General features: G+C 38.1%; 8 protein-coding genes and 1 long non-coding RNA gene across 9 annotated transcripts in view; 4 read left to right on the top strand and 5 right to left on the bottom strand.

Moving 5' to 3' along the window:
• Positions 1 to 32852: 32852 nt before the first annotated feature.
• LOC117305785 (cyclin-dependent kinase 5 activator 1-like) lies at positions 32853 to 40514 on the bottom strand. The gene has a single exon (XM_033790661.1). The coding sequence runs from the start codon at positions 40233 to 40235 to the stop codon at positions 39189 to 39191; it is 1047 nt and encodes a 348-aa protein (XP_033646552.1). The 5' UTR covers positions 40236 to 40514; the 3' UTR covers positions 32853 to 39188.
• An 18334-nt stretch (positions 40515 to 58848) lies between these two features.
• LOC117305784 (trace amine-associated receptor 9-like) lies at positions 58849 to 59904 on the top strand. The gene has a single exon (XM_033790660.1). It carries the CDS (start codon positions 58849 to 58851, stop codon positions 59902 to 59904), a length of 1056 nt encoding a protein of 351 aa, XP_033646551.1.
• Positions 59905 to 69274: 9370 nt separating this feature from the next.
• Positions 69275 to 73728, top strand: LOC117305793. Its single transcript, XR_004520731.1, has 4 exons — positions 69275 to 69314; positions 71096 to 71220; positions 71638 to 71748; positions 73537 to 73728. It is a non-coding gene; the product is annotated as an uncharacterized LOC117305793 (long non-coding RNA).
• Positions 73729 to 88038: 14310 nt separating this feature from the next.
• On the bottom strand, positions 88039 to 91696 carry LOC117305794 (protein Hikeshi-like). Its single transcript, XM_033790670.1, has 3 exons — positions 91353 to 91696; positions 89142 to 89272; positions 88039 to 88318 (listed from the first exon to the last, which is right to left on the bottom strand). Exons 1-3 carry the CDS (start codon positions 91510 to 91512, stop codon positions 88118 to 88120), a joined length of 492 nt encoding a protein of 163 aa, XP_033646561.1. The 5' UTR covers positions 91513 to 91696; the 3' UTR covers positions 88039 to 88117.
• A 6125-nt stretch (positions 91697 to 97821) lies between these two features.
• Positions 97822 to 111742, bottom strand: LOC117305783 (26S proteasome non-ATPase regulatory subunit 11A-like). Its single transcript, XM_033790659.1, has 11 exons — positions 111550 to 111742; positions 110309 to 110410; positions 109145 to 109269; positions 107302 to 107431; positions 106560 to 106671; positions 104702 to 104784; positions 103679 to 103823; positions 102670 to 102793; positions 101224 to 101385; positions 99828 to 99879; positions 97822 to 98720 (listed from the first exon to the last, which is right to left on the bottom strand). The coding sequence occupies exons 1-11, from the start codon at positions 111740 to 111742 to the stop codon at positions 98578 to 98580; spliced, it is 1371 nt and encodes a 456-aa protein (XP_033646550.1). The 3' UTR covers positions 97822 to 98577.
• A 152-nt stretch (positions 111743 to 111894) lies between these two features.
• On the top strand, positions 111895 to 117830 carry LOC117305788 (multiple myeloma tumor-associated protein 2 homolog). The gene is made up of 6 exons (XM_033790663.1): positions 111895 to 112095; positions 113780 to 113927; positions 114973 to 115021; positions 115507 to 115574; positions 115700 to 115900; positions 117218 to 117830. Exons 1-6 carry the CDS (start codon positions 112002 to 112004, stop codon positions 117594 to 117596), a joined length of 939 nt encoding a protein of 312 aa, XP_033646554.1. The 5' UTR covers positions 111895 to 112001; the 3' UTR covers positions 117597 to 117830.
• A 5898-nt stretch (positions 117831 to 123728) lies between these two features.
• On the bottom strand, positions 123729 to 124784 carry LOC117305782 (octopamine receptor beta-1R-like). Its single transcript, XM_033790658.1, has one exon. It carries the CDS (start codon positions 124782 to 124784, stop codon positions 123729 to 123731), a length of 1056 nt encoding a protein of 351 aa, XP_033646549.1.
• A 5357-nt stretch (positions 124785 to 130141) lies between these two features.
• LOC117305781 (olfactory receptor 1B1-like) lies at positions 130142 to 133119 on the bottom strand. Its single transcript, XM_033790657.1, has 3 exons — positions 132689 to 133119; positions 131673 to 131701; positions 130142 to 130206 (listed from the first exon to the last, which is right to left on the bottom strand). Exons 1-3 carry the CDS (start codon positions 133117 to 133119, stop codon positions 130142 to 130144), a joined length of 525 nt encoding a protein of 174 aa, XP_033646548.1.
• Positions 133120 to 138037: 4918 nt separating this feature from the next.
• LOC117305780 (von Willebrand factor-like) overlaps positions 138038 to 144179 on the top strand; it is a 14740-nt gene continuing 8598 nt past the window's right edge. The window contains exons 1-3 of the mRNA XM_033790656.1: positions 138038 to 138108; positions 138561 to 138752; positions 141554 to 141651. Coding sequence (XP_033646547.1) covers positions 138038 to 138108; positions 138561 to 138752; positions 141554 to 141651 — 361 coding nt within the window. The remainder of the gene's footprint in view (positions 138109 to 138560; positions 138753 to 141553; positions 141652 to 144179) is intronic.

Raw genomic sequence — 144179 nt, 5'->3', positions numbered from 1 at the left:
ACCTGTCATAGAGATGAAACGTACATTGTCTATAAAAATATATTTAAAAAGGTACTAAAATCCTACCTTACATTGATTATAAAAGATTAAACCGTACCCTTCTTGATTCACAAAAACTAAAATAGTACATTATTTTGATTAAATTGTATCTTATCTAGATTCAAAAAGGTTAAAACGACAACTCATCTTGATTCATAGATATTAAACCATACCTTATATTGATTCATATAGATTAAAACAATACCTTGTATTGATTCGTAAAGATTAAACCGTACATTTTCTTGATTCACAGAGACTAAAATAGTACCTTATCTTGATTAATTTGATTCATAGAGATTAAATTGTATCTTATCTAGATTCCAAAAGGTTAAAACAATAATTTATCTTGATTCATAGATATTAAACCATACCTTATATTGATTCATATAGATTAAAACAATACCTTGTAATGATTATTATAAATTAAATCGTACCTTATCTTGATTCATAGACACTGAAATCACACTTTATACTGCTTCCCAAAGATTAAACCGTACATTATCTTGATTCATATAGATTAAAATAGTACCTGATATTGATTCGTAAAGATTAAACCGTACATTTTCTTGGTTCGTAGAGATTAAATCGTACCTTATCTTGATTCATAGAGATTAAACCGTACCTAATTCATACAGACTTACACCGTACCTTATGATTCACACAGGTTATGCAAGCCAAGAGCAACAGCTTTCCCAATTAAACTCTTTCTTCTGTGTGTGGATTAATTCTATCATTAGTCACTATTTACAGAGACACTTAGCTAACCTGTTCCTGCCAGTAATTATCTGTAAATATACCTTAACTTGATTCTTATATATATATAAATCGTACATTATCTTGGTTCGTAGAGATTAAACCGTACTTTATTTGTGAGACTAAACCGTACTTTACCATGATTCTCATAAGTTATGCAAGCCAAGAGCAACAGCTTTCCCAATTAAACTCTTTCTTCTGTGTGTGGATTAATTCTATTTTTAGTCACTATTTACAGAGATACCATAATTGTAGCTAACCTTCAAGACGAGACAGTAATTATCTGTAAATAAAACTTATCTTATTCAAAGATATTAATAACCGTATTTTATCTTTGTTTATATAGATTAAAACAATACACTATCTTAATTCATATGTTAAATTGCGTATAGAGACTACGTCGTACATTATCTTGATTCATATAGGTTATGCACACCAATAGCAACAGCTTTCCCAATTATTCTCTGTTTTCTGTCTATATATTAATTCTGTCTTTGGTCACTATTTACAGATACACCATACCTAACCAAAACGAGCAGAAACCTGTTCCGGGCTGTAATTATCTTTTTATATATATACATATCGAAATTCTTTGTCCGAGACAGTTTTGAAAAGGCAATCTTTAAATCGAAACCCAAACCACTATTGGCAAGATGCACTCATGGTTATGCTGTAGTATGACGCACGACCGTCGCTGAGCGAACGTTTAGTATTGCACATCACTCTCCCCCCCCCCCCCCATCGCCGCAAAATGTTCTTCATGTCAGCGCATTATGAACACATAGCGAAATAATTTTTCTCATATCGTATGGTTAACTGAAATACTTTGCAATCAAAATTATAGACATAACGAAACTTTCCTAAATATGCTTCCTCCGATAAAAAAAAACCCACAAGAAATCACAGATTCCATTAGAGGATGAATATCTCCTTTTATTTTGAATGAATATTATATTATATTCAACCGTTCGTCTGTGTAACAATAAAGAAATGTACGAGCAGTGCTTTTACTTTTTGAGGATAGCATTCTGCGGGAAAACCGGTGAAGATCCGGATCCACATCCCTCTTGACACTAATTCCTTTTTCGTTTGGCATATTAGTATTATAGCCTAAAACTGTTAAGTAGGATTTAAAACTTTGCATGGCGGAAATACGTTATAAAAAGGTTTGCGGTAACACCATGTAATGACTATCTCTAATGAGTTGGGGTGGTTCTGAAAACAACCGTTGATTTCAACTCAACGTTATAGATGTTTAATTTGCCTTTGGGATGAAGACCATTAATTTGTTTTTACCCATACACCGATGTGTGTTAGCACTGTGTGCTTATTACTTTCCCGAGAAAGAATATAACAGGCACATTATTCGGGTGGGATTCGAACCCACGAACCTTGCTTGAACCATTTTAAAATGTGCATGTAGGCCCTAATGTTAACATTTGCATCATGGGTTTTGTCAAATACAGATACCAAAGATAGAATAAGCATTTTTATTCTTTGTATAGGGGACGGCAATGTGATGATATTGTTAGAAGAAAGTGAAATTTTTGCACCATATGGTGTAAAATCGTATTTGGTTACGTGATTTTTGTATGTTGATTCACAGAAATAAAAACCGTAACTTAAAGGATTTGGGTACTTTTTCAAAATGTCTATAGATTTACATTAAACTTACAGGGTTTGAAGATGATGATAGTGGAAAGCTTCCCTTCAAATATTACATATGGAGGTGCTGTAGTTTTTGAGAAATGAGTAAAACAATGTCATGAAAACACGTTTGTAAATGCTTAAAATAATTTTGGTCTCATGAGACCAAAATTATTTTCATGACATTGTTTTACTAATTTCCCAAAAAGTACAGCACCTCAGCACGTAATATTTTCAGGGAAGCTTTCTACTATCATTATCTTCAAACTGTGTGAGTTTAGTGTAAATCTGTGGACATTGTGTTTTTGTCCTACAAAAAGTACAAACACCCTTTAACTCGATTCAAAAATATTAAAATTGTACCTTATCTTGATTCATAGAGACTATTAACATCGTACATGTACCCTGAGCGGACATGACGTCGCAGTAGCTTGGTTGACATTTTATTGCACTAGGTTAGCTTGTACTATGGAAAATAAATAGAGCACTTGGTTGTTATGTTGTTCCCAATGGACAGTTGATGATCAAAATTGGCCTACAAACAAAATGATTTTACCCGGTGTGTTGAAAAACAGGCTAAATTTAGGCTGCATTAAGAGAACTGTGCGCTGAATTTGCAAGTCTGATTATCGGTAAAAGATCAGCAAGCCCTCACTTTCTGAAACCTTCCCGAGTGTGACGAGGTAGTGAGGACAGCACCGTAGACGAGCAAACAATCAATCCAATTACCCCCCTGGAAATGGATTTGCGAAGGCTGTGGTGACGTCATAGCGAAGTCGTGTGCAAAAAAAAAAGGGACAATTGGCCGAGGAAGTACTTTAAACGCTAATGTTTTAAACAACCCTCTTGAGGTTTTGGTTTTGGACAATGTTTACCTGAGGGAATGTATTTTTATGTATGAGGCTATCTGATAAACACGTATGCGTTATGTACCTCGCTTTTTAAGGCACCACGATAACCTCCCATAGCCTCAACATAATAATTATTCTCATTTGTATTACTGAGGCACGAGTCAAACCAGGCGAGAATATTTTCTCAATCTATATACCAAGTTTTACGTTGAAGGTTGGGTCATCGATTGGGAATAAAACCACGATGAATAACTTACTTTAGAACTGTAGAATTATAATGTTTTATTGTCCGCATCATATATATACGCACAGAAATTTAGTTTCATTTGGCACAAGGAAACTTCACTTGGTGGAAGCACGTAGCTGTTGATGGTATAAAACTTGTTAAGAAAGGCTTTCCTTCGAGGAAAAATGGCTTAGATAATGTTTCGCTCAAAATAAATAGAATCTGAGGAACGATTCATGCAAGAATCGTACCTCAGATTTCTCCTTATTATTTCCATGGTGTCCGTTCGCGAATGCTTAGGGGGAAAATGCGACTGGTACTCGCTGCCACATCGCTAAGTGTGGACAGGTTCGACGTTCTTGTTTAAACATATCGAGAATGTTTTTTGCTTGTTGTTGTTCACAGGTGGCATTTATTGATAATTTGTCTACATCAGCATTAAAGGGAAGGTACACGTTTGGTAACAATCAAAGACCAGTCTTCTCACTTGATGTATCCCATCATAACCATAACATAACAAGCCTGTGAAAATTTGGGCTCAATTGGTCATCGAAGTTGCGAGAAAATGATGAAAGAAAAAACACCCTTGTTGGACGAAGTTGTGTGCTTTCAGGATAAGAACAAAAGACTTCTAGCTAGAAGTCATTTATTATTTGAGTGAGAACTTACCTCTTTCTCAAAAACTACGTTACTTCAGAGGGAGTCGTTTCCGACAATGTTTTATACTATCAACAGCTCTCTAATGCTAGTTACCAAGTCAGTTTTAAGTTAATATTTGTTTTGAGTAGTTACCAAACGTGTACCTTCCCTTTAAAACATATCGAGAATGTTTTTTGCTTGTTTTGGGTTATTTTTTTCAATAAGTAGTCACTGTTTTCAGCTGAAACATTCACAGGTGGCATTTATTGTATATTTATTGATAATTTGTCTACATCAGCATTAAGTTGACAAAACCCATTCTTTCTCGGGATCCGGTTAAACGTTGTGTCATCTAAAAACTCTTCCGGGTTTTTTTCCCCTAGAATTTTGAAAATGTCACTGAAATTCATTTTAAGTTCCGAGGAAAGGAATAAATAAACTGCTCTTCCTTCTTCCGGCAATATTTCCGGTCGTTCATTAAAAAAAAGGACAACAAGATGTCATCGCTCAAGCCTTTTTTTTGTCTAAAAAACTGAAAAGACCCCTTTGATTTGAATTCTCCGAACAATTCTGCACCCACCAAAGGCTGCCGTGAAATACTCCCCTAAAAAGAGATCAATCCGTACCCTTTCATTTATCTTAATCTTCACCCTCTGAAAGAAAGTGCAAGATGAAAATTATTATCATCCGGAAGATGCAGAGAATGGGTCTCCATGTGAAGACTGAAACTTAATCCCTGCTCCGGCAACCTGCACGTTCACTGTCTTTCATGGACCAGGCACTCCGAGAAGTTTCATGCACTTGTCCTCGTGAACAGTGCCACTACGGCTGTCTTATGTGCCTTAAAACAAGTGCAAGTACAGTATTACCAGTATTACCGAAGGTCTGTAGCCAGCCTTTGCCTGTTTTACAGATATTTCCATGGTAAAATGTTCCACCAGTCTATCCAACCTTGTTCCTCCTGTCAGGGTGTTTGAGCGCGAGACCAGGCTTTCTGCTTGTTCTCATCCTTCTACTGTGGCTGTGCCGAGATGTAGAACAAAGAGCTACTCCAGTAGCTTTTTTCCCTCGTACTGCATCTCTTTGGAACTCTTTGCCTGGTGCATGTTTCCCTTCCTCCTATGATCTTCCATCTTTTAAGGGGAATGTCAATTCCTACCTTCAGCTCCACTAAGTTTCTGCATGTCTATGTTTTCTTCATTGTAGCCCTTAACCTAGAGTGGCTTTGAGCCTTGTTTTGGGCGACTTACATACAAAACATTTATTTAAAAAAAAACCCAGTCTTTCTGCTTTCTGCTTTCTGTCTCTATATTCATGTAGTTCTATTTCACTGCTTATGTTACACTAAGCTCCTGTTCATGTTTGCTGTGCTGTCATTAGCCTTCGAGAAAGACTCTGCTAGGGTCGAAACCTCAGACCATTAACTAGTTTTGGATTTATAAGCCTACCATGGGTTATTTCGGTTTGTAAGTAACTTGGAAAAGCTTGTTCTATTTTCTCGGCCAAGTTACCAAGAAGCATATACAATTTGTGACAGGTATTTTATGCTTAACAGACGATTGGTAAGCAATATTAAGCAGCTCTATAAAATTGAGACCAGAGGATGAACACATCGTTGTCTATTTTAGCATGATGTACGGACATCTGACGTCAGTTCTGAATAGTAAGATTCATATTTTGTACTGTTCAAAAACATTCGTTGAACAGATTAGTTTTACAATTGTAGTGTACGAAACAGTCGTTTGGTTCATGGAATTGATCGCCCTCCTCCGCCGGATGGTCAGATCAGGTGAAGATGAAGTCTCGTGGCAATACACTGAGCCTACGCGAGGGTTGAATACAAACCACTCTCCAGTTACGCGGCCGCCATTTTGAATTTTGTAGCTCGCAGGTTGCAACCCAACCTTTACGGTCGCGTCTCTGATATAAAATGTCACCAGGTGAGCGCAACAACAAAAGATGATTGAAAGTTACTAGGTTGTGTTGCCATGCCAACGCATCAAGGACAATGGGTCTTCAGATATCCCCCTGTGTTTAATTTTGAATGGTGTACATAGGCTCGTTGAGAAACAATGTAGGGCAAGTAGGTAATTAGAGCTGACTCTCAAGGATTTTTTTTTTTTACAATTAAGAGAAACTCGTGACTTGGAGAGTTCAAGCCAGAAGTCTTAGGTCTTTAAAGCTATTAATGCTTGTATTGTGTGACTGCCCACGACTTACGTTGTCAAAAGAATAATCTTAGACGTGTGGGTTTATTCTAACGGTTTACATGTAAGTTAGGTACACATAAACCCACGTTGAAGGAACATCTGGCGAATCAAAGGGTTAAATAAAAGTTAAGTTTCAAAATCACAATCATTTTTTTCCCTTCTTTTTCGAGTACCTATGTTGGGAACCTCAAAATGAAATGTCACCTTTACGTAATAACCTTCGACTATTTATTTTTGGTGAACCAAAAATGTTCTAATTTTAAGATTGCACTTTCTCATTGCTGCACTGTCATCTTTTACAATGAACCAATGATTGAACTATGAAGAAACAATGGTGTTTAATGAGGATCGTGAGGAGAAAGGTTAAGGGACTTTTCATTGCATTGTAAAACTTAAAGAATGCCATTGGACTAAAGCAGCGATTGTGTATTCAAAGTTTAATCAAAAGTCGAATTGCCATACACGTGCCTATTTCCATTTGTTGAAAAGGAAAATCAAATCGTCATCTATTGTTCCTGTGTTCATATCTTGTTCACATTTTGTTTTCAATTTATTTTAAAGGTGTTATGGCCTTTAAAGGATTGGTAGAGCTGCCAAAAATAGTCACGTGCGTTGTTCATGTTTTCTTATTACCATGTGAACATGTGGCTAGTTCCGTTGCGTGAGTCGGGAGAAAATATTGAAACTAAGCAAAATTTGCAGCATTAAACACATTGTCATGTGGACACTGTTGGTAATTACTCAAAATAACTGTTAGCATAAAAACTTACTTGTTACTAAGCAATGGAGAGCTGCTGATAGTATATAACAATGTGAGAGACGGCTCCCTCTGAAGTAACGTAGTTATCGAGAAAGAGGTAATTTTTTAACGAATTTGATTTCGAGACCTCAGAATTAGATTTTGAGGTCCCGAAATCAAGCATCTTCGTGTAACAATGTTTTTCTTTCCATTATTATCTCGCGACTTTGATTACCAATTGAGTTGAAATTTTTACAAGGTTTGTTTTTTGTATGCATATGCTCAGATACACCAAGTGAGAAGACTGGTCGTTTGACAATTACCAAAAGTGTCAAGTGTCTTTAAATTCGGTTGTACAACCGAATTCAGCTGTTGCGTTTTTTTTTAATTTAGGCTACAGAACACTAACAACCGTTTTAAAGTCAGTTGCCCCGTAACCATATGCCTTGTGGTTTGTATTGTGAAAGCACACTTTGCTAAAGAATTAACAGTTAATATCTTACAAAATCCAACTAGGTACATTTGTCGCAAATATGGCTTCATTTCAGAGGAAATGTGTTCATTCATACAAAAGCGATTCCAGTATATGAACTGCATAATCACTCAGCTTTCATACTAAAAAAAAAAAAAAAAAAAAATTGTATTCTTACTGTAGTTCCGTTTGTAATACCTTTAAAGTGCTATTCACACGACGTCAATTCAACTGATGCCCCTGGCATAATTTTAGCATGGTTGTAAAATGAAGCAATGTTTGACAAGATTTTGCAAGAGAACTTAAACAGTAGAAAAACATGGTTGTCCTTTTACACTAGGTACATTTTATTTTATTTTAAATCTTTAGACATACACAATAGTTACAAGTTGTACAGGGGCTGTCAAGGTTAAAACAAAAGTATAAAACTGTCATCAAAAGATGTGTAAAACCAGACCCAGACCCCACATTTTGAAAATGTTTACAACCATGCTACAATTTAGCATGGGACCCTTGCTAAATTGCTCTCAGATGAAAGGGTCTTATGGCACAACGACATTAATTTGTCGATGACATTTTTGAAATGGAAACTTTGAAGTCATGATAAAACAACAGTTGATGTTATCTTGTCTCCTCCGCGCATAAAATGGAAGAAAAAAAAGGGGGGAAGAAGAAAGACATGCAGACAGAAGACCGGTAATTATGTGCCTCCACTCCAGCACGGCCTACCGTCGTCAGTGTTGTTTCCTCGGCTAGTCATGCATAATGAGTCGCTCTAACCATTCGATGTATACACGGAACACTTGTGTTTGTTCAGTTTAAAGACGCATCTCTCGGGATGCTGGTTGGATTGACAATTTCCGGTTTAGGTTTGTCTTTTCTTGTCTAATCTGAATAATGTTGTACTATGGCAGGAAAAGGATAGTCCGAATTGTAAAAAAAAAATCACCATATGGCGTATGGTTCATCTCCTTAGGGACGTATGTCACGTCTGTAGCTACTCGGCAAAACCACGAATTGGAGCAAAACTTTAACAAACAAATATATATTTATCTCGTTCTTCTCTACTTCACTGCATTTTATATAAGGTCAAGGGATCAACTTATACTCTTAAATTAGTTTGGCGATCATTTTATTTTGATTGGTTCGTTGCTTTTCGTTTAACTTTTGCTGTACTTTTTGATGTACTTGTATTTGTTGAGGTCAAATAAATAATAATAATAATAATAATAATAATAATAATAATAATAATAATAATAATAATAATAATAATAATAATAATAATGTAATTGGGAAAACGAGTGATAATAGCCAAACGAATAAAAATAGAATGACAAAACTAATTAGCTATATTATTAGGTTTGCGTTATGATTTTATCTTTTGAGGGGCAGACTACTATTTGCACTAATGAGCTTAGCACATAAATATCCCATGTCAAAACTGATTTGAATAAAGTCAATAAAAAGTACATGGCGGATTGTATTTAACATAATATGCCCCTATATATACTAAGCTGCGGTTTATGCACGCTGCTCATTGAGCAATCTTCTTTTTAAAGAATCCTTCACGCGGCTCGAAATTAAACATCACACGGAGTCGATAAATCCCACTCTTTGGTTTAACAGCCATGAAGTGATTTATATAATATATTGTCCATCACCTTTTAGGTAGAGCAACCTTCACCTTACACTCACTATTACAGAATAAGAAGAAGAAGAATTGCGTACACGTTAACGTGATAGGAATAATATAAATATAGGCCCTAATACTGTACTGAGTATACAGTGCTGACACATCGGTGTATGGGTAAAAACCTAAACTAACATTCTACGATCCCCTATATGCAAGTTTAACATCCACTATACTTTCTTATACACAGAATAAAACATGTCAAAACTAAACCTACGTAAACATAAGCTACGATCTGTTTTACGATTTTGAAAGCTTTTAAACAAATTGTTATGAGGGGCGCGAAGGACAAATTAAGTTTCGCTAGGCAATCATTTTGTCAATAGATAGAGCCGTCATGAAAGTGGGAGCAAATTTATAAATCCTATATACGAACTCTTAGAGCGCAATTTGAAACATGACGTCACCAGAAAGCACCAACAAACGGGTCTGTACGTTCCAAAGAATATCAACAGATTTCATGAATAAATTTAAAACTCTTTGTACAAAAACATACATAAAAGTCATCGAGCGGTTTTTGGATTTTGATAAAGTTTGCACTTGAAAGGGGTATCAAACACGGTAGCATTTTACCCCGTTTTAGCGTGAGGTTAGAGACTTGTTCACTTGTCTTTTTTTCAAACGACCCTATCTTCTGGAAGATAAATATATTACGAATCTGAATTTGACCTTGGGGTCTTTAAGCAGAACAATGTAAAATACCAACATTCCACTGGTTGCCTTATTATGGTTTTGGGAAGTATAAAATAAAACCTCGTTTTAAGCCTTTCATGCGAAAACTCCCCCTTTTATTATAAATTTGATTTTAATATATATATCTGAATTTAAATTACTGTCGGTATTTTATTCCTTGATTTAACGCCCTGCAACCATGTTTAATACAATTACACGTTCGTGTATACTTCACAGCTATAGGAAAACTCATTATCCAGGATGTCCGGAGGGCTAAATGACAAACAGCGTGAAAGCTCAATTTGCCAAGGAGAAAATTTGCATCAGTAGCCGGCAGGCCAGACGAGGTAATCCCGACCTGATCTTACTTCAAATCTCCGGTTCTTTAAGAACTCAAGGCGAAAACCAAACCGTCAAATAACAAAGAGTGTGAACGATGAGATTGGACGTTTAAAGGAAAAACATCTCTTGGTTTTTTTTAACCGTTCGATTGTATTAAAGGCAGTGGAGACTATTGGTAATTATCTGTTTAGATGCTTGATTTCGAGACCCCAAGTTCTAAACTTGAGGTCTCTAAATCAAATTCGTGGAAAATTACTCCTTTCTCAAAAACTATGGCACTTTAGAGGGAGCCGTTTCTCACAATGTTTTACACCATCAACCTCCCCCCTATTACTAGTTACCAATTAATGTTTTATGCTAATAATTATTTTGAGTGATTACCAATAGTGTCCACTGCCTTTACCATAGGAGGGAAAAACAACGAGTTCCAATGTGTTCTAAAATGGGGATCCAACGTTATAAATGTGTACGTGTGAGAATTACACTTGTGAGATATGCGTGTCATTATAAATTCCAATACACATACAACGTAATACGTGTAGAGAGATATCACAACATTTTGATATCTCTAAACATAATGCATGTATTAATTTAATTAAATATTGGTTGGATGTCTTACAGGCACTTTTGTGATTCAGTAATCGCATCAGAGGAGTTTAATTGTATTACACGCTATAATGGGTGTCAACGGTTGTGACAGTATTGGCATACAGGACCATCCCTTCCGTATCAATCGAAACTCATTATTCCTTAATTGGATTTATATTAAATTGGACAAAACGCGCAAACAAACCATCCAAATATTTTTTTTTGCTGAATTACTTTGAATATTTTCAAATAATTTCCGCAAAGGCTTCAACTTGTTTGGTTAACGACAACAGTGAGAACACTCTAGCAATCGTTATTGATTTTGTTTGGGCTAGGGCGCAGAGTTTAAAATCAAGACATTTTTCATGCAAAATAGCATGAAAGGGCATTTTATTGTTTAAAACCACAGGACACTTTTTGTAATTGTCAAAGACCAGTCTTCTCACTTGGTGAATCTCAACATATTTATAGAATGACAAACCTGTGAAAATTTGAGCTCGATTGGTCGTCGGAGTTGCGAGATAACTATGTAAGAAAAAAACACCCTTGTCACACGAAGTTGTGTGCTTTCAGAAGCTTGATTTCGAAACCTCAAATTCTAAACTTGAGGTCTCGAAATAAAATTCGTGGAAAATTACTTCTTTCTCAAAAACTCTGTCACTCCAGAGGGAGCCGTTTCTCACAGTGTTTTATACTATCAAACTCTCCCCATTACTCGTTACCAAGTGAGGTTTCATGCTGATAATTATTTTGAGTTACCAATAGTGTCCACTGCCTTTAACTATTGGACACAAATCCAAATAATTTTGTCTCAACTCCTCGGAATATTTTCAAATAATGTCAGTGCAAGGCTTCAACTTGTTTTGTTAACGACAAATATATAAATACCCTGGGTATTATATTGATTTTTCGAGCTAGGCGAAGAGTTGAAGATCCATAGTTTGTTCATGTATTATAAAATATGGAAGCGCAATTCGTTTTTTAAACTAGCAACATTTTGTCGTCGTATCCCCACAGTAGATGGTTTCGCCTAGACTAATGTAATAGAGGCAAATAAGAGATACACTTACAGGGTTTGGTCACCGTTTGATTTTGTTTCTAGACGAAGAGTTGAACGTCCAAATATGTTTTCTATATAATAGCATGGAAGCGCAATTAATTTGTTAACGAAGTAATTTAATCTTCGTCGTTTTACCACACTATATGGATATACTTGGACTAATATTTAAGGAAAATAAGATTTACAGGGTTTGGTAAAATCAAGATTTTCAGGATGTCGGGTTGGTGTATAGTGGTACCTTTTCCCGCCTTCCAATTCTATACCCGGCCCCAGTTCGAATCTCGCCGTGGCAATATATGGATTGAGTTTTCAGTCCCTACTCGCGGCTGACTGCGTGTGTTTTTCCTAGAATTATTCTATGGGGTTTCCCCCTACATCTAAGAATGAAATTTTCCTGTCTTCACTCCATTGGTTTATTGTCTGGTACAGTGACTAAGTTCGCTTCGCTTGTCTGAAATTAGACAATAATTTTTAGTACAGTTTGAGTGATTCTTAGTTGGCCGAAAAAAGTATTTCAATTGATTTTTTTTACAATCTCAGTTTGTAGCATTAATTTCGATAAACAGGAAGCTAATTTGTGTACAAGGACGCGTTATTTCTCAGATCGTGGCTAGAAAATTAGTTTGTTTACAAAACAAAAAAACAAAGGTAGTAGATTTATTTTTAATCGTTGGTAACAAAACCGTCTCTGTGTTCCGGTCTTTGTAAATGGATTTTGTAAATGGAATTTGAAAAGCTCTCTAACTGCAACCATTCAACGTGAGATGCATATGCCCTAATATATACAACGGACAATAAAAGGAAATCTCATATATCCGCAGATTAGGACTGCTATTGAAATCACTACATCGTCTTCTTTGAATTTATACTTCTTGGTTACCATAGCAATGATACATGAGAATAAACTAATCCAAGAAAGGAGTATAGTATTTGCTCAAAGAAAATCTACTTCAAATTCCTTCGGGCTCTTCTTCTTACTCTGAACAAGATGTCACTGCTGTTACCATAACAACCGCATGTCAGTGGCTTGCCTTACTGCCGTTCTATTCGACACAATTTGATAATCAACGGCTGTTCTATTCACGAAAAAAAAATCACGAAAACAAAATTCAACTTAAAGGCACCTTTGGTAAACTAACTTATTTTTCAATTTTAAGGCTGAAGTCTTTAGTTAATTGAGTGAGAAATCACTTCTTTCTCCAAAATTACGTTACCTTTGAGGAAGCAGTTTCTCACGATGTTTATACTACAAACAGCTCACAGTTGCTCATACCGAAATGTCAAGCTAACAACTTCCGAGTTCTTGGAAAGTTTATAATTTCATAGAACAGCCGTTGGGTTATTGATCACGTCATCCTTTCTCAGCACTTCACAGGTACCTGGCACAAAAAGAGTTCTTGACAATCTCTCATGTAAAAGTAAAATGAAGACAAATTATTTTACATGTTGAAATTATCCCCATGGCAAAATTGTGGACCTCTAATAACTAATTAGCAACAATTTTACCGCACAAGTTTGTTGACGAGCTCCTTAAAGGCTAACAAAGCCAACCTGACCAGGAGGTAACCTTGACCAAAACAACTTTCTAACTACCTTGTCCATTCAAATACCTTTCTGCTGTTTTTATTCTCAAATTGATAGTGCCTTTTGCATTATAATCAACTAGAATCTTTCTTTTAACGAATTTGTATTTTTAATACCATTTAAGTGCCTTTACTGCTTGTATAGTTCTATATTTTTAATACTGTATGCAATGTTTTAATAATGTCCATCTGTAATGACCTTCATTGTCTCTTATTTCTCTTCTTAAGTTGTGGCATCAGGAGATTAACTCGATAGTAATTTAGTTTACCCTTTTTTAATCCATCAGGGGTGCTCCTTTTTTTCTTTTCTTTTTTCTTTATTGTACGTACATGTTTTTGTTTTCTTACTGTTCTTATTTGTCTGTACTTGAATTTTTACCTGTGAAATTAATAAATGAAATGAAATGAACTGAAACAATTTACGTTCAGTTGCCGTGGACCATCTTGATTTACTTACGTCTGCATAATATGTCAAGGCAAAATGGATAATTACGTTTTACGCAACAACGACGTAAGGTTTCACTGAACAATTCATAATTTGTGCACTAACGGGAAAAAACATTAGTGTTCAGCAGGTGTTATAAGGTTTCCTTAGACAACAGGGCCCAATTTCATAGAGCTGCTTAGCACTAAAATTTGCTGAGCATGAATTGTTTTCCTTGATAAAAACAGATAACCAACCAAATTTCTACGTGATTTTCAGGATAAACAAACAACAGCTGAATACCTGTAACAAGCAATATGCAACACATAGAAATTTAGTTAGTAATCATGTTTTTAACAAGGAAGAAATTTCATGCTAAGCAAATTTTGGTGCTTAGCAGTTCTATGAAATTGGGTCCTGGAAACAGCTACTGTATATGACAAGTCAACAGGGAACTTGACATTAGAGCGTGAAGGAAAATCATAGGCAAACAGGATGAACATTAGAGTTCGTGGCGGGGTGTTGCAAAGAGTGAAAGAAAGATTCTATTGGTTTTCGTGCCTTTCATGTTGAAAAGATCCCCTTGAAAGATTGTTGGTCTTTGTTTATAAGAAACAATAATTTTGCGGCACAAAGTTTTTAACGAGCTGCTTGGGGGGCTAACAAACCCCCAATAATGGAGTATGGTTTTAATAAACAACTCATAATTTGTGAGCTTATGCGGCAATTGGTAGGGCTTAAACAGGTATTGGGTTTATTTATAGAAAAGACACAGCTACTGTACATGACAAAACTCGACAGGGAACTTGATAATAGAGCGTAGAAGAAAAGCATAGTTAGGCTGAACAAAATGGTTTAAAACGGTACATAATGTTTTCGTCTCTTTCATGTTGAAATAGCTTGAACAATTGTTGACCTCTTTTTTTTTAAAGAAAAATTCATCTTGCCCCACAAGTTTGTTAAGGAGCTGCTTGAGGGCTGACATAGCCCCATATTACTTACAACTGACGTGGGTGATCTAGATTTTCAGTTGAAAATAACACCCTTTTGATAATGTCAAGGTTAATAAGATGATATTTGTTTTACGCAACAACGGAGCATGGTTTCACTAAACACTTTAGAAATTGTGGGCTGTAATGAGATAAATGGTTTAACCCCTTCCCCCAAAGGTCATGCATGGTGGAATTAACAAATTTGATTTTCGAATCGGTTTCTTGACGATAATGACATTTTAGAAATTTTTATTTTGAAGCAAATAAAGTGCATTTGTGTTTGATAATGTCGTTCTGATGAAGATATGAAAACGTGTTTTAATTTAAATACACTGGACAGAATTGGTAATTGTCAAAGATTAGTCTTCACAGTTGCTGTATCTCAACACATGCATAAAATAACAAACCTGTGAAAATTTGAGCTCAATCGGTCGTCGATGTTGCGAGATAATAATGAAAGAAAAAACATCCTTGTCACACGACGGTGTGTTCTTTCAGATGCTTGACTTCTAGACCTCAAATTTTAAATCTGAGGTATCGAAATCAAATTCGTGGAAAATGACTTCTTTCTCGAAAACTACATTACTCCAGAGGGAGCCGTTTCCCACAATATTGTATACTATCAACCTCTCCCCATGAATCGTTACCAAGAAAGGTGTTATGCTAATAATTATTTTGAGTAAATACCAATAGTTTCCACTGCCTTTAAATGATGAATTCAGACGTGGGGGTTGAATTGATTTTATTTGAGAAGTTATGATAAAATATATACAGCAAGAAATCACGGCTCAATGTATGAATAAAACAAAACAGAAGGTTTAGCGAAAAGTTGCAGAATATATATCTGAGGATAGCCTTACCAGCGAAAGCCAATAACCTGGGCTTATTTAATTGAAAACAGCCAATTTGACGGTTTACAAAATTATGAAGCAAATTTTGTGAGAAGAAACCTCATAATATACCATGGTACTGTTTTGAAAGTGCTCCTTTTCTTGCTTTCAAAGTGATGATCAAAGAATTGTTGACAGTTCTAAATTATGGAAGTGCAAGATCGTTGAAATATACATTGGTTGTATATTGTTATAACTACTATTCAAACTTTCTCATTCACATACGAAAATACTTTATGTTGAATGTTTCCCTGTGCAAGATTTGTTATTATCATAATATATTTCTGGTAACGAAACCAAGTATGCCTCATAAGTGCGTGAACTTCAATCACTGTAGCTCTTTAACCAGCAAAAGCTTGTTACTGTTTAAGCAACAATCAGCAGGACACCAGCCACAGGTGTGTGTGTAAAGGTACTTTGGCTGGTAACTTTATGCTCGTAAGCATAATGACGGACTAAAATATACTTTTGGTACTTCAGTAACTTTATGCAACTGCGCAGTTTGCTTGAGTCACATGCTCTAGACCAATCGACACACCAAGATCATGTATTTGTAGGGCCTAGTGGACGCATTTTAAAGCATGTTCATAGGACATGGTAATGAACGTTGTGGAAATAGAAGTGCTGATGTATGTTAAGAAAAAGTTACCAATAAAAAAAAAAAAGGTTATTTCCTTTTGAAACCAGTTGTTTTGTTTCTCTTGTGCTCAGACTTATATTTCAACTTTCTCTTTCTCTCTTTTTTCGGACATTTTAATCGTATTTTTAATTTCCACGTTCAGCTTCCCTAAGTTATTTTCATTTTAAGGCGTTTTTTTCGTGAGCCCCTTACTAAGCTTGGCTAATTTGTTGCGATCTTGTTTATGAACAAAAACTTGATCAAGAACAGAATAAACACATTCTTCATAGCTACTTTGTGGGAGTTGAATTAACTCACGAAAACAAGGTACCTTTGCTCACCTCATGAACTAGGCCAGGATTCAACCTGACTGCACACCATTAATAAACCCATCATGGATCCGTCAGTATTTATTATCATTTTTCATATGGGTCTCTTTTTGGATAAAGGGAAATATGGGACATAGATATCAGGACAGGCACGCTGAGACAGGATTATTCCTGAAGGAATTAGTTCATTGAAAAATGCCGACAGTTCTATGTCTTAAAGTGAAAAATCTAAAGTGCCTGTTCGTTGATTTCACCAAGCTCTTCCAACTTAGGATTAATCTTAGGACTTAGGACGACTTCAGTTCCGTATATCCATCAACGTAGGACGCATTTAACTCATCCCAAAGTTAGGATGGGTTACTCGTCCTATCGAGATATGATTAATCCTAGTGTTACGTGAAATCCCGAACAAAGATATTGAAAAAGTAGGAATATCGCCATCATTCGGGCTAGATAGCTCAGTTGGCAGAGTGCTGGTGTCGCATGCAATTATGTCCTCTATGCAATACTATCCTGAAGACATTATTGCATATGCAATAATGTCCCCCGGACGGTTTTGCATATACAATCGTGTCTGCCCGGACGCTGCTGCATAATGCAATTGTGTCCGCCCGGACATATTTGCATATGCAGTGGTGTCCGCCCCCGTGCTAAACCGTCCTTGCAGTAAATTAAACGCCCTTGGTCGACGGAACATGTTCGCTATTTGTTTTACATGCTTAGTGCATGTCATGAATGACATGGGAAATGTTCGGCCGTTGGGTATTCGCTGCAGTCATGACAATACGTGAATATTCTTGCTGCATGTATGTAGGTTCAGTGCATGCACGCTCGCTTACGCGCGCACATAATGTACAGCCAAGTACATGTCCACCGGACGGTTTTTGATAGCGCCGGACACGATTGCATATGCAAAAGTGTCCGGAGCAGACAGCATTGCATGGCGGACAAAATTGCATCAGACACGGCACTTTAATCACCGAAGATCGTAAACATCCGATTGAATGTTTAAATGGTAAATGGCGCAATAATTCTTTGATTGATTTATTGTTTTTTTTTCTGGCTTTGATGAAGCATTTCCTATTGTTTATCACACTCATGCTGGAAAGAAACCAAGACAAGGACAATCCAGGGCCCAATTTGATAGAGCTGCTTAGCACAAACATTTACTTAGCATGCAAATTTTGCCTCGATAAAAACAGGAATACCAACAAAATTTCCACATGATTTACAGGATTCAGAAAACATCAGCTGAATACCAGTAAAAAGCGATATGCAACAAATGGAAATGTTGTTGGTTATCCTGTTTTTATCAACTTAGGAAGAAATTTCATGCTAAGCAAATGTTTGTGCTTATCAGCTCTATGAAATTGGGCCCTGGTAAACTCTCAAATGATCTCTAGATCCTTGTGGTTTGTTCAATGTTTATCCAGTAACCTCCGGCTCATAGAAATTAATATGATTAAGGAAGGAAGTTGCAGCAAGCTTGGTTTACAGGAATCCATTCAAACCAACATTTACAAAAACAACTAAGCAGACCTTAAAGGCATTGGACACTATTTGTAATTACTCAAAATAATTACTAGCATCCATGGTACTGATTGGGAAGGGGTTGATAGTAAAAAACATTGTGAGAAACGGCTCCCTCTGAAGTGACATAGTTTTCGAGAAAGAAGTTATTTATCACGAATTTGATTTTGGGACCTCAAGTTTAGAATTGAGGTCTCGAAATCAAGCATCTGAAAGCACACAACTTCGTGTGACAAGGGTATTTTTTCGTTCGTTATTATCTCGCAACTTCGATGACCAATTGAGCTTATTTTTTTTCACAGGTTTTTTATTGTAGGCATAAGTTGAGATACAGCAAGTGAGAAGTAACAATAGTTTTCAGGGTCTTTTGAACGTGATTGGAATATTGGAAAGACGTTTCAAAAGTAGGCCTAATGAACCACACATTATACCTCACTCAAAATTGTGTGGCTGTCCTTTACTTTATGAACACGACACGGTCCTTTTTGAAGAACCAAATTTGCGACTCCAACATGAGTCCAATCATATCCATTTCAAAGTAAACACTTTCAAATGCCTTTTCAAGTAGCTCATGGCACCCAACGCTTCCCTATAGACGGGTTTGAACGTCGGAGATACGCGCAAGACTTACATTGTCTTGAGCGAATCTTCGGTGTAGATGGCTGATGACTAAGGTCAAAGTTCAATCGGCCAAAAGTGTACGCAAGTCTAGCCTGTACAAGGCTCTTTACGCAAGCACCGGCCCGCTCTGAATTCACCTCGTAGTGTTGGACGACGAACTGCATGTACTTGCACGGTACTGGGTATTTGATGTACAGTACTTGATACCGTGGGGTCGAAGCATGGTCTTTTGACGTTTTTCAACCTCGTACAACGACGCCGAATCGTGCGTAAAGAACCTTGGACACGTCAGTGAAGAAAATTTAGTATAGGGTGCACGACTTGACTTAGGGTCCACCGCATAAAATAACACCTAATTATCAACGAATGTTAAATTATGGAAGTGCAAGATCGTTGAAATATACATGGGTTGTATATTGTTATAACTACTATTCAAACTTTCTCATTCACATACGAAAATACTTTGTGTTGAATGTTTCCCTGTGCAAGATCGTGTTATTATCATAATATATTTCTGGTAACGAAACCAAGTATGCCTCATAAGTGCGTGAACTTCAATCACTGTAGCTCTTTAACCAGCAAAAGCTTGTTACTATTTAAGCAACAATCAGCAGGACACCAGCCACAGGTGTGTGTGTAAAGGTACTTTGGCTGGTAACTTTATGCTCGTAAGCATAATGACGGGCTTAGATATACTTTTGGTACTTCAGTAACTTTATGCAACTGCGCAGTTTGCTTGAGTCACATGCTCTAGACCAATCGACACACCAAGATCATGTATTTTTAGGGCCTAGTGGACGCATTTTAAAGCATGTTCATAGGACATGGTAATGAACGTTGTGGAAATAGAAGTGCTGATGTATGTTAAGAAAAAATTACCAATAAAAAAAAAAAGGTTATTTCCTTGTGAAACCAGTTGTTTTGTTTCTCTTGTGCTCAGACTTATATTTCAACTTTCTCTTTCTCTCTTTTATCGGACATTTTACTCGTATTTTTAATTCCCACGTTCAGCTTCCCTAAGTTATTTTCATTTTAAGGCGTTTTTTTTCGTGAGCCCCTTACTAAGCTTGGCTAATTTGTTGCGATCTTGTTTATGAACAAAAACTTGATCAAGAACAGAATAAACACATTCTTCATAGCTACTTTGTGGGAGTTGAATTAACTTGACATGTTTCTTCTCACGAAAACAAGGTACCTTTGCTCACCTCATGAACTAGGCCAGGATTCAACCTGACTGCACACCATTAATAAACCCATCATGGATCTGTCAGTATTTATTATCATTTTTCATATGGGTCTCTTTTTGGATAAAGGGAAATATGGGGCATAGCAATCAGGACAGGCACGCTGAGACAGGATTATTCCTGAAGGAATTAGTTCATTGAAAAATGCCGTAGGCCCCCGCTAAGGAGATGCCGCATCACAAAACACTTTCTCTCATAATGCTGGACGAGAGAAGGGAATAATATGCAATAAACTGTGCTCAAAACAGCAAATAATTTTGCTATTGGGAAAAAAATGACCCAGTTTTCTATTAACCAGGCATTGGAAAATTGGAGTTCATATTGAAGCATCGGTTTTTTTTTACATGATTCTGTTTTAGCAATCATTGCGTTATCAGATTTCTTTTTTTTACCAAGCTATGGTAAATTTAAGAGACCATTTTGAAACATCGTTCTTGTATCATGAAATATTGTTTCAACAATCATTTTATAGAATGGCATTATCAGATTTTTGTTTAAAACCATGCAGTGTGGGCTGCCGTCAGCAAATGCTGACAGTATTGTAATATTATTATTTCCATTGACTTAAAGGCAGTGGACACTATTGGTAATTACTCAAAATAATTATTAGCATAAAACCTTTCTTGGTGACGAGTAAAGGGGAGAGAATGATAGTTTAAAACCTTGTGAGAAACGGCTCCCTCCCAGGTGCCATAGTTTTTGAGAAAGAAGTAATTTTCCACGAATTTGGTTTCGAGACCTCAGGTTTAGAACTTGGGGTCTCGAAATCAACCATCTAAACGCACACAACTTCGTGTGAAAGGGTGTTTTCTTCTTTCATTATTATCTCGCAACTTTGATGACCGATTGAGCTCAAATTTTCACAGGTGAGTTATTTTATGCATATGTTGAGATACACTAATAGTGAAGGCTAGTCTTTGAAAATAACCAATAGTGTCCACTGCCTTTAACCACATCTTACGCGATGGTCAGCTTATATGATATCCTAAGCTGGACCATTCAACACGTCATTGAGGGGTGTCAATCAACGGGGTCAGTGATTTTGTTAGAAGGTATAGGACAAAACTATGCTGTCATTCTGTGTGTACATAATCGCTATTTCAATTGTCAATGGATAGATGAAATTAAATAATTATTAAACTTTATTTCATTTCATTTCAAGACATTTATTTTTATTCCAACAGATAATCAAAATAACAATAATAAAAAATAATATTGCGGAGAACTGGAAATGGGGACAAAAACAAAAGCATAACATGGACTAACATGAATATTAACAAGTATAGACGTTTTTAGTTATAAGGAAACAAGCTTAGAATGACCCACGCATTACCTGGAAACATAAACCGACGTACTGAGATAATTAACATAAACGTTGTTGAAAAAAAATAAAGCAAAACACAGGGACTTTGCAACCATGAAAGTAATTTCATGGGAGATAAATGTATGCTGTTTATAACTTAGTTGGTAAATGTATCTATCGAAAATTATAAGATTTAACGTTTTGGGAAAAGAGTGAACCATAACTCTGACACTTTCTGCCACCGCCAGTCTTGGATTAAACATTCTACTGTACTTAAAGACAGTGGACACTATTGGTAATTACTCGAAACATTTATGATCATAAAACATTTCTTGATTACGAGTACTGAAGAGAGTTTGATAGCATAAAACATTGTGAGAAACGGCTTCCTCTGAAGTTTACGTAGTTTTCGAGAAATAAGTAATTTTCCACGAATTTGATTTCGATACCTCAAGTTTAGAATTTGAGGTCCCGCAATAAATTAAGCATTTGAAAGCACACAACTTCGTGTGACAGGGGTGTTTTTTTGTTCCATAGTTATCTCGCAACTCCGACGACCAATCAAGCTCAAATTTTCACAGGTTTGTTATTTTATGCATGTGTTGAGATACACCAAGTGAGAAGACTGGTCTTTGACAATTACCAATAGTGTCCATTGTCTTTAATCCTAAATCTATATGAGTTATAATGTGCACAACCACAATCATGTGTACAATTTTTTGTTCGTGCCTCTTTTATGAACAAGCAGTTTGAAACCACTGATGTATTAGTTATCTCTTACTCTATGGTTATCTCAACATCATTTATGTCAATAATGACCAAGAAGTTGAGTTTGTGGAAAACAACATGCAAACAGTTACTCGGTAGTGTGCATGGGTCTGTGTAACAAAAAGTGTGCCTTGCTTGTGGCAGTGCAAGTATACTGATCCCCTTTGGAAGCCAATAGTTCCTCAATATAAAACACATGGCAGGGTCATGGCCGAGCGGTTAAGAGCAACGGATTCAAGCACTGGTGTTTGATCAGCAGGGTGTGGGTTCGGATCCCGGTCGCGACACTTGCTACATAATATTGGGAGGTAGTGCTTTCTGCTCTACCGGCCAGGCTTCGAATTGATGATACCCAAGCCTACATTCAAATGGATTGTGAAAGGGGTAACCCTGTTTCAGCCCTAGGAGTAGGTGGCAACGGCCTCTGGAAAATATAATTGTAGCCCACACCTTGAAGTGGCCTTCAGGCCTTGTGTGTCAGGCGACTTGCATAGTAAAAAAACATCTTGAGATTTGGGATTGGCACCACAAATACCAGCATTGTTACTTTGTGTTTTAAGATGACGCATACTACATGCACGCACCAAAATGTGGTAGAAGAGTACTGTTTCAATAACCGATAGCCTAACATGCGAATCAACATTAAACAATACAGTGTCTGTGAAATGTGTATTAGTCATTAAACTATGCGGTGACCCCCTCCCCTCTACCCATCGGCCGTAAACTTCAGCTAGCCCATCCCGCAAGTTCCCTAAACAAAACACCACTGTATACGGTTAATTAAAGGTACTGTATACACCTTTGGTGATTGTCAAAATGTTCTCACGTGATGAATCCCAACGTGTGCATAAAATAATAAATCTGGGACAATGTTGGGCTCAATTGGTCATCTAACTTGCAAGTGAATAATGAAATAAAAAACACCCTTGCCGCACTACTTTGTGTGCTTCCAGATGCATAATAAGATGCTTCAGCTGAAGTATTTTATTATTTGAGTGAGAAATTACCTCTTTCTCAAAAACTACGTTAATTCAAAGGGAGTCATTTCTCACAATGTTTAACACTATCAACTCCTCTCGATTGCTCATTGCCAAGTATTAGTTTTTATGCTAACAATTATTTTGAATAATTACCAAAAGTGTACAGTGCCTTTAAACACAGACGGTCTGCATTGGTCCCCAGACGTCCCGTGGCTTGTTATAGAAAACAAACTCAATATCTGTGACCTGTTAGACCATATCACTGTTGACAGTGTGAAATAATACATCATTTATTTTACCCTGTACATCCGTATAAACTCAGATTGACACTGTGCTGTATACAATTAAAGGTAAATGGACAATACTGGAAATGACTCAAATAATTGTTAGCATGAAAACTTACTTGGTAACGAGTAATGGGGAGAGGTTGGTAGTATAAAACATTGTGAGAAACGGCTCCCTCTGAAGTAACGTAGTTTTTGAGAAAGATGTAATTTCTCACTCAAATATCAAAAGACTTCAGACTAACAAACTTGTACAACAAATGTTTTTTTTGTTTCTTTCATTGTTTTCTTGCAACTTCGATGACCAATTGACTAAAAATGTTCACAGATATGCATATGTCGAGATACACCAAGTGAGCATTCTGGTCTTTGACAGTTACCAAATGTGTCCAGGGGTCGATTTCACAAAGAGTTAGGACTAGTCCCAACTTAGGACTAGTCCTAGGAGATATTAAAAACGTATGGCTAGTCCCAAGTTAGGAAGAGTAACTGATCGTCCTAACTAGATATAAGACTAGTCTTAACTCTTTGTGAAATCCACCATCCCTTTAACTGTAGGCTCGAATGACAGATCCGCGTAAGCCAATAAACAATCAACAAAGGATCTCTAACACTCATTTCATATTTTCATAACAACGGGAGCCAGCAAAAAATGTAACTGTAACAGAATACTAATTTTCTTCAATATATTTTTTTGTTAACCTTCTGTATGCGGTGAATGATAACAGGGTAAACTAAACTGTAAACAATTCCATTATATTATGTCTTCAAATATGAAATTACACTTTTGGCATTGGCTCAAATGAAATAATAACCGAATGACAAGGTTTACATGATCTATATATATTTACCAGGGTGGTATGTGTGAAGGTTTTTTGCTGAAGGTGACCGGGGAAACCTTAACAAAAAAGATGTTATAACAATTTAAAACACAAAAATGCAAATAAATAACTTAAATAAAGTTATTGTTTTAAGAAGAAACTATAAATAAATAGTAAACTTTCAAGTCCAACCATGTGTAAATCTCGCAGGGTGAGTGTTGGCTGTGAAAAGAGACGGTTTGGTCCTTTTCTGAGCCAGCACACACACCCTTTAAGAGATTTACACATACCCGCAAGTTTACTATTAAATTATAGTTTATTCTTATTCCTCCACACCATGCAAAGCTTCAAACAAATACTTGTTGTTGTTTTTAGTTTGTTGGTGTAAACATGACATCAGTCCGAATTGTCATGTGAATTGAACACATTGCCCTTCTTACATTTAGCTCTTATTTCGATTTGCAAGGCCGAAACAAAAACAGACACATACAGTTGACACCGTACTTGTATACTGGATGTTTTCTCACATGTTGTACATGTACCTGCATATTCGGCTCCACTCCTCTTGACACAAAGTCGCACTACTTCAATACACTGTAAATGTACGTGACTTGTTCATACATTTCAATTTTTCAGAATTAATACCTAATATATGAATTGGATATTACATAGTACATGTACAGACTATCATTATGGTAAACATCCTGTTTGCTTATTGGGAAAGAAAGAAGCTCAATGCTTTTGAGGTTTTTCCCCGTTGGACAGACATTAACGAGATGATGGTGGTTTTTGTAATTTTGCTAAAAACTATGATTGTAACTTATGTACCATTATCTTCTATAAAAGTACATTGCACTTAAAGCCATTCGACACTTTCGGTAAACAGTTTTGTCCAAGGCCCACAATTCGTGACTCATAACTTATATATAAAATAACAAACCTGTGAAATTTTAGGCTCAATCGATCATCGGAGTCGGAAGAAAATAACGGGAAACCCCACTCTTGTTTCCGCACGTTTCGCCGTGTCATGACATGTGTTTAAAATAAATCCGTAATTCTCGCTATCGAGAATTTATATTATTTTAATGTTTTCTCAAAAAGTAAAGCATTTCATGGAACAATATTTCAAGAGAAGTCTTTCACAATTACCTTCTGTAAACCCTGTAAATTTTGTGTTTTGTTTCTGTAGTGTATAATGGCTTTAAAGACAATGGACACTATTGGTAATTGTCAAATACCAATCTTCTTCCTTGGTGTATCTCAACATATGTATAAAATAACAAACCTGTGAAAATTTTAGCTCAATCGGTCGTCTGAGTTACGAGATAACTGTGAAAGAAAAAAAAACACCCTTGTCACACGAAGTTGTGTGTTTTCTGATGCTTGATTTTGAGACCTCAAATTCTAAACTTAAAGGGCTCGAAATCAAAATCGTGGGAAATGACTTCTTTCTCGAAAACTACGTCACTTCAGAGGGAGTCGTTTCTCACAATGTTTTATACTATCAACCTCTCCCCCACTACTCGTTACCAAGTAAGGTTTGATAATTATTTTGAGTAACTATACCAATAGTGTCCACGGCCTTTAAACAAGCTTTAACTTAATGAGTTTTGTTTTTATAAATATTTTCAATAGATGGATAGCGAGTACAGGTGCACCCTGAGGAGTTATTACTGTTTCACAATAGTTCATGTGATGAGGTCACAACGATGAGTGTTATTGCTTGTGCAACACAGTCCATGCTATATGGACATAAGCAGCATCAAGCCGCAGTCTGACGAGAAAATCAATGCAGGGCAGTCCAAATGCAATACCCAAAGTAGTGCGTGGGTTTATATTATTTCATATACGGTTTGAAAGAGAGAGCGACACCGTGCCCATCACAACAACTCTCTCATCAAAACACCCAGTAGGCGATCATTGCACAGGGAGTACATGTAATTTACGTAACCGATGGTCAAACACAACATTGTTTTCAATCAGAACCCCAATAGTTGAAATTTGGGCAGAGGGACCCATCCCCTAAACATGCCCCCCCCCCCTCCTGCACTTTTCAATCATAAACCCCGTGAATGAAATCTAAAGGATGTGAATGAATTCCCCAACCATTGTCTGGCATACACGTAGCTGAACCTTTTCTCCAAGACACTTGTTTGATGTTAAAGGGAACGTTGCCTAGGATCGGTCGAGTTGGTCCATGAAAAGTGTTTGAATCCTTTTGTTCTAAAATGCATGGTAAGAAACATGTTTGTAACCTGTTCCTCCTCGCCACTCACTGGCTTGGTATTTTTAAGCTATTTTGATTCATTGTTTCTTTATTTATCGACTTGTATTTTTATATTGTTAAGCCAGTGTAAATACTAATAAAACTAAACTAAACTAAACTAAACTAAACTAAACTAAACTAAACTAAACTAAACTAAACTAAACTAAACTAAACTAAACTAAACTAAACTAAACTAAACTAAACTAAACTAAACTAAACTAAACTAAACTAAACTAAACTAAACTAAACTAAACTAAACTAAACTAAACTAAACTAAACTAAACTAAACTAAACTAAACTAAACTAAACTAACTAAACTAAACTAAACTAAACTAAACTAAACTAAACTAAACTAAACTAAAAGTAGAATACGATGATCCACGTGTTACTTCACGTCATAGGGAAAACCATGCATTTTCGCGGAATATTTGTGTGGATCGTTAAATTCGACTTTGAAATTTGTTTTCTAACCATATGCATTTTTATATCAAACTCGACCAACTCGACCGATCCACGGCAACGTGTCCCTTTAGCCATTTCTTTAGAGACACTTCCAATGTCAAGAGACAGGTATGATTTCTCTTGACAGGTTGCGAAACATATCGTTTAGAATCCAACGGCTAGTGGGTGATTGTGGGGGCGGTTGAGGGGGTTACTTAATGCACTTAAGCAGCCCTCACGTAATTTGGGGCGGTTTGTGGGAGGGAGATGTGTCTATGCACCTCAGGGAGACGATTGCGATTAGGTATCAGCTGTTTCGATTATTGCATTACTCGATATTCGAGATATCGATGTATGGTTGGCCAACATGTTGCTTGGGTATATATTATTGCGTTTTTGTGACCGTTTTTTTAGGTTTAGTTTGTAAAACTGTTCACTGTTCAAAAATTCTTTTTTGTATATTGTTTTTATTATTATTATTCTGTAATATGTTTGTACACAGTTACTTTTAGATTAATGAGTGTTTGAAATTGCTGGGCACGTTTGAAATACAGTGTTAATAATAGCAACAGTATTAATTTACATATCGCCAAATCCGTCAAAAGCAGTTCTCCATGACGAAATACATGAAAAACATGAAACAAATGAAAACTTAAAAAGAATGACCGCATAATATGACCATTAATGTCTGGATTAACTTACCATAATAAATATACAATACATAATACAAGAACAGCAATAATTTGGTCTTTGAAATTGATTAAAATTCCTTCTTTACTTTGGAATCGCGAAAAAAACAATCAGTCTATCATAAATTAGACTATTTGGTCAGGCAGAACGCCTATACATTACTAAGCGTCTTGAGGCAGTCGTAACACAATCTACTGCCTCCTGTAATCACGTTAGGTGTGCAATACGATACCAAATTGTCATGGACCCAGTGTTATTCAAACTCCAATGTAAGTTGGGCACATAGACAAAATAAAAGCTAACACATTGGGACCCGATATTAAATTACAAATCGCACGAGGCACTTTGAATGTGCGTTGATCCTAAAGGGTGCGTTGGTGTATTTTTTTTTTACTACAAAACCGTGCGCTACACTCGCAGAAGTCTTATGATCAAATCAATGCAATTTAACCATTCTTACTTCAAGGTGAAACCTTCGGAGATGTTAGTGTCAGACGCCCACTCTTAGTTAACCTTATTTTCGTTTTTCAAAAGACTGTTCACGATTTTGTTCGGAGTGGCGAGTTCCTTTTAGCAGTGTAGCTTTAACATTGTACTCATCAACAATTCGTCTCTGAGGACTAAACCGTTATCTGTTATTAAACATCAGAGGGTGTTGCGGTGGGCGGGGACAGTAAATGGTAAACGGGAAAAGCTGGGATGTTAAGATTGATACTTATACCAAAGAGTGAATCAAAATTAACATCACATGGTGTTAAAGACAGTGGACACTATTGGTAATTGTCAAAGACTAGTCTTCTCACTTGGTGTATCTCAACATATGCATAAGATAAAAAACCTGTGAATATTTGAGCTCAATTGTTGGTCGAGATAATAATGGAAGGAAAACACTCTTGTCAGACGAAGTTGTGTGCTTTCAGATGCTTTATTTCGAGACCTCAAATTCTAAATCTGAGGTATCGAATTCAAATTCGTTGAAAATGACTTCTTCTCGTGAACTACGTCACTTCAGAGGGAGACGTTTTTCACAATGTTTTATACTATCAACAGCTCCCCATTACTCGTTACCAAGTAAGATTTTATGCTAATATTTTAACACCCTGGTACAAATGTTCATGTTTACCTTTTGTTTGTATCTGAAGTAACAACACCATTATTGTGTAAATTGTTACACCCAGTTGTTGCAGTTTCGTTTTGGGTGAGATTGTTACAAAAAATTATCATTGAAATGATTGGTCATTGAGCAAAAAACACCTCCAAAATTGGTGAAACAAAATTTAAGTTTGTCTTTTTTTAACAACAGGTAATTCAAATTGCTGTATTCCATGCATATTATTAGCATAATCGGCTTCAAGTGAGCTACGAATATAAACAACCTGGTGCTCTTAGAGTTGAATAACCAACAATTGTATTATAAAGTGGGTAGATAGGGATCAAGACCAAGATGGCCACGTCGTGAATCATTTCTTATTGCACCACCTATTTGATTACAGTGACTACTGGTAGAGGCATCTTAAGGATATCCTTGCTCTACTTTCCCAGTTCAACAACAAAATTCGTAACAATTTATATATAGCAGTCTTAATCACACTGCCACCTCGTTTGTGAGTCACCAGTGGTGATCGACTCCATGTAAACATATCAGTGTAGTAGCACTGTGAAGTTGCAATACGGGGACAAGGATGCGTCTCTAATGACCATCCGATCAATACGCAACCTCTGTTGCTAACCAACACCTCAATTTGTTTCACCGTGAGTAATAGCACGAAGACAATAGCAGGGTTTTTCAGTCAGACGATTTCTAGACTTCTTTTGGGGGTCTCTGGTCCTGTTCGAAACGACGGCTTTGGGTGTGGGCTTTTGCCTCTGGCTCCGTCAGATAATGTAGATAACGTGCACTTTTCTGACGGGGATTCAAATAGGCGGATGGAGACCTAGTCCAAACCCAAGTCCAACCCAGGTTTTCGAAAAGGGTCTCTTGTATTCCATGAACCTACACTCGCGCGCAAGGGGGGGGGGGGGAGCTGCAGCATCATGGAGCAAGTTCAGGTGAGCGACTAGACTTGTCCAGCCGTGACGTAGCTCTCAAATTGACCATATCGATCATACCCCTATCGACAGTCAAACTCCCTGTGCTCTATGGTTTCTGGTTAAAGTCTACTCGGTCTAGCCAAGTCTAACTTGCTCAACGAGGCAGGGTTTCAGAGACATGCCATTGTTCATAGTAACCATGCTAAGGGGATGGGCAAAGTTTCTGAGCAGGTGGGGGGGGGCACACCCATGTCAATGCGGTGACACTACTGTCGGTTAGCCTTGCATATTACCAGATCTTCGATAATATTCAACAACTGTGGTCAAACATTCTACTGAAATACTTGTTTGATTTTGTTGTCACCGATATAAGGCTATGAAGGGCATCATAGTAAATAACCGGAAATGAAATACCTGCCTATGGGGTGTATAGCCTTGCCCACAATGCCCTCCGTAATTGAGATATTGGTTATATCCATGAAGCTAATCTCACTTTTCGTTTTTGAATTTTTGTGAAAACCCATGGAGATAAAAGTCGTTGGTTAATTATGCCGTAGTTAATAATATTGAAAACAGTGTTGCTGAATCTACTGATATGTTAATATTTACACCACGGGTGTTGCCACATATTATATACACACAAGAAAGAATCAAGGTTAACATTATGTAGTTTCGAAATAACACCAGTGATGTTGTGCTGGGAGAATCTGGTGTTATTTTAACACCGTATGGTTTAAATTGCGATGTTATCTATTGATATAAAAAAAATTATAAAACCAATTTGGCAGTGTAGATTTTTGAATGTTTGTTGATAAAATAACAACTTATCACAGAGTGTAAATACTAATTGTTTTGCATTGAGAAGTCCAAACATAATTTGTGAATTTTTTTTACATAAAAAAAGATAGGTCGGTGCATTATTTTATCAGGCACTCCCGGGAATCTAAAAGACTATCTCATACGTCAATACAACAACAAAGACTGGCCTTTACTTCCTGTCCTAGCCCAGGAAACATTCATTCCGGTGTTTGGATCAGATACGCTTCTGACATTTAGGCATACTGCAATTTGACTTGATTACAATACAATCACAGGGAGATGGAGGTAAGGGGCGGAGCCATGGGGTAAAACAAGGGGAGGCACAGGCCTCCACGAGCATTTCGATTAGGTTAGACTTGTGGACAAGTCGTTAAAAACACTGGACACTATCGTGCACTACACTCGCAGAAGTCTTATGATCAAATCAATGCAATTTAACCATTCTAACTTCAAGGTGAAATCATTGGAAACGTTAGTGTCAGGCGCCTACTCTTAGTTGACCTTATTTTCGATTTTCGTTCGAAGTGCCGAGATGTCTTAGCAGTGTAGCTTTACAGACACTGGACACTATATGTAAATGTCACAGACTAGTCTTCTCACTTGGTGTATCTCAACATATGCATAAAATAACAAACCTGTAAAAATTTGAGCTCAATCGGTCGTTGAAGTTGCGAGATGATAATGAAAAAAACCCCAAAAAACCTTGTCTTATACACGAAGTTTTGTGCTTTCAGATGCTTGATTTCGAGACCTCAAATTCTAAATCTGAGGTCTCATAATCAAATTCGTGGAAAATTACTTCTTACTCGAAAACTACATTACTTCAGAGGGAGCCGTTTCTCATAATGTTTTATAATATCAACCTCTCCCCATTACTCGTTACCCCCCAAAAGGTTTTATGCTAATTATTATTTTGAGTAATTACCAATAGTTTCCACTGCCTTTAAGTCTGTCGCGATGATAGCCAAGACTACTGCTCTCATGACACTGCTCTCGCTATATGGATTGGGTTTTCACTCCATAGTTGACTGCGTGGGTTTTTCCTGGCATAATTCTCTTGGGTTTTCCTCCCACATCTAAAACTGAATTTCTGTATTGTCTTCTCTCTTCTCGCTAAAAGAGCCTTTTCGCTATCACCGCGACAGAAATTTAACGACTTGTCCACAAGTCTACGATTGGGTTTGTGGGTGACACACACATTCATAATTCACAAAACCATCTGGGACTATGTTGGTTTTTATCCATCTCAACATTTCTCCACAACATTTTCTCCTCACATTTTTGTTCTCATGCCCTATCAACGATTGTCATGCTGTCTCCATCTTGGTCATGTCCCTTGTATCGATTGACAATAATGAATGCTAATAATCATTCTGCAAATAGGAACCAGACTATTTTGTTATTCCAGCCTCGGTGTGATTACATAGCCATCAATGGGGAAAAATCAAAATGGCTACACCATGACAAAGCTATATAGGGCTACATGCTTCGTGTAGAGGCAGCCTTGGTGCTGTGACTCATTGATACATAAAAAGAAGTTGAGGGTTGGGCCAAAGTCGAGAAAGAGGGAGTGAACACAAACTACCTCATTGCTATATGGGAGGGAAACATCGATTTGCTGATCATTACTGCATCATTATGGCTGATGTTCTGGATTTTTTTAAGGTAATTTATCGAAAGAAAAAAAAACGACGTCCATGGACATTAAAGTAGGTTTTCCCGGCCATTAATTTCTCTGAGGTGTTTGTTCTGTCATTATTCTCTTGCAAATCCGAAGACCCATTGAGCTCAAACTTTCACAGACTTGTTATTTCATGCATATGTTGGGATACACCAAGTAAGAATACTGCCGTTGATTTCACAAAGAGTTAGGACTCGTCTTATCTCGATTTAGGATGAGTACCTCTTCCTAACTTAGGATTAATCTTAAGGTCTGCATGCTACAGTGCAGGGTTGGGACTCGTCCTAAGTCCTAAGATTAGTCTTAAGTTAGGAAGAGTTTTGTGAAATCGACGGCAGGTCTTTGAAGATTACCAAACGTGTCCAGTGCAATATCCCCCTTTCCAAGTTTGGAATGATTCCATTCTTAAACAATATTTGTGTAGGAAAACTATTTGCACCAGGAACATATCAAAGTGAGACTTGAAGTTTGGTATCTATATGCAAACCGTGTGATGTTTTCGACATATTTAATAGCCGATTCATTCCACGGATATTCATCAAATTTCATTTTAAAAAACACAGATTTACGAAGCAGATAAAATAATAATAACTCACAGACAAATTCAGTAATTTTTCTCAACGGTACTTTTTAATGATAACCGAACGAGTCTAAAACATTGATCGCACCGCCATCTTGGCTGGCACTCCACATGGTGGGTGGGTGACTTAATTAAAAACCTCCATTAAATTAAATTACAGTCTTGCAAAAATTATGTACAACACATCACGAATAGTTTACATACTTAAAACAATAACAGTAGAATCTTTGTATATACACATTGACATTTCTGTGTTCTGGCACACATAAATATGATTTAATTTATATTTTTTTTGAATTTAAACAGATTTTCAGCCAAATAACATTAAAGTTTAAAATGCATTACTTATGCAAGTTTCCCACATGTGACCTGCGTCATCTAACACACATAAATACATTATCTAAAACAATGCCTTCGTATTTTTGTTTAAATATTTATTTATTTGTTGACCATAACAATTAAGGTCGTTATTTATTGATAGATACTTTACAACTTCTAATACTGTTGAAATTTGCATATCTATTTTTAAAGCATTTTTTTTTTTTGGGGGGGACAACAAACTTTGTTGAAATAATATTAAGGAAACAATTTCATAAAATATGGGGTAATGTAGTCAGGCTCCACTTAAAGTGCTGCAATGAAATGTTGTTATCCTACGGGGTAGACAAGGAACCAAACTTGCTGCTGATGATTAAGTCATTAAACTTTACCACGCCATTGCCAGACAATACATTCTAGTTAGTCAGAGAGCAAAATGGCGCGAACAACAACAAAAAAATGATTGAAAGGTCGTGTGGAGAGAAAAAAAAGAGTAAATAGTAGACTCACGAGATCTCATCGTCTTCACACGCGATCTGGTGAATCAGAAATGTCAACTAATCATTCAAATGTCAAATCTTGGTAAAATGAGACACATGCTTACAGCGAGTGCAGGCTTTTACTGAAACATTCTGACTTAAGGTGGTATATCCAGAGATGTGCCGTCTCATAGAGCATCATCTGGCGGTGAAGACATTAAAGCTTAATGGGAGAGTAAATGATGCTTGATGGCATGGCTTTGGAATAAGATGGTGAAACTCAACACCTTATTGGTTCTTGCCATAATCAGAATCTTTCTATAAGGCGTTGAGATGACCACTCTCAAATGCAACAAATCATACAAAATTGGACGGCATGTCAAGTGCTTTCATCTGAGAACGTTCATACATTGCAATTGGATACAATAATGTATGCAATATCGTAATGGCATATGACAAGAAGTCCCTATATATTAATGGGCATGTTTAATTTCTTGGACCATTCATCAACATCTTAATATTCACATTCCATTGTTGACGTATTGCCATCTACGTCCCTAATTACGAATTCAGAGACAAACATATTGACGTGGATTTCATGGATAATAACACTACCCAATCAATCTGAAAATTAATCTAAATCTTCAATTTGTATATTTTCCCATGTTTCTATTCTAACCGATACATCCACCAAGCTTTCAACTCCGTCTAATCATCTACGAAAGACACCGAAGGTCGTTTTACAGCATCCGTATTGTCAACAAGCCTATATGGCCAAGTAATTGACATAGCCTGGTTCGAGTCTCCTCCTGTATGTGTGGATGGAGGGAGACTAAGTTACAGGCTAGGATGAGGCAATGATGAGACGGGGGTTGGTTAGCGAGCAACTCTAGAGAGAGCGGTTTGCACACATACATGAGACTGATGTCAAAAGAGGGATGGTGACATATTATGCATCATTGCTTTCATTGTCTTGCCTTAGTCATCACCTGACGTAGAGTCGATTACATTCATTCGAATACTGATACTCGTTTTCAAATTCTCATAATGAAATGTTTTCCAAAAAGGGTATTGAATAAATGTCATTATGATTTGAGTTATACCGCCATCCCTGTATAAACTACAATGTTCGTGTTCGAATAAACGAGCTTATAATATATTCCACTTAATCGGCAATCTTTCTTATAACGATGTCAGACAATATTCTGAAATCCCTGCTGCAAAATACTGACTTTTGAAATATATTTGTCCCTGATAACTACATAGACTGAACTGCATTAGATCTCATGGCAAACACAATATATTTTCAAAATATTTGTTTTCAGAAAGACAATTCATAAAGGTTTTGTTCCATTTGCGAAAGAGTTTATAATAGGGACATTATTTTTGTTTATTTACATATCTTTAAGGATTAGTCTTACATTGGGAAAGTATACCACAATCTAGTCTGCCAGCAGCTATAATATGGTATTGCTGTGGGTGGACATTATCTACAATCACACAGTACAAAGTATAATTGAGTTATTTAATTCTACAATATATACACATTATTTATATCAAATTTGTATACTTTCTTTAACAACGAGAACAATTAACATTATTTGGCTGAAGATCATACTACGTAACAATTCTTTTAGACACTACACTTTACACAGGAAAAAGCATCACAGCTCATACAGTGTTACAACATGAAGATTTGTCTAATATTTTGCGAGCCTTATTTTGTTTGCCGTTATTTTATGTTTAAGTGCGCGAGTCATCTGACACAGTGCAGTATTAATGTATGTACATAAATAATGATCCATTGATCCATTGAGTCAACACGCAGTGCATTATGGGTAATCAGATAAAACCGTAAGACAAAGATAACAACCTAAACAGAAATTGTTTAATTAAAGCCGCACGAATTATTCTTAAGGAATTGTTAGCTGATGCTACACTGTAAAGACAGTTTAGAACTTCAACACATGTCTTTAAGCATAAGCTTCTGTACCCACTGTTTTAACATGTGTAACCTAAAACAAGTTTAGATTCTTGTGTGTGGTGAATGCCACAAACCATTATGAGCAGGTGTCAAAATGATCAGCATGTTTATCCTGAAAACTTGTTTTAAAATTGGGCACACCATTTGTGTTTATTTTAAACTCTAAACAGAGTTTTTACAGTGTACTGTTTTATGTAAGCATTTAAACTGCGATGTTCATTGCTCACACTTTTCTGATTATGGTTACTCTGTTTTGTGACAATTATAAAATTCAAATTCAAAAGAAATGAAACAACAACATGTCATCTTTGAGTCTCGTTGGTAAACATAATTAAGTACTGCACAGATATGCATGTTGGTACTCTGATGTTCCTGTTTCATGAATTGTAAGGGTTTAACCTGTGATGTTTATTGCTCACACTCACATTGTTCTTTTATGTTTACCCTGTTTTGGACACTTATTAGAAATATTCAAATTCAAACGGGATTAGACAATATGCCATCTTTAAATCTCGCGAATAGAGCTATTGTTGTGCTGCACAAATTTTCGTTTTTCTTATTTGTAATGCGAGTGGATGAACAGATATCGCAGGTGTGCGTAATAAACCAGTAAATCCACTTTCTCCGTCTGTCATAACAGGCTTGCAATTTCATAAATTTCCATCTCATGTTTTCTTAAATGCCAAAGAGAGATGAGTGTTTGTATTAGCTCTCTCTCTCCATCTTCGTCTTGGCTGCCTCAGCCGAGCAATGACGTCATACCACGGGTATTAACTCGGCACTGCTCACCTCTCGCGCCGCAACCTTAGTGGCATATGCTTGAGTCTGCGAAAAAGATTCAATTTACTACGCGGTTCACGTTTGGCTGTCAATAGTTAGAACACCATTACTTTAAATTATTCCCTTCGCAACTATATTTTCCTGGTGTCTTAGGATTTAATCAGAGAAATAATAACTACATCCTTATGTGGATATCTTCGGAAACTTGAGTTCAGAAATCGAGTTCAGGATATGAATAATTATTATAAAAATATTAGTTAGATTCATGAGGAAATATTTGTGCCTTTTTACAGGTCGCGTACATCATTGTGATACAGCAGAATTTTAATGGGTGAAGTTTCATGATGAAAAGTTTCATTTAGAGAAACGATATTTCTCATACCATAGAACAACTATCGTCAATCGCGGTTTGAACAACAACGTTTTCTGAGAAAGTAGGAAAATTAAGGTTTCATTTAATTGCTTCTTGTTTTGACATGTATTTATTCTTAGCATCGAGTTGCAGACAAAATATGTAATTACGTATCCGTGTACTCAATCCTTTTGAACAGGCTATATTGAATCCGAAAGCTACATGACAATTTGACATGTGGCTATCAATCATTCATGACATTAATATATTGTTTATTTTGAAAAGGTTGTGGTTTTAACCAGGAGAGAAAGCCTCCTTGTTTCGGTTCCATTCGGTTCAATTAAAGTACCTTTAACACAGTTTCGTTTGTTGGTTTTCTCCAAAAGGAATTCTTTTGTATCACACTTTCACTTTAAAGAAATCATCTGAATAATGCGGACGATGAAAATGGGATTAAACAGTCGTCATGTTTTATCACCTATATTCATACACCAAGATCATAATTAGAGATTCAACTTGTTAAAAGTCATCATGTGGAATATCGATCAGGTAACGGTTGTCTTATCATCTCTACCTTGTAATGTCTGACGGCTGTTGCATGTACCGGTTTAACTTCTCGGTTTAAACAAAAAACAATATTAATTTATCTAAGTAATTGCAGCCCTCGGTCTGGTGTAGAGAAAATGAGCGCCAACCTGTCCAAATCGATGCAAGCAATGGCGATGGAATTCACTTAGCAGTGAGGCATCGGGTCCATGGCATCGCTTAATAATCTACCGTCAAAACCCGTTGCCATGGTGGCCCCTCCAGGAGCGCCAAATAATGCATCACAAGTGAAATTAGCGGCGGCCTCCTCATTTAAAATGCGCACGGGAAAGAAAAACACCATTAATGTTATCAACGTTCTCTCTTTACACTGCAGCGAGGGTATAAAAATTATAGATGCTTGTTGTACGGTCGCTCAAAAATACATTAAATATTAAACAAATAAAATCTTTCATAGCGAAACCTGCGCACCAAAATTGTCTGTTATAAATTAAGAAACGCATGTTACACCCGTTCACAATACAAAATTATTTTCTTAAATATATATATCAAAATAAATATCACACACAAAATTATTTGTACAATTTGTTTAGACTGCAGAATTTATCCTTCGGTATCATTTTGTACACAGGTCCCTCTTTTGCGCATTAAGCATTATCCTGATTAGCATAATCACTCCATAATTAATTCGTCATGTCTAGAGCGAGTGCGCGCCTCGCGTGAACCAATCAGAAGCAAGGAAAGACTCTAAGTTGTCAGCCATATTGGAAATTGGTGAAGAAACAGCTGCGTGCACCTACACCGAGAATAAACCGCATTTCTTCATGAAATCTTTCCATACATTGTCGAATATTCTTCAATACATGATACATTTTTGGAATGAAATGTTAACAACAGTCATGAATTAATTTAAATGATAACAAAGTTGGACAGCAATAAAGTGTAATTAAGACGATATTTCAAGTGGAAAAGCAGCAAAATCTGGTATTACCCCTCCCCTCCAATGAAGCCAATACTGTAATAAATTACTTTTTTTCTGCAATTTTTTTTCCAGGGGAGCGATTTCCTAAAAAAGAAACTTGATCTCAGCAGAATTTCTGCTGCATGTCAAACATAAATCTACCAGTTTCGTGGCTAAAGCGTGAGAACCACTGCAACCGAAACCACAACAAAATACTCCCTCTCGGGCAAAAGGTAAAAATTGTTTTGCAATATCGTCTTATCACACTCGGAAAATATAATATGACAAATAATAAACCATCTTTTGTTATTGTGACAGTATCTTGCTTCGATCAAAGTTTGCATGAAAATAATATCTGATAAGTAATAACAGATGAAAATCTACCGTTGCAGCAATGTGAGTTGACATTGCTAGCAATTTTTCGCGTACAGCTATTTGACACATCGGCTGAGGTATACAATCCATAAATAGAATGCACGTACCCTCAGTCATAGTGTGATAAGGTAGGCTATAGTGTTGTCGTGTTGTGGTGGCGAACTCTGGTATCAGACAAGAACTCCATTGAAATAAAAACCGCTGAGTAACAGCGTGGGTTACAATTTCGGTAAAAACAAAGATTGATCAGATTTCGTGCACAAGTTGTAAGGTCACGCCAATTAAACATAAGGGCTTATTATTTGTCACTGTTAAGTACAATATTGATATTTGTTACAGCCTTTAACATACACAAGCGATAGAGATAATTTATTTTGAATAAATTATCGATGGGATTTTAGCAGTACTGTTTTAAGTTATAGTACGGAAAAGGTAAGATCAACCAAACTACATTCCTTGGTCGTTAATTTGGGTGAAAATCGCAACTTTTGTGTCTCGCCTTGTGACAATAGTTACAACATTTTACATATACATGAATACATCAATGAACCTAAAACACACATGTACCTTTAGCTTTTGCCATAGGATTTAAGTTCACCCAAGACATCGGTGAAGTAGTTTGAGTCTCTGTTTATCCTCAACATCTTGGAGCTGCAATTGTTTATGATTCTTAGACATCTGGTCCAGAAGTTGTCTTTGTCTTCCTCAACCAGAAACGGTTTGAGCGGGTAGCTGATCTCATTGCCCATGTAGCTGTAGGAGAGATATAGGCATGTTAGTACTGTAGCCTGGAGTTCTAATTCACTCTGTACGTCTTGGACCGATACGAGGTCTCGGACCAGCATGAAGACAAAGACAACATTTGCCGGGTTTAGGAAGTTGATGTCTTGCCACCCTTGGACGAGTAAAGACCGGTCGACGGCTCGTAACCAGACGATGGCATCATTAGCGTCGAAGCTGCGAAGATGCGGGCAACGCCTGCTCAGGAAATTCCCCAAGCATTTCAGGAGTTCACTTGTGGAGGATTGGACCACCTTCTTAGGGGGTACAGTGGGTGCTTTCAGCTGCCCGCTGGAGGACTTTCTGATACCGCAGAAGGTGGTGTTATTGTTCTTAACATTCTGGTTCTGATGCTGGCTATTAGAGTTGGATTGACAGTGGGAATTCAGGTTGAAACATGAGAAAGATTTCTTGATGCTGGAATCCACATCATTACCAACTGTGCCGTTAACCTCCGACCGCTGGCGCTGTAGAGTTTGGTTGGTATTATTGTTGGCAAGTTGATGATTCTTTGGTTTCAGAACATGGTTGTTGTTGGTTTTGTCCGAACCAGTGTAAAACTGGTTATTCGTGAATGACGTTGTGGAGACACCCTGGTTAGCGGTTCTCTTCTTGCTGGAGACATTGAACATCTTCCAGCCCAGCGCACTGATAAACATGGCCGAATGCTTTCGCATCGGCCTGGTGTCAGAGAGGAGGTTTTCCTTGGCGTTGTTGTTGGACGAATTCTTGCTGTTGTAGAGCATATTGAGATTGCTAACACTGAGCGATGCGGCGTCGCCATAATTACCGTTATCCTTATGCGGCCTGGGTGAGATGGATAGTACAGTCCCCATAGCGACTGGTTTATCCTCCTTACACGCAGTTCGGCTCTTGAAAAAGCAGAACTGCTTTCTGCCTAGAAGACCTATTGTTGTGGTATATATCTACCAACAGTGATACTAGATAACTCTGCTGTCGACTTCTTGCTCTGGTTCAACTAGAACTGGATGTTTTTTCAACGGCTGGTTTGGTTTAACATCGCAGTGTAGATCGATTGAGGAATGGAGGAGAGACGAGTTTCCCATTCACAGTGTACATGAGCAGGATGAAGTAATGTCGAACACCGAGCCCGTCGTCTGTGCTTATAGGCAGCCTAGCACTCCCCGCGAGGAAACCACACGTCACCGCCTCATCAACATTTTTAATACACGTTCGATGCGTATGGAGCATGCAGGGGACAGTCTGAGGCCGGTCGGCAGCTTCTTCCGCTGCACCCTGATTAAACCGACGACTGTTGTATGAATGAATCATCCAGGAAGGTTGTGTACACGATGTGTAATTAGCCAAGACAAATTGCCAATTAGTATGTAGGGCCGGAGGGTGAATGTTTCTAATGATAAATACCTGCTTTAAGAGATTGACATTATGTCATCTTTAAGGAAAACACTAGATTTGGGTAGATATGGTATCAATCACCTGTCAGATAAAGCTTTCACAATGGGCACCAAAAATAAAATCCCGTTTCAAATCGTGTGACAAACTTTTTTGTACTGGTTTTTGTGGTGTATAGGTTTCCTTTCCTTGAGAAAAATATCAGCAGCATTTAAGTATGAGTTGGGTCTTTTAAGGTTAGGTATCAGTTGCTCGTACCCTTCAAGTAAAACAGTGCAATATTTGTATAGGTTGGGCATACACCGTTCAATTGAACCGAGGAAGAAGATAGATCAATCTTAAGTGAATTAGCCTGTCTCGACTTTTGCTAACAGTCGGCCTAGACGAACAGTATGCAAATTATAAGAAAGTATAAAATAGTACAAATAAGAATACAAAAAAGTCACATAATATGTACAGGAAAAGATAGATGAAAGCCTAACAATAATAACCACACCAAGTTAATAATATACATGGATGGTGCATCGAGATGTGTTGCCTAGCAGTCTTTTCTACCCATAACTTGGTACAAAAAGAAGGATGGGATCGAGGAATGAGGCCAATAATACTGTGATACAGAAAGTTAGCAAATGAGAAATGTTACGAAGCCTGTGGGGCGAGGCGAGTGTAATTGACACAGTCTCCGTAAACTTATTAAAGTGCATGTCGTCATGGCCACAGAAAGTCCGAACATGGAGTTTATGAACGAACTCTTACCCACAGTTCTCCAAAGATCATGATAGGGATCGGGCGACACAATCCCTTTAAAGCCACTTTCGGTACAGGAAAACAAAAGTTCACAGATTTACAAATAACTAACAGGGTTTACAGAAGGTACTGGTGAAAGACTTCTTTGAAATATTATTCCATGAAATGCTTTACTTTTTGAGAAAACATTAAAACAATATCAATTCTCGATAGCGAGAATTACGAATTTGTTTTGAACACATGTCATGACACGAGGAAACGTGCGGAAACACGGTGGGTTTCCCGTTATTTTCTATCGACTCCGACGACCGATTAAGCCTAAATTTTCACAGCTTTGTTATTTTATATAGACGGTGGTACACGAGGTGTGGGCCTTGGACAATACTGTTTACCGAAAGTGTCCAATGGCTTTAAGTGTTCAATTTGAAACAATATCCTACAATGTGATAGTGTCATAATGGTCTAGTAATTTTCAGAAATACATGGACGACTAAGACTGTATGCTGATATCTTCTTAGGGAACATAGGAATGTGGTAACCCCAAAGGGCAGGGTCCAAAGAATGCTTAAAACAAAACTTGACCCCAGGTCAGGTTTTACACCTGGTTCTTGACGCATGGCATTCACAATGTCTGACATCACTTACCACAGGAGTATGTGATCCGTTTACCTGTCATTGAAAAATATCAATCACGCCACCAGAGTAGATCATATGATATTATTATACATATCTGGTAATGAAACGAAGGACATGCCACCTCATAAGTAAACCTAATCAATGTAGCGCACGAGTTTGAGGAAACGTCTGATAATAGCGCTTGTGTGAACCAGATTACATCGGCTTAATGTCCCATCCGAAGGACATCGCAATTATGGTTAAGTATCTTGTTCAAGGACACAAGTGTCATAACCGGGACTCGAACCCACACTCAGTGATTAGAAACACTATAGAGTCATGTGTTCTAAAAACCCTAACCACGAAATGCCACAAATGTGCGTCAAACGAGTGAGCAAAATACAATCTTTAGTGAGATGACCAAAGATTCTAATGCTTTTCTTGATTAATGCGATGCAACTCGTCATCGCCAACACACCATTAGACATTATTCATGTTTAAATACACTGGACACTATTGGTAATTGTCAAAGAATATTCTTCTCACTTGGTGTATCTCAAAATATGCATGAAATAGAAAACCTGTAAAAATTTGGTCGTCGAAGTTGCGAGATAATAACGAAGGAGAAAACACCCTCGTCACACGAAGTTGTGTGCGTTTAGATGGTTGATTTCGAGACCTCAAATAGACCCCGTTCCCACTGGACCCCGCACACTCGTGGAAAATTACTTCTTTATTCAAAACTTTGGCACTGCAGAGGGAGCCGTTTCTCACAATGTTTTATACCATCAACCTCTCCCCATTTCTCGTCACCGAATAAGGTTTTTTATGCTAATAATTATTTTGGTTAATTACCAATAGTGTCCACTGCCTTTAATTACCTTCACTCGTTGTGGAGTCATCTCGTTGTTTTCACATATCAAATTGACGTTGAAACGGTTTTAGTCTGGTGCCATTTTGAGTATGATTATCCTTGCCAAGTTGTGTGTTTTACAGGCACCATTGGCACAGAATTTCGCTCTTAACAGAGTCATTGCATTTGGGCCATATCCAATGTTATAACAGCCATAGAAAGACTTAGATAAATAGCCTTTGGTGTTAAACGTGGCACATCACTAAATATTGGTATGTGTAGAAAGAGATATTAGCAGACAATGTCACTTTGTGGTATAATTGAAAGTTGTAATGGCGTGCTCGATAACTACTGAGCACAATGCGACAGCAATTTAATTTATTCATTAGCAACCATTGACTTTGATAGTTTCAATTATTCAGAGACAGCACTTCTTTGATACCAATTTCTTATGTAATTTACTTGTGGATTCTAAGTTTTTGATCCAACGCAAAAAGGGTTAATTCAACAATTTAAGTGTTATTTCAACGTTTCTCAAAAGAATGCTGCTGAATTGTTGGATCAGCTTTTTAAACGTTAGACTGGCACTTAACTTGTTGACCGAATACTTTAAAACGCTGGATTCAACATGTAAAATGCTGGATTCAACACTACCAAAGTGTAGTCACTCACCTAACCCATACAAGTGTTGGATTCAACTCTTTAGTTTTTAGAGTGTATAGGTAAGAACATGTATACTCAGTACTTTCCCGCGATCTGTGAACAAAACCACAAGCATATCGGGTGGGTCGTGGGTTCGAATCCCGCCTACTAAAATGCCTGTGATTTGTTTTAACATAGCTCGGGAAAGTACTGAGTATACAGTGCCTATTATACATTGTAATGGGTGACCAACTATATACAGTTTCAATCAATTTGTTACATATTCTTGTATAGACGTTAGGCCTTCCTCGCTGAGAATTTCGACGTAAATTACACCTGTCTTTATACGCATACATAAAACAGCCGTATGGTAACAGTCTGAGCTATATGAAATTCCACTGCTCCTGCATTTTACGCTCTTGATGGACGGTGCTCTTTCGGGTCCTTGTAGACGAATGCATAAGTATCTCCCAGACTGCAGCTATTTGCGTGCTCTTCTGTCCCTGTAATGGATTGATGCATGGTCTCTCGACATTTACTTTTACCTTTCTGTAGAATTTTTATGAAGGGATTATTATGCATGCGGCTGATACCAAAATGCTGAGCCGGCAAGGCTATGATTAATTACATGAATTAGCCGCGAGTTAAGCACCATATTGGAGATGGAAAATTGAACATCTCTATGGTTACGAGCTTGCCTTTGTGCTTACTGTCAATAAATAGTGTTAATTTATACACAAAAATGAAAGTCATCTCCCTAACGTTGATTTTTTTTTCATAGTTTATTATAAAAATGTCAGTTTTATTTTGACATTTTTTTCCGGGATGATCTTAAATTACTTTCCCACATCATCGTATTTGGAAACCTGTGACAAATTAGATAACTTTTAACTTACCAAACGCTTAACTCGTACGTCTCATTTCAAAGTACATCACCTTAATTTGTAGAAAATATAATCAACAACAAAAATATAGAAACAAATGTATTTACATCTCATTAACGTTTATCTTTTCCCTTGAACATCGCTCTTATCTCGCCTTGACCTAGCCTTTTTCCATGTACTGACTTTAAATCAAAGGTCACACCATAAAACGAGAAACTGGAGACAAACCAAATAGCAATGTTGTCACTGTGTTTTTTGTTTTGTTTTTACATACAAATGGAGTTTTTCATAAGACACAGGGAGATAATTCAAGATCATGGGGAAGGTTAAGACACGATGGTTTGACAACATCAAGGACATTATCGACTACTTGGGTATGGAGCGTGATGCGACTTCCTTAAAGGCACTGGACACCTTTGGCAATTGTCAAAGACCAGTATCCAAACTTGATGTATCCCAAAATATGCATGATTAATAACAAACTGTGGACATTTTGACTCAATGGTCGTCATGGTTGCAAGATAATAACGAAAAACACCCTTTTTGCACATGTGTTTGTTCTCAGATGCCTAAAGAAGGCTTCAGGCCTGAAGTCTTTGTAATAAATTACCTTTTTCTAAAAAATTACGTAACTACAGAGGGAGCCATTTCTAGCAATGTTTTATAATTAACACCTCTCCATTGCTCGTTACCAAGTTGGTTTTTATGCCCAAAATTATCTAAGTAGTGTCCCTTGCCTTTAAGACGGGAGACAGGTGTAGGTGCTAGTCGCTTGAAGAAGATTGCAATAGATCACCCAGGCTGTCCTTGCTCTTTCCTTACTACACAGGTATAGAATAAACCATTGGTATTGTCCTTGACATTTGTAGTTAAAGGTAGGGTCATGGTAAATATTCCATAAATTAAAGACACAAACTTATTGAGAGGTGTAGAAGCACTGCAGCTGTTAATGGGGTAAACTATTTTGAGAAAGAATTCCCTTCTTCGAAGTTAGGTTTAAGTAATTGTTTAACCCAAAACATCTCATAATTTCTGAGGGTTGGTTTCAATACGCGAATGCTGCGGCCATGTTTACGCGGTTGATAGGCCCTTTCCTCTGTCACCTCGGTAAACGTATCTATGGGTGCGTTCGTTTAGCTTCCCTGGGTCGACCCCGGTGTGTGGCGGTTTTTTTCCCCAGGACGAACGTGTGCAGATTATTACCCACGTTCGTCCTGGAAAAAAAACCCACACACACCGGGGTTGACCCAGGGAAGCTAAACGAACGCACCCATAATAGGCCTAGACCTTATCATGTTGCCTCCATCTTGGTCAGGTTCCTTGTATCGGATAACAATAATGAATGCTAATAGTCATTATGCAAATAGGTACCAGACTGTGTTGTCCCTCCCGCCTCGAAATGGTTACATTGATATCAAAGGGGGAAATTTCAAGATGGCTGCACCATGATAAAGGTCTAATGTGGCCAAGTTGACTCTCTTAAGATTTTCATTAGACTTCTAAAGACTCAGGTGTTTGAATCTTTATTTTTTTGAAATTTGCTTTCTGGGTTTCATTTCATAGCTTTGTTTGTGCTTTGCGAAGAGGATCCTTCATTCGGCGCTAAAGAAATGTATTGTATGAATATTATATCAAGGGAGTGATCGATTAAACTCTAAACGTGGAACCGATGCTTTTGTCAAACATTTTGTTTGGTGTTTTCTCTGCAAGAAGGCGATGAATTCAGCTCAGACTTTTTCTGTATTTGTCCAATCTTTATAATTGTGGCTATCCTTTTTTTTATAACAGCATTACGTTGACAAAACAGTCTGTGTCCCTACCTTTAAACAAGGACAGTTAACTCCCTATCGTGAATTTTCTAGCACTCGTCTATTGTTCTGTGGATGTTGTCATAGGATATAGGAAACGGTTGTCCGGTACCTGATACCACACCTTCAGTCAGTGGAAAGTTGTGGTTTGTGTTCCATGAATTTATTTTGTCAAGGACTTGGCAGCGTATAACACTAACAAAGCAGGGGTAGACATCTGTCCTGGGTTCTGTGGTTTGGTGCTAAGGACCTCTAGAACGTCTATCGTTGTTGGATTCCTTTGTTTTAACCATAGTCCATGGGTATATTTCTATGTAATGCTGACGAAAATGTATTTAATCTATTTATTTTGTCATTAAAAAGTATAAATGTCTCTCAATGTTAACGACGATTTGTTTTGTCCGGTCAAACATCGTGTCCAGGCGCATGACACCTATTCTGTTAAGGTTAAACGTAAATATGAACTTAAATCTAGAGCAAAAGACAGATCACAACAAGATCTGTGTTCGTTTACTTAGGTTTTGTTTACCTGTTGCAAACAAACCACACTTCATTCCCATAGCTTCGTCAAACTTAATCAATTACGCAAACTTGCTCTCTTGCCGCCAAGTTCAAACACCCCAACGGTACCAAAAAGTACACGACTGCACCACAGGTGGTAAAATCAACATGACTTTGTTACGTCAGAAAACCGGTTGAAACATATCCACCCTCGCAATCAACCTACACATTAAGAGTCATATAGAGTCCACCAAGATGGTTGAAACTTTAAGTACTAACCAATGGACTCGACTACGTCATGAATTAACCGCTCCCACAACTTTGCAACCCACGATCGACGCCCCTCGAACGCGTAACCCAACCCATCATACACCAAGGACTTGTGTCCAAGCTCCCCCATGGACAGATTAGCGTTGTTTAAATAAGCCAAGGGACCTCACTATGTCGTAGATTGAGAGAATCCACGACGTAACGCTCAAATCTACCTCCAAATACATACATGTATACGTATGAACACCCCAAGGATCGATGTCCTGAGCACACCAACGGGCAGACTCGCGACTTTAGAACCCAATAAAGGGAACCGACTATGACGAAAGAATACGACTGATCTGAAAGAGCCTGTATTGTAATACGTACATCAGGTATAAGTATCGTTCCCAAATGTAACCATTCTTTGTCTCTGAAGACGGTGTGCCACTTTAAGAATCGGCAATTTGGACGTCCCTAGATTCTATGATAGCTGCATAGATAAAGTTGACGTACAGCTATACAATGCTCCTCCCCAAATTTGGTCACAAGCCGCCGCCATATTGCAGACACGCTCAGCTTTTTACCCTTAAAATAACCCACACCCAGCGGGCAGTATTTCCATCAAGGAAAGATTGGGGAACATTTTAAGAAGCAGCAGAGGGACAAGTCTCCATATTTAAGACTGGGCATGCCGTCTTGAAGACAAATCCCAACAGATACCACGTTGTTGCCTGCGGACACATGTACACTGCACTGCCGCATCTTAGAAGCATTTACATGTTGTTTGCTATAATCCAAGTATTTTTGTCTTCCTTATTTGATCTTATGCAACCATTGAATGCCACATCTTACACGTTTGTATTTGTCTTTAACAAAAAAATCCATGGTCAAAAAAACAAATTCTCATTTCTTGAAAAAATAGTGCATTTTATGTAATCTGAAGACTTTCTTGAAGGAAACCAATAGTGCAAAACAAAAGTCATAAAGCCTTATTCGCTTATCTTTGGCTTCCTGAGAAAAAAATAGTATCAAACCTTGATTAATTGGCTGGTTATTTTCTTAGTATAGCCCTGATTTGGGGTTGGTGATGTGTTTTGTCAGAGACTTTTGTAACTAGACAAAAACGGAAAATTGTAAAACACTTCTCAGTATTTCAGGTGGTTTTATCAATGCTGTTACCACTTGGCTCTTGGGTATGTTGTACATTTTTGTTTTACTTGTAACTTTGAAGGCCTATATCTTTTAATATTTTTCTTTTCTTTTCTTTTAACGTACATTGAATCGATTCTGGCATTTGGACCACCTGTTTAAGTTTGAATGTGTTGATACAACTAAATATTCCAGAATATAACCAATCAAATTCAATTCAATAAAACGTTTATTCCATACTCTTGTTGAAAAAAAAAAAAAAATTGTGAGAATTAAACAGTACATTGAAATTTAACAAATCTAAAGCGCATTAAAATATACAAAAACAGTATAATCTTAAAGCAAATAATAAATTAATAACTAGGAATTTACTATGTACAAGACAGGAGCGAAACAAATACCAGTACACTTATAAATCAGTAAGCAGAATGCTTACATTGCGGGCCCCTATCCTTGATGTATATATTGCAATGTACACGCGTCTCAGCCAATGAGAACTCTTCATTGACTTTAGTTGTGGGGGGGGGGGGTACCGTTATGGGGGAATATGACGTCATAAGCAGGGGTCTCACTAGACTGTCCCAAGTCCTTTCATTTTCTGTAAATGGGAGGAATTTAAAAATAAATCCAAAGCATGTATTAAAATTCATGTTTAAACAATTGAACATTAAATCTAAAAATGGATTGTCCCTTATTACAATTCTTTAGATTTACTTTTAAATCCCTCCAATTTAGAGTGTTCGTAATAACTTTTGGTCATCGGACAAATATGGATATAATTGCACTAACCTTCATTCGCGGAACGACTAGATTTGACCATTATTAACAGAGAGCCTGTCGGTAAAATACCTCATTCTTATATTCAAACTAGACAGCTTCATTAGGTTAACATTGGTTTTCCTCTGAAGTAACGTATTTTTTGAGAAAGAAAATATTTGAATTTTATACGAGACCTCAGAATTAAACTTCGAGGTCCCCAAAATCAAGCATCTGAAAGCACACAACTTCGTGTGACACGGTTGTTTTTGCTTCCATTATTATTTCGCAACTTCGACGACCAATTGAGTTCAAATGTTCACAGGTTTGTAATTTTGTGCATACGTTGAAATACACCAAGTGAGAAGACTGGTCTTTGACAATTACCAATAGTGTCCAGTGTCTATAAATTGCTGGTGTCATTGTCCAGATAGTCATTAGGTCTTATTCACGCAAATCAATAACTTCTGTGAATGGCTTGATGCTGGCTACATGCTGATGAATGGAATTAAATATACATCTAATGAGTTTAACTTAATTAAAGCAAGCAGACTTACACCAGAGTTTCCTGTGCTACATTTAGCAGTATTCACCTTGCTATAGCTGCTCTCATGTACAATTTATGAATGTTCAAGTATGGGTTGTGGGGGCTATATTAAAAAATAATGCCCCGTTACCCCAAGGCTTCGTGCGTGCGAAACGGGTTAAATCTTACTCTATGGTTAAATTAAGACTACCAGACGTCTTCATTGACTCGCTCCAATGACGTCACTCCCAGCATGCCATGCGTTCAGTTTAATAATGAAGTGCTCGTGACATTTAACCTTTATATATTCATTTGGGTTATATCTCTTTCTTCCTCGGTTTAGATTTTCTCAACTTTTATATATGTAGGCCTATGCAGTCGTTTATGTTTTCTCTTACTTGTTTTTCCTCGTTTCATTTTAGTGTGTAATGTAATTCATCTTAGAGAGAAATAGAATAATAAAATAATCATATTTTTACTTTGTTGATAACAAAAACAAAAACCTTAAAATTGAAGATTAAAGAAAAGCAAAAAAGATTAATAAACAACTAAGCCTTATAGAGGAGTATGCATATTAAGGCTAATTAAAGACAGTGTACACTATTGGTAATTGTCAAAGACTAGTCTTCACAGTTGGTGTATTTCAACATATGCATAAAATAACAAATCTGTGAACATTTGAGCTCAATCGGTCGTGGAATTTGCGATAGTAATGAAAGAAAAAAACACCATTGTCACACGAAGTTGTGTGCTTCTGATGCTTGATTTCGAGACCTCAAATTATAAACTCGAGGTCTCGAAATCAACCAACATCCCAACTAACAAACGCAACATGTAATAAGGTAGTTTCAACTAAAATTTAGGGGAAAATGTTTACATGACTGTGCCGAAAATAATATTTTGCATATTTTCCACTATTTTCCCCCGGACTCACACAACAGATAAGGTCCAAATTTTTCTGCCCAATCCTGTATGATACCTTTAAGTTAAACTATACAAAACTGAGACAAGCGTTAACATAAGCTTCTTGTGTAGTTCATTGATCCAGCCATGACCTGTGCAAGTTCAATTATCATGCAAAAACCTTCGCTTTTCCTTATCAGATTCTAACTAAGACAACGGACATTATGTCAACCACACATTTCCGCTTTTATACACATTTTGTAGGTCACAAACACCCGACTGTCATCAGACCGCCTGAGGTAAACAATGTAAACATATAACCTTTTCGGTATAACTATGGTTGTTATCAACTGGGAGTTAGTTTGTTGTTTTACTGTAAAGGTTCGAAATAAAAAATGTAGTTATTTGTCTAATGTTCAAGGTCTGTTTAAGTTGTCTTGTTCTTAAAAATAAATCTTATCAACGTGTTTTTCCATATGATGTTAATGTGGACTTAAAGGGAAGGTACACGTTTGGTAGTCACTCAAAACAAATTAACTTAAAAACTGACTTGGTATAACGATTATTGGAGAGCTGTTGGTAGTATAAAACATTGTGGGAAACGACTCCCTCTGAAGTAACGTAGTTTTTGAGAAAGAGGTAATTTCTCACTTAAATAATAAAAGACTTCTAGCTGGAAGACTTTTATTCCTATCTGAAAGCACACAGATTCGTCCAACAAGGGCGTTTTTCTTTCATCATTTTCTCCCAACTCTGATGACCATTTGAGCTCAAATTTTCACAGGTTTGTTATTTTATGGTTATAATGGGATACACCAAGTGAGAAGACTGGTCTTTGACAATTACCAAACGTGTACCTTCCCTTTAAAGGACCGCTGTCAGTGCATGCTGACATTTTAATATTTTCATTGTCTTAACCATATCGTAAGGCTGGTCCGTTGCCATGATACCCTAAGATGGACTATACCACGTGTCCTAGAGGGGGTGTAAATCAACGGGGGTTAGTGGTTTGGTTTTATCGTCCTATCTCTATGTTTGATGGGGGCAGGACAAAACTCTGCCCAAATCAAGAATAGGTAGTATAGTTGTAAATGGCCGATGAAACGAAATTATTAACACTTATTACGCAAATAATTCATTACCAAATGGGCTTAAACGACCCTGGCGATTCTAGTAAATAACACGATGAAAGTGTAAATGTATTGATCTAACAGTATATGTGTTAATGTTCCATTGAATATGTTTGTACTTTGTTTTCACTGGAGATGAACAAACGGAGTCTTAGAGCTCCACTCAAAAGAAAAACCCCAATCACTCTTAACCTATGGGAAAATCTTGTTGCAACCAATCACTCTTAACCTATGGGAAAATCTTGTTGCAACCGGTACAGGTCACTCGCTGCAGAACTTTACTCTGCAGAATTTTACTCTGGTCGAGAAGGAAGGAAAACATTTAAAACAAATGCAAATTACATTCCACGAACTGTTTTTACCGAACATCAAAACATACTTCATACTTACTGTGAACTTTGTGACGACAGGTAGGCCTTTTCGATGAAATATAAGAATTGTTTTCGACTTAGTGAAACTAATTAGCATCTTGTTTCATTGACATTTTAAATTGGTCTTGTATTATGAAGTAAGATTGGGGTTTTAGCAATCTATAATTTGCGGCACCCATTACAATAACGTATATAGATTTCCACAGCAAATTGCATAGCCAACATTTAAACCAATATTATTATTTAAATTCGTAATCTCTGATGCAATCTAAATACGAATATCATCCCCTTCCGGCTCAAATTGGATTTAAGAAAAATAAAAAATAAAATAAAATGAAAATTAAGGAAAACTAGGAGGAAAACACTCGAGGTATCACACCAAATTAGTGACACCAAATTCAACCGCAGCGTTTTCTAACACAGCGATTTCACCAATTTAATTATATTAATGAAACCAAAGACTCAACTTAAAGACACATGGACACTAAATTTGAAATTACTCAAAATAATTGTTAGCATAACAAATTACTTGGTGATGAGTAACAGAGAGCTGTTGATAGTATAAAACATTGTGAGAAACGGCTCCCTCTGAAGTAACGTAGTTTTTGAGAAAGAAGTAATTTCTCACTCAAACACTTTGAATTGAATAATAAGAGACATCAGCTGATGTCTCGAATTCAATGCATCTGAAAGCACACATCTTGTGCGACAAGGGTGTTTTTTTCTTCCATCTCTCTCAACTTCGACTAACGATTGAGTCCAAATTTTCACAGGTTTGTTTTATGCATAATGTTGAGATACACAAAGTGAGAATACTGCATGTCTTTGACCAATACACGTGTCCAGCGCCATTAAAAGGGCGCCAATATCACTATTTGAGTAGAGTTTCTAACCATTTTATGAGGAGCCAAGTAAGCACATGTAGGTTAATGGTGCTAGATTTATTAATGTATGCTGCATTGCTATGGGCCCACAGGATATTAAAACTCCTCTGAATAACATATGAAGAATGGATGGTGTGAGAGAGTGAGTCATGATATTTTTTCATGGGGCCCGGAGATCAAATTGCACGGCCAGGCTAAACACACATCTGACCACGAAGGGAGTGTATAAATATGCGGCTTTTGGGGAACTAATAATGAAATTTGATCTCACATTGAGCATCGACCCTTGCTCCTTAAAAACAATTTTCATCTCAGGCGAATACTGCCCTGCATTAAAAATGCGTGTTTATTCAATTTCCTCGTATTGTGTAGCAATGAGACTGGCATAAGACTCACTGCCGCGAAAAAAACATTGGGAAGGACATGTTAAACAAAATCGGTACAAAAGAAATGGAAGCCATATACATTGACGTAATTGTTACATTCTTAAAATAGATGCATCATGTTTGTAACGGATTTTCTTTTATAACTCACGGGCAACAGGGGGGGGGGGGGGGCACGAGGCTGCACCATCTTTCTTAAACCAGTTTCAGCGGCTTAATTTGTATGTAAAAAGAAATGATAAAATCAGACCGGGATGGATCTATAATGCAGCTATTGGAGCATTAATAATGAAATTTGATCTCACTTTGAGCATTGACCCTTGCTCCTTAAAAAAATATTCATCTCGGACGATACTGCTGCATTATAGGCCTACGTGACGTGTGTTAATTCAATTTCTATGTGTACCAACGGTATGAGACTCACCGCCAAATCTTCTAATTCTCAAAATGAACGCATCATGTTTATAACGCACAGGCAACATGGGGGCGGGGGGGGGGGTTGGCACACGGGTGCATTATCTTTCTTTAACAAGCCCCTTTAAGCGGCTGGTTTGTATGTATAGTAAATTTAAAAATGTGACCGCGAAGGGGTCTAAAATGTGGCTATTGGGGGAATTAAAGACAATTTTCATCCCAGGAACATACATGTGTATTTTTTATTCAGTTTCCTGGTCTATTAGCTGCGACGAGACTGGAATAAGATTGCCAAGAAAACACATTAGGAAGGACATAACAAAGTGGCAAAAAATGGAGGCTTACATTGACGTAAACCGTATTGTTCTTAAAATAGATGCATGAAGTTTATAACACACATCAGACACGTTGTGGAGTGTGTGTGCTGGGGGGGGGGGCGGGGTCACAAAGGGCGCACCATTTTCTTAGCGGCATGGGTGGGGGGGGGGGGGACTTATGGCCACGGTTCCACTACAAGCCCCTTTTCAGCGGCTAGTTTGTATGTAATTACTACCACCCTCTTTTATGAGATAATCTGGTGTTAGTGTTTGTGAGTAAATTACCAAAATGCAGTCAACATTATAATCAATCGCCGCTGACCAAAACTTGCAAGATGTTGCTGTTTTCCGGTTAAAGGGTATTATGTACTTACTTATGTTCTAACAAAAACACAATGTCCACAGATTTACATTAAACTTACACAGTTTGAAGATTATGATAGTAGAAAGCTTCCCTTGAAATTTTACTTACTGAGGTGATGCAGTTTTTGAGAAATGAGTAAAAGTAACATTTTTCGTCTCAGTTTTAGCATGTAAAAACGTATTAACCAGATGCTATGGTTTTGGTATAATATCATAACTGGTTAAGGGGATTTTACTGCTAAAATAATTTTGGTCTTATGAGACCAAAATTATTTTGTGACTTGTTTTACTCATTTCTCAAAAACTACACAACCTTAGTTAGTAATATTTGAGGGGAAGCTTTCCACTATCATTATCTTCAAACATTGTAAGTTTAATGTAAATCTGTGGACATTTTGAAAAGTACCCGAATCCTTTAAATCTTCGTATCTTCGATCTAAACATGTTTACGATCATTCCACAGGTTCCTTATTCCCATCAAACATGTGGTGAATCCGACAATTTAGAAATTGTCTGTAGCCGCTGTATTTAGCATTCCTGGAAAACATGTATGTGTTCTATCAGAGTGGGCGATAAAAACACTACATGTGTTTTGTAATGTTCCTGTAATAGTATTCTTAATCAAGGCTGAATGGTGCAAAAAAAAGCCTGCTCAAGTCCGTTAACAACTTTAGAAACACCACGGTGTGGAATAAGCACATGTAACATAATTATTGTTTGATAGCTGTTAATTTTTGCATCTGGATAAAGGATATTGTTTTCGTTGGGATAGTAAGTAGTCTACTTGGCCTAAAGTTTTCCTTTTCTATTTTGTTTTCAAAGAAATCGGGAAGGGTACTGTGTCAGTAAATTATGTTTTAAAAATAATTAGGAACAAAACAATACAGCACATGCCAAACCTACTTATAATAATACACACTCATTTTCTCTTTCAGATAACCACGAACGGTTTCACGAATGGTCGTAGGAGGGCGGTATTTAGAATAACCATAGACCTTTTCGCAAATACCGGGGCGCGCGTAAAGCTTGGAATTGGGTGCATTGTGGTCTAGCTGGTATCCAAATTTGATCCATATATATCCCACAATGCACCTCATTCAACAGTCCGCGCTTGCGCATTGGTATTTGCGATAAGGTCTATACTAAAATAAAAAATGTAAAATAATAATATAATCAAACTCTTACATAGCGCCGGTATCCACCAATGCAGGCGCTCGTTTCGCTTGCCTCATGATATCGAATACAATAATTATAGTTATAAAATGCTGTGTGTATGAGTTATACTTATGAATAATGACATGAAGTGGTTAAATATATGACTTGTATAATAACGTCACAACTATGGCTTAAAGGCAGTGGACACTATGGGTAATTACTCAAAATAATTATTAGCATAAAACCTTACTTGGTAACGAGTAATGTGGAGAGGTTGATAGTATAAACGATGTGAGAAACGGCTCCCTCTGAATAGACGTAGTTTTCGAGAAAGAAGTAATTTTCAACGAATTTGATTTCGAGACCTCAGATTTAGAATGTGGGGTCTCGAAATCAAGCATCTGAAAGCACATTACTTCGTGTGATCATGGTGTGACAAGGGTGTTTTTTGGCATTAATGTCTCACAACTTTGACGACCGATTGAGCTCAAATTTTCACAGTTTGTTATTTTATGCATATTATGAGATACACCAACTGTGAAGGTCTTTGATAATTACCAATGCTTATTCCGAATTGAGCGCAAAGTTTTCAAAATTTAACAGTGATCATCACTAGGTAAGATGGCCCTTTTTTTTTTAATCCAAACCGGTGTCCTATAATTATATCTGCCGGAGATTCTTTCCTTCATAAAATTATGGGAAATTAGCATGGGCTGAAGGAGGAGGATTCAAAAGAGGGCGCTATCAGTGTGGTTTGTACACAGTTTGCCATTGGGGGACATAGGCCCTTTTCCAAACCAAGGCTTCGGCTTTGGATTCGACTCAGGTTAGCTTGGCCCCGCGGTTGTTTTGGAAATTGGGCGTGCTTTGCGTATACGCGCTCAGGATTTCAGATGAGGACGGAGCGTGAGTCGAATTCCAGGCTCCTGCAACACACCGGACATTCGGCAGAGGCATTAACACGCACATTATAAAAGCTATCCATTTATAGCAAAAAGAGGAGCAAAGGGTTATGGAAAGGCATAAAGACCGGACAAATTGTAGTCATTCAATGTTGTTAAATTACAAGCAATGGAATGGCTACGACCTTGTTATGAAGGGATGCTCTCTCTGTTTAGCTGAATAGAAAGCATCCCTTTAAAAAATGGGCCTGGCCACTATGTTATTTATCAACAGAGGGCGCTGCGCTATTGCGAAGAGCATCTAATCAAAGGCTGTTTTCTTAGATATTCATTATTTTGCATACACATTTGGACTTCCCAAAGAGAAACTGTAGCGCCATCTCTTGACATTAAGCAGTAGTCTAGTCGTTGAGGGCGCAGTTTGTGGGCGCGTGTTTCTTTTTGTTTTTTATTTTTATTTTTAAGTCCAGCTTATTAACTTCATAAACACATATCTTTGCTGCTAAAACAACCGGGCTCGTCTAGTGATTGAACCATTAATAGCTCTGGCATTAACTTATGTTCACATTCAAATTTAATTGCTGCTAGATTGTAAGTAAAGCAAGTACTTCACGAATTCAAAACGGAACTGCTTTAAAGGTAAAGTCATTGAGTCAATGCTAAATACGCAAAAAGGTATTGACCATAAAACAAATTACTCTGTTTAAAGTGCTGCAGCTGTTGATGTTGTAGACTATTTCTCTTTATAAAATATTACTTACAAATCATCAGAACGTTGACAATAACCAATCTATGACCCCACCTTTAACACTTATTTCTAAGTGTGCAAATATTTGACAAACACTTTCCTCAATAACACTCCCTGCACGCCCCAATCTGCCGCAAGATTGACACAATCTAGCCTGAACATCTGACGTCACACTTCCAGGTTCGCGTTCAACGGCAGATACCGGCCTTGAGCACCTGGCAGGATTCTGACAAATGGACCTTGACCTTACATCCATTCACACGCATACATACATTACATTTTACTATACATGCACACTATGCTGCAGACGATCGAAAGGTGCTGATGTAACTGACAAACTACGTCACTTCGCAGCTGACCAATCACAACGCAGAAATCAAAACTTACGTCACTGCACGTTTATCCAATGATATAATTGGTCATGTAAGACCAGTGTGTGTTTTTATCAAAACAGGGAACCAGTCTATTCACAACCAAGCTACATTTTGGAGAACATTAATATCATTCAGCATATAAAAAGCGAAGTGAAGTTCCACCTGCAATGAAAATCTCTTCACACAAACCACCTAGAGAACTTGAAGCATTTATTACGGGGCTGGTCAGTTCAATTATGCATTTAATAAGGGTCTCTAAAGCATACAAATTTCGAGAAAGAATCATTACTTTATTACTTATTCAGACTATCAGAGTAATATTATTGAGTTTTGTTGTTTGATGGATCGATGAACAACCTTATAATTACATCATATTCAAACAGGAGGATCGGTTGTGCACATTGACTTTTGGCATACAGAGAAGAGCGTGGATATGTTATATCCTTAAATTGACATGTTGTGCGGGTCTGATTCTATCAACTGGATGTAAATAGAGGAACATTATAAACTGCTTTGAAGAGGTGGTGTTACTCATTCTCTGACAAGCTGTCATGGACCTAGGTCTGTAATTATCTCAGATCCCGAAGTTTCCACGCATTTGCATTGAGAAGCAGAATCTAGCAATAGAGTTCAGCATTCTCCCGAAGACGATCGGAGCATATCTGAGTCTAGTTATCAACCACGGGTTCTTTTCAGAACCAACACATCCAGCAACAGAGTCCAGCATTCTCCTGAAGACAATCAGAGCACATTGATCGAAACGTTGAGTTGTCGACCAGGAAACAACACATCCAGCAACAAAGACTAGCTTTCTCTTGAAGACGGTCAGAGCATACTGATCGAAACGTTGGGTTATCAACCACGGGCTCATTTCAGAACCAACACATCCAAAACATAGTCCAGCTTCTTCCTGAAGACGATCAGGGCATACTGATCGAAACGTTGGGTTATCAACCACCGGTTCTTTTCAAAAACAAGTTAAAGAGATTTACACATGGTGTTACCGCACACCTCACCTAACTATACTTCCACCGTGAGAAGTTTCAAATCCTACTTTAGTGAGGTTTTTGTTTCGGTGCCATCCAGTCGCCGTTTTGGTTTACCTATCCAGCCGTTGATTTCACCAAACTCTTCCTAACTTAGGATAAATCTTGGGACTTAGGACGATCTAAGTTCCGTAACCATAGACGTTTAGGACGCAATGGACCCATCCTAAGTTAGGATGAGCTACTCGTCCTAACTCGAGATAGGGTTAACCCTAGCGTATCGTGAAATCTGCTGCAGAAACTTCAAAAAGTCATCGCTGACGTAACTGAACCACTTGAAACTTGAGAACTCAAACCTCTATATTTTGAGGTCAACTGTTACAATTACAAAAGATTCAAAAGATACATAATAATGGATGCGAATTCCAGTGACCAGTTCAACCCACCCTACGTGACAGTGCCAGCGACAGATGTATACTACAGTTACGCGGAACGGCAGATTCTAGCCGCCATCACCGGTACAACGGCTATACTTGGCGTGACCGGTAACGCACTCATTATCCTAGCTGTGTTGTTGTCACGCAAGCTACGTCACACCACAAATTACTTCGTTCTCAACCTCAGCGTAGCTGATTTCCTGACTAGTCTGGATCTGCCTCTGATAGTCTTGAGTCTCCTAAGGGGTGAGTGGCCGTTGCCAGACCCCATCTGCGTCGGATCGGCCATCGTAGTTCTGACCTGCTTAACGGTCAGCATCAACTGCCTGACGTGCGTCGCGTTGAACCGGTACATTCTGATTACAAAGCCAATTACCGTCTACCGTAAAATCTTCACGTCCCGACGGACGGCTATAGCAATAGCCTTCTCGTGGTTGTTCCCCCTAAGCGTTCTCCTGACCGCTGCAGGTACCGGCTTCATCAAACTCGGGTTCGACCCGGAGTTCTTCGTCTGCACCTGGATAATCTCACAATCGAACCCGGGTTACTACTTGGTGTTCTTCTTCACAGCGATGGTGGCTCAATTCAGTGCCATTCTGTGGAGCTATGTGTGTGTTTTCCGCCATGTTCGGAAGCACGCCCGTGCGGTCGGGCACATGGAGGACGGGCCTACCGCATCAGTGGCTCCCCAAGCAAGCCGACGGATTGAGACCGACCGCCCGACTGAGTCCAATGCCGCTCCCGCTGCCCGTCGGGAAAGGAGGCACCAGAACAAACTCCAAATCGACGTGACTAAAAACCTCTTCTTCGTGGTGTGTGTCTTCACTTTATGCATCACCCCCTTCGGGTTGAGCCTCGTTCTTCAGCAGCACGGACGGAGACTTTATCCCGTTGGGGCCACTATACTTGCCTGTAATAGTTGTGTGAATCCTATCATTTACGCGGCAAAACATCCGCAGTTTCGCTCGGTTTTCAAAGCCATTCTTCTCTGTAGATTTTCAGAGATCCCGGAAAGGGTGCGTTTTTGTTAGGATGAGAAATCACTCACGTAAATCAAGCAGGTAAATTGTTGTCATTAAAGGTAGGCAGAATTCATTTTTTTAAGTTTTGAAACTGAACTCCTCTTCAGGAACGTTCGTAATCATAAAAACACTGGCGGACTCTCAAGCTTTGGTGTTTTTGATCAGCAGAGTGTGTGTTTGAGTCCCTAAGCAAGACACTATTGTTGCTGCGTCCTTCGGATGGGACTTAAAGCAGTAGGTCCCGTGTGTTCCAAAATGAACGTAAAATAGCACATCGAACTTAACGCGAGACACTAAAACAATTATTGCTGCGTCCTTCTGATTGGACGTAAAGCGGTAGGTCCCGTATGTTGTGTAATGAACGTAAAATAGCACATCGAACTTAACGCAAGACACTTAAACTATTATTGCTGCGTCCTTCGGCTGGGACGTAAAGCGGTAGGTCCCGTGTGTTGCATAATGAACGTAAAATAGCACATCGAACTTAACGTAAAGAGAAGGGTTTGTCCCGGTGTTTCTGACAGTGTCAACTGAACACCGAGCAGGGTGGATATGTGCGCATTACAAGTCTTATTATTATTATTATTATTAACTGAATGCGCCACAGCACCTTGCAATCCATTTGAAAGTGCTACATAAAACGGTCTCATTATTCACAGGATTCAAAAACCCGACTTAAAATGTTTTTGTTTGTTTAAGTGCCTTGTGTATCATTTTGTAGATACGTACGTTTAAGCATTTTTGTTTTTAGTTTGTATCATGCAACAACTCATTGTAAAAATGAGTTATAGATTTAATTTAATCTTATAATAGGTCACAAACATTTCAGTATGCTGTACCCATGTAAAAAAAAGAAGAGTACCAACAAACAGTAAAATTAATGTTTAAAGGCACTGGACAGAATTGACAGATTACTCAAATTACGTAGGTTTATCTGGTTTTTTTTAATGATACCAGTAGGTGACGGCTTAAAAAAGGATCATTGTAAGCAAAAGCATGTCTTTGGGTTTTAATAAAGGTCCTTTTGTTTATACATGCACCCACTGTATTTGATCCTTCCGGTAATATGAAACCGATGAACGTGTGTGTAATGTAACCCAATGTCAATAAAATAAAATAAAATGTAAGGGCCCAATTTCATAGATTGCTCGAGAAAAAATTATATTGCTTGCAAAATCTCCTGCTAAGCCTTAAAAAATAATATAACAAGATAAGAAATAAAAAAAGGAGAAAAAAAAGAAGAAAAAGCAGGATACCCACCACGGAAGGTACATGTGAATTGCTATATTTTAGCTGGTAACCTTATTATGGTATTATATGAAACAAGTAATTGTGTCTGCCTACTTTTTCTATTAAAGGGAGGGGACACGTTTGGTAATATTGTCAAAGACCAGTGTCCTCACTTGGTGTATCCCATCATAAGCAGAAAATAACAAGCCTGTGAAAGTTTGAGCTCAATTGGTCATCGGAGCTGCGAGAAAATGATAAAAGAAAAAAAAAACTTGTTGGACGAATTTGTGAGCTTTCATATATGAATAAAAGACTTCTAGCTAGAAGTCTTTTATTTTTTTAGTGAGAAATTACCTCTTTCTCAAAACTTTCGGAGGGAGTCGTTTCCCACAATGTTTTATACTATCATCAGCTCTCCAATGCTCGTTACTAAGTCAGTTTTTAAATGAATATTTGTTTTGAGTAATAAACGTCTACCTTCCCTTTAAAGCAACTCTTTGAAACAATGACAAGAATTGGGCCCACTTTCATGCCGCCTGTGTAAGCACATAGACTTAGCTCAACATCCAGAACACCATAGTATTGTACAAGAAATTATTGATGGACCTCAGCTCACTTCCATAGAGCTGCTAAGCACAAAAATTTACTTTGCATGAAATTTTTTCCTCTGATAAAAAAAGATTATCAACCAAATTTCCACGTGATTTTCAGGATAAGCAAACAACAGCTGAATACCAGTTTAAAAAAAAAAAATAATTTGTTTGGTAATTCTGTTTTAAACATTTCATGCTTAGCAGCTCTATGAAATATGGCCCATGTATCCAACTAAATTCTTGCTTAGCAAAGATATTTGCTCAGCAGCATTGTCTGCTTATCAGCTTTATAAATTTGGCCCTGTGGTGTTTCGTTCAATTGACAAGACTTGTCCAATCGCAGTATAGGCTATTATTGTATTTACTTACCCCAATCAATGTTCCCGGCCTTTTGGCGAAGAGTAAACTATAATTAATGTCTAACGATTTTTTTTTTATATAGAATATTCATAAATATGTCGTGGACAATTGCCATCTGGGAGGAAAAACAAGTGTGTATATACTGACCCCGTTTCAGACAAACATGCAAGCATTCACTTATAGTTGATTTTTGATGTATATTTACATGATAGGTAATAAATAGAAAGGTAATAAACTCGTGGCAGTGTGAACATTACGTTGTGTTAGCATAGGGGTTTGTTGAGTAGGGCAGTAAAAAGCCAGTAGGTCGAAACTTCATGCTTATAAGCAATAAAATTAGCTAAGCACAGCCGACAATTATGCTTAGGAGACAGGTTATGCATCTAAGTCAAAAGGAATGCCTAGCCAGTCAAAAGTTTCATTGTTGCAAATATTAGTGAACTTTGTTGTTTTACTACGTTGTGGTGTGAGAATATTTAATTGTCTAATATTTTCTTTATGTTATTAATATCATAATAATTTACAAATGTGGAAGACGAGGAATTTAATGAAGGAATCTTTGAAATGGCAAATTATTATCAAAATTGAGCATTATTTTATCAACGAACTAAACCTCACCACGAAGAGGCAATGGTTTTTGTGCGTGTGCATGTTTTTCGAAAGTCATTGCTTTTCTGTTTAAATCTTTTATTTTTTTTTATGGTGACTAATGTCATTTTACCACAATGTGGTGTTGGAATAATCTTATTAAAGTTAAAGAAGCAGTGAGTGAAATAAATTAATTAATGAAAATAACGTCAAAATTTACTGTTGACACAATAACTGTATCCTGTATACAGGAGTTCGTAATATTACTTCACAGAAACGTGTTAGGAAACGGTGAAGCATGTCAGCAAAAACCTTACTAACCACAAACACATATTGCTAAACAGAAACGGATACCAGACAAAATTACGTTATTAGTTTACTTGTTGTGAATGTGTCCCACTCAATTTTTGCCTATAGCAAAGAAATTTGGACCAGCAGTATTTTCTGCACTGTTCGTTTGGTAATTGTCAAAGACCAGTGTTCCCACTTGGTGTATACCATCATAAGCATAAAATATGTGAAAATTTGGGCTCAATTGGTCATCGAAGTTGCGAGAAAATGATAAAAGAAAAAAAACACCCTTGTTGGACGAATTTGTGTGCTTTCAGATAGGAATAGAAGTCTTTCATTATTTTAGGGAGAAATTACCTCTTTCTCAAAAACTACGTTACTTCAGAGGGAGTCGTTTCCCACAATGTTTTATATTATCAACAGCTCTCCAAGTCTCGACCAAGTAAGTTGTTAAGTTAATATTTGTTTTGAGTTATTACCAAAGTACTTTTCCTTTAACAGCTTTATGAAATGGAGCCAAGCGTTGTTTGTATCACAACATTGAAAATACTTCGTGTGGTGTTTTTTTTGTGCAAGGGTTAATGCAACTTTCCTGTAAGTGTTTAGTGGATTGTCAGGCTCTTACGTAATTATTCAAAGATATATCTCTTGTGAATAAGTGCACATTTTAGAGTTTGTATATAACTATTGAAAACTACTGACAAGTTTTGGGGCAGAAAATGTCCATTAAAACGATTCATAGATTTGAGGTTCGGGTACGGTTGAGTTTTCAGATACAGCACGCGTTTCGTCCAAGCGCTGCGCGTAAAAATTATGCATGCGCTGCTAGCTCGGCCCTACGCGGTTTGTAAAAGCGTTCTGAGCAGCAAAATGCACGGAATCACCAGGAAATACTAAAATGAAAAATATTACGACTTAAAATCACCGAAACTTCTTTTGAGATTTTTAGTGTATTCATCTGTGATTAACGGGTGATCTGTCGGTTGGGTCTGCGACGTGTTGTCGAAACTGTGAAGAGTCGACACGGAGTTCAAGTTGAGAGCAAAGTTTGACACTGTGAATGTCGGGACAACTTCTCCTGAAAATGGAGGACCAGTCCTCCGGTATCATTAACGATGACCATCAAACGTCTTCGAGTAGCCCGACTACTTGCCAAGAAGTTACACCGGCTAAGAAGTCAGGTTCTTCGTTTGAGGTTGGAGTTGATGGTGAGAGTGGGTGTCCACAACTCGATGACGTTACTTCCCACAAACTTTCTTCTTCAAGTAATGCTCAACCAGAAGGTGGTTCTGAAAACGCATCTCGGTTCTATGGTGGCAGTCTGGATGACTTGATGGGGTACCGAAGCTCCTCGCTGACTGGAGTTACTCGCTGCATGTGCTGTGATGAGACCGGTTCTGATTCTGTCGAGAGTGACTCACGGGAGGTCTTATTCGCCCCATTCCAAGGGGCGAAAGCCGTCCGTCCACGCACCCCTCTGGAAGCCAGCCAGTCCCTACCAGCCGTCCTACCCCACCCACCAAATAACCACACCCAAGCACAACACTCCCAACCCAATACTTCACGTAGAGATGATGCCAGCTTGTCAAATGACTCCACGCCACACCCTTCCACTGCACCCCAACTTCTGAGACTAAACAGTGTCGTCAGTGACTCGATGCTTAGCCTTCCGAATGGCGACATCTGCCGTATTTGCCACGCAGGGAGGCGCCTGGAACCCCTGATAAGCCCTTGTGTCTGTTCTGGGACGGTGAAGTACACACACCACCGATGTCTTGCGACATGGCTGGCGGAGAGTGGGTTGTCTCGATGTGAGCTTTGCGGCTTCAAGTACAAGACCAAGATGGTCGGATCAAGGAATATTTGTCAGGTAATTTTTGAACATTTTTATGCAATTACTAGTGAACTAGGAACATCTAATAATATTTTAAGTTTACTAGATCCAAAAAAGTGGTTTGGCATCGGAAGCAACTATTGCGTGGCATGGAGAGTTATTAAGGGGAGAACCCAGACTTAAGCCTAATTGTTGGTTACTTTGTTTTCAATTTCAAGACTTGTATTTTCGCGTGGTAGTATTATAGAGAAAAAGCAACTATAGTATGGTTAACCCATATTATTTAAATAGGACATTATTGGGTTAGCAATATTTGATTATCAAAAACTTTGATAAAAGTTGAAGAAAAGGAAAGAAAAACTCACGTTCTGAACCGCCGAATCTTGAATTTACAGAACAATCTGTAAAAGCTACTTGTTCACGAGCTGGCTTCAGTGTCTCTGCCTCTCACATACAGTCGCTGTCTGTTTTGCTTTTTTGTTTTGTTTTGTGTTGGGTTGTTTTGTTTTTTATTTGATAGGCCTATGGTGATAATAATGTATTTTTATGACGTCACAAAGCTTAATTGACCTGCATTTCTTTGGTGTCATGTGACACAACGCAGTACACAAAAATAACTTATACGTCATAGTAATGCGCACTTGTGTGCTGCACATGCTGCACGCGGGCATCATGCAAATGACGCCATTTGACGTCATCAGTAGGCTACGATGGCTACAAGATGGCTACAAGTCAAAGAAGGGTGCTCATTGACCCATCCTGCGCAAACGTACATAGGTGTGCGTTTCCATTGTTTCATCATAGTTTTACTTTTATGACGTCGTGATGACGTCAATGCATAACATCCATTGTTAGGCGACTACGACTATGGCTAGGCGTCTGCCAGTTGGCGAATAGTCAGCCGCGCTGATCCTAGCCGCAGCTCTAGCCGAAGTCGCCGTTTCGGACACGGCCTGACATTGACGACATCCAGCCACCATATTAGAGATAAACCGATGATAAAACATTCAAAACGCACAGATTTGAACGCGCGGCGCACAGGAATGGCCAATGAAAAATTTCTTTTTGACATTGGCGAGAGTTTCTTATTGAAATGACGTCATATGCATATATAAAGACTCTCGAACATTTTTCTGTGATTTAAACTCGGTTAACGAAGCTCTAATTTGTTTTGTTCTAAACAGTGGAAAGCTTTACGTCTCAGTCTCCTCGACAAGTTACATCTCGTAGTCTTCTGTCTGTCCATCTTCCTGCTGGCTGGTACCGCGTTATACATCGGGTGGACGGCAGTCAATTCATCAAACGCTTCCTCCGGTCTGGACCCCGACTCCCTCGCATCCCAGATACTCCTCCCCGTGTATTCAACACTCAGTTACGTCTCGCTCGGCATTGTCATCTTCGAAGGCAAAAACACGTGTCTAAGATTGATACGCCGCTGGAGGGCGCTAAATATGGGGCTACAGATAATAGAGCGTGAGGTGGACGTCGAGGCGGACGTTAGCTGTCTTGAAGGCGAGCGTCAGGCGAGCGTCACGAGTTCTGTGAGAGGGGTGTGTGAGCTGGCGACGGGAGAGGAGGATTTACCAAACTTGGATTGTTGGACAGAGTGGTCGGAAGCTAAAGCTGATGATCTAAGACCTTCGAATGCTCTTTTGATTTAGGGCATCGTTTTAAAGACAGTGGACACTATTGGTAATTGTCAAAGACTAGCCTATCTCAACATGCATAACATAACAAACTTGAGAAAATTTGAGCTCAATTGGTTGTCGAAGTTGCGCGACAATAATGGAAGAAAAAACATCTTTGTCACACAGAGTTGTGTGCTTTCAGATGCTTGATTTCGAGACCTCAAATTCTAAATCTGAGGTCTCGAAATAAAATTCGTCGAAAATTACCTTTTTTTTCGAAAACTACGTCACTTCAGAGGGAGCTGTTTTTCACAATGTTTTATACTATCAACCTCTCCCCATTACTCCTTACCAAGTAAGGTTTTATGCTTACCCTAATAATCTTTTTTTGAGTAATTACCGAAAGTGTCCACTGCCTTTAAAATGGTAGAAACTGTCAAAGGAACATTACAGATTTGGTAATACAAAATCCCTTTAGATCACAAATTTATATATACGAATTACACGGTTTAATAATGTTGATGGTAGAAAACATCCCTTGAAATATTTCTGAGTGAAATGTCACGTTTAACGAGAATAAATCTAATCACTCTCCCGTTTGGAGTTGATTGATCAGTGAGCGTTTTATTAATTTGTTTTAATCGATGTCATGCAAAATGTGTAATCGTTTTTCAATTATTTTTTGCGTGACCCAGATAGCTCATCGATCTCAAATTTCTACAGGTTTGTCAGTTTATGTTACGGTGAATTACAAGGTCTTACACTGCTAACCACTTTTATGTTACCATTTCTGTAATGTTCATTTAATAGTGTGGTTCTGTTTTGCCATGTCGAGGTTGAGGAAATATTGTTGTTTTCTAAAGCAAGGCCCAATTTCATAGGGCTGCTTAAGCAGAAAATATTGCTTAAAAACGCTATGCTCAGCAGAAATGAGCAGCATACAAGTCACAAGTTGTGCATGTGCCATTGGCCCAATTTAGCGAGTAATTGCTTAAAGATTTCCTGCTGAGCAAAACATAATTGGCAGGATACTAGTCACAAGTTGCGGCAACTATCTATAAGTGTTTTGTGCTTTTACCTACTTTTTGTACACAAAACAGGTCTGTGAAATTGGGCCCAGAATTCAACAGAGGGCGTGCTGTGAGCAGTATAAATTTACTTTCGTGAGAATAAACATTTGACTGATTTAGCCTCTACCACTGATTATGTTCTGTCGTTATGATTATTATCTGTTCTTTGATGATTTCACAACAATCGCTTTTTATGCATCGCTTTTGATACGTTGAATTTTTATGTGAGAGGTCACACATAACCATAGCCCTACCTAGCAAGTGCCCATTTTCGAGGGACTGTCCTTATTCTGGAGAGTTACAGTGACAGAAATAAGTGACAGATTTAAGTTGGCAGAAAATATTTAGGCAAGCATGCAAGTTCAACAACATCAGTCATGTGCTAACCGCGGGTTAGCAAGCACTTTATTTATACCCTTGCTTAAAGACTCTGGACACGTGTAATTGTCAAAGACCATTCTTCTCACTTGGTGTGAAACGAACCTGGGAAAATTAGAGCTCAATCGGTCGTCGAAGAAGCGAGAGAATAATGAAAGAAGGAGTCATTTCTCACAATGTGTTTATATACTATCAACAGGGGCCAATTTCATAGAGCTGCTTAAGAAAAGAAATTGCTTAAGCACAAAAATAGCTCGCTTGTTTTACACATGTTACTGGCTAAAATGTCTTGCCATATACATTGATTGTGACTGGTATTTAGCTGTTGTTTACTTAGCATAACGATTGAGTGGAGTCTTAGCAGGTAATCTAATTTTACTAAGCAATTCTTTTTTTGCGTAAGCAAACTTTTGTGCTTAAGTAGCTCTATGAAATTGGGCCCAGCTCCCCATTACTCGTTACCAAGTAAGGTTTTATGCTAATAATACTATACCAATAGTGTCCACTGCCTTTAAGTAAAAACTGCTGCTTACATGTTTCAGGAAATTGGCTCCTGCTGGACTACAGATGGAATGCTCTAGTTACCTTCCAAAAACGAAGCAATCGATCATTTGAGGCAGTGAACACCCCACTATTGGTAATTACTCAAAATAATTATCATATGTATGCGTGTATGTGTATGGTGTATGCTGGTACTCAGTTATTTTTGCATTGGCTTAACACAGCGACGTCAAGAGTACCAGTTATATAGTGAGTAGAGTAGAGTAGAATCCTACTCGTACATGTACCATAGGAAATCTCTTCGCATATCTTGCACCACTAAGCAGATGGATAATAGTCGGTGAGCAATTTACACAAAGCGCAGAACTATGCGATACCGAGCATTGACGTCTTGTGCTAAGACTTCATGAGTCGGAAGCGTTTTTTTTTCCCCTAGGACAAATGAGGCAAATTTTTACCATAAATTTGCGCATGCTAACCGTCCCAAGAAAAAAAATATACGCGCGCAGGAAAGCGCCCTCTGTTGTCCGCACATATACAGGAAGCACTGTGAAAAAGCAAGACGGCGGCAGACGATTTTGCTGCACGCTTAGAATTGTTTTATTTTTTACAAGAAAAAAAAACTTGATATTTGTAACCGAAATTAAATCGGAAATTTATGAAAATTCTATTTGAGCTGGAATATTTTATGCCTCCTGGATTTAAAAATGTATATTGGAGGAGTTTGACGGTGAATGGCGGCAAGACAATGCACTGTACTCAAAGCCATGCGCACTTGGGCTCACACTATCAAGTGGTACACGATGATCAACATCGCCAGTGCAGGACTTCGACATTTTTTCGGATATAATTTCTTCCATGGATATATTTGTTAGCTGTGAACTCGTTGAGAATATAGTGAGGGACACTATGAATATATGAACGGAATTTCAGCTTCTCAAATCAGGTACAAAATAAAGGAAATTGTAGTCAAACTTGTGTTCGCATTGTAAAGAACCTTTATACCCAGGACGTCAGTGCAGTGGCACTGACTGACGTCCTACCAGGGCTAGGGTTCGCCCCGGTGTGGCGGTTTCAGTTATCCGCCGTGTTCAGTTTTCCGGGTGACGTAGTCGGACATATCAACATGTTGTTCGAACGGTTTTAGCTTTCCGGCGTGTTCAGTTTTCCGGGTGACCTGTCAGATACAGCCGCGAGTACCCTGGCGAGTACTGCAGTTCTCTCAGCAGTGACCCCAAATTGTTTTTATTACGATTCTTTTCTGTGTAGTCACATAATCTCTTGCCCAATCTTTACATGTATTCATGGGTACAACTTTAGGCAGGTCACACTCTGCTTGCATAAAAAAAAACCTCAAACGATCCACGCGTTTGCCGCTAGTTGTACTCGACTCGTGGACGCCGCCATGACAGCTACCGGAGGGTAACGGATGACTCAATACGGCACTAAAAATTGACTACTTTCGCTTGCTGTGCGCAGGCATCGCATGACGTAATGCTACCGTATTTGGTCATTCGGAAAACTCAACACAGCGGAAAGTTGAAACCGCCACACCGGTGTTCCTGGTTGTGGCTGCTTTATGCGCCGTAGCACCTTACCTTGTAAAACCCTTATAAGGTGCTAAATAATTAGGTCTCCGAATTCATCACTGCAATAACCTATCTTTCTGATAGTTTGTATATACTCAGCGCCTTGAGTACCTTGTTTGGTAGATACGTGCGCTATATAAGACATCGATATCATTATCATTCATTTAATTACAACAACAAACACTGAACACTATGGAAGTGAAAGTCGGTTCCATCTGATTGATTGTGAAGTGTACTGTACTGTGTTGTACTACCAAGACCCCTGCAGGGAAAAGTTTCCGTATGGCGCCACCACTTTTTCATTCGAAATAAAATAATATAGTATCTAATTTACCTGATTGATATATCCCTTTTTGTAAAAATGAGTGAAAAAGTGGTGGCGCCATATGGAAAGTTATCCCCATGCAGTATTACTATTAGGGGCCCTGCACTCATTCTTAAAGTTAACTATTTGCAAAATGTAATCATTTTAAAAAATGAGTGCAGAGCATCAGTTACTCAGCTCAACTACTAGCTCAGCTAGCTGGGTCAACTAGTGGACACCCACTTAATAGTGAGTGAGTGTTGTCGAAGTTATGAATGTACTTTGTAGCATTTTGCTTTCTCCATGTTTTACTTTAACTTTAAGTTTATAATTAACACTCTAAACCAACACGAAAGAAGGAGCCAGTACTACTGCTGTACTAGGTAAAATCAGGTAAAATCCAAGCGAATAAACCAGCTACCTCTTCATGCAAATCACTTCAAAGTTCAATTCAATTAACATTTTCCAATTTCCATAATCGATGCTGGAGCAGAGAGCACATGTTTTGCTTTTCGGGATTTCCAAAGAAAGAACTTTCTCTTTAAGGCACCACCTTCACAAACTCTGTAGCACGCAACAAACATGCATATAAGTCCAGGTACCAGACTGGGCGTATATTTATATCTGGCGGGGAAAACCCGTAAAACAAGGGGCTGCACACTCAAAATAATACGGGTAAGTTTGTGAAAATATCAACGAATATTTTGGCTCTGTTTGTACAATTCAAAAAGATAGTTTGGTGATTTAGAAAGTATTTCAATAATAGTACTACTATTAGTAGTGCCACCCCATTGCGTCACCTTTAAATAAACTTCCATTTTATTGTTTTTTCAGAAAGCATTGCGAAAGTTCCGTTGGATTGCCGTGATGCGTGTGTGTACGTCGTGTAGCTAGGACGGTGGTTAACAAAAACACAACCTCTAGAACTCGCATTTTTCAAGCATTTTCAATATTTAAAGGTAAGTTTTGAGCATGTTTTTTAGGTCATTTGTGGAGGGGGAACATGGAGGTTTTTGATGGATGTTTTAGGTCCGTTTGTCCTTCTTTCTGAAGCAATCCGATGGGGATTTTTTTGCTCTCTCCGTCGGTAGTCTACGCAAATTAAAAGAGACCACCATTTTGGTCGCGGTTTCATGTGACTGTTGTTGTTTGTTATCATCCACGTTTTGGGGATCAAGCCAGACATGCGACTTCCGGTCGAATGCTAAAATGGGAGTGAAGACACTGACAGTTTGTTGTTGTTTTTGTTTTTGTTTATGTTATTGTCTTGTTTGTTAGGTTGGTAACTGTCAGATAAAAAGGATGTTCACATTAGCCATTTTCTTTAATGACGCTTTCCCATAATTTTCTCAAATATATTATCTTGCTTTCTTCAGACCTGAAGTCCCATCCACTATTCCACGCAATCGACTGGAAGCGAATCAGGGAGACAGAAGCCCCTTTCATCCCAGCCCCAGATGACAGAACGGACACCACTTATTTTGACGGTAAACAATATTCACAGTATTTTGTTTTCACCATACACATAAAATTTGATTTGAAGAAATGCAGACTTTAAAGGCAGTGGACACTATTGGTAATTACTCAAAATAATTATTAGCATAAAACCTCACTTGGTAACGAGTAATGGGGAGAGGTTGATAGTATAAAACATTATGAGTAACTGCTCCCTCTGAAGTGCAAAGTTTTCGAGAAAGAAGCAATTTTCAATGAACTTGATTTCAAAACCTCAGGTGTAGAATTTGAGGTCTCGCAATCAAGCATCTGAAAGCACACAACTTTGTGTGACAAGGGTGTTTTTTCCAAGTTTCATTATTATCTCGCAACTCCGATGACCAATCAAGCTCAAACTTTTGCAGGTTCGTTACTTTATGCATAGTTGAGATACACCAACTGTGAAGACTTGTCTTTGACAGATACCCAAAGGTGTCCAAACAGAAGAAATGCAGACTTTAAAGGGCAAGTAAACCTTTAGTTTATGGAACAGTTTGACTGTTTAATCCTTTAAAATGTAGGTGTGCACAATAAGACTGACATTTTCAAGGGTGGTCAGGTTTTTGAGATATCGCTGAAAATCCAGAGAAAATATGTCAACGCATGAAGGAAATTCCCTGATGGGAATACACATACTGAGAAGCGTCACTGCTTGGCTTAAAAAAAAAATGTCTTTCGAATCGAAAGTGAAATGTAATAATATATAATTAATGGTTTAGTTATTCAACAATATTTAAAAAAGAGACTGGCAGTAAATAAAAACCTGAATTGCGGTCTTAAATTCACAATTGGTTAGTTAATACAATAATAAGATAGTGTCATGTAGTACGATTAAAAAACATAAACAATTAAAATGCACAAATCACAATAGACCACAAACAGGGCAAAAGACACAGAATTGCACAAAAAACTTAAAAATCACAGAACAATCCCTAACCAGATCTGGAAAGCGTCGCATATGAACAACAGTTATAAAAATTAAACAAAAATAAACAAACAGTTGAATGAAGATAATGATTAAGCCGACATTCACAGTGGCCGACTTCCTGACAAGAGGAATAAACAAGCTATTGGTTGTTGATGAGGTTAACTAGTTTCCACAATGCTTTATGTATCCCAATCCGCTGTAGGCTTTTGATCAAAGGTTGTTATTGCCACTAATTTTAAGAGTGATTACCAAACATATCCCTTTCCTTTAACCTGATCATTTAACAGCTCTTTAAAGGCAGTGGACACTATTGGTAATTACTCAAAATAATTATTGGCATAAAACTTTTCTTGGTGACGAGTAATGGGGAGAGGTTGATAGTATAAAACATTGTGAGAAACGGCTCCCGCTGAAGTGATGCAGTTTTCAAGAAAGAAGTAGTTTTCCACGAATTTGATTTCGAGACCTCAGATTTAGAACTTGAGGTCTCGAAATCAACCATCTAAACGCACACAACAGCCTGTGCGACAATTATATGCGCTACATGGCTAAACCAATCACAAGAACCATCTCTGCCCTCACAGGTACCCATTTACCCCTGGCTGGAGAGAAGCAATTATAGTTAAGTGTCTTGCTCAGGGACACAAGTGTCACGACCTGGATTCGAACCCACACTCTGCTGAACAGAAGCATCAGAGCTTGAGCTCTTATCCACTCGGCCACGACACCCCACAAGTTAGTTATTTTATGCATATGTTGAGATACACCAACTGTGAAGGCTAGTCTTTGACAATTACCAATAGTGTCCACTGCCTTTAACAGGTTACTTGTCCGTCTCCCTTTTTTTGTTTAGCTCGGAACAACATGCAGCATCTCCAGATGTCTTCTTTTGCACTTTGACCTCTTGAATGATAGTGCAATCCACAACTTATCAACAGAAGTAATGAAACTATTCCAGGATGGTGGTCAACTTGGTCCAGTGGTTAGACTGCAGGACTTGCAATCACAAGGTTGTAGGTTTGAATCCTACTAAGCTAACTGTGGTCCAGTGGTTAGACTGCAGGACTTGCAGTTACAAGGTTCTTGGTTTGAATCCTACTAAGCTATTACTGTGGTTCAGTGGTTAGACTGCAGGACTTGCAATCACAAGATTAAAGGTTTGAATCCTACCAAGCTAACTGTGTTTCAGTGGTTAGACTGCAGGACTTACAATCACATGATTGTAGGTTCGAATCCTACCAAGCTAACTGTGGTCCAGTGGTTCGACTGCAGGACTTGCAGTTACAAGGTTGTTGGTTTGAATCCTACCAAGCTCACTGTGTTTCAGTGGTTAGACTGCAGGACTTGCAATCACAAGGTTGCAGGTTCGAATCCTACCAAGCTAACCGTCAGGACTTGCAATCACAAGGTTGTGGGTTTGAATCCTACCAAGCTAACTGTGGTTCAGTGGTTAGACTGCAGGACTTGCAATCACATATATGTTGGTTCGAATCCTACCAAGCTAACTGCTGGTTTAACAATGACAAATATAAGTATTGTTCCCTAGTTACTGAATCACAATTTTGTGATGGTTTAGTGGTTCGACTGCAGGACTTGCAGTTACAAGGTTGTTGGTTCGAATCCTACCAAGCTTACTGTGGTTCAGTGGTTAGACTGCAGGACTTGCAATCAAAAGGTTGTGGGTTCGAATCCTACCCAGCTAACTGTGGTCCAGTGGTTGGACTGCAGGACTTGCAATCACAAGGTTGTGGGTTTCAATCCTACCAAGCCAACTGTGTTTCAGTGGTTAGACTCTAGACTTGCAATCAAAATGTTGTGGGTTCGAATCATACCAAGCTAACCGTCAGGACTTGCAATCACAAGGTTTTGGGTTCGAATCCTACCAAGCTAACCGTCAGGACTTGCAATCACAAGGTTGTGGGTTTGAATCCTACCAAGCTAACTGTGGTTCAGTGGTTGGACTGCAGGACTTGCAATCACAAGGTTGTGGGTTCGAATCCTACCAAGCTAACCGTCAGGACTTGCAATCACAAGGTTGTGGGTTTGAATCCTACCAAGCTAACTGTGGTTCAGTGGTTAGACTGCAGGACTTGCAATCACATATATGTTGGTTCGAATCCTACCAAGCTAACTGCTGGTTTAACAATGACTAATATAAGTATTGTTCCCTAGTTACTGAATCACAATTTTGTGATGGTCTAGTGGTTCGACTGCAGGACTTGCAGTTACAAGGTTGTTGGTTCGAATCCTACCAAGCTTACTGTGGTTCAGTGGTTAGACTGCAGGACTTGCAATCAAAAGGTTGTGGGTTGGAATCCTACCCAGCTAACCGTGGTTCAGTGGTTGGACTGCAGGACTTGCAATCACAAGGTTCTGGGTTTGAATCCTACCAATCAAACTGTGATCAAGAGGTTAGACTGCAGGACTTGCATCCACAAGGTTGTGGGTTCAAATCCTACCAAGCTAACTGTGGTTCAGTGGTTAGGCTGTAGGTCTTGCAATCACAAGGTTCTGGGTTCAATTCCTATAAAGCTAACTGTGGTCCAGTGGTAAGACTGCAGGACTTACAATCACAAGGTTGTGGGTTTGAATCCTACCAAGCTAACTGTGGTTCAGTGGTTAGACTGCAGGACTTGCAATCAGAATGTTGTTGGTTCGAATCCTACCAAGCTAACTGCTCATTTTACAATGACAATTTTGTGACGGTTCAGTGGTTAGACTACAGGACTTGCAGTGACAAGGTTGTGAGTTCAAATGCTACCAAGCTAACCGCTATTTTAAAAATGACAAGCGTCTAGTTACTGAACCACAAGTTCTTGATAACAATTCATAATCGTGGGCGTCCGGGCTGGAATTTTAGGAGGGGTCATGGAGATCACTGGGCTGACTACCCATGTCATATTAACTGCTCATCCATTAATTTTTATGAGCCAAGTAATTCAAAGGCCACACTTGGAAATTCTTTTAAAGAGCTTTCCTAATGTTCAATACAAATTATACAAAACGTAAAAGACTATTTTACTTAAAACTTCCATATGGGCAACGGTGTCAAAGCAAATTTAATGTCAAAATTCCAAGACAAAAACAACACAGAATCCTGGGTCATTATTCCTTGAATATAAAACCTTATACAATTGCAATATAACTGTATATACAATTACGATATTACCTTTATACGATTGCGATATAACCTTTTACATTTGCGATATAACCTTATATGATTGTGATATAATCTTGAACTATTGCAATATTTCCCTGATACAATTGCGATATAAATTTATACAATTTGAGATATAACCTTATAGAACCGTGGTTCAGCATTATACAATTCCTTTGAAGGCACTGGACACAATTGGTAATTACTCAAAACAATTGTTATCATTAAAAACTTACTTGGTAACGAGCAATGGAGAGCTGGAGATAGTATAAAACTGGAGAGCTGGAGATAGTATAAAACATTATGAGAAACAGCTCCCTGTGAAGTAACATAGTTTTTAAGACAGAAGCGATTTCTCACTAAAATATTTGAATTTGATTTCGAGACCTCAGAATTAGAATTTGAGGTCTCGAAATCAAGCATCTGAAAGCACACAACTTGTGCAACAAGGGCGTTTTTGCTTTCATTGTTCTCTAATTGCAAATTTGACGACCAACTGAGCTCAAATTTTTACAGGTTTTTTATGTTATGCATATTTTGAGATACATCAAGAGTGAATACTGGTCTTTGACAATTACCAAACATGTCCAGTGTCTTTAAATCAACATACAATTGCAGGTTTAATGGCAGAGGACACTATTGGTAATTGTCAAGGACTAGCCTTCACAGTTGGTGTATCTCAACATATGCATAGAATAACTAACCGGTGAAAATTTGAGCTCAAACGGTCATCGAAGTTGCGAGATAATAATGAAGAAAAAAAAACACCCTTGTCACACGAAGTTGGTTGCGTTCAGATGGTTGATTTCGAGACCTCAAGTTCTACATCTGAGGTCTCGAAATCAAATTTGTGGAAAATTACTTCTTTCTCGAAAACTATGGCACTTCAGAGGGAGTCGTTTCTCACAATGTTTTATACTATCAACCTCTCCCCATTACTCGTCACCAAGAAAGGTTTTGTGCTAATAATTATTTTGAGTAATTACCAATAGTGTCCATCCACTGCCTTTAACTATTGTGATTTAACCTTATACATTTCTGATCAAGCCAAATGTGTTATATTGTACTATTCCAATAAACAAAATTACAAAACATTGATAAAAAAAGCTTGACTTATGCCTTGTGATTTTATTTATTTGTATTATTTGACCACATTTTTGAAGTTCGATTTGTATGCATTAAAATGAAGCTGGTTTCTTCAGTGATGGCATGTACCTTTCATTTTTTTCTAAGATTGAGATTTGATGTTGACCAATCTATATCTAAAACCATTCCTCAAGTTGAAAATATTATTTATAAAAGTTATTCCTCAAGTTAAAAACACATCAGAGTCAGAGGTACCTGACAACTCTTTGTGTTTTCTTAAATTTATGGCCCAAAATTTGATAAACTGTAGGACATCTACCCCTTGTTTTTTTTTTTTTTTTTTTTTTAATTTCTTTTTATTGATGTATTTATTTTGAGGCACAAGGCTCATCTCTTTAAACTTTTTCAGTAAACAAAAACGGTTTACCCTACAAAAAATGGATGTTCAAAGCCTTGCATTTTTTGTTACAAAAATTCAAATGGTAAGCCTTGCGTTTTAGTAAAATCCTTGCAATTTTCTAACACAACAACATGCATAAGATGGCCATATTTTGTTATTAATATTTTTTTTTTTTTGGGGGGGGGGGGTGGTTGAAGTGTACCGAAGGCTTAAAAAGTTAGATTATTTGGTGGCGCAAATTTGAGTGAGATATTTTCAACAACGAAATAAGGTCACTTTTTAATAATCTACCTACAAGTTATTTATTCCTACATTAATAATAAGCTGAGAAACGAACAAAAAATAGACCTCATATATTACCTTTAGTTCTTTCAACTTTGCGCTAAATCATTTCAAACGTAAGGCTACTTGGTTTAATTACCACAATTAGTTACAGTGTAAGCGTTTATTCAAGCCTTCGATTCTCGCATTTCGAATCATTCCGCGAGATCTTGCGGGAGCCAGTTTGCCCCTTTGATCTTGGACAGGCACCGGTGATTGGAACCAGCTAAAGCAACCGACAGGTACCCGATTTCCACGCTACGCGAAATAAACATCAACAGAGTAGTAGAGGTCTGGGTACTCGACGGCTTGATGCCGTGACGCCATATTCAAAATGGCCACCAGCCATGCTTTATTTTGTCAACACCGTGAATATACTTACGATGATTTGATGTGATTTAATGTCTCTATGGGTAAGCTTTATCGTGTAGTTTATTCAAGTTCATAATGTAGAATAGGATGAAGGCCTCGTGGAAGGCGTGTAACCACCTAGTTTGTCATAAAACGGGCAATTCTTGTCGCAATTTTATTCCACCTTCATGCTCAACATAAACAACGGCAATCCGGAAGTAGCCGTAACGTTAGAGCATAGGTCATTGCATTGTCATTGCCAATTTGCCGTCAATCAGATACTGGATGAATAATTCCTCCATGATCTGATGAAACAATCGACTTTTCTGTGTAGTTCTTATAGATTATCTACTTCAATTCGTGTCGGCCACTCCTACGTGTTTCTGTGTCAGTTTCTGTTTACATGTTATGTAACACTGAGCTGTCGTAAACTGTTTACCAACCAAAATGACCGGTGGTCTGACATTCGGAGTCGTAGGCCTACCATCCAAAAGAATTGATACATCATGTTTAAGCCTTTGCAGATTGCCTTTCTCATATCAAGTTGTAAATCTAAAACTGGTTTGCCACCTATACTGCCAAATGATAATGTAAATTTTTAAAGTCTGAACATGGTCTGAATAAAACTGGCGGGTTTTTTATTTTTATTTTTTTAATTGTCTGAAATTTCATCCAGATGTGTAATGAAGGACGAGGTTCACAGAAAAACCTTGGTCTGAGTCGTAGGCAACTTTTTGAGATATTGTCTAGTTTTCGATGCCCCCAAATCAAGATTAAAATTAATATTAATTTGAGGCCCTTCCAATTGTTCCAGCCATCTGTAATCCGTAGAGCGTCTTTTGCACATAAAGAACTTTCTTTGGTTAAATTTTGAGGCAAATCTGAGAGAAATTTGTTTGAGGGTGAAAAAACGTCAAGTTATACCCCATGCTGTTTTCTCAAAAATCTGCCGAAAAAATTTGTGTTTTTCAAAATCGCCTGAAAACTTGGGCTTAGTCGTCTACCTTAGTAACTTTTTGATGTAATTGTTTTTATTGCCTGATTTTCGATATAACAATGTCTCAAATAATTATTGTATCAAACTCAATAAAACCAATTGTACCATCACGGCGAGTACCCACCAAGAACACTGGTGGAAATTCAAAGAAGTTATATTCCCGCCGTCATGTTGATCCCAGCTAGCCTATTAAAGACTCAGCCACCCAACCCCAGTGTACCCCGCTACCCTTTCCACAGCGACCGACAATCCCCAATTCCCATCGAAATGCCAGACCAACTTCCCCTGTGAACTAATTTTCTATACCTACATCGTGTGCCTTCGACTCACATAATTATTTTGTAAGTCCCCTATTATGCCTATGTTTCCTTGTAAACCAATGCGCCATACTTACAGAGTGTGCCTTCCATCCACTCACCAATATTGTTTAAATCACAACCAAAGAGTCCCCTGTCTACCCGTCAGTAAAGCGTATGCCTTCCACTCTCAAATTATTTACCTAGTCCAAAGCAAGGATTTCCCTATGCCATTGTACCATGCGTACCATTTCCCCATTAATTAAACTAATTGTCTATCTTTATGCCTACAGCGTGTGCCTTCAACTCGTCGAATACTTTTTAAGTCCGAACACAAGAGTCCCCTATCTACTACCAATACCCGTCAGTAAAAGCGTATTATGCCTTCCACTCGCAAATTATTTACCAAGTCCAAAGCAAGGATTTCCCTATGCCATAGTACCATGCGTACCCCTTTTCCCATTTTAAACTATATAGTGTGTAGATTTTAACTCAAATATGTTTTAAGTCCGAACAATGAGTTTCCCATGCATATGTAACAAGCCCACAACTTGTGCATTTCACTCGAAATTACTAAGTATAAAGCACTGATTTTACTATGCCATAGCATCATGTGGAAAGTGTTCCCCTCGCAAATTATATACCAAGTATAAAGTATAGTATACGAAGTATAAAGCATTGATATTCCCATACCATAGTATCCTATGAAAAGTATTCAACTCGCAAATTATACACTAAATATAAAGCATTGATATTCCCATACCATAGTATCCTATGATGAGTATTCAATTATATACTAAGTATAAAGCACTGAAATCGCATGCCATAGCTTTCTGTGTAAAGTATGAACCGAAGGTTTATCAGGTCTAAAATGCGAATGATTTTGGGGGGGACCCAAGTGGGTGTCGTAGGTGGGTGTCGGCTTCCGAGAGAAGGGTCCCCGGTTCGAACCCCGGTGGTGGCATCGCGGTTGCCGTCCGAGAAGTCTCGACTCACCAGACAGTGGCACACACCGCGCAGTGGCACTCACCGCTAGCACTCGCTTAGAAAAGAAACTTAAAACTTAAAACTTAAAACGAACCTATGCTCTTTTTTAAATAAGTTAAAAAAAAAAAAAAAAAATAAACATTTTTAAAACGTCTCCAACTTTTCTGAAGCTGGATTCGATCCCGGGACCCTCCGGTCCAGAGACCAGAGCCCTTCCACTGGGCCACTGCTCCTTCTTACTATTATGCGTTCGAGTTTTATTTTAAACCTTCGTATGACAAACTTTTAATTAAAACGTAGTAAAAGAACACCCGGGAATCGAACTCCGCACCATTGGGTGTAGAGTCCGGAGCCCTTCCATTGAGCCACGTCTCCTCTTACTTCATTTGCGTTCGAGTTTAATTTTAAACCTTGGTATGAACAACTTTAAATCAAAACGTAGTAAAAGAACACCCGGGAATCGAACTCCGTACCATTGGGTGTAGAGTCGGGAGCCCTTCCATTGGGCCACTACTACTCTTACTTCATTTGCGTTCGAGTTTAATGTTATACCTTAGAATGAACAACTTTAAATCAAAACGTAGTAAAAGAACACAAGGAAATCGAACCCCGTACCATCGGGTGTAGAGCCCGGAGCCCTTCCGTTGGGCCACTACTACTCTTTCTTCATTTGTGTTCGAGTTTAATGTTATACCCTAGAATGAACAATTTTAAATCAAAACGTATTATAGCTTATACCTTCCACTCGCAAATTATTTATTAAGTGTAAAGCAAGGATTTCCCTATGCCATAGGGTACCGCGCAAACCAATGTTCTCAACAATACTAAAAGAACACAGACCGGGGTTCGAACCCCGTACCATCGGGTGTAGAGCCCGGAGCCCTTCCATTGGGCCACTACTACTCTTTCTTCATTTGTGTTCGAGTTTAATGTTATACCCTAGAATGAACAATTTTAAATCAAAACGTATTATAGCTTATACCTTCCACTCGCAAATTATTTATTAAGTGTAAAGCAAGGATTTCCCTATGCCATAGGGTACCGCGCAAACCAATGTTCTCAAGCATACTAAAAGAACACAGACCGGGGTTCGAACCCTGTACCATCGGGTGTAGAGCCCGGAGCCCTTCCATTAGGCCACTACTACTCTTACTTCATTTGCGTTCGAGTTTAATGTTATACCCTAGAATGAACAATTTTAAATCAAAACGTATTATAGCTTATGCCTTCCACTCGCAAATTATTTATTAAGTGTAAAGCAAGGATTTCCCTATGCCATAGGGTACCGCGCAAACCAATGTTCTCAAGCATACTAAAAGAACACAGACCGGGGTTCGAACCCTGTACCATCGGGTGTAGAGCCCGGAGCCCTTCCATTAGGCCACTACTACTCTTACTTCATTTGCGTTCGAGTTTAATGTTATACCCTAGAATGAACAATTTTAAATCAAAACGTATTATAGCTTATGCCTTCCACTCGCAAATTATTTATTAAGTGTAAAGCAAGGATTTCCCTATGCCATAGGGTACCGCGCAAACCAATGTTCTCAACCATACTAAAAGAACACAGACCGGGGTTCGAACCCCGTACCATCGGGTGTAGAGCCCGGAGCCCTTCCATTAGGCCACTACTACTCTTACTTCATTTGCGTTCGAGTTTAATGTTATACCCTAGAATGAACAATTTTAAATCAAAACGTATTATAGCTTATGCCTTCCACTCGCATTAATTATTGATTTGGGGTTAAGCAAGGATTTCCCTCTGCCGTAGGGTACCGCGTAAACCAATGTTCTTCAACGCAGAAAAAGAACACACACCGGGGTTCGAACCCAGCACCTTTGGCTTCAGAGTCCAGAGCCCTACCACTGTGCCACTGTCCTTCTTCATAACAAAAGGTTCGAGTTTAAATATAAACCTTAGAATGAATTCAACTTTAAATCAAAACGTAATAGCGGGTGCCTTCCACTCGCATGTTATTTATTAGGTATACAGCAAGGATTTCCCTATGCCATAGGGTTCCCGCTTAAACCAATGTTCTTACGCGTAGAAAAAGACACACGCCGTGGCTCGAACTCAGTACCTTTGCGCTCAGAATCCGGAGCTCTACCACTGGGCCACCGCTCTTCTTATGAACAATGGGTTCGAGTTTAATTATAAACCTTAGAGTGGACAACTTTAAATCAAAACGTATATAGCGAGTGCCTTCCACTCGCGTGTTTTACAAGGATTTCCCGATGCCATAGTACCCCAGGTAATGTAAAGATTGGGACTGGGTACAACAGAGTTGATGCATGCACAAATTCGACGGTGTTTGAGATAAATAAAATGCACGGGACTAAAACGGGTCTATCTAACTGAGAAAATATCAGCGATTGAAAAAGTCTCTAGAAGCCGGGCAAATCGGGCGAATGTGGGGGGGGGGCATGTTCAAACAGGGGGCGTAACAATGTGACCAACAAAACCATTTATTATTATATGTAATAAATATTTGATAGTCTAAGGAAATTGAACTCTAAATAAGACACGGGACGGAGTATTCTTTATGTTTTAATTCAATATTTGTTTAATGTTTGGGTTTCTACATTTCACATTATGACTGCTCTTTAAATCAATATAAAAAGAATTCAGACAATAATTGACATACACATTCAAATTTATTTTAAGCAGCAATTTTTTATTTATTTTTATTTTTTTAAATAATTAAAATCATTAAACTTAAAATTTAAACGTCAAGTGTTTGTGCATCGTAAAAGAATTTTGTTTTTCTCCAAAGGCGATCAGAGAATACTGACCGAAACGTCAATTGAAACCAACGGTTATTTTCAGAACCACCCCATATTTAGAGATGATAGTCATTGCATGGTGTTACCGCAAACCTGTCCATATCGTATTTCCACCATGTAAAGTTTTAAATCCAGGGTACAACATCAAAGCATTGCCATAGATAGGCTGTACAATTGTATGCAGTGAATAATTAGATTGGAACAATTTTACGACCTCACCACCAATTTCTGGCCGTTTTGTTTCAATCTCCGAATAATCAACGGGAAAACAGCAACCTACAGGCCTACTAACTATAACAGAGAATTATATTGAGCAATAACACACCATACCCATTGTGTTGTGCACAGTTAACCAGCATACCAGCTAACGTAGTGTAGACCTATAGCTAATAGAAACAAACAAATCACAAACATTGCTTTTACCATGGGTTTGAACGACTTTATATTGGGAAAATTTTCCGTATGGCGCCACCACTTTTTCATTCGATATGAAATAATATAGTATCTAATTTACCTCAATGAGATATCCTTTTTTGTAAAAATTAGTGAAAAAGTGGTGGCGCCATACGGAATGTTATCCTTATATTGAATCAGAATAAACGAGTACACATTAGTCTTGCCTGAACAGTTCCCTGAAGATTAAAACTACATCAAAAAGGCTCTAAATATCGTCCACGGAGACAGCCAGAGTCAACTGCATGGTTGGAGATCATTTTGAATACATGTGTACGCGGTAAATTACTGGGTACGAAGCATGGGTTATAAGACCAACTATAGGGTACCCGACTATTCGTGTTCTTGTCGCAATGTCGCTTACTTGTTGATATAGCAGTGCCTCCAAAAAGAGATGTTAAAATGAATATTTGACCCTTGTCGTTTTTTCAAAAATCGGCAGAAATTTGTGTCTTCCAAATCGCCTGAAATTTCATACCTAGGTGTAATAGAGGGCGAGGAGCAGGAAAATTTTGGTTTTAGTCGTCTACGATGGCTACTTTTTGAGATAATGCCTCATTTCGGATAGTACGACGGTTTAAAATCCAAATTAAAATGAATATTTGAGACCCATCCTATTGTTCAAGCAACCTGTAACTTGGAGACTGTCTTTTACACATGACGAACTTCCTTTGGTTAAATTTTGAGGCAATTCGGAGAGAAAATGTTTCCGAGGCTGAAAAAATACCCCCTTGTCGTTTTTTCATAAATCGGCTGAAACTTTTGTCTTCCAAATCGCCTGAAATTTCATACCTAGGTGTAATTGGGGGCGAGAAGCAAGAAAATCTTGGTTTTAGTCGTCTACGATGGCTCCTTTTTGAGATAATGCCTCATTTCGGATAGTACGACGGTTTAAAATCACGGTTAAAATGAATATTTGAGACCCATCCTATTGTTCCAGCATTCTGTAACTTGGAGACTGTCTTTTACACATGACGAACTTCCTTTGGTTAAATTTTGAGGCAATTCGGAGAGAAAATGTTTCCGAGGCTGAAAAAACGTCATGCTTACCCCCTTGTCGTTTTTTCAAAAATCGGCCGATATTTTTGTCTTCCACATCGCCTGAAATTTCATACCTAGGTGTATTAGAGGGCGAGGAGCAGGAAAATATTGGTTTTAGTCGTCTACGATGGCTACTTTTTGAGATAATGCCTCATTTCGGATAGTACGACGGTTTAAAATACAGATTAAAATGAATATTTGAGACCCATTCTATTGTTCCAGCAACCTGTAACTTGGAGACTGTCTTTTACACATGACGAACTTCCTTTGGTTAAATTTTGAGGCAATTCGGAGAGAAAATGTTTCCGAGGCTAAAAAAACGTCAAGCTTACCCCCTTGTCGTTTTTTCAAAAATCGGCCGAAATGTTTGTCTTCCAAATCGCCTGAAATTTCATACCTAGGTGTAATTGGGGGCGAGGAGCAAGAAAATCTTGGTTTTAGTCGTCTACGATGGCTACTTTTTGAGATAATGCCTCATTTCGGATAGTACGACGGTTTAAAATCAAGGTTAAAATGAATATTTGAGACCCATCCTATTGTTCCAGCATTCTGTAACTTGGAGACTGTCTTTACCACATGACGAACTTCCTTTGGTTAAATTTTGAGGCAATTCGGAGAGAAAATGTTTCCGAGGCTGAAAAAACGTCAAGCTTACACCCTTGTCGTTTTTTCAAAAATCGGCTGAAACTTTTGTCTTCCAAATCGCCTGAAATTTCATACCTAGGTGTATTAGAGGGCGAGGAGCAGGAAAATCTTGTTTTTAGTCGTCTACGATGGCTACTTTTTGAGATAATGCCTCATTTCGGATAGTACGACGGTTTAAAATCAAGGTTAAAATGAGTGTTTGAGACCCATTCTATTGTTCCAGCAACCTGTAACTTGGAGACTGTCTTTTACACATGACGAACTTCCTTTGGTTAAATTTTGAGGCAATTCGGAGAGAAAACATTTCCGAGGGTGAAAAAACGTCAAGCTTACCCCCTTGTCGTTTTTTCAAAAATCGGCCGAAATTTGTGTCTTCCAAATCGCCAGAAATTCCGTACCTAGGTGTAATAGAGGGCGAGGAGCAGGAAAATCTTGGTTTTAGTCGTCTACGATGGCTACTTTTTGAGATAATGCCTTATTTCGGATAGTACGACGGTTTAAAATCCAGATTAAAATGAATATTTGAGACCCATCCTATTGTTCCAGCAACCTGTAACTTGGAGACTGTCTTTTACTCTACCACCTGACCAAATAATCCAACCTAGTTTGGGTATGACCTACCCCAAATTCATTCCCGCGACAAGCAGTAAAATAAAGTCTATATAATGTACGGGTACAGGATTCGAACCGGGTTTACCAGCTCTCGGTAGAACACGCGTTGGAACTATCCAGTGCACCTAGGTGCCTGTTGGTGTGTCTGGGGGGGGGGGGGGATTTTTATACTACTTATAATAATTCACTGCGTCCACTCAAGCAAAAAAGAAAAGAAACATACACCCAGTAGAGTTGAACCAGGGTCTCGTGGCTCCCAGTCCCATACGTAGTTAGTGTAGCTACGGCGCCACCTATCATGCTATGAGATTTAGTACAATTAATTAAATGAACCCAATTAACCACACCATTAAAGACGTATTTTTTGTTTTATTTATTTGACCTCGGAAGTTTTTTCTTCTGGACAATAATGTGTATTCAAATTATCTTTCTTTTTATAAACTGAAAAAAAATACGTCCAGCTGCATTCTCACCAAAAGTTTGCCTAAAATTGAAGAAAGGCAAGGGGTAAGTCCAGCATTTTCATCACTGAACTCATTTTAAAAAACGACTAAAATGCTCGACTTCTGATGATGAAAAATGTTTGTTCCTTAAATTTTACACTTGGGTCTTTTTTGATGAAAATGCTGGAATCAGGACCTCTTTTGTTTTGTTTTTAATGTGATTTTGTTTAATTTCGGGCCCGTAATAGATAAAAATCCTGGACTTACTACCCCTTGTGATGTTTTCCAATATTGAGGGTGCACAGTTTTGAAGTTTGATTTTACGTTAAAGGCTTTGCACAACAATAATGAAAGAGAAAATATGAAACACAGATTCAACCTTATTCCATTGAAATTTAATTTCGTACAGTTGCTATTAAAACTACAGGCATTTAAATAACTACATGTACACGCAATATTTTGCAAATATTGGATGCATTAATAATAATAATAATTGTATTGTATTGTATCAAATTTTGTTCCTTAAACAGAACAAACCTCATTCCCTACGGGAAGGGTTACAACAATAACAAAACTTAAACTTATTATACAACACAGAAGAAGAGCTCTCGAGAGGTCAGCAAGAACAAATTTTAAATTATGTTTGGGTTTCGAAACACAATTAATAATGGTTTTCTTTTGAGAACTCACAAGGAAAATTATTTTTTTCTTGTCAGATAAGATACTAAAACCTGTGTAACTTTGACCCATGGTATCATACAATATCTTTCCGAATACAGTAAACATTTGGCAAAACAAATTTGGAATTTGGATTTCAACATCCTCCAAGCAGTGAATACATACGATCCTTAAATTCTACACCTGTATATCTCCCAATCTCAACTTGTAATTTATGTGCTTAGCACCTAAACCTTGCTAAGCAGTGACGATATTGAGGATTTTGTACAAATAACTTAGGTATGGCTATATGTCGAAGTTCTTTTTAAACGTCCTATATGTATATATATTTGGTTTGCGGTAACACCATGTGTGTATCTACTTGCCAGGTAGAGTTTGTTCTTAGAGAACTGTCTTGCTTTATTCTACTACCGCAGAGTAGATGTTCGGGTATTCGGGAGACTTCTAAGTTCTGAAAAGAACTGTCCTGCTTATTAACTATTACCTGGGCGGATGGTGAAGAAATAGGCTGGGACTACTACTTTAGCTTAGGCCTATTCGATCGTAATTAACTATACTACCGCGGAGTAAGTTCTTGGGTTGGTCTCAACGTTTCGACTAGCTTGCTCTAGTCATTGTCAGGAGACTGAACAAACTCTACCTGGCAAGTAGATACACACATGGTGTTACCGCAAACATACATGTACATTGATACCTCACCATGCAATGCCTCAAATCCTATGACCTTTATGTACTAAGTTTATTTCTTTTGGTAATCTCTAAAAGCAGTTGCAAATAAATACATTACATAATTCTTTGGGTACTTTTTGTAACACTAAACACAATGTTTACAGATTTGCATTAAACTTACACTGTTTGAAGATAATGATAGTAGAAAGCTTACCTTTAAAAGTTACTTGCTGAGGTGATGTAGTTTGTGAGAAATGAGTAAAACAATGTCCTGAACATACGTTTTTACATGCTAAAATAATTTTCGAAGAGTCAACAATTATTTCCATGACATTGTTTTACTCATTTCTCAAAAAGTACAGCTTCACAGCAAGTCATGTTTTCAGGGAAGCTTTCTACCATCATTATCTTCAATTTGAGTAAGTTTAATGTAAATCTGTGGACATTATGTTTTGTGTTACAAAAAGTACCCAAATCTTAAAATTGTTAAAATACAAAAATTACACAAGTACAGTTACTTCCTCCAAAAGTTCTGATCCTGCGCCATTTTTTTCTTGAAGTTCTGAAACCATTTATCTAGGACCGTCATGGGGATCCAGCTGATGTTTGGCTGGGGTGTCATCTGCGACTGGTTTATTCCGAACGACGAGGCGTAGTTGTAGAAGTTCTCCAACATCTTCATGGAGAACTCTGAGAAGCTGGTTAAAGTCGACGTCTAAATAAATGGAGAGAAAACAAAAAGTAAAAGGCACTGGACCCCTTTGGTAATCGGCCGATCCATTTAGCTTCGCCCCATCATTGCGTATTGACCAATCACATCCCATTGCGCAACACAAAAAGTCTGACAAATAAAGTCTGAAATGCGTATGCTTGGCGTGGGCGGACGAGTTGTGCAGAATGGCATAGGAGAGCCTCACGTGTTCTTGCTCACATGTGCGCCGTGGGCGGAGCCTAATGGATCGGTCTATTGTCAGAGACCAGTTTTCAAGCACTTGCCATGCCCATGTATCCCAACATGTATGCATAAAATGTAACAAACCTGTGGAAGTTTGCCTTAATCGATTATCAAACTTCCAGAAAATAGTTGAAGAAAAAATTCTTTTTAGAAGTCTGAGAAAGGCTTCACGCCTGAAGTCTTTCGCAGATGCAAATATTTCAGTGAGAAATCACTTCTTTCTCAAAAACTTTGTTACTTCAGAGGGAGCCGTTTCTCACTATGATTTATTTTATCAACAGCTCTCATCGAGTCGCATTGTGTTTCTGATCGTGACGTCCGATTGTGTTTCGTAAGTAAATTATGTCGTCGTAAATAGTGGTGAGCAACACCATTGGTTCACCAAGCAGGAAGCCACGACTATTGTTGTAGTTGTCGTGGAGGTACCATTAACCGAGTAGTTAAAAAACGATAGTCGCTACTCGACTAAGCAATCAATAGTTGCGACTTTGACACTTGTCGCAATAGTCGCCCAGGCTTAATTGCATCACGATTAATTACCAATACCCAGCCGACTGTGCACAACAACAAAATAAAAACGTACCTGGGTAGTTTCTGCTGGTATCTGATGCTGGATAACGTGAAGGGGTTCCACAGAGATTCCAATCTGTGACATCGTCTTCATCGGCTGCTGTACAGGCATAGACTGCATGAATGAGTTGTTTGTAGAACTTCCTTTGAAAGACACATTCAAACAAAATCATAAAAAGACAATCAATCAATCAACCCGCAGAGGCAGCAAGGGTCCATCGCGCCGATTTCATGTGTCCACGTCCTACAGCCTCACGCCACATGTGGGCGATTTCGCTCGGCCGGCCAAGTTGTTGGGCCTAGGATGACCGAGGGCGGCCTCTGTCTAGGTCTCTTCCAGCCAGGAGCTGGTGCTAGGCCTCCCCTGGAGTTGATGGCGATGCGTTAGAGCTTTTTTAGCTGGGATGTTGTCAGCTAGGCGAGCGACATGACCGAAGAAGGCAGAGTGGCGGTGTTGAATTAGTTGGTTGATGGGGGGGGGGGGGGGGGGGGCGGACACGTTCTTTGGGTGACCTCATTGTTGTTGACGAAGTGGAACCACTGGATGCCAAAAATTGATCATTGACACTGGACACCTTTAGTAATATTTTCAGAGACCAGTCTTCTCACTTGGTGTATCTCAAAATATGCACAAAGAACAAACCTGTGAAAATTTGATCTCAATTGGTCTTCAAAGTTGTGAGAGAATAATGGAAGAGAAAAAACCTGTTCGTATGAAGTTGTGTGCTTTCAGTTCAGATGCTTGATTTCCAGACCTCAGCTGAGGTCTCGAAATCAAATCAAATATTTTAGTGAGAAATTACTACTTTCTCAAAAACTACGTTACTTCAGATTCAGAGGGAGTCGTTTCTCACAATGTTTTTTACTATCAACAGCTCTCCATTGCTCATTACCAAGTCAGTTTTTATGTTAACAATTATTTTGAGTAATCACCAATAGTGTCCAATGCTTCTAACCAAGATGATTTCTTGTTTTGCTTTAGGGAATATCTCAATAGTCTTGCTCTGGGTAAGAAGGATTGTTCCTGTAGGGATTTGGGCAATTCCAAGCAAACATGGACATAACACACAAAAATCAAGTTTATGTCACAACTTTCTTTCCACTTAGAAGTAGATTAGTGCCCTGGTCATTGGGCAAATTACATCCCTGTAATCTTTCTCAGCCCCCCTGGGGAGTATACAGCCCTGAACTGCCTTGGCACACCAGTGGCTTTTTCATACACAATATCAACCTCTACCCTCGCAGGTACCCATTTATACCCCTGAGTGGAAAGAAGCAACTATAGTCAACTGTCTTGCTCAAGGACACAAGTGTCATGACTGGGATTTGAACCCACACTCCGCTGACTTTTCCACCTGAACTTAGATTCAATGCCCTTAATCACTCGGTCAAATGTTTCTGCCCCAGAAAAAGCCCTAATATTTAGGACTCTGTTTCTGTGAACAGCACAAAGGAAGAGTCCTATAGAGGGCTAGGCGCAACCTGAACTCCTGAGATACTGGGCCCAATTTCATAGAGCTGCTTGAAGACACTGGACACTATTGGTAATTGTCAAAGACCAGTCTTCTCACTTGCTGTATCTCAACATTTGCATAAAATAACAACCCTGTGAAAATTTGAGCTCATTCGGTCATCTAAGTTGCGAGATAATTATGAAAGAAAAAAACACCCTTGTCACACGAAGTTGTGTGCTTTCAGATGCTTTATTTCGAGACCTCAAAATTCTTAATCTGAGGTCTCGAAATCAAATTCGTGGCAAATTACTTCTTTCCTGAATACCACCTTAATTCAGAGGGAGCCATTTCTCACTAAGTTTGTTACCATCAACCGCTCTCCATTACTTGTTACCAAGTAAGGTTTTATGCTAATAACTATTTTGAGTAATTACCAAAAGTGTCCACTGCTTTTAAGCACAAAATAAGCTAAGCAAATCAAAATTATGCTAACCGAGATAAAGTTACCAGCCAGTGAGAATTTTTTTAACAGTATTTTCTACTTGAGCAGCTCTATGCAATTGGGACCTTGTTAACCGGAATAAAGTTACCACATGTACAAGGGTGTTTTTTTCTTTCATAATTATCTCGCAACTTAGATGACCGAATGAGCTCAAATTTTCACAGGGTTGTTATTTTAGGCAAATGTTGAGATACAGCAAGTGAGAAGACTGGTCTTTAACAATTACCAATACCCAGCCGACTGTTACAAAAACAAAATAAAAACGTACCTGGGTAGTTTCTGCTGGTATCTGATGCTGGATAACGTGAAGGGGTTCCACAGAGATTCCAATCTGTGACATCGTCTTCATCGGCTGCTGTACAGGCATAGACTGCATGAATGAGTTGTTTGTAGAACTTCCTTTGAAAGACACATTCAAACAAAATCATAAAAAGACAATCAATCAATCAACCCGCAGAGGCAGCAAGGGTCCATCGCGCCGATTTCATGTGTCCACGTCCTACAGCCTCACGCCACATGTGGGCGATTTCGCTCGGCCGGCCAAGTTGTTGGGCCTAGGATGACCGAGGGCGGCCTCTGTCTAGGTCTCTTCCAGCCAGGAGCTGGTGCTAGGCCTCCCCTGGAGTCGATGGCGATGCTTTAGAGCTTTTTTAGCTGGGATGTTGTCAGCTAGGCGAGCGACATGACCGAAGAAGGCAAAGTGGCGGTGTTGAATTAGTTGGTTGATGGGGGGGGGGGCGGACACGTTCTTTGGGTGACCTCATTGTTGTTGACGAAGTGGAACCACTGGATGCCAAAAATTGATCATTGACACTGGACACCTTTAGTAATATTTTCAGAGACCAGTCTTCTCACTTGGTGTATCTCAAAATATGCACAAAGAACAAACCTGTGAAAATTTGATCTCAATTGGTCTTCGAAGTTGTGAGAGAATAATGGAAGAGAAAAAACCCTGTTCGTACGAAGTTCTGTGCTTTCAGTTCAGATGCTTGATTTCCAGACCTCAGCTGAGGTCTCGAAATCAAATCAAATATTTTCGTGAGAAATTACTACTTTCTCAAAAACTACGTTACTTCAGATTCAGAGGGAGTCGTTTCTCACAATGTTTTTTACTATCAACAGCTCTCCATTGCTCATTACCAAGTCAGTTTTTATGTTAACAATTATTTTGAGTAATCACCAATAGTGTCCAATGCTTCTAACCAAGATGATTTCTTGCTTTGCTTTAGGGAATATCTCAATAGTCTTGCTCTGGGCAAGAAGGATTGTTCCTGTAGGTATTTGGGCAATTCCAAGCAAACATGGACATAACACACAAAAATCAAGTTTATGTCACAACTTTCTTTCCACTTAGAAGTTATAGCTAACATATGAAACCAATTTATTTTTAGTTGTTGACAAGGAATGAACCCAATTATTGCCAAATCAGAACTCGGCTTGGGCACCATGTACATTACGTGGCTACATTACCTGGAAAACTGTAATGCGACTGACCGTAATGCGACTGACCATGGTTTTGCCATGTATACCTAAAAGTTCAAGTTGCTGACCATTTATAAGTATCCTGTTGGATACTCATGTATAAGAGTTGTGTGTTACATATAGTAACACTTTCACAATCTTTTTGATAGAGGAGATTTTTGAATTGTGACAAGTGTTTTTTTTTACCATGTCCTTTTTGTGTAATGCGACTGACCGGTCTTTACAACATTATAACGTCCAGAGCACAAAGCCCACAACATTTCTAATAATTATCAATTCAAAGCCTTGGGTGTCAAGTACAAATCAGTCTATAAACTTAGAGGAAAGAATATCTCACACAGAACTTCTAGCAACACGATCGAGAAATGACACTGAAAAGTGTTATGCGACTGACCGCGGAATTGCCCATTTGCACGTACATGGACATGTAATCATAATATTTTGCGGGTGGAGATGTGACAGTTATGCCAATAAAACGGGATATAAACACCGGCCTGATGAAACATATTGACTACATTTTTTTGTCAACCATACCTTTCTTCATGCCGACTACTTTAAAAATGGCACTTGGCTTTTCGTTGGTGATGAAACCGAGAAACATCCAGACCATTTCGCCCTCCGGTGACGGCCAACTGAAGTAGATGGCCCCGCCCATTCCTTCTGGAACTGCTGCGGTCCCGGTCAGGAAGACAACGATGTGGTTGATGGTAGCCGCATTGAAAATGTTGAAGAGGACATGAGTGTCGTCTATCTGTTGCATGTCCGTCTGGACCTAGAGAGTAAAATGGGTGAAACTAGTTAAGAGATGGTTGCGAGAACTTAATGTTAAATTTGCATTTGGGATAAAGAATTTCATATACTTTTGATTTTACCATTACACCGACGAGTAACTTTCACGAGTTCTCAGGCATACTCGATTACTTGGGTGGGATTAGAACCCAGGACCTTTGCAAATCTGTAGCAGTGTCTTACAAACTAGACCACCTAGAGTGCCTGGTAGCTAGAGGCAGTTTGAACCCTTTATTTAGGATGGTAAGAAGACACTGCTCGTTAACTGCAAGGGTTGATGGTTCGAATCCCACCCAAGTAATATGCCCGTGATTTTTTTTTCACAGAACTCGGGAAAGTAACGAGTACTAACATATCGGTGTAAAGGGTAAAACCACAATTGATCTGATTGCGAGTTTAGTGTTGGGGATGGGGAACAGAGGGATCTCCCTCACTCCAAGGTCTCTGTAGAAAGACAACGATGTGGTTGATGCTAGCCGCATTGTCATTGTTAGAGGATGACGTGCGAATCGTAAACCTTTGAATGTCCGTCTGGACCTGAGAATAGAATGGGTGAGAATAGTTAAGAGATGATTGCGAGTGTAAAGCCCGGTTCATACTTCTTCCTGCGAAAGCGAATGTGAATGCATTGTAATTTTGCACCCCAAATTCGCAAGGAATAGTTCACATCAGTTTGCTAAGTGCTAAACAGCCGTGTGAAATCGTCACCATTTGTTCTATCGCATAATTGCATTCGCATTTGCAGGAAGTATGAACCTGACTTCACACTCGCAATCCTACTGCTACTTGCCGTCTACTCATTTGGTGTCGTCCACTCCGTCAACACAACCAAATATCATTTTGATAAGTTATTCAAATGGCCAACAACTCAGACAAGAGAGCATTGTACTTTATATAGCCCAGGTTGGACTCCTCCATTGCATGCAACGCGATGGAGTCCAAAGGTCCCGTACCATTGCGAAAGATTTTCAAAAATCTGTTAAAAATATTTCTACCTAAGTTGGGAGTCTGAACTTTTACTCACATGTTCCTTGTAGTTGGAACTCCAAGCCCGCATTATTTAAAATTGTTGACTTGTCTCCTTTGCTGTTAATATTTTGTGAAAAGAAAATTGAAATTTACGTTTTCCATTGCCTTTTCATGTGCTTACGGTTAGCAGCGCTATGAAATAGAAATTGCACAGTAAGCACAAAATCGACTGTTAAGCAGCGCTATGAAACTGGGCCCAGGTATGAACGAGAGAGCATACTGATCGAAACGTTGAAATAACTTGCCTCTTTGTTTTGCAAACACAAACTGTTTTTTCTGATGGGTAAGGGCATCGGTGAACCGCCCCTCCGACCGAAAAGTGGTTCCCAAGTCCCCATGGCAATCTGCCACGGCAACAGGATCTTCAAGTCGCTTGGCGATAGCGATGGCTTCTCTTAAGTACTCTTTAGCTGTTCCGAAGTCTGCTGAAGCCCTGGAATGCAATGCAACAATCATAAATTTAGGCTGGTTTTATCACATTGGTTGAAAAATGTCATATGACAACGTTTACCAGGGCCAAATTTTAGAGAGCTGCTTAAGCAGAAAATTGTTGCTTTTAGCATGGAGCAATACTCCATGCTTTTAGCAATTCCAAACAAGATACCAGGTACAGATATCTTGGCTGGTAAACTTATTCTGGTAAGCAATATTGTTTGGTGTTAGCTACTTTTGTGTTTTGAAAGCAGCTCTATGAAATTGGGCATCTGAATTAAAATTTTGAAGAATAAAAAAAGACAACCAGATAGATCGGTGGCTTCGACAAACTTACCTACAAGCAATTCCAAGTGACTGTAACATTAGCCCCCTATTCTTGTCGCTCATATTCCGTTTCAACAGCGGCTGGAAAACCTTGGCAATAGCCTCCTTCAGATGTCCACTCCCAAGAATCCAATCCCCGTGATGGATGGTTGCCGTGGTGATCTTGTCCACGTCGCCCATCTCGACGGCCAACATCTCAGCCTCGTCAAGATTTGCTTGGCATCCTGCAAGTTGCCGAGGAAACGGTGAGCATTCCCCAAGTCCAACGCTGCCTGAAAGTGCATCTCCCTCAATGATGAATCTGAGGGCCCAGCATGGATCCCTGGGGAACCCTCCTTTAGTGTTGGCAGGTTGCTAGCACCCAATGGTGTAGACTTTGCTGCTTTATATTCTTGTTGAGCAGCCTCCAGGCATTTGCTAAGTGGCCCAATGGACATGTAAACTTGGTGCTTGCACGTAAGCGGGGAATGCGGGTAAGTGCAGAATTCGGCGGTAAGCAGAGCCATGAAATTGGGCCCAGTAGATAGAGCTTGGAGCCTATAAGCCAGAGCCCAAGCCGAGGTTTGAAAAAGGGCCCAAAAAAAGTTGGAAACACAACTTCAGGCATAACTATTTATTGCAATAAGTAAACTTGACAAATATCTCTTACCGATGGTCAATGGTCTGTATGTCTCTGCCTGGTACTCTGCTAGCAGCTTTTCATGCTGGGCGCCAGCGTCCAGCAGTATCTCCTGAATCTCTCGTCTATTGTCATTTGATAGACTTAACTTATCAATGTATCTGTACGACGTCTTGGTATCCGACAAGCCTTGAACACCTGGGTGTATCGTAGTATGTCGAGCATGAATATGGACCAATGAGAACAAGGAGAGAACCAGGACAGCTGGTATCCTGGTCACTGGTAACATAGAATGACGATTATCTGTGTGGATCTGGATATGAAGAGAAATGAAAAATATTTCAGAACTGAACCTAATTTTATAAAGCCTGGAAGCAAAACAACTGTGGCTATTTTATCAGACATGTGATTTCACTATGTTACTCATGGCAAAATATTTACAAAAGGGACCAGGTAAATAAAATATATAGCCTAACTAAGATTAGAGGGACGTCCTGAAGGCGCAAAGTAATTGAAAATCTGAGTCATGATGGTCGAGTTTGGGGCCACTGAGTCCACTGAACACATTTTTGTCCAATCCAAAGAGTGTCCAAGGTACGAAGTGTCCATAGTCACTTCGTACCTTGAAGTGTCCAGGGTACGAAGTGGCAAAAGTACAAAGTGTCCTGACACCTCGTCTATCGTCACGTGTAATCAAAGCTGACCACAGCCACATTTTAGAATCGAAACCGCAGAGGGCAAGAAAGGGCAAAGACAATCAGTTCAAAATACCCAGCATCTCATCTACCATCTACGAACAATCTTTTTTTCAAAGAACACTGAGAAATTATGGAATAATCTGCAACAATCCCTCATATATAGATTCCAAATCCCACCAAATCTTCAAAAGTAATTACATTCACAATCTAGCTAGGCCTAAACAACAACAAAACAAATTAGACGACGCTCTCCTGACCTCCTTTCTCATTCTACTTGTATACTCGGTAGGGTCCATAAGACAGGACGTAAAGCCGAGGGACTACTTGTCCATGAGCGGTGCAGGGGTGCGTTTGTACATGGTGCAAGTAAAAAAAGACTCATTGCTGCTTATAGGTGAGCAGTCACCACTCCCCTGAAAACCTCAACTGAAGGGGAGGTGATGATATTGCCGGGGAGTGAGTTCCACCAGATGACAGTTCTTGGGAAAAATGAGTTCGAGAATGACTGTATCCTACCTGGGATGATCCGATATATGTTTGGGTGGAATGATCTAGTATTACATGGGATTGCTGGGTTGAGGTATAGGTCTGGATTGACTGCAATAGTTTGGTTCTGGATTTTGTAGAGGAGGGTGAGGCTGGCTGCCTGGCGTCGCCTTTCTAAGGTGTCCCATTCCAAGGTGTTCAACATAGCCGACACGCTTTCAGTGCGGTGGTACAGCTGCAGAACGAACCTGGCAGCACGTCGTTGAGTGGCTTCAATTTTGGTTATGTCTTTCTGGGTGTATGGATTCCAGACAGGGAATTGTCAAGTTCCTGTGTCAAGTTCCCCAGCGGAAGTCAAAGTGGTGGCGCCATGCGGAAACTAAAGAAAGTAATATCAATTTGACATTGCATTTTCGTACGAAAACGCTAAAAATGGTATGGTGTATGCTGGTACTCAGTTATTTTTGCATTGGCTTAACACAGCGACGTGAAGTACCAGTAGAATCATACTCGTACATGTACCATCCGAAACAACACAGAATGTGACCATGCAACAACAATAAAACAAGTACAGTGTAGTGCCTATGTTACAAAAATGGATAGGCCTACAGAAGTCAAAATCGTTTCTACTCTAAAACTCCTTCAACTAACTTGGAAGAATTATAATCTCCAGATGTTGTTATTTATCATAATATGATGGTTTAAAGTCTTTCAAGAAGACACAAAAATTAAATCGACACAATGTTAATGAAAAATCTTACAATCCTATCGTGGAAGATAATAATTCTTTGTCTTTGTCTATCCCAAGTCTCATAAATAAAATTTATTTGGTGTGTGGAACAAGTTTTAAGAACTCAAACACTTCACGCAGTAAATGTAATGAAGTTTTCATATTTATTACAAATCAAATTGTCATCAGATACACTTTTGAATTTGTTATGGGGGGATACAGACTGTTCCCTGGCAAACACATTCATTACGAAGACGGTTACGAAAATTGTGATTAGCACTTGAGATTGTTTTGGATGTGTTGTATACATAACTTGGCCACAGGGAAAATATGTGATCAAGTAGTTTTCATTCTCAGTTACAGTTTTAAATGAAATCTTCAAACTCAAAAGTTTAAAAATGAAGTCCTGTAAAACCGATTACACATTGAAATTTAAGACGAGTCAAATGCGTGTAGATGTATAAAAAAAATATCCTTATTTACTAGAATGTTTATATATTGCCAGCACTTTAATTGATGATAAAGGTCTGTGCAATAAACCATTGAGACTTTTGCAAAGATGTACATCATAAGCTAATGGGCATTCTGGACATTTTTAAATTTGAAGGTGAAGGTTTTGGCATTTGAAAATATTCCACGAGCAAGAATTTCACAGTCAAGAAATTCAATTTTTAGCAACAAGAAGACATCCAAATTTAAAGCAAACACATTTATAATGCTTTTTACTTTAGAAACATTCCCTTTTCCCTTTTTCAACTTATGGAATCTTCCCCATGCCGGCAATCTACCCCAGTGACAATATAGTAAGACCTTCCATCCTGAACCCCTTTTTTACCAAGCACTAAACAGATAGTAAAGCATCTTGTTTGAGGCTAAATTAATTACACTATATAGTCAAACATCAATACAACTTAATGGTTTTCTTGTAGAGTGCATCGACGACTTTCCCCATACTCTGTATAGTGTTGAGTGCCATCTCGTAAGTTTGGTCAACAACAGGTTCATCAAACACGATGAGAACTCCCTCACCCTGGTCTAGAATACCTGTACAGAGATAGAAGACATCAATTAGTGAAAATTTACAATGTTCATTTAAAATAAAAAAAAGTATACCTTTGGTTTTTGGAACCCTTCAATTGTTTTAACCCCATATAAATGTAGATGTACACAATCTGAAAAACTTCATTTAAAAAGGGAGTCACGTTTTTTTTTATAGATGTCATCGAAAATCCAGCCGTCGATTTAACCAAACTCTTCCTAACTTAGGATTAATCTTAGGACTTAGGCGGAGTCCAGTTCCGTATCTAACTACGTAGGACGCATTGAACCCGTCCTAAGTTAGGACGGGTTACTCGTCCTAACTCGAGTTTGGATTAATCCTAGCGTTTCATGAAATCGGCTGCAGAGCGAATAATGTCTCTGCACAAAGAATAATCCCTAATAGGAAAACACAATCTGAGAAACATTATATCCAAGATTCAAATTTTGGGGCTAAAGACTGGAGTGAAAAGTAGAGACGCTGCTGTAGGCTTCTATAACTAATGGTATTTTTCTCACTTGGTGTATCCCAACATATGCATACACTAAAAAACCTGTGAACATTAAGGCTCAACTGGTCATCAAAGTTGCAAGCACATAATAAAAGAAAGGAAAAAAACAACCTTGTTTCATAGAATTGTGAGCTTTCAGATGTCTGAGAGAGGCTTCATGCCTGAAGACTCTCTCAGACTCAATTTTTTTATATTTAAAATGACATCTGTCTCTGAAACTATAGGACCTGAGACAAGTAAGTCTCAGTACGTCTATTTATTGCATCACTCTTGTATAATAAATATAAATGGTACATTATTTCAATTCAATTCAATGTAACATTTGTTACTGTACTCACAACAACAAAAGACAGAACCATAGGACAAAATACAAGCAAAGAGTATACGAGACAGTTCAACAGTAGAATCTAGTGAGTAAGGAGGCTGTTCAAACCACCCAAGGCTTGTGGGGAACACCCCGTGATAAAGTACAACAAAACAATAAACAAAGAAAAAACTAAAACAAAATGGACAGGAGAGACCGGAAATTATAAAGGTAATGTCAAGAAATAATGACACAACTGAAATCAAATCTTACAAAAAAAAAAAAAAAAATTCTCACCATGAAATTTCTTGTCTAAGATCATCTGTGACAGCTTTCTTTCTACAAGGTTCTGTTGGAGAAACACAGAATGCAACTAGTATTGAAATATTGACTAATAGGAGACTTTCCAACGCTAGGTGGCAGCAGACATACCGGGTAAATTTCCATTGTTTACGTAGTTCTGAACATGCGCATAATTCTGAGAACAATGGATTTACCCGGTAAGTCTGCTGCCCTCTATCGTCCCAGAAAGTCTCCCATTGAGAAAACATAGAGTACATACCACACGTCCTTACTAACGCGTGAAACATAGTTTTGTGAGGCTTGATGCACAAACAAGAATCAAGAATTCGTTGACCCACGACATTCTCACAAACACTTTTAAGCGCTAGTGAGAACTAGTTTTTCTAAAGCGTATTTTACAATCATGTATCAATGTGCTTTGATTAGTGCCCTGGTCACTGGGCCAATAACATTCCTGTCATTTTTCTCGGCTCCCTGGAAAGTATACAGCCTCGTGCTGCCGTCGCGGTCAAAAGGCTTTTTCAAACAGAATATCAACCGCTACCCTTGCAGGTACCCATTTCTACCCCTGGGTGAACATATATTATAGTAAAGTATCTTGCTCAGGGACACAAGTGTCCTAACCAGGGTTTGAATCCACACCCCGATGACTAAACCACCAGAACTTGAATTTGATTATCTAAACCACTTGGCATTGTGCCCCTGCTGGCGGCGGTTTATTTATTAACGGCACTGGCGGCCAAGCAGGCCTAAAAAATACGTTTACAAGTAAAAATAGTTTGTTTAAAAAAAAAAATATATATATATTGACCCCTTGCACGCGTGTCACGCGCGGCGACTGCTGCCACGCTCACCATGTTGTTTGGCAGTTAGGTTTACGTGTATTAACGTTGCGTTGCCTAAAATGTGCACTTCACTGCATAACGCACAGCAAACTCTATGCATATATATCAAAAGTAACCAAAATAGCAGAGTCAGGTATTTGGTGCTTGACCTCATCTAGTTTGTGGAGAAAGTCTTTGGTATCCTTGATATATATATAATGAATAGGGTAGATGGCCTTAGCTTTCGATCCAATCCGGACCTTCTTCAGAGGCATAATATATAAAATATAATTTGAGGCTACCTACAGCCGGGTTCAGTTAATTGTAGCCCGCACCTTGAAGAGGCCTTTCAGCCTTGTAATGTAAGGCAATCTCTCATTTAAAAAAAAAGTTTTTTATTTTTAACCAAAAAGAAAGATGTGCATTTCCACAGTTGCAACATCATGTTTTCTTCTCAGATGGCAGTGGTATGACATCAATTCATGTAATCTATTCATACGGTGAAAAGTGGTGTTTTAAGTTTGGGTTTACAAAATGGCTAATCATTAAAAATGAGTTGTACTGACCAGTGGGAGTTTGATGATACTGGCGACATGTGCAACTTGTACCCTTGAGAATGGCTCGATGATACGGCAGAGATTCTGCTCTAGGAGATTATCATACAGTGAATCCAGATGGGCTCGGATAATGGGATCATCCTCTAACTCTTTTGTGTACTTGCTTTTTGTCTGGAATTATCAAATATTTACAAAAAAACACAGTGTTGAAGGATTCAAGTACTTTTTCAAAATGTCCACAGATTTACATTAAACTTACAGGGTTTGAAGATAACGATAGTGGAAAGCTTCCCTTCAACTATTACCTAAGGTTGTATAGTTTTTGAAAAACGAGTAAAACAAGTCACAACATAATTTTGGTCTCAAAATTACTTTAGCATATTAAATCCCCTTAACCAGTTATGATAATACCAAAACCATATAACATAACTGGTTAATACGTTTTTACATGCTAAAACTGAGACGAAAATTATTACTTTTACTCATTACTCTCAAAAACTACATCACCTCAGGAAGTAAAATTTCAATCATAATCTTCAATTACTATCATAATCTTCAAACTGTGTAAGTTTAATGTAAATCTGTGGACATTGTGTTTTTTGTTAGGAAAAAGTACACCCTTTAATGACAGAAATGGAATAGATTCTCTACTTCGCTACAATATTTGATGTTAAAAATTAAAACTTTATGGCCTTATCAACAAATTTTAACAAAGTTTCCTCTGGCTCGTGAATCAAGTGAGTTTGTAAAGATTGAAGGCAACTAGTGAAACAAAATGTACGCAGTATGCAAACTGACTGGAATAGAGCATTCGCACAAAAAGCGCAATGATTCCACAGGCTAATTGAAATTGTGTTTCTCAACATACAGAGGTCGTTGGAAAAAACTAAAAAATGTGACCCGCTACATGAAAATTAGTCAGATGTCGCCCAATGCATTATTAATGGACAGTTTTTTTTTTTTTTTTTACTTTTTAAGATCTGTATTTGTATGGTTACCCTTTAGAGCACTTACTTTTAGGCAATAAAGCTATGAATACAAACATTTTGTGATCATACTTATATGTCTAATTTGTATCCTTTTGCGCAAAATGGTAGTTTAAAACATCACTTTACTTGTAATTTGTTTTTCAGAAAAAATGATGTATTGGCTAATTTCAAACGGAAGTAACTCAGCAACGCGATACACCCCAAAGCTAAGACATATACCAAATTACTGCTGTAGGTGTGTTCTTTCCAGCCATGCATATACCTCAATCCCTGAAATTGTCAACATCTGACTCATTTTCACGTAGCGGGTCACAAATGACCTGGCACTGGCACATGGATTTGTTTGTACAGAATTGGTTTCTCCACATGTTTTCAGACAGTCAAAAAGATGATTTAAACGCAGTGGACCCAAATAAAGAAAGCAGACAGAAACAAAATAGTGAAGAAGGTGGGGAATGAAATGTACCTGTTGAAATTCTGAGAGAGATCTGTTCTTGCTGGCACTTGCTATGCATTTGAGAGCTTCAACATCTGGACCAGCGTATCTCAAAGCCAACTTTCCACTCACTATTGACTGAACATCGTCCGCACTGAAAGAAAAAGGAAAACAAAATGTCTATAAAGTGCTTCGAACACAACGTTGATGTATGTGCCTAGCTACGGTAAAACTTGTACAGAAACAATAAGTGTGTTACCTCCATCGATAATTGTGTTTTTGTATTGTGTAATTCTTCGGTATCCTAGTATCGTCCAGGCCGTCATCCCCTTAATTTATTATAATCACAGCATTTCTGGTATTTACTTTGTATTAAGTGCCTTTGGAATGACCCGAACGTATCGAGTTCCAACGAAGTGGGCGTTGGCTGCTTAGTAGGTTTATGTAGGGAGGACCATTGGGTCATTTGTTTTTATGTTTCTGTTGATATCAGTCTGATTTTTTTTATAGTTCTGCTCCTGTAACTTTTTGTAGCCATCTCCTCACCCCCAGAATGCCGCAAAATGATGCCCATAAATGCGGTAAATGGGTACCTGTGAGGGCAAAGGTGGTTCTTGTGATTGATTTAGCCGAGTAGCGCATATTAATGTTGCACAGGCTGTATACTCCCACCAGGGAGCTGAGATGCTTTAAGGAGTGATTTAAGGCCCAGTGACCAGGGATAATAATGTGAAGTGCTTTGGGACGCCCTCCGGGTGTGAAAAGCGCTATATAAAAACGGGCTATTATTATTATTATTATGTTCATGGCTGAAGTATTATGAGTTCTCCCAGCAATTATTTTTCACCTGCATCAATTACCATACATTGTTGAGTGCAAATAAATGGGTGAATTCATAAAGAAGGGTTTTCCGGTCTTTATTTTGAGTTATTACAAACAGTGTCCACTGCCTTTAAGTGAGGACAACCTTACCCCACAATGGTTCATTAGTTTGCCTCCAATTAAAATGAATGATCTTGTTTACACTGACTGCACCAACCTGTTCAACATGATCTTGGACAGCAACATATACTTTAGGGCGTCAATGGCTTTAGCGTTTTCTACGGAGTCATATCCTTCAAATGCCTCGTAGAAGTAAGAGAAGGCTGTTTTGAAGTCACGCTCATCCGCAGCATGTAGGACACCTTGAGAGGGGGCGGGTTAATCAAAAATGTTTTCATTAAAAAATGAAGCCAAGGAAGCTATTTCTGAGGTAAGGAAACGATACAATTAGGTATGTTGATTGAAATAAAAAAATAATGATTGAATATGAGGAAAGTGAAAACTATGAAACCAATTATTAAAGGTGTTATATGGGATCGGTAAGAATGAAAAACATCATGGTTTATTTTTTAGTATGAAAGCCAACTGATTATTCTTTGTCTCTGAGATATTTCCTTCTGAAATAAAGTAATATTTGAGAAAACTGTATCTGAAAACCTTTTTAAAAAAATGCAACAGACCGATGCCCTTAGGCCACATAAAAAAAAATTGTTGATCGTCTTCGCCCGACCGTTCAAAGCCCCCGACCATGTCTGGATATCTCTTTATACTTTTACTGCCCAGTTTTTTTCAGCTGATATTTTTTTCAAAATGTACAGGTTTGAAAAGATGTTTAAAAAAGGTTTTTATTCATGTTGGCAAAGCAAGAATAAATATTTACTCTTCAAATATTTACTTGGGCTACACTGTGCTTAGTTTTTTTGAAAAAGTTTACAGAAAATGTCATCTAGGAGTTAAATTTGTTTGACAAAATTATTGAAAACATCAAAAACACAAAAGCCCCCGGTTTTATAGTGATTGTGATGATTTCGTTATTCTTGATTTCATATTTGGCATAACAACAAAACTTAAAAAAACCCAAAAAACTCCCTCCCTCCCCCATCAGAAAAAAAGGACGATCAACAGTAAGAAGATTTATGTTTGAGAAAACTGTACCTGAAAACCTAAATAGACCGATGCAAATAATGATGGAATGATATACTGGGGGTAACCCAGAGTTACGAACAGTGAGAGGAAATACCTGACTGCAGATCTAGTGCTGCTTGTAGCTTTGGAGGGCAGTAGATGGCATTGGCTGTGGTACGTGCAGAAGTCAAAGCAGCTCTGAAAAAGTGTAAACAATATTATTATTATTATTATTATTATTATTATTTATTTGACCTCAACAAATAAAAGTACAACAAAAAGTACAGCAAAAGTTAAACGAAAAGCAACGAACCAATCAAAATAATAACGAATACAATAAATAAACCAGCAAAAAGCACACAATAAATATAAAAACAAAAAATAAAAATAAAGACCCAGAACAGAACAGGAGGGCAACTAGATGAGCCAAAAAAGGAACGAATTTAAGAGGAGCATGCAGGCATGGGGAGTAAATCAACTGAGGGAAACAACTGGACAGACCAACAAAGAACAACTTATGTGGGTCAGGAACAACAAAAGTATACTTGTATTACTCTTAAATGCAGTGGACACTTTTGGTAATTACTCACAAATAATTATTAGCATAAAACCTCATTTGGTAACGAGTAATGGGGAGAGGTTGATGGTATAAAACATTGTGAAAAACGGCTCCCTCTGAAGTGACGTAGTTTTCGCGAACAAAGTAATTTTGCAGAGACCAATTCAGAACTGACTATAAGCTAAAGTAGTAGTCCAGTCTAATTTCTCTACCATCCGCCCTGGTAATAGTTAAAAAGCAGGACAGTTCTTTTCAGAACTGAGAAGTCTCCCGAACCTCCGATTATCTACTCCACGGCAGTAGAATAAAGCAAGACAGTTCCCTAAGAACAACTCTACCTGGCAAGCAGATACACACATGGCGTTACCGCAAACCAAATATACATTGATACCTCACCATGCAATGCCTCAAATCCTATAAAGTAATTTTCCACGAATTGATTTTGAGACCTCAAGTTTAGAATTTGAGGTCTCGAAGTCAAGCATCTGAAAGCACACAACTTCGTGTGACACGGGGTGTTTTCTCTTTCATTATTATCTCGCAACTTTGATGACCGATTAAGCTCAAATTTTCACAGGTTTATTATTTTATGCATATGTTGAGATACACCAACTGTGAAGACTAGTCTTTAACTATTACCAACAGTGCCACTGTCTTTAAACAGCTACCTGAGCGGAAGGTTTTTAACGGAAATGGTATTTAGACTTGTTTACAATGCACTTGTTGACCATTTTAATGTAATTTTGATATGTTGACACTTATGAGTTTTTCGTAATTATCAATTAAAAAATCAGGCCCCAACCTAAAGGTTTTGAAAAACTAAAAACACTTCTGCCGTTGAGAGCGCGCGCCAAAGGACAATGCCGCTGACGTCATTTGTGGGAGTTTGCTTTGTTATACCTCCACGCTGCAACAAAGCGGCTTTACAAATTGGAGCTCCCAACTATGACGTTTTAAGAGTGATTACGTAACGGGGCTTTTCGCAAATCTCTCAGAAAAGCACTGGATAAGGGTATTCAAAATGATTGTTTTTTTACACAATCAAAATCTATTTATAATCATATGACTCGATTTCCTTATTCATTGAAAACATTTTAAATGGAATTCAGCAAAGTTCACGACTTGACATTTTCGTTCAAGCAGGTCTTTAAAAGCTTTCCAAGTTGATTGACCATTTGAAACCATTCAAACACACAGGTGTTGTGTGGTAGCACTGTGCACCAAACTAACTTTGTACATTTTGTGCATCTTGTTTACATTCACCACAACATTACATATTGCAGACTGGCTTTGATATGAATCATCCAAAGCCAATAGGGGTTATGTTGATTATGTGAGAATTAAGTGTATATTTTACAACAACAAAACGGGAAAAGCTTTATTTGCCCATGTGTTTTGGTTCTTTAAAAGTTACCTTGATTTTGGAAGATTTCCCAGGGCGTGGTACACTTTACTTTCAAGAAGTTGAACCTCAACAAGAAGAGCTTTGTCGTCCATTTTCTTCAACTCTTTCAGTAACCTTGAACCTTTGAGTCAAACGGTGTAGAGTATTAATAAACATAGCCGACAACTCAACCATTCTGGTACACTTTCTTAAAAATGAAAAATAAAAAATAAAAAGTAAACAGCTCTACATAAGATCAAAACAAGATTAGATGAAAGATATATTATTATTCATGGTTTATTTATTAAAACACTGCAATACAGCGGCTAAAAAGCCGAAATGCACAGTTTACAAAATAGTCATTAAAAACATAACTATTATGTTAAAAAAAAATTAAATTAAATATTGATGTATAAACACACAGGCAACAAATTTGTGACAGACAAAGAAACATGCCCGTCCGTGCATGCGGACGGATAGATAATTCAAGAGTAGAGCAGAATAATCAACACAAACACCCCCCGAAATTGCACGGTCCTCCCCCTATGTCGCGAACCAACCTGGTCGGCCATTCCGTGGAGACAAAATAGCAAACCACGCCAGCTCACGACGCATAAAGAAAAAACCATGCAACCCCGAGGCGTGCCTGCACGGACCACCATAATCCACTCCCAAACCATCCATCCAACCGCAAAGCATTCAATAACAAATGGGTCTCAAACCCCCTCCTAAGACCATATATAATAATTTTGATGACTACTTCTGTACTTACCCACTGCCAGTGCATCAGTGTATTTCTTTATTTCGTAGTAAAGTGCAATAAGTCTGGATTCAAGGGCTTGTCGCAGGAAAGTGCGTTTCTCTGTTGTGGCCCACTCTATACACTCCAGACAGAGTGACACCTGTTAAAAAAATGTAATGGAAATTAAAAGTCGTCAATATCGAGTACCTTTGTATTTTGGTTTGTTAAAATGGCTTGCTTTGACAAAGCAAACCTTTGGGAAGAGTAAGGACTAGTCTCTGTTGAGATTGTTTTGGTAACCTAAGCTTTCAAAATGAACAGCAATTTTCTTTTCAATGGTTTACCACTTCTTGAATGACATGCTCATACTTTTGATACTCCAGAAAAAGTTGATGTGTTTACTGTACCAGTGTTGTAGGTCTCGAGACCAGTTCTGCCGGTCTCGTGTCTCGGTCTCGCCACCCTGTGGTCTCGGTCTTGGTCTCGGTCTCGGACCCTTCCGGTCTCGAATATTTAGCTGGTCTCGCTTCGAGACCGCCTTTACTTACAATTAATGCAACACTTTTAAATAATTTGTTAGTAGTTGTTCAACGGGTCCGTTGAAATCATGTTGGGGTGCGAGCTATACACAGGACGTGTTCTTTCCTAACGATTAGTACATGTATGTACATGTACACGTAAAATCAAAACATTGGATTACGGGAATCGCCGCCCAAAAAAAATTGCGTTTCTGAAACTAATAAACAAAACAATACTTTTAGATCACATTTTCTTCAAATACAACAAGATCCCTGAGCCAGTGAACAGAGAAAATAATCGCGGCCGATGTATGATGGAAACCAGACCAATGTTATGCATGTGTTTTAGAAGCCGCCCGCGTGCCTTCGGTATTTTTTATTTTAATTTTTTTTCGCCCATCAATTTCGTGAGCTCGAAATTCTGTAATCCCGGTCTTTTTTTTTTCCCCCGATCCCCGCTCATTTTTTGTAGCTTACAAATCCGTAATCCAAGTTATTAAAAAAAATGGCCTAAACACAATTCCAGCATCCTCTGCACCGGTGGAAAGAGTTTTCAGTAGGGGTGGCACTATCATGCGCCCGCATCGTGCTAGACTGTCAGCAGAAATGTTGGTCATGCTGATGTTTTTAAAGTGCACTGAAAAAGTTCTTTAAATTATGCTACAGATAATCAAGCCATTTTTTCTTCTTTTTAGGATATACATTTTTCAACTGACATAATGTACATTTATAATATTTGTTTCACCCAAATAAAGACTTAATTGAAGAATTTTCCCATCGGAAAAATTACATAAATCGCTTTTTCATATTTGTGCTGGGGGGGGGGGGGTCGGGGTCATTCATACAAGTTGATGAGGATCCTAAAATAATGTTACATTCTAAGTGCACACGATTAATGTCTGGACCTAGTTGACAAGATTGAGACTGATTTAGTTCTTTTTTTCGATATGAAAGGGAGTCTTGAATACATCCTTTGAAGTAGCTTGGAGTTTACAATTGTTTCACATGTTTATTTGAGGATAAATTGTGTACACAATCACCCATACAGTTTAACAACTTTGCTTGACTCTTTTATTGTGTCTATTTTCATTAAGGTCTCGGTCTCGGACTTTTATGGTCTCGGTCTTGGTCTCGACCTTCTGGTCTCGGTCTCGAGCCTTCAGGTCTCGATCTCGGTCTTGGTCTCGAACTGTTGGGTCTCGACTACAACACTGTACTGTACACACGTCAACTTTTTCAGAGTCCAGCTTCACCACAATCTCAGCACCAGCACAAATCCTAAAAAATAATTTACTAGATTGTAGCTCCACCTAGCAAAGTATGAAATCCTACTAAGCCAATCAGATACAACTTACCTCATTTCCTGTGCCTGCTTCCATGTCAAGGAACAGGTCTACTAGGGCTCGGACCAGCTTGGCTGCCTTGGCTTTGCTGACAAAGGACAGAAACGGTCTGGTGAACTTAATCAAGCCTCCAAGCTCTTGGAAAAGGAACAAAAAATACCAAAAGGGTTAAACTCATGTCACCGTGGTCAAGTGATTAGACTGCAGGACTTGCAATCAGAAGGTTGTGGGTTCGAATCCCCCATCTAACTGCTGATTTCACAATGACTAGAATAAATATTGTCATCTAGTTACTGAATCACAATTTCTTAATTTATGTAATTCATAATCATAGACTTTTAACCAATGTTTGTATGAGAGAGATTGGCTGTTGCGAGCTTGGTGTTTATATCCCTTGTGGGAGTTTGCCGAGTTCCCTTGATGGGAATATCATTCAAACAAACAACAAACAAACTCAAACCCGTTAAATTGTGATGAACTCGTTTGCAAATCAGAAGTTCAGTAACCTCACTGATCAGTGTATAACTGGAGTTCATGTTACGGTTACTGTTGGACAGTTTGTGTTTGTTTAGTTTTTAATCGACAACACGAGAGCCATGGATGGATAAAGAAACTATTTCAACAACAACAATCTCATAAAACAAGCTCAAAATTGTATTTACAACAAAACACACATTACAATGTGGCCGAAGGCACATAAATTAAAGCCTTCAAAAGAATTTGTTTTAGACACCAGCTAACAACACTTTACAAGATAATCAATGGTGTTATCAAAGCCAACCACAGCAAAATTTTAGAACCTAATCCGCAGAGGGCAAAAAAGGGCAACGACAATCAGTTAAAATACCCAGCATCTCATCTACCATCTACGAACAATCTCTTTTTCCAAGAACACTGAAACTATGGAATAATCTTCCACAATCCCTCAAAGAATCCAAATCCCACCAAATCTTCAAAAGTAATTACATTCACAATCTGAGCCTAAACGAAAAAACCCAAACAAAAACGAATTAGACGACGCTCTCCTGACCTTGTTAAGTTCCCCAGCGGAGGCTTCAGGAGGAAAATTTACCAAGTACCAAGAGTTTCCTTTAATTTAACGTGGCCTGTAGTAATGTAGACTGTAGATTATTGCGACTAATGTCTATCCTGTTCATGTTGACGTTTGATACTCACCATCAGCTTGTTTTGTTTTAGCAAGGAGTCCACCGAGAGCCGTGATGCTTTGCTCTTTGACCCTGATTCCATCCTCATCTGAAGCTTGTACATCTTGCTTTACTGTGAATAAATAAAAGGCTCATTCAATTTACAATGAAATGCTCAGCTGCATGGTTTAGGCCAATGAAGATAGATCATTAGTTTCCTGTCAGCGCAAGCATGTAACTTCGGCCCCGAACATACAAATTTAATTTCACTGGAATTTCTAAAATAATTTCAAAAAACAAAATAGGGAAATCTGGACACAATCTAACCCCTTGCCAAAAATGTCTGCGTTGCCATTGAATTTTCCGCATGGAGTGGGTTGAGGGCAAAATTGCGAACAGAGACTGGTGAGGTTGTGACTGTGAGCAATTTATGGTGTATGATTACTAATGTTTTGTGTTGGAATACATGTAACATACGCATGTTGCATGGTGGAGGAGATCGTTGTATGCTTCTGGGATGGCGCTCGACATCAATATGATGAGTAGATACTTCTACTTCTACTTCGATACTTGGCATAGTCCTTCAGTCAGGATATAAACGCCAATGATAGCTGCTTATGTGCGGTGCCAAGTGTTGCAGGTGCATTTAGATAGAGGCCTAACAAGAAAGTTCATCGGCCTAATGATCCATCTCACTTTTAGTTTTAATTTTAAATTAAATTAAAGAACTATTTTCCACAAAATTAAGACAGAGTCTCGACACATGTAACAAACATCTGAACTATATAAATGAATGACTTCACAGAAAAGAATTAATTTCAATATGATATGAATCCTTGCTTGCCAAAAATACCCCACAAAAACAAAATGATTGAAAATTAAGTACAAACCTGTTTTCATACATTTCAGAAATATTATTATTACAAATATTTGAGAATTTGAAGTTCAATTAGAATCGTGTATAAAATATATCAAAGAATAGTATGCCTACTAACCATTGTGTAACTTAATGTAAAATTTGAGTTCGTGCATCATATGTATTTTGCTATTGATGATTGGGTTGTGCACAATGGGATGAGTGGTTATTTATGTTATCACTTTGTTTGTTGCTTCTTCGCTTGGTTGTTGACGTGACTCAACACATTTCTCGAACACTGATCAGTGCATTTCCAAGCGTTTTAAGTCTTTTTTCAGCAAGTAAAAACGTCAAGAATGTCACAATATGTATCCCCATAATATATACACAAAAAATATATATACAAAAATTTTTACCGATTCCATGAAGGATTGCGATCGCAGCACTTTTATCTGTTTCGTAAAGAGCCTCAGCTTTCTCCAACTCCATGGCCGCCATCTTGACTAATTTTGCCAATGCTGCATTCAACTGGTTACTCGTACGTCTCATTGATCTATTGTTGTAAAATGAAAAGGTCGACAGCGGGTACCAGTCTTCTGTCTGTGCCATTCGTTTACTTACAGAACCCATGCCTTAGCGGTAGGTCTGTAGAACTATACCCAGACTCCAATAGAACTAATTTTAACTACAAAGTGTATATACCAGTCTAACACAACTGCGTTGACATCACTGAGTTGCATGGAGAAGGAAATCCCCTTAAGTTCACGTCACAATTTTACGAAATGTCGTCTGTTTGGAGTGGAACTTTTGCTTTTGTCAGAAACGTTTGGTTTACTAAGTGTTTTTGTTGGTAAAATACTATTTAGTTATGTATTACATTCCCCGAGGAGGAACGAGAGGTGGTGCTGACCAGTTCACATGGGACAGTGTGAAGACAGACAAAGACAGAGAGTATTATTTAGGTTGGTATTTTTGTCTTGACTTTAAGTTTTGTTTATGTTTTGTGACTTCCCTTTATTTGTGGAAAAAAACACGTGCGTGGTGTATCGACTTGAGTCTTGTCCGTGTCTTGTAATGGTGGCCAGCATGGTTATGGGGTGCGTGTGCAGGGGAGAAGTTTTGAACTATTATGTTGTGTTAATTTTGTTGTTGTACTGCATTTCGGTTGTGTGGTTAATTATTGAAACTTTTCCAGTTTCCGTACGGCGCCACCACTTTTTCATTTGATATGAAATAATTATATATCCTGGTGTCATGTGTTTTCAGTAGGATAACAGGAAAATTGCACACAACACATTCAAAAACTAATTATTTTTTTTCAAATCATCTATCAAATTTTTTAACAATAACACTTACACTTCATGATGTGTTGAAATTTGTCAAGTTTTTGTTTTACGTTGCGAGAGACAGTCCGCCATTAACAGTGCTTATGCATGCACGACATTGGTTGGAGCAACGATACATGTTTTCACACCTTTCATTGGTTGGTATTTTATTGAATATTCAGAAGCTAGTATGGCGTGCAAAATAAACCAAAAATATTATTAAATTACTACTTAACAAATTTAATTACATTTTTGTCCTAAGGCATTTTGGCTATTATATATTAGAATCCAGAGATATCATAATGCATGAAAGTAAAACACCCCACCCACCCTTGAAACACACACACTTCATAACAATCCGTTTTCCCCCATTTCAGACCAGTAATGTTTGGTTTCAGGAGATAAGAAACCCATCTATGATATTTTCTTTTAAATGTAGACTTAATATTTATTACGCTTATCGGAATTTATTACAGTATTCAGTAAATCAAAAAAAATTATTTTTGGTCATTTTCACTTAAAATATTTTAATATTTTCCCCATATTGGCACACCATAGAATCCCAAATAGTAACCACCTCACGTGATCCATCTAGTGACTAAAGCAGAATGAAACTCAATCTAGCAGATAGTAATTTTGTTTTGAACTTTTGAGGTTGGATGATGTTTCTTTGACTCATTTGAATGTTGGCATAATAATGCACTTAGTGATTAGTACCAAAAATCAATCATTTTATAAATGTTTGAACATAACCAATGACGGGAAACTTTTTTCTCAGCATGATTAAGCCTGATACAGACTTTGAGTAAACTGCATAGCTTCTGTCACCGGTGCAGCTTGCACAATCTCGCGATAAACGGGAATCAAAGTTGGGGACCGAAAACATATGAGGGTCGATAACGTATGACGCTATGATAGTACTAGTAGTGGTGCCTATCTAATCTTATTCTAATTTACCTCAATGAGAAATCCCTTTTTGTAAAAAAGGGTGAAAAAGTGGTAGCCCCATATGGAAAGTTATCCCTAATTTAACTAAATAATAAATTGTAAAATATATTAGGCCCTAGAAGGGCCTATAATATTATTTTTATTAAGAATAAGAAGGGAGATAACCGGACACTGTCGGATAAAAAGCAACATGGTAAAAAGTTGTGGCTGGATGTGCGAAATTTTACTTTTAAACTTAAACTTACAATGAAGACTTTCCGTCCGTATCCTGTATCTTGCCACCACTTAAGAAGAGAGCAACTACATGTAGCCAAATACTTTAAAACACACTGATAAAATAATGATTTGTTTTTAATTTTGGTACTCATTTTAGGCCACTCTTTGAAAGCCCCAGTTGGACGTTGGCAAGATGGAAAAGATCTGCAATGGTTCAGTAAGGATAGGAAGGATAAAGAAAGTACTCTTAATGACGAGCGTCAGAAAGTCAAACAGGCTGAAAAGGAAGCCATGATGGCAGCACTGTAAGTAGAGTGTCCAACCTTCAATGGCCCTATTTCTAAACCATGGCTTTGGCTTTGGATTCAGCTCAGGCTAGCTTGGCCTAGCGGTTGTTTTGTGACAATATTGCGCATGCTGTTCATACACGCTCAGAGGAGAGGATGGAGCCTGAAGCCGAATCCAAAGCCGTAGCCGTGGTTTCAAAAAGGGCCTACATGTGTGTTTGCAAATAGAACCCTTGCATTGGCCGACGCTGCTGAGGTCAAGCAAGAAAACTCACCATGCTCATGAAGTATTAACTACATGAAATATTCATTGATTGACCTCATGAAAATTGAGGTCAAACAATGGTGCATCATGTGGGTACCTTCGCTCGTCCCCAGCGCCTTGCTTTAACCAAAGGCGCTGGGATGGGCAAACGTATCATGCACGCACATTGGTTTAATAATGCGCAGTCCCATCATGCATCACACTCACACTGCACCACATGACGTACTTCCTGAACAAGAATCTGTGCAAGCGATTAGCCCATCTCAGCGGTCCTGGATAGACTGGCCGCTGGGGCCGAGCGAAGTGTGTACCCACTATGCCCAACTCTCAGCTAATGATATTGGTCTTCAGTGACTGACCTCATGAACAGTGAGGGTGCTGTTTGAGCGAGTGCAAAATGCAAGGGGGTCGCTTGAAGGGTACACTTATGTTACAAAAATATCAATTTGAGATCAGATCCATACATTTAGGTACATGTAGGCTTATGCCATAGCTATGGATTACCTCCAATAATCCAATTACCTCCAATTGGATGTAATTCAAGTTTATGGCAAACAATTTTGAATGATGCATATGTCCAAAGTCTGATGTTTTAAAACAGTAAAAACAGAGTGATGGGGTTTCCACTATTTGTTCATGACGGTGGAGACCGCTTGAGCCTAACCCTTTACTGGTCTGTTTTGGTCACACCAATATTGTCCACATGCTTTAATGATATTTCAAACTCACTACAACAAAGCTGGTACTGTCATGCTTACTTGTTTATTGACGTAATATTTTTATTTCAATTGTTTCCAGGGGACAGAAGGTTGTGAAAACCTCCCCACAAGCGGCAGCTTCATCACAGGTAGGCTGATATTTCGTTTAATTTATTGACTTTGTTTGTAAAGCCAAGGACTCTGGGAAAAATGAAGTTGAACACTGCACTAGCCAAGAACCCAAAGGAAAGAAAATAATGAGGAAGTTTCAATTTTAGATGTGGGAAGCAAACCCAATATAATTATTCCAGGGAAAACCCATGCTGTATTAAATGTAGGGACTGAAAACACAATCCCCATTCTGTCCCCGGTGGGATTCAAACTGGTAACCCAGAGGTGGAAAGTCAGGCAAGACACTCACTAGTAGTGAGTGTCTTGCCTGACTTTCACTATACACCAACCTGACCTCCCATATTTAACACAGTCACAGTCACTGTTTCTGATTCCATTGGGAATACTGTATAATTTGTCAGTTTAAAATGAGATTTGGAGAGTTGTGGGATACACTTTGTTTTTATTCAAAGCTGTTTTGTTTCTTGAAACTTAATTTGCTTGTTTTTTTGTTTCGTTATAGTACATCCAGCCACCAAGTCAAACCTCAAGAGTTGAGACGGAGCATGCGTCCAAAAAACATTCTAAACGGTAGGAATATTTTTATCATTGAGGGAATATTATTTGCTGCCGGTATTTATTCCTTTATCAACATAATGACTTATCAGCAGTTTTAATAACAGTTTCTTCTTCAAATACTTTTGCTCTGTTTTCAGATCTCACAAAGAAAAAAGAAAGAAGAAAAAACAACGAAAGGAGAAACAAAAGAAATCTAAAAAGACAAAAGGAAAGAAGAAGAAGAAACGTCGTAACGTCTCCAGTTCGGAATCTAGTTCAGAGTCAAGTTCTTCGGACTCATCAAGTGAATCTGATTCATCCAGTTCAGCTGATTCTGAGGAAGAAAGGCTGACCCAAAGGTGAGATTTTCTTAGTTACTGCTTTCAGTTTGATTAAATGTTTCTTAATAATAATAAGTGGGTGGGTGTTGTAGTGGAGGAGATTAAGCAACGGCTGCAAAATTTAATAGGTATGAAAGTAGAGGGCGCTATTTATGTTACAATAATAGACCTAGTTGGTAAGACACTGCTCTGAAATTGAAAGGGTCTGGGTTCAAATCCCATCCGAGTAACATGGCTGTCATATTTTTTCACAGGACTCGGGGGGAAGTACTGAGTAAACAGTGCTAACACACATTAGTGAATGGGTAAAATCCAACACCAAAATTAATAATAATGGGTGCGTTCGCTTAGCTTCCCTATGTCGACCACGGTCTGCCCCGGTACGTTCAAATAGCTTTGACAGGGCTCACCCGGGTCAGCCCCCAGTGCCATGCTTGTGGAGTGGGTCACCAGGGGGGTCACCTGAGGTACATGCCATCACCACGAGAGGGGGAGTGTGATCGTTCGATTAGCTGTTGTCAGGGGCTCACCCGAGTGAGCACTGCGGGGTCGACTCGGGCAGCTAAACGAACGCCCCCATTATAGACCTTATCGCAAACCAGCATGCACCTCATTCAACAGTAAGCATTTGTGCAATGATTATTTGCCAAAAGGTCTATGTCACAGTGGGTCTTGTAGTGGGTGTTGGACTTATTGTTTTCATTTTTAGCAGGATTTTCAAAATGCGACATATAAATTATGTCACATGGGGCTCCTCATGGTTAGGTGGGTACCTAATTTGTCAATGTCCATATACTGCTGGCATGACACCACATCAATTACTTGGTTATTTTATGAAACCTGGACCAGTAGTTGCCCCCCCCCCTCCCCAAGCAAAGTATGCTGTGTTTTTATTCAGATTGATTGGTTTATTTTGTTCACAACCATCTTGACCTTTAAGAGTTCATGAAATGTGGCTGATTGCTTTTTTCCTCTAGCCCTCATGTGTACACTCGTTTCAAACAAAACCCATTATGGTTAGTGTTTAGGTAGCAATTTCTGTGCAGTCTTTAAAAGTGCACTCAATTTGTGGCCAATTTGAAGAAAACATTAAGGATTAAAATGTTAAACTGCTGTTTTTATAGATTGACACATTTCATTTCGGGTTGACATGAATGGTTGCCAATTGATATTTTTGTAGTTTGTTCACAGCGAAAATTGGGCCATCCAATGTTTAGTGGTAAACGATTTATGTAAGTTAAACTGTCCTTATTTTGAAAACATGGCAAAAACATCAAATTTAACTTTCATTAGCAGTAGTACTACATGGCTGATGATAAATTTGTTCTTTTGCAGAAGGAAATTCCACAGCAGTAGTCATGATGATGAAGAACAACGCAGAGTGAAGCAGCGAAAATCACACACTGAGAACGGGCCCAGGAGGACAAACTCATATGAAAAGTCAACATCAAGAGGTAATCACCAATCAAGGCAGTCGGATGAGACGATCTCAAAGCATAAACAAAGAGATTATGCAAATAGAAAAGGGACTTATTCCGATTCACTGGATAAGAGCACAAACCACTCACATAGACACTCAGAAGATTACCGTTCAAGACACAGAGATAGATCAGAATCAACCTCCCCGCCCAGAAAACCTAAAAACACGCATTATAAACACAGAGAGAGAAGTCCCATAGGCCTTAGAGAGGACAGATCAAGTAGACGTAGATAGATCCAACTGGAGATAGGCTAGCTGTACCTGATCAGTAGAACAGATATAACCAGAGTTGAAGGGAACATCAACCAGGTAGGTTAGCATAAAGTCTTATCCATGCAATATATATTAAGTTGCTTTATTTGTTGTTGCAGCAGGCTGTGGCTGGAAGTCAATTTGGTGATGACAATGCCCTAGATATAATGCTCTTGTTGGTGGGGAGTCACAATGAAAGAGCACAGGAAGTGTAATCGGCCGGGGGGGGGGGGGGGGGGGGGGAGGGGTGGGGCTGGAAGTGTTGGTGGTGGACATCACATAAAACAAATTTAGGTTATTGTTAAAAAAGAAAATGGTTCTAGATTGTTTGATATGTCTTAACGGTTACTTTTTGGCCAGTACAAAAAAATTGATATTTAGGTATACTGAGTGCATAGGATATCATAATGGTTTTATTTTTACTATTAAGAAAGATAGGGTTAATGTTTTGGATCTCCTGAGGATTAACTTTTTTGTAGGTGTTCATGTATGTTGGTGTGGGGCGTTTTAAAGAAAAGTAAGTACAAGGAGGTTAAACCTATTGCCCCTTGTTTCCATGGCACCAAATGTTGCATGTTTTAAAAGGTACCTGATCTGAACATCCAAGTTGTGTTTCATTTTTCTTTATTAAATATTACATTCTGAAGTAGTGAACATTTACCCTTCGGATGGGAAAATTAAGTGTTTATTCGATGTGTCCCATGACTTTCTCATACATTTGGTGATTTTCTTTGTTAACGTAATTTTAAACTTCTCATGAAAAAAAATAGTGTCAATACTTGCTTGTTAAAGCCAATGTACAAATTTGTTTATAGTAGTTGAGTTTAGTGCTTTAATTGATTTGATTTGATTTTACTTTGTTATATTTTAGTTTTTTAGTTTTAGGTTAAAGTGCAAAACGAAGAAAACCACTTTATTATCATTGAAAAACTGCATGCTTCTGTTTCATTTGAAGAAAAGAAAAAAAATATCCTTGGGCACTCCTTAAAAAACAACGGCATTAAAATACCCTTTAAATTTGTTATTTCCACATTCATCAAATGTAAGACAAAATTTACAAGACAAGAGCGTGTTAAAGATCAACATGTTCACACAGTCAATTTGTCACCAAGGACTGAAAACGAGTTGGAAAATCGTTCATCATTTTGCATACTGGGTGCTAGAGAAATACTCATTTATTTTCTTTTGGGACACACTGCAACACTTTTAATTAGAAAGTCCGTTTGCAGTGTCAAACGATGACAGTGTATTGGTTCTTTTTGGCATATTAAAATAGTTTCTGCACTGATTTACGTACATGTAGAACTTAAATATAGACCAAGGATTTCAATGTTGGACAAGGGACCTCTTAAAAACTCGCAATTATTGAGAAGCATTATCCCCGATTGACTCTTGATGACAGGCATGAAAAACTCCTCGCACAATTATGTTCTGGATTAGAATGAAGACGGTGTACTACATTATTTTTCCTCAAAAGTGTGCGTTTGATTTTGTACTATGTTTTTGCAAAGACAAGTTAGTTTATGCATTTTTTGTGGTATAGTGTACACAATTCCCATAGAAAATATTCATGCTTGTTTTGATCAGTCAGAAAACATTAGATTGAAAGAATACATAGTGTTTAAGCGGCAGACAATGAACAAAATAATAGACTCTGTCTGACCTAATATAATACTCTTATCCATATGGAAACAATTACTTAGTGTTAAACTGGCAGACAATGAACAAATAGTGAGAATAAAAATGTGTAGTTTCTAACCAAACGCTGTCGGACTCATATTCTTCTATGTTAAAAATACTGTTGGCAAAACTAAGCCTGATATCAAACATTGATTTCACTGTCACGGATTCTGAACAAGATGATGGCCCTCAACAGTGTTGGGCTTCGCCTCACGTGTATACTTCAGAATTTTGGGACAATATTAGTATTATCTAAGACACACGTGTGAGAATAAAAACACGTGTCTACCGTTACATATTATGCACCACCGCCTTCTTCCCGTTCAATTATCAACCAATGTTACACTCGATCAGTTCTGAATTCAAGGAAGTGTTAAGAGAAAGACCGGCCTTTGTTTTTTGGATAGCTTTGTCAACATCTAAACTCTTGTGCTTCGTTATTAAAAATCTAATCACGTTTCTGAATGTCTCATTTATTTCTTGTAAGTGTGGGTCTGAAGTCCCATGCCGAAGTAAGGAGGCCGAATCTGTTACACATACGCTGGTCTTACTCTGGAATTGCTACCTGTGATAAATTTATAAAGTGGACAACCAATTTCCATATTATATTAACAGATTCGAGTGAATTTTAAGAACTGAAGTGTCATTAAACACAATCTTTATACAGCGAGTAGCTGGCGTGAGAACCATGGTCCTATAAATTTCATGAAACTGTTAAACATATATATTATTATGACACCGCTTTAAAGGGAAGGAACACGTTTGGTAATAACTCAAAACAAGTATGAACTTAAAAACGGACTTTGTAGAAGCATTGGAGAGCTGTTGATTGTATAAAACATTGTTGGAAACGACTCCCTCTGAAGTATTGTAGATTTTGAGAGAGGTAATTTCTCACTAAAATAATCAAAGACTTCTAGCAAGAAGTCTTTTATTCCTATCTGAAAGCACACAAGCTCGTCCAACAAGAGTGTTTTTCATTTCATAATTTGTTCGCAACTTCGATGACCAATTGAGCCCAAATTATCACAGACTTGTTATTTTATGCTTATGGTGGGATACACCAAGTGAGAACACACTGGTCTTTGACAAGTACCAAACGTGTACAGTGCCTTTGTTAGTTTCAAATTGTTGTTAAATACATGGCATCTAACAACCATGGCCCAATTTCATTAAGCTGTTCAGCAGAAAATTATGCTGGAAATTTTTGATGGTAACCTATTTATGCTAAGCAAAACATTTCTGTGCTTAGCAAGTTTTTGTGCTTTTACAAGCTTTATGAAATTGAGGCCTGATTGTAGGCCTATCAACTCTCACCACACAATTCGGAAATCACAGAATACATCACACCTGTGAGAACGGCTTGTTTTAAAAATGTGTTCAAATAAGGGATGAAACTTTTTTCTGAATTCAGACACTTTAAAGTCTATACCCTCTTCAGGTTTTAGTCTCAAATTCACACTAGTCGATTTGGAACTAGGCCGGGACGAAATCATCTGCAGTGTGGCTATTAACAAGTCGATTAGATTGAATTTCAATATAATAGTTTGAGATAGTACATTGTAGTTATAGAAACCCTGTATTTTTCCAAATAAAATAACGCATGCTCTTTGATCTACTTCTCCAGCACTGAAGATACTGTTCCCAAAAGCTTCTTGGACTCTGTTATCACAAGGTGGGATAGCCGTCATTTTAAAATAAATGTAACCTCTGAATCACAGTTTCAGAGTTTTGTTGTGTCAGATATTACTCCCATCCCTGTTTATGCATGGCAACACTGTAGCATATTGTACTTAAAATGAGCATCCAATGTAAATAAAAAAACATCAATTCCAGGACAAGAACAAACCCCCAAATTTGGAGAATTTGACCCAGAAAATGTCCATTTATTATATCAGCTTTCATCTCCTTTAGATCCGCTGCTTAAAATTCAAGAAGGAAAAGAAAAGTCTGATCAGGTATGGATTTTTCATAAATATAATATTCAGTAAAGTAAAAGAAATAACAACTAATTTTTGACTATATATAGAAGTCCATTATCTTTATTTATTGGTACTTCATAACTATGACCAATTATGGCTAATTGCTGTTATAACAGTATAGGCCAACCCGTCATGCCTATTATCGGCGTTTTACTGGCCCTGTTGAAATTTGACGAGCCTGTTTGCTATTTTCAATTAACCTAATTATTTGTTTGCAGCAGCCAACGAACTTATCCTTGAATTAACGATCAATCGTGAGAATTGTACATCCTTTTACGATGTTGCTCTACATTGACTAGTCCAGAGAGACAGTTGTCTTTTATTCATGCATGATGTATAACAAAAAAATAACAATATCGTCTTCGATACCAACGGCGATTCGTACACGTAATTGTTTAAAGTCAACATTTAATCGCCGACATTAATGCGTTCGTTGCCAAGAAAATACAGTGTTGTTGGGAGACGAAGGAATTAATCAAACTTGCCGTGAAACATAATATGAAGACAACAAATAAATAAAAACCCATGCGGATTAGATATTTGAAGCACCGTTGATGTGCGGTAGTTCAGAATGAATATTTTTCTAAAAATGGCAGGTAGGCCCAAGCATAATTTCTTCTCGGTAAGACTCCTTTGTCTTCACATTTATACCGAAAGTTTCAGGTTGCTGAACATTGTTATTTAAGGGCAAAACAGTTAGTGTATGAGCTAAACTACGGGGGGTGGGGGTTAGCAAAGGGCTGCAATGCAAATGACAGTTGTATGCTATTGCTTTGGTTTGTCTCCTTACAAGTCAGATTGAACAATGCGTGTTTAACTTTCACACTTACTAATACAAGAAACCATGACTTGTCTTATAAAACATACCGGGTGTCTCAAAAAAACTATACACCTTTGAAATGGCTGCCGAATAAAAAATATACGATTCTGGAGCTTAATGTTTTTGTGTATGGATAGCTAATGATCTCAACTTTCATATGACGCCAAAAAGTCAGGAAAATAATTAATGCCTGGGTGAGCACTATACTCACTTTTGTGAAGGGTAGGAAAATAGGCTGTGCAGGAATTAGCCTTCCTTGATAAATTCATGATCAAATGCGATCAGTTTGGGTTTGCTGAGTGAATTTAATGGTTTATTAAACAATTTTGTTTTTTAATGAGTGAACAGGAACTGCATTTTTGTTCTTGTAGCATTGAAACTTCCCCTTGTAGACTCAGTGGTGTGATCACGGGAGTCAGGATGGGGTGATGGTACTTGTTGCAACTCCCATGTTACAAACTGCGTTTTTCACATCTGTGACTTTGAATAAAAACCTTCACCCCACGTTTCAGTCATTGAAAGATGAATTGAACATTTGATTATTTTTTCTTAATGATAAGGTGGGATTAAGTAAATTGATAATTCAAATACGGCTTGTTGAAAACATGAATGTCACAGATGTTGGCTACTTATTCTTCAGGTTACACATTGACCTGAAGTAGCCGAAATCTTGGATTGAATGTTGTAAGCTACAAAGGACTATCTCTCACAAAGGGAAGGCTAATTCCTGCGCAGCCTAATTTTCAACCCTTCACAAAAGTGTTCACCCAATCATCAATTACTTTCGGACTTTTGGGTGTCATGTGAAAGTTGAGACCATTAGCTATTCATGCACCTAAACCTTTTCCTCCCGAATCATATACTTTTTTTTATGGCAGCCATTTCAAAAGTTTTTTCTTTTTGTAGACACACGGTACAATGGCGTTTCAAGAAGGAAAATACTGTTAAATTGTTATAACATAAAACTGTCCCAACTCATAAAATTAACACTCGTTGCAGACATAGTCTTTGTATTGATTAAATTACCATATTTTAGTGAATTTGAGTTAATGCTGTCATGGTGTATAGTTTTACCGATACGGCTACACTGTTCATTGTTGAAACGCGCACAAAATCACTTTCATGAACATACATATAAATAGTAGACTTAAAGGGAAGGTACACGTTTGGTAATTACCCAAAACAATTATTAAACTGACTTGGTAACGAGCATTGGAGAGCTGTTGATAGTATAACACATTCTGGGAAACGACTCCCCTCTGAAGTAACGTAGTTTTTGAGAAAGAGGTAATTTCTCACTAAAATAATAAAAGACTTCTAGCTAGAAGTCTTTTATTCTTTATCTGAAAGCACACAAACTCGTCCATTAAGGGTGTTTTTCTTTCATCATTTTCTTGGATACACCAAGTGAGAAGACTGGTCTTTGACAAGTACCAAACGTGTATCTTCCCATTAAGGGTAACATCATGTGTATAGTATCTCTTTTGAGTGAGTGTTGGCTTTCTGAAAAGAGCCGGTGTGGTGTCCCAGATATGGTTCGAAAGTTTGACTCCAAAATGGTTGAGGTGATTCTGAGGTAGGCCTGTATAAACTCGTTGTGATTATGACTTCCACTCAAATCTCTGCTCGATATCATTCGATGTCATCCGGTCTTGTCGTTAAGTTGTTGTTTACAGGTGGTATTGCTGGGTACCGGTAGTTTACCACCTCTTGCTTTCGAAACCACGGGAACAACCGTAGCAGAACACTCTTCAAATGGTTTCTAAAATTTCTGTTCATGATGGAGTAAATAATTACATTCCACCAACTGTTCGTCAATCCAAGCCACACAGCGACGAACTCCACTGACTCTGGAAATGGACTACCATCGGAAAATGCTGAGTGTACCAAACACACCTGGTAAACTGACCAACTTAACGCAAACGCAAGTGTCACAAGAGAAATAACTCCAACTGCTTTTCCTCTGACATTCCTTGGGGGAGGTCGTTTCGGTTGATCAGCGGTGTTCGGCAGAGAGGCAGCAACCCTTACCCGCCTAAAGTGAAGTGCGTGTCGCCGTGCTATCATAAGTAACCGTATGTTCATGATCAGGATGCAAATCAGAGGCGTTATATAAAATAACATAACGGATGCGATCGTTTGAGCAATACTCCTTCCCTTTGTCAAACAGATTGCAGAACATTCATTGTACTCTACTGTGTTGAGAAATGTCGTGGAAGAAGCGCTAAGAATGCAGCAAAACCACACACAAACGGCTGCTACGATACTTCTTCTTTTAGTTAGAATCAAGGAATGGCGAAGTGGCTTCACCACGGCAACTAAACGATCCACAGTCATAATAACAATCATAATCACAGACACTGCTGTGAATATGTAAAAACTTAAAAAGGAAACTTTGCATATCCATTCAGGGAATGGCCATCTTCCATATACTTCAGCAGTAAAGGATGTGGCAGCGACGACCGTAACGCCCAAATCAGCCACTGCCAAAGATGTGATGAATATTTTAGTGCTGTCCGAGAACTCCTCAACTTTTCTCGTGACGATGATTGTCAGTATGTTTCCAAATAAAGTCAATATGAAGTCGATACCAATGTAGCTTGCTCGAAGCACTTGGTAAAGAGTATCTCCAGAGACAACACAGTCAGAGGACGATACTCCACCAGATCCATTTGTTACAGCCTCCATTTGCAGTGATCCTTGCTCATGTAGAATTTCAACAACTGGTCTCTGTTCTTATTGTGAGCAGATTAATTAATTGCCAATGGTCCACGGTTCCCGATTGCATTGTGCAGACTGATCCCTCCTCCAAACATGTATTGGTGAAAGTTAATAATGCAATTATCCACGTCGTTGAGTGTGCAAGCCAACGTGTCAATCCCAGCAAGTGCGAAGAAGTCTTGTGAGATCACATATTATCCAAAATGTGATGATTGAATCGATGGTTCGTGTGGATGGTGAATACGAAGAGCAAACAGGCATTTCAAAGAGAAGGCACTGAAGTGTTTTTTTACATTTAATACCTGACATAAACTATACCCAAATAAAAAACAGTCTAAACTGAGCAAGGCCACCTGCTTGCTTGGATGGTGTGACAATAAACAATTCGCGGTAGGGGGTGAAAGTCCGAATTTAAATTAATAGTTAAATAAGTCACAGTTTTATTTTGATGTACATTGTTTTATTAAATCCCTTCAGAATCGATTGATAGAGACACATGATAAACATACCAAAGCAAAGATATCAATTGCTTTGTTACACCAAACAAGTTGACTTGGAACATAATGTGTAAACATTTGGACACTATTTACGTTTACATAAAAAACTTAATTGCGCTTGCCTGGAAGATACTTTTATACTTTACTTCTTTAATTTATTGTTGAAAATCGTGTAAAGGCCGAGTCACACTGCAGCGATAACGAAAACGATAACGATGACTACGCAAAGAGAACGCATTCTATTGGTTGAGTTGCTCCACACAGAATACGCACACGCTCATTCAACCAATGGAATGCGTGTTTTTTTTTGCGTCGTTATCGTTATCGTTCTCGTTATCGCTGCAGTAGGTTCCACAACGTAAACGAAAGGACGTAAGGAAACCTACAAATATCGTCCATGAGTGTGCAGTAGGCCGCATTTGATAAGCCTGTACATGTCACATGGGTACCTAATTATTCCATTCGGCGTACGCCCAGTTCTGAATAATGAACAGTGAACTTTGCACTGGATAATATAATTCACTCGCAGATAGAACTATCCATACCGCCCATTTGGGTAGATGGGGGGGGGGGGGGGTCTGCGGTATGCAGTTTTCTTTCTTAATAATAGCCTAATCCCGGTGGTATAGCTCCATGGTAGACGCATTTACAAATGGCGAAGGAAGATGGTTCTTGTTTTGTCTCTTTAGCCGTTGTTTCCGTTTCGTGCATACCTCTTAAACATAAGTTACCCTTGCTTTGTTTTCTCGAAGAAGTGATGTTTAAATTGACTTCAAATAGTCAATTTCTCGGGGATTTTACATCCGAGTTTTGCTTCTAAAACGGCCCTTGACTCCCATGAGAAAATCGGAATGTGCATTCAGCCCTTAGATACTTGAGCGGGGTTGGGGTGTAAGTGGGGTATACATTACTCGAGGGACACACATGAAGAAATTAATGCAATCAATAAATTAACAAAAAAAATAAAAATTCACCCAAAGCATAAAATATGGGGGCGGGGTGGTCTATATAAGTCCATCCCTAAATAGTTAAAGGCACTGAACACGTTTGGTAATTGTCAACGACCAGTATTCTCACTCGGTGTATCCCAACATAATGCATAAAATAACAAGCCTGTGAAAATTTTGACTCAGTTGGTCATTGAATTGCAAGAAAATGCTGAAAGAAAAAACACCATTGGTCATTATTTTAGTTAGAAATTACCTCTTTCTCCAAAACTACGTTAATTCAGATATCAACAGCTCTCCGTTGCTCGTATACCAAGTAAGTTTTTATGCTAATTTACATTTTGATTATTTACTACACACAGAGGAAAGATTACACAACTTGTGTAAAATATTACCTGTTTTAGATGTAGTGGGCGAACACCATAACTATTAGGTAAAACTTTACCCAACAGGCGTTGGGTAATATCTTGCTTAATAGCTGTGTAAAAGTTTACATAAAACTTGGGTAGTTTTCTTTACTGAATTGTTGGGTAAACCCACTCATGTAAAATATTACTTAATTGTGACGTAAGACTTTACCGCTTTACAATGTACATAGTTGTGTAAAACTTTACATCAATATTGGGTATTTTTTTTACTGAATTGCTGGGTATAAATCCACTCATGTAAAATAATTACCTAATTTTGAAGTATAGATTTTACCGATTTTTAATGTAAACTGTGTGCCTTTAAAACTGGTAATAATATACACAATGCTTGTGTTGAATACTAGCAAAGTGTTATTTCATGGAGTTTAGGGCTGTAATAAATGGACACATCATAAATACTGAGACTTGGCGACTACAACATGAATTTCAAGATAACAACTTTTTAATAAAAATTTAATGGTAATAACATTAACAATCCAAAACATCACATGTGCAAAATGGGGTTTTCTGTATGTTTCATAATCAGTCAACAATTTCAGTGAATTTAAAAAATTACAAAAAATCTACCTAATTGGCAAGGTCAGAATAAATACTTCCAGGCTAACACAGTTTAAACTGTAAGGTTGTTCCATAAATCAAAACTATCACAACTGTCACATCTCTTATGATTTTGATACTTTATTGCAAACAATTTGTGCAAGAACTTCTTTAACTACAATGCTTCTGGAATGGTCAAATTACATTAATTGGCAAGGTCAGAATAAATACTTCCAGGCTAACACAGCTTAAAGAAGAACTCCAAGGTCAAATTCAATTTTGGGTTTGAACAATTTGTATGGGGAATTATTGGTTTATCCTAATTGTCGCTAAGCAATCAAAACGGCGTTGAATTTGACATTTTGACAAATTTGACAAAAACTGGAAGGGTATTGAATACAAATTTGAATTTGACCTTTGAGTTCCTATTTAAACTGTAAGGTTGTTCCATAAATCCAAACTATCACAACTATCACATCTCTTATGATTTTGATACGTATTTGCAAACATTTTGTGCAAGAACTTTCACTGCACCACCCGGGTTTCTGAAAACCAATTTTTCAAGATTCTTGCAGTAAACAACTGGAATCGTAGTTCAATTTTTAACAGATAGCTTAATATTTATGCACAATTTTTTACCCTTTTGGTAATGTTTGTATAAAAGTACAAGCTCCCATTGGGAACAATAATCAGCTCTCGAATATCTTTTTGTAAGGATAAAATGGACACAATAGCTTTTCAAGGCTTTTATCTGGCTCAATGCTCATACTAATTAAATGCGAAGGCGTTAGTTTTCGACAATATCATCATTAATGATGAATAAATACAGTTTCCTTTGTGCTTACTAATTAGTATGAGCTAAATTATTCCATCGAAGCTAATGATTAGTATTAGTGGGCATGGTCGCCCATCCAACCCCCTCTCATCTCAGACAATAAAGATTTGCATACGTTCCAGACAGTGCTCCTGGTGTAAGACTATCGGGTGACCAATCAAAATTCAGGTTACATTGCCCGAAGGTTACCATACGTCCCTTTTTGGTTTTCGTTTAGGTTTTCATTTACGTTCTGGTACAGACCTAGTGGGACCGAGCCTTAATTCTCGTGTACAAAAGCTGGATTTGTCACATACTGATTTTGTTTTTATTTTCAAATTACCAATAGTATTATTATATTTAGTTTACTTATTGGATTTTTAATGCATTTACCTACACATTGTTTTTTATGCCCTAAAAATAATAAATAGCTTATAATTCGTCACACTAACTCAAATCCGTGCTTGCCACATTTTCCACCGAATTAATTTATAAGCTGTTCAGCCCACCCAATTTATAACGTGACCGTTTTGCATAGCCGTGTTATCATTGCACATAATATCGCACATAGTTTCAGTTAATAGTATGTTTTTATCGACGAAATGTAGAAATCTAAAACTAATTTCGCTCAAATTCTGTGTTTTTAAATTAACTAAACTTCCTTTAACCATATTCGTTCTCTGTAGTTGGATGTCCTTTTACAAAATAATGACACAGCAAAACATCTATTACACAAAACTTTTAAGTTAAAATCCAAATACTGCCCTCTATTTCATTAGTTAAAAAAAAATCGATGATTTTAAAGTGGCAATCGACTCCTACATTATTGAAACCAAAAGCACGTGATTCAGATGCACTCCGATAGTGGTATCAACTTAAATTTTAAGTATTATCGCTTAAAATAGTAAGAAAATTACCAGTGGCAAATAAACTGCTGGTAGAATACAAACAACCTGATTAAAAAAATGAAAAATGCAGAAAATAGTTTACCATTCTGACCCATCATTTCCTCTTTCTGATAGGCAAATTTGTCATGAGATGAAAACTTTTTAATTAAAATGGTTTTTTTTTAATGCAGCATTTTTATTTCTCGAAGTAGGGCATCGCCCTTTATATTTTGGGCATAATAAAATCACGAGACAAGTTGTTTGTGTTAGTCCCGTAATCCCATTCCATTTGAATCGATTGGAAATCAGAAATTGCTGATGCAGCATTTTTATTTTATTTTAATTATTATTATTATTATCAAGGCACGCACAGAGGGCGTGACAGTTAAATATTTAATGATGATGAAATTGAAATTGCGTGTCGTGTGCAATCCATTTGAGGCTGTTGAACTATTTATTAAATAATCATAGCACATTTTTAAAGCTTCATTTATGAAAGAATCCCTTCACGTACGTAACAAGTGTAATGTTTGATGTGGTTAGTTTAATAGATGTTAAATTTGCATCGGGGATGATTAAGAATATGGTTAGTTTACATATACATTTTTAGTAAAATATTGAGTTACCTCACAAAAGTCAATTCAAATAGAGGAACAAGTTTGTCTTCCTAATTTTTAAGTTTAGACAATCTCCACAGAATTGTTACAGCAAGCGGGGAAAAACAAATAAACTACGTCCTTCGGATGGGACGTAAAGCCGTTGGTTCCATGTGTTGTGTAACGCATGTAAAAGAACCCAGTGCACTTATCGAAAAGAGAAGGGGTTCGCCCCGGTGTACCTGGATGTGGCTGCTGTATGCGCCGTAGCACCTTGTAAACCCTTATAAGGTGCTAAATAATTGGGTCTCAGAATTCATCACTGCAATAACATGTCTTTCTGAAACTTTGTATATACTCAGCGCTTTGAGTACCTTGTTTGGTAGATACGTGCGCTATATAAGACTTCGATATTATTATTATTATTATATTAAAAGACAGGGGAATCTAAGGAATTGTGGAGGTCCTCAGTAAAACATAAATGTAATATTTTAAATGGAAAAGGAAGCATATCTATAGAATGAACATAAAGATGCACACACAAAGCCTCTTACAAAGCTTCGATTGCGTGCAAGTAGTCTTGGTTACGTGTACATTTCCACCCTTAACGTGAATATTTCATGACCAATCTGTGTTACACACTCTCAAGTGACGACAATAATATGTCAAAGTCAGTGTGACAAGTTTGACTTAACCCCAGTGATGGATGGAGTTGTTGTTGCGAAGCAATCAGTGGAAACAGGGGCGCCATATAGGAATGACTAACGGTAACTGTTACTTTGGACTTGAGTTGCATCTTCAAGATTAGTATTTATAACCTGCAATCAATAATCAGAAACTTACAATGTGGATGTTTACTTTCGCGTTCGTTTCATGGCGACCCATTTTGTCTCTGCGCAGACTCCCGTTGGTACTAGGGGAAGGGAATGACCAAGTATACAAGGAAATCTTAAAATTACAACTGTTAATGATATTTTCAATGGATAGCACGTTTGTCCTTCCTGCAAAATCAACTCAATATTTCAAAATGAGTGCCGTTGTACGCTAAACTATGTTTGAGTTTTACAAATCCAATACCGGTAAATATTCCCCTTCTGACACAATAGTTTTAATATATAATTCCATGTTTAACAACATAAATAAGCAAAAATTGTATATGTGATATCTCCTATTACCACAAAGCCGGGCGGCCACTTCAAGGTGGGGGCATACTTAGCTGAGTTGGGCTGTAGACCCAAATCAACTGTCATGGGGCCTTGTTGGCACATGCATGAGGGTAAAAGTGGGTTACCCCCGTCAAAGTCCCTAGGATGTTGGCATGGGTAGGATCCTGGCTTGTAGAGCAGAATCATACACTGCCTTCTCAACTTTTCACGGAGCAGCTACGTTGAAGTGCCTTGCTCTAGTGTCATTACCGGGGTTCGAACCCACACTCTGCTCTGGGTCAGGTGAACTACAAGCCGGGATTGTCTGAACGCTCGGCCACGACACGATCATGATAAAGATGAATTATACAGATGAGTTCTAAAAGGGTCTTTTCGAAAAATTACCGGCAAAAGAGTCGATAGCTTGTGCTCTTTGTGCACTGTTGCGCTGCTCACAAAATATATTGTCTTCAGGATCTCCAGACGTATCAAGCTCGGCTATTTTATAAAATCATACAAAATGTAAAGGTCACTAAAAAGTATTGTTTGAGTAACACCTCGTGATAATAATGCTACAGAAAGCTTACTTGCCAACAGGCTGTGCGCTCGCGATATATAGTATTAAGGAACAGTGTATCAAGTTAAAATATTTAACACCAAAACGAAGTTTACAAAAAAAGTAGTGTTTGGGGTAGCAGTGTACCGGAAGCTTTGTTACATTTACTACTTCTCTATAGACTCATTATGTTTAAGTCTTACTTACATGTAACAATACTTATTTTCCTTAAACTAAAACACTTTTCTTGATATTTAAACACAGTCCTTTCGGTGAAAGGCTTAGCAATGCTCTGTCTCACTTAGGCCCATCTCTTATATTGTGTTATTCTTAAAATTATGACAAGTTATCACTGATGGTTAACCGATTTACAGACTAACTTCATCACTTGGTTGTCACGGATGTGGCGAAGTGTTATTTCACTCAGTGGCCTTGTTATTAAATTGATAAAACATACTGGTTAACATGATACTTGAGCTAAACTTATTAAATCAACCTGAAAATGTTACAGGCCCAACATAGCTGAAGTAAAAAAGGTCACCTTGTGGCGTATGGATACGAGTTAACGACATAGGTATAATATTTGCAAATTGAGGTTGAATAAAAGTTTAACATGAAAGTTAAGTATGAAGATTGGACAGGGGTTCGTGGGAATCAGAGGTGTTCAAAACTCCATTTGCAGTCCTGATATTCACCGAGGCAACAACGGCAGTTGCCTCGATGGCCCCTGGTAATTGCCTTGGTGCCCTTGAAATGCTCCAGTAGAAATGTACAATTTCCTCATAGGGTGCCCTTTACCAATGAGAAAATTCCTTGTTGCCCCTGCCCTTTGAAAAGCGAAGCATACAGGCCTGCACTTGTGTGTGAAATCTAATTTCGTGTTCATGCAAGCAGTCACTTTAGGATATAGCAAGTGGCTCTACTTCAATGTGTTGGTGAAATCTTGGGCATAAACGGATCAGGACAGACCTCAAATTGCTCCGGAAACTTCGGTTCATTACGGAATAGATGAAGACATTCCACCAACTGTTCGTCAAAGCAAGCCAAACAGCTGTAAATTCTACCCATTCAGGGAAGACCGCCCCCTTATCAGAAAAAGTCAGATGAACGAGTTTCACTTGGTAAAACGACCAGCTGAGGGCAAAAGCAAGAGTTACAAGAGAGATGACCCCTACAGCTTTTCCTCTGACGCTCCGCGGAAAAGACTTTGGTTGTCCGGGGGTGCTGAGTACTAAAGCTGCCACTCGGGCTCGTCTAAAGTGAACGGCGTGCCGACGTGCGATCACAAGGAGCTTAATGTTCATCAACATTATGCAGAACAAGGGGATGATGTAAAACGCTAAAACAGATGCGATACCCTGAGAAACGCTCCTTCGAGTAGTCAAGCAAAGTGCAGAACATTCCATGTATTTTATTGGATTAGAAACAGTCGTTAAGACGGCACCAAGGGTGCAACCAGCCCACGTTATAGAAGCAAAGCCAATGCTTCTCTTTGGGTTAAGTATCAAAGAATGGTGAAGTGGTTTAACGACGGCGATTAAACGATCAAAAGTCAAAATGCTGATCATTGTTATGGAAACAGCTGTGAAGGTATAAAAGAACAGAAACGAAGCAACACATATCCAGTCTGGAAATGGCCATCTACCCAATATCTCAGCAACGAAAGATGTTGCAGCAACTACAGTTACACCCAGGTCCGCAAGTGCCAGAGAAGTTATGAAAATCTTCGTACTTTCCGAAAACTCGTCAACTTTTCTCGTAACAATGATAGTCAGGATGTTTCCAACTAGAGTGAGAACGAAGTCAAGACCAATGTAGGTTGCTCGAACTGCTCGGGGAAGAGGCAGTCCAGATACTGCACACTCGGGTTGAGAAACCTCAGACGGTTCTGTCATCTCTTACGACGTCACAGTCTCAGAAAATCATGTGTAATGGTCCAGATGTTCATCTGAAAGCATCGAACATGAAGTAATAAACCGAGCAGTAATGATTTTCTGTACCACAGGTTCTTCTCCACTCGTTCCGGATACGAGGCTTTCGATGCTAAATTGTGATCAACCTGTCTCCAATCAACGCTTAAGTAGTCCTGTATTAAAACAAATGGAGGATCCTCGCGAGCCGGGAAGATACACTGCAGTTCGTGATATCATCGCAAAATACAACGCTACTTGATATGACTGATAAAACATGATTTTTTATTCTCACGAAGCAAGTGAAGACTAGAGCTAACCACTTACTTTGAAACTATGGCAACCAATGAAATTTAAAATGTCCATAATTAGATGAACTGGGGCGAATAAAGCCAGGCCTTTTTGACTGCATTCGAGAGACGAGCATAACTGGGACGCATTACCAGTTTACCGGTAAAAAAAATAAATAAACTGATTACATATCAACTGTAAGTTAGTTGTTGCCCATAACTAATTGTCATTGATTGATTATTATTGTGATTTTCAAGATAATACACGCCAGGAACGTCACTGAATGACGGATATGCGGGCAAGAAGCCACTGCTAATAAAAGTGCATGGCATTTGTTATAGAGTAAACATTTTTGTAATTTCTCGTCTGTAAATGATCAAGAAAATTATCACTTTGGACAATATTTGAACATTGTGTTAATTTATTAAAGTAAGTCTGTGCTGTGATACCTTCCCTTTTTTGCATTAAATAAACCCCGATTTGATTCTGAATAATAAATTGTGCATGTCAGGTGATTTTGTTTGACTTTTCGCAAACAATAACAAAGGTACATTACTTTAAAGACAGTGGACACTATTGGTAATTGTCAAAGACCAGTCTTCTCATACTCACTTGGTGTATCTCAACATATGCATACAATAATGAACCTGTGAAAATTTGAGCTCAATCGGTCGTCGAAGTTGCGAGATAATAATGAAAGAAAAAACCACCCTTGTCACACGAAGTTGTGTGCTTTCAGACGCTTGATTTCGAGACCTCAAATTCTAAATCTGAGGTCTCGAAATCAAATTCGTGGAAAATTACTTCTTTCTCGAAAACTACTCGACCTCAGAGGGAGCCGTTTCTCACAATAATTTATACCAACCTCTCCCCATTACTCGTCACCAAGAAAGGTTTTATTCTAATTATTATTTTGAGTAATTACCAATAGTGTCCAAGACGGATGTATCTTGCAGAGAAAGCTGACTAGTGCACCCAATATGGACTATACAAATTCGGTAATCTTAAAGCCATCTCGTCTTCGGACACGTTTCATGATATTTGAAATGTTAGTAACATCGGGAGAAAACAGCTGCATTAAAAAAGCCTCTTAAATTATCCAAACATTTGCTGTCTCGAGGCTGTGTACATAACTTGAGATATCATCTGAACTGAACTGAAATAAGGCCCGTGTTTGTCTGTCAAAAACCCTCATGCATTACGTATTATGACGTACTTGCAGAAGGGCGCCCTCACTTAGAGTTCTAAAAAGAGGCTGTTCATTGAGATGTGGCGGCCTGTTGAAGGTCTGTAGCAGAAGAATGAAACGGAGGCCTACAAATGAGTTTGATTCTAGTGTTTTGAAATAAGAGCTTGTAGAATTGTGTTTACAAAAAACAATGACAGTTCAATACAGCCTGATCAAATTAGGAGGTGACTAATTGAGAAACCCCTTTTTGCCAGCGATTCTATCAACAATTCCAACACTGCAATTTCAAAATACATTAAAAAATTACTTGTAAGATAAAACAGTGTACACATTAAACATTGAATGGGACAACCAGAATTGAATATGCAGATGAGACTGTATTCCGAAATAAACTGCACATGTAAGCATTTTCATGACCATCAGTCGAAAACGTGATCAACCGGTGGTCAATTGTCTCTGTACTGACGCAATCGCTCGGTGCATCGATCCCATCAAATGATTGTACTGTCATCTGTTAACTATAGTTTACGAAAAACAAATATATGTTATAGTTGTTTTAAAGCCATCGGACCCTTTCGGTACAGAAAAAAAAAGTTCACAGATTTACACATAATTTACAGGGTTTACATGAGGTAATGGTGAAAGACTTTTCTTAATATATAGTTCCATGAAATGCTTTACTTTTTGAGAAAACATTAAAACAATATAAATTCTCGTTAGCGAGAATTACGGATTTATTTTAAACACATGATGACACGGCGAAACGCGCGGAAACAAGAGTGGGTTTTCCCGTTATTTTCTCCCGACTCCGATGACCGATTGAGCCTAAATTTTCACAGGTTTGTTATTTTATATATAAGTTTTGATACACGAAGTGTGGGACTTGGACAATACTGTTTACCGAAAGTGTATAATGGCTTTAATATACATTTGCACTTAAGGTTTAGCCATGCTGCAACTTGTAGTTGTAGATTGTTGTAATGAGACTGGGTCAAACTTTGGTATAACAAGAAACACATAAGAAAATGAGCACTACAGTCTAAACATTAAACAAACACCCCAACAAACAAACAAACAAACAAACAAACAAACAAACAAATAAGCAGAAACAGAAATATTGCTGTGGACCATTTTGTTTCTCTTCAATGAGACAATAAACATCATTGGGGATGTGCAAATCCCCCTTTTTTCCTCCTTTTCTCTTTTTGTTGGGGGGGGGGGCGTGGTTGTGGCTTTGGATTGCGAACAGGCAGAATATTGTTGCCTAAAATTTATCGAAGTCTGAGGACACAATAGGGTTTGAAGTCAAGTAGAAATTAGGGGTCCTAAAACAATTACACTGTGAACCAAGTGCTGTCACATTTGGAACAGGGATAGGTTTCTTTCTATGGTTTAAGTAAACGAAGAGCTAATGATGTTGTTTAACATGACATACTTCTTGTGGGAATGGTTGCGATAATCAATGTTTTGCCTATTGAAAATTAATGTACACTTTTCAAATGAGTAGAGAATAATATTAACCGCTACATCGATAATAAATCAATCAGACCTCTCTTTTACCAGGCGCTGCCCAGACCATCTGAAGAGTGGACAGGTGTTTTGTTCCCATGGGAAGTAAAAACAATATTTTCTAAACAACCTACATTTAATGCGTGATCTAATAAAGTGCAACCATTATAAATTCAAGTTTGAAGTGAATTTACCGTGTAAGTAAAGCTAACTGTGCAACCAAACTCGACTTCCTAACTTAGGATTAATCTTAGGACTTAGGACGGGTTCAGTTCCGTCCGAAGACGTATTGGACGCATTGAACTCGTCCTAAGTTAGGACGGGTTACTCGTTCTAACTCGAGATAGGATTGATCCTAGCGTTTCGTGAAATCGACTGCAGCAGTAAATTAATTGTATGATTTATTTGTAGCAGCGTATAGTGCAGAATTTCAATGAAATATGTTTTACTGCTTTTTGGCATACCCCAAAAAAGAAAAGGCATCAATCTTTTTTTATTACGGGTAATTATTATCTGGGCCCAATTTCATAGAGCTGCTTAAGCACAAAATTTTGCTTAAGCAAAAAATCCTTGCTTAGTAAAATTAGATTACCGGACAAGACTCCACTCAATTGTTATGCTATGGAACAGCTAAATACCAGTCACAAGCAATGTATGGCATGAAATTTTTGCCAGTAACATGTGAAAAATAAGCGAGCTATTTTCGTGCTTAAGCTTATTTTTTTGCTTAAGCAGCTCTATGAAATTGGCCCCTGGAGTGGTCTTTGTGCAGGCATTTTCTTTAGACATTGAGAATTTCAACCTCGGTATAGCTTTGTATATGTTAGAAGTTATGAAAACAAGATCCAAACGAAGGAATTATAATTGAAACTTTTAGGCCTATGCATTGATCCATATTATTTTGGGGTTTCAATTCAATTCAATTCAATTCAAAATTGGTTTATTTTCATATAAAAATACAACACCAAATAAAAAGTCACAGACTAATGGCATTTGGTTAATAAAATTACATCAAAAGTATATGTCCAAGTTTACATGATAGAACAATCATATTAAAAGTATTATTATTAGTATTAGTATTAGAGTTAAACATCAGACAAACCGGAATTGGGAAAACAGCCATAGACAGGAGGGGGAGGGGGATTTGGGGACAACAGGAGCACAAAAGAAATAAAATGGAGCTTTCGTGAAAGCACTAACATAATTATATGAACTTCGAAACGATTAAATTTGAAAAAAATATAAGAAAACAACACACGTTGTAAAACAAAACTGTCCGTAAAGATTCTCCTTGTAAACTTTCCAAGTTTATAGCTTAACGAAGTATACAAAACAATCACTCGGACATGTTTACTTCTCTCATGGAATGCAGTACCTGTTTCTTCATTGCAGCGGTCTATTCAATAATATATGAACCCGGGGAATTGTCCCGTGATGAGCAACACGCGCCTGCACCGCATGAGCGTTGAAAATAACAAAGGGCTCTTAGCCCTTTGAAGGTCTCTAAACTATACAACAAAACGTCTAACCAATTGATCGCCGAAATAATTTCCATAGAAATCAATGAACTATAACATCTGGTTAAGAAATAATCCTTTTACATAACACAAACACAGCAATTTTCTTTTGCTCTGTCATCAATATTAACAACCAATCAGATTTCATATGCTCAACGCAGCTGGGTAGGACTCAACCAATCATTGTGAATCAAGTTCAACATCGATGCGATGTATAATGAACAGTTTATTCCTGCGCTTCTCAATAGCCACTAGTTTAAGAAACTGGTAGGCGTCTTTTGTGTTATACAGCGGATGCTATACATGTGGATGCTATACCTTTTCACTTTTGGAATACTTGAGACGCCATAAAGAAAACGAAGGTTTCGATTATCTTGACGTGACCACTGTATTGGTCATGGCTGTCATGCCACTGCAATACGTCTTGGTCCTATTCCTTCTGACAAATTTCTGCCTACAGACGACGAAGTAAGTGAAATGTTTTGTCCCCCTTTTGAATGCGCCAAAACTGTTTACATACTAACTAGATTAGATTCGACTCGATTAGATTATCATAGATTAGATTAGATTATAATAGATTGGATTAGATCATACACTGATGATCCTATGACCTACGACCCCTTCGTGCTATTATTTAATTCTAATTAATTACATTTAAAAACAAGCTAGTGTTTTGTGGTATGTTTTCAAAGTTCTACATTGTTTAACACCGGCCCATTAATTTCCCCTTTAGTGACCACTTTGAAATAAAATGGGCAAAGTAGAGAGTACTTGTCTTTTCTGGTTGTTTATGTATTTTGGACATGTTTTTATCCGAATAAATTCAAGCAAACAATCAATCATACATACGTCGCTACATTATTGGTGAATATTTCAAAGTTTGACTTTCATGACTTTCATCTACTTTGTTTTATCTAAAGATGCGAAGATGTCACCGAACACTTTTGCGAAAAGCAAAAGTCGTACGAAGCCAACAGTTACCAGACATACCTAGTTGAGGAACTTCAAGATGACACAATACGCTGCAGCGAGTACGAAGACCGGCTGAGTAAGGGGGAAAAGTTGGTCCAAGTCTCACGAGATGACGCATCGGGAATGTGTGAAGTCAAGGTGTAAGTCATTTAAATGTATACACCTGTTTATTTTAAATGTTGTATTAGTCAATTTAGCCTTCGAGAAAGACTCCGCTAGGGTCGAAACGTCAGGCCATTAACTATAGTTTGTTTTTGAATAGGTTTTCTCGGTCGATTTCGGCATATGAGCAGCCGACTTTACCACCACGCTGTTCTATTTCGCGCGAAATCGAATACTACTGAAAAGGGTAATTTGATTTGGTTATATGATTAGTCAAATGTAATGTTGCGTCATTCGATTTAACAAATTGATCATTCAATCAATTCATCAAGGCAGCATTCAAATTCGCAGACGCTTCTTGAGGCGTGTGTGTCACGAAAACGAATGACGACACGCTAAATTGAACAGAATGCTAAAGGAATTTGACTCCACTCAAAACGAAATTGAATGGCCGAATTATGCATTTGAATTTGAAACGCAGTAACAACTGGAGAGGCAAAAAAGCTTTAACTCGAACGCATGAAAATAGATTTCCCGGCCATTTTTTGGCAAAATAAAACATAAATCACGTTCATGATATATTATATAATCGACGTTTGCCTCTTCAAGTGACATTGTTAATCAATTAACCCTTTCCTTGAGGTATGCAACATTCATGAATGCGTGCAGATACTAAACGGGTTAGCAAACGCAATAGAGCTGCGTATATTATAAGCATTTAGCATAAGCACAAAAACTCGCTTAGCAAAGAAAATTATTGCGTAACAGAAACAGGTTACCAGCCAAAATTACGTTTGTTTACATTGTTGTAACTGGTGCCTGACTAATTGCTAAATAATATAGGGCAAACACTTCAAGTTGTTGATAAACTCATATACAAGTCCTAAGTTATAACTACCTATCCTTTGCAAAAATAACACCAGGGCATTTGACGGCTTTTCGTGAAACTCGGTGGGGTTTTTCTCTCGTGCTGTAAAATTTATCGAAATATGGTATGTTGCAGTTTTTTCATTGTTATGCATTTTTTTATAAAATAATAAAATAATAATAAGACATTTGTAAAGCGCCTCATGCAAAAATCCTCTAAGCGCATAAAGAGAACAATAAAATAAACAATGAGTGAAAGATACAAGATACAAATAAGCAAATTACAAAAAGCAGCTTTAAACAAATGAGTTTTCAACAGGGACTTAAAACATTGTAAAGAATTAGCTTGGCGAATATGCAAAAGAAGATTATTCCAAAGAAACGATGCGGCGTAAGAAAAAGATATGTGGTCATAAAAAATGGAAGAAACTCTAGTAGCAGAAACCAATGACTGTTAAAATGATCATAAAGTCCGAGTAGTGGAATAATGGTGAACAAGTTTAGCGAGTTCCACTCATTTAGGCTATTGTTATAAGTGTGCACTAGTTTTAATGCTAATAATATTTCGTTCAAGTTGGTCTTTAAAATGATGCATTATTTTAGCCATGCCAAATTGGCATACAATATTAAGGTGGCGCAACTATAGATGCGTTTAATTAATTGTCAGTTTCGTTTTAACTCGTTTAACTCAGATGAACCTTGAGAACCGATTTTAGCTAATAGGCATACTGTTTCATGTTCATATTACAAACCTCTTAAGTTCAAACCGTCTTTTAATTTTTCCTTGAGGCATGTTCGCCATGAAGCATGTTCACAGTAATTTGTTGAATTGATTTTCTTGTGTTTAGACTGGTTCTATTGCATATTCCCCACAGTAAGCTAACAGTTCAAAAACAAAATTTACAGTGTGTACTGGGCCCAATGTCATAGAGCTGCGAAGCGCAAAAATTTGCTTATCATGCAATTTCTTTCTTGATAAAAAACAGGATTACCAACAAAATTTCTGTTTGTTGCATATTGCTTGTTACTAGTAATGCAGCTGTTGTTTGCTTATCCTGAAAATCAAATGGAAATTTGGTTGGTAATCATGTTGTTATCAAGGAAGAAATTTCATGCTAAGCAAATTTTCGTGCTTAGCAGCTCTATGAAATTGGGCCCTGTAGAGTCGCTCCTTTCTCGGCGCGATTCTGGCGCCGGTCTGAAACGGGTGTGGCTATATTTAGGTCATGCTGCGTTTAGGGTTGGGGTTACATTTAGTTGCCGCGCAAACGGGTGTACGTTAACCCCATGGTGTTTCTTGCTCTTTGCAAGCACCCTTGTTGACAGGTTTCCTGCGGATGAGGCTTTTGAGCTACAGTATAACTTTAAGTTATAAGCCATCATTTTTTCGTCACCAGAAATATATAATAATATCAATTAGAATACTTACTAGACACCTTTCCTCAAACGTGGGGGTCTGTACTCCCATGAGGAGGCTACCTGTGTTATTTACAGCTCGCAGGTTCCTTTATACACATAAGTTTAAAAGATACAATTGTGGTTGTGTGCCTAACTGAACAAACCAAGTATGATGACCAAGAATTGAACCATTACTCTAATTCAACCATCAAAAGTAAGGTCCGATATAACGGACCGGTCGGCCACAAAACTACGCGACAATTCATGATGTTGTGGAAGTTATATTTTTCTCATGAAGGAGTTCATTACAAACCATACTATCTCAGACATAAGGGACTTTTCGTTTTCGACGACGGATGGTTCTGCGACGGTTGTTCAGCTAAACGTTGTCGTTTTCAGCACAACGAAGATTCATCCCAAGTACTGTCATAGAAATTGTGGGACGACCGTCCTCAAAGCCGACGCATGCGCAGATGACGCCAAATGTCATCTTTACCGTCGCAGAACCATCCGTCGTCGAAAACGAAAAGTCCCTAATGTCATTTAAAAAAATCTTATTATTTGTTTCTTGTAGGCCTGTTAAGGTCAAACATCATCGTGTCGTAAAGATACCCAGGACTAGAACCGTGACGGTCTGCTGCGACGGTTGGAGTGGGGAAAAGTGCACCATCGGTAAGATCAAAATTTATGTAACAGTTTTTACAAGAAATAAAGGTTACAATATTACCCATGCCAACAGCCGATTTCGCGAGGGATAATCCTATCTCCATAGTTACGAGTAAACTTAGGATAGGTTCAATGCGCCCGTCTTTGGATACGGAACTATAAAAAGTCATAAGATTAATCCTAACTAGTTAGGAAGAGCTTGGTGAAATCGACGGCTGGGGAAGGTGATGATTATCACGCATGATATTTAAGTCTGTTTTCCGACTTTTGTTTTGCCCTAAGATAAATCAGAAAAGTTGTAACTAAAATGCCCTGAAAAGTCCACTAAAACTTACACCATGTGTGCATGTAGGTCAGCGTTTCAACTTGATAATATTGTCCTACTTTTTTCCCATTGACTCAATACCATACCTGTGATTATACAGACACGATTGGTTTTTGAATGGTTGAACACTGTTCCTGTCAATGGTGCTATGGCCCTGTTATTTTTCTTGCATCCCGCTTAGAGTAATGTCTTCTGCGAGAAGAAAACGTTACAGGCGATACCATTGGGGACGGGTTTAAGAAGTTACGTACGTTCTGTCGTAGAAACGTTAAAGACAGTGGACACTTTTGGTAATTGTCAAAGACCAGTCTTTTCATTTGGTGTATCTCAACATATGCATAAAATAACAAACCTGTGAAAATTTGAGCTCAATCGGTCGTCGAAGTTGCGAGATATTAATAAAGGAGAAAAAACACCCTTGTCGCACCATGGTCACACAAAGTTGTGTGCTTTCAGATGCTTGATTTCGAGACCTCAAATTCTAAACTTGAGGTCTCGAAATCAAATACGTGGAAAAATTAGTTACCTCTTTCTCAAAAACTACGTCACTTCAGAGGGAGCCGTTTCTCACAATGTTTTATACATCAACCTCTCCCGATTACTCGTTACAAAGTAAGGTGTTATGCTAATTATTATTTTGAGTAGTTACCAATCGTGTCCACTGCCTTTAAACGTGTGAATCTTTGTTATCTTCATTGTGGTGACAGTAGTCACCAAGCAATAGAGGCTTTCTACAAAACATTGATGATGGAAATTAAACATTGTGTGGGTTATTTTCTTATTTGTTAAAATGGAAGCGTCTTTATAGGGCCTCTTTATAAAATACTTTATAAGATGCAGTCCTGTGTTTTTTCTTTCATTTAAATTTGTATATATGTGAGTTCAAACCGGTGTCCAATGCAATTGTGTCCGCCATGCAATACTGTCCTCTCCGGACACTTTTGCATATGCAATCGTGTCCAGAGTTATGCAAAAACCGTCCGGCGGACAAGTACATGGCTGTATAATATGTGCGCGCGTCAGAAGCGAGCGTGCATGCACTGAACCTACGTAGCCTATATGCAGCATGAATATTCACGTATTTTATGATTACAGCGAATACCGAACGGCCGAACCTTTCCCATGTCATTTATGACATGCACTTGGCTTGTAAAAAAATGGCGAACGTGTTCCGTCGACCAAGGGCGTTTGGTTTACTGCAAGGACGGTTTTACACGGGGGGGGGGGACACAATTGCATATGCAAATGTGTCCGGGCAGACACAATTGCATAATGCAGCAGCGTCCGGGCGGACACGATTGCATAATGCAGCAGCGTCCTGCGGACACATTTGCATATGCAATTATATCCTCCGGATAGTATTACATAGAGGACATAATTGCATGCAACACCAGCTCTTAGAGCCACCACTACTCACAAAGAGATTTGACGTGGTGTAACCGCAAAGTTTTACTTACTTTTACTTTTCTTTTATAAAATACCTTACAAGATGCAGTCCTGTATTTTTTTCTTTCATTTATATTTGTTATTATTTGCAGTACACAGGCTCTTCCCAGAGCCACCACTACTCGCATTTGACATGGTGTAACCGCAAACCGTACTTAAAACTTGATTTAAACCGGCTCTTCTCAAAGCCAACACTCCCACAAATTATTTATAGTTTCGTCATATTACTTTTACCTGTTTTTTTTATACTTAACAAGTTGCAGTTTTGTATTATTTTTTTTAAATTGTAATTGTTATTTATGCAGTACAAGCCGGCTTTTCTCAGAACCACCACTACTCACAAATAATTTAACATTTTGTCACCGCAAACATATACTTACTTAAGTTGTTTTTATTATGTATTGAAAAACTTTACCAGCTGTTTGCAGTCCAGGCTGCGAATACGGAACGTGCGTCTCCCCTCCTGATGTCTGTCATTGCACCCACGGCTATACAGGTCAATTGTGTGACACACGTGAGTATACGATTTTCATTTCAATCGATGTTGAGCAGACCTATCAATTTGTTTTATTTTAAACATTTTGGGGAGAACGAACTGTTATTTATGATTGTTTGATCGCGTGTATTGAAATCATTATCAACTACAATATCAATATATTTTTTACCTTCCGCCCAGGGCCCAGTTTCATAGAGCTGCTAAGCACAAAAATTTGCTTAGCATGAAATTTCTTTGTTGATAAAAACAGGATTACCAACCAAATTT

Source organism: Asterias rubens, unplaced genomic scaffold (genome assembly GCF_902459465.1).
Source record: "Asterias rubens unplaced genomic scaffold, eAstRub1.3, whole genome shotgun sequence".
NCBI classification, from domain to species: domain Eukaryota; kingdom Metazoa; phylum Echinodermata; class Asteroidea; order Forcipulatida; family Asteriidae; genus Asterias; species Asterias rubens.
Note: the sequence above shows the minus strand (reverse complement) of the source record. Positions and strands in the feature narration are given on the sequence as shown.

Excerpts from the sequence above, each read along its gene's own strand:
- LOC117305785 (XM_033790661.1), bottom strand. The coding sequence starts at position 40,235 with ATGGGGACTGTACTATCCATCTCACCCAGGCCGCATAAGGATAACGGT.
- LOC117305784 (XM_033790660.1), top strand. The coding sequence starts at position 58,849 with ATGGATGCGAATTCCAGTGACCAGTTCAACCCACCCTACGTGACAGTG.
- LOC117305794 (XM_033790670.1), bottom strand. The coding sequence starts at position 91,512 with ATGATTTTGTTTGAATGTGTCTTTCAAAGGAAGTTCTACAAACAACTC. Across the intron at positions 89,273-91,352 it reads TACCAGCAGAAACTACCCAG|GAAGTTCTACAAACAACTCA; the intron begins GTACGTTTTTAT and ends TGTCTTTCAAAG. Across the intron at positions 88,319-89,141 it reads TACCAGCAGAAACTACCCAG|ACGTCGACTTTAACCAGCTT; the intron begins GTACGTTTTTAT and ends CCATTTATTTAG.
- LOC117305783 (XM_033790659.1), bottom strand. The coding sequence starts at position 111,742 with ATGGCACAGACAGAAGACTGGTACCCGCTGTCGACCTTTTCATTTTAC. Across the intron at positions 101,386-102,669 it reads CTCTCTCAGAATTTCAACAG|ACAAAAAGCAAGTACACAAA; the intron begins GTACATTTCATT and ends TGATAATTCCAG. Across the intron at positions 98,721-99,827 it reads CTTAGACAAGAAATTTCATG|GTATTCTAGACCAGGGTGAG; the intron begins GTGAGAATTTTT and ends ATCTCTGTACAG.
- LOC117305788 (XM_033790663.1), top strand. The coding sequence starts at position 112,002 with ATGTATTACATTCCCCGAGGAGGAACGAGAGGTGGTGCTGACCAGTTC. Across the intron at positions 112,096-113,779 it reads AGACAGAGAGTATTATTTAG|GCCACTCTTTGAAAGCCCCA; the intron begins GTTGGTATTTTT and ends TACTCATTTTAG. Across the intron at positions 115,901-117,217 it reads GAAGAAAGGCTGACCCAAAG|AAGGAAATTCCACAGCAGTA; the intron begins GTGAGATTTTCT and ends GTTCTTTTGCAG.
- LOC117305782 (XM_033790658.1), bottom strand. The coding sequence starts at position 124,784 with ATGGAGGCTGTAACAAATGGATCTGGTGGAGTATCGTCCTCTGACTGT.
- LOC117305781 (XM_033790657.1), bottom strand. The coding sequence starts at position 133,119 with ATGACAGAACCGTCTGAGGTTTCTCAACCCGAGTGTGCAGTATCTGGA. Across the intron at positions 131,702-132,688 it reads ATTGGCTTTGCTTCTATAAC|CTCAAGTATCATGTTAACCA; the intron begins GTGGGCTGGTTG and ends TAATAAGTTTAG. Across the intron at positions 130,207-131,672 it reads CATGTTAACCAGTATGTTTT|TTGTCACACTGACTTTGACA; the intron begins ATCAATTTAATA and ends GTTAAGTCAAAC.